Raw genomic sequence first — 144179 nt, forward strand, 5'->3', positions numbered from 1 at the left:
ATGGGTAAGGAAGAAGCTCGATTTTTAATCACGTCAAAGCGGTCTGTTTTGAGTTCTTTCAGTTAAAACAGAAAACGAAAGAAAGTAGCGATTGTTTCTTACAATTATTACTGACCCAGGCAACGCCGGGTACATTTGCTAGTATATATATACGTGTGTATGTATGAAAATGGTAGAAACAATTAGAATTTTTCAAAGTACAGTAAACACTCGATTATCCTCGAGCGGCTTATCTGCGGCCTTTCTCACTTTCAAAGAATTTTTTTTTTTTTTGGTGGTGATAAACTGAATGTAGATAAATACACATTTTAACTTAACAAGTGCAAAATCTATTTTTAGGCATTCCTATTTCTTTTTTCCCTTAACTTCCAATGACATCAAGACTTTCAAGGTCAGGGAAACCTGACTGCTTTAGATCTATGGTACTGGTTTTAAGATTTGTTCTAGTTACTGATTTTTAGCTCTACATTAAGGTGCGTAAACGAGCAACCGGATCAGTCAAAAATACCTCGGCCTTATACATTTTTAGTGCAAACTAGCTTGATCTGTTGCAGTAATCCGCTTGCATGATTTGCTCGCATAGGTGTGTAATCTGTTTTCAGTAATGAGCAATATTTTTAGGCTTTTACATGCACTTTTATATACCCTGTTATCGTTTTAGCTAGTTTACATGTATGCGAGCAATATTAGTGTATGCATACACTAGTATTGCTTTTACCTAGCTTGCAGATTATCCGTGGTTAGCGTGCCACTCTATTCCGTGGATAATTGGGAGCCTACTGTAGCAACCGCATCCACACTCTGCTGCCAACAAGTTAGTAAGCCTCCAGGAGTGTCTGATCTGGAATACTGTTGAACCCTCTCTACTGAGGTGTGATGCTTCCCCTTGAGCATCAATTTTATTCTCTGGAAAAGAAAAAGCCTCGCTGTGCCAAGTTAGGACTGTAGGTGGACAAGGTTGGCCTTTTGCTCTTCTGACAACACTTGTGTCAAACTTCAAGCACTTTCCTCAAAGCTAAATTTTGTGTCACAATATCAAAACCTTGGGTTTGAGGAATGCTCAATACATCAGCAATCAATATGGTACTTATCCTATGACCACTGTTCAGTAATGTTTTCACTTGTAGGACATTTTGTTCGTCTTGCTGTTTGAATGGTGTCTGGAGTGGTGGTAGTCATCTACTCTTTTTCTACCTTCTAAGAGCAACTTTTGCGACACAAAAACACCTGATCTACCCATGGCTGCATCACTGTAGGCTTCCTCAACCAAATCACGAGTCTCTTTGTCTGTTTTACTAAGCTTTACACAGAATTTGATCATATGACGCTGATGCATCATTCTCCGCGACAAGGCGTTTTTCGAGGGATTCATAGTACAAGCCACCTGCTCTCCTTAACCGCAGAGAGCTGATTTTTCCCAGTGTTCCAAAAATCTCCCCCCTCTTATTGTGCATGTGTAGACCCACTCTTGTTCATTCAGGAAAAAAAAAAAAAAAAAAAAAACCTGTCCTACTACATTCAGAACATACCCGGTATAATGGAGAGAAGTTCATGAATAATGATAAATTTGTTTAAACTGAAACTTTGCCATTTTTCTGACTTTCTAAAATTATATTATATTCTGCATTAGGAATTTATGTCAAATTTTGAGTAAAATAGCAATTTTTAAATTGATAAAATACTTAATTTTCATTTTTATAAAATATTTACAGAACATTGAAAGACATTTTCTGGGCTTATCCTTATGGTTCATACAGGAATTCCTTCTGAAGATATGGTAGGCATAAGAGAGATATTGTCCGTTACGGGTCATTCTTTAAAAAATTTAACTTTTCTGTCACATGCCTTTTACAGTAAAAGCTTTAAGGAACACTTCATTTAAAGATGATTTTTAATTTCATCAAAAATATATCTATTTAAACCTGCCAACAAGTTTTTAATAATAATTTTTATTTTAGTATATTTTTGGTTCACAACATGTGAATTCTCACCTCTGTGGCATGTCACACACCTTGTGTAACTTTTATGTTGCTTAATAACTTGTTTAATTAAAAGTATATACCTATTTATTTATTATTCCTTTCACAAGTATCTCAAATACTAATTGTTTAAGCATATTTAATTTTTTAATATTGTGTTTTAGTTTGTTTTAGTAGGACAAGGAGTCATGTCACACAATAAATTCTCACCTCAGTTACCTAAACACAAAATGCCATTTCTTATTTACACGTGGCAGTAATGACATCACATTTTATTTTTCATGATACAAGGGAGTCCCCTTGTTTATTTTTAACCGTAGTTGAAGTTGTGAGATTTTTGTCAAAAAAGAAGAAGATAGATTTTGCTTTAAAAACTCAGTATTGTCAATCTGACTCCTCACCTCCATGAACTTGAATTTCAGGGATGTAAATTAATGTAAAATAAGAAGCGATCATGTTTTCATATGCTTAACATGTGAAGATTATAGCAACAAAGGAAAAAAAAAATACCTGAAAAATGTATCTATTAGGCCTATATTAATGGAAAATTCTTCACCTCCGTGACAGACCTTATCAGTGTCATTATTTCTGAAGTGAAAATAAATGATAGAGGAGAAATACATCAATGAGAAATGCACTGTACCAAAATTATAAATTGTCAGTATATCCTCAAGTTTACTAAACATTATTTTTTAACATACATTTGAAACTACTAATTAAGTCATTTTTCAATTAAGAGAGCTTAATATTATATTCCCATTACTCATTAAAATAGCTGATTGTTTCACAATTAACTTAATTACTACTTTGATATTAAAATATCCTCGATTTTTAAATATTTAAACTTGTTTTCCTATTTTTCATTTCTGTGAACAAGGCATTTTTTTTATTATTTATGAGTAAAATAATTGGAACTTACCTGGGCCATTGTTTATGGTTACTTCTAGTAGGTAACACTTTCACGTAAAAATGGAAAAAACAAAAACAAAAAAAACCAAGGTTTTAAAATTAAAAAATATTTGCGTTCAAAAATTACGTTTTCTGGAGAATGACCCTTACATGTGTATCAATTTTCAAGTTTTTCAAATCCTAACCTTTTAATAAATATACTCTTTTTTATAAAAAACTGAGCTTGTATGCAGTCAGACAAAAATAAACATTGTGCCTCTAACAAACATTTGTTCACATAGTATTTATATATTTCGGCTAAAAATTTATTTTGGAAACATATTTTTCCTATTTTTAAATTTGTACAGACTTTAAAATATGCAATAATATTATTATTTATTAGCACAAAAACCTAATCACAATTGTCTAGGCTGATACAGTAAAGTATGTATTCCCAAAATGTCCAGACCAGGGTACTCTTAACAGTGGCATCCCCCACCTGGGGGATGACACTCAAAGTAAAATTGCAAGTTTTTGAAAAATATAAAGACAAAATGCACTTTTAAGACTGTAAATTTGAAAATTTTCTGGGGGAGGGGGGCGTGCATTGTCACCCAAGCTAGGTACGCCACTGCTTTTAATGAACTCAGAATCACATCTTATGCACTGAATATTAGGTGAAAAGTAAGCCAAAGTAGTTTTGATTTACATTTTTTACACACCAGCGAAATGTTCACAACATGGTACAGCTTTGCCTCAAAAAGTGTATTCAATACTTATTACCCAAGTACTTACCGTCACATTTGTTTCTCGTATTTTAGTAAATCAACAGCTAAAGGAATCAATTTTTATGTGTATGAAATCTTTAGTAATAATACAGGGGAAGAATGCCTGTATTTCACTTACTGCTAAGATAATCCAATTTCTTTTCATGAACCTTTTCATAAAATTAAGAACAAGACGTCCATACAATCTGACAGATCTAATATACAATACTAATAAAACAGAAGGAACTGTTATGCATCTCACCCTAATGTGCGATCGGCAGTGAAATCTTTGAATTAGTGTCCGTTTCTTCAATCTACTGAATTTTTCACTGTTTTCAATACAAAAAAAAGTTGTAAATTCAAAAGAATTTGTGTCAAATAAGAAGTTTTATTGATGCAGAGAACCATGATGCTGTTGGTGGTATGCAAAAATGTTAACATTTCTGTTTGAGAATATTTAAAAAATTAAGTTTCGATCTTGGCTTTGTATAGTTTCATTTGCTGCAGAGAAGGCAGAAATCTGAAGAGACGGCTCTGTGCATTAGGTCAGATCAAATTACTATACCCTTACTTTACCCTTACTTAGAGGTTGCTAGGCCTCAGGATTGATCAGAAAGGCTGAGCTCTCAGCAAGCCCCTACCCAACTGGAAAACTGTCCCTTCAGCAGTCATGAGGAATCCTGGGTTGTCAAGTTTGCACCTTAGTTGCAACTAGTTTAATTATGTAATTGTCTGTGTAAAAGTTTCAATGAAAGTAAACTGATTCGGATTTTTTGCAAACATTGGTAGTTACAAAGAAGAAGGATTTGAAAAACTCAGAATTCTAGGGCATACTTGGAGTTCAATTGCAAGGTAGTAATTTTTAGATTGCAGTTTCACATGCTTAAATCATCATCAATGAAATTAAAAGAAACTTCTTACATAAAAACTTGGACAATGTATTATTTTTAGCTTCGAAAATTTAAACAAAGTTTCTTTAAAATAAATTATTCTTTTTATTGAGAAATGAGCTTGGAAGTCAAGAGATTTGACTGTATGAGAAAACAGATGATACATGCTGTACATAAAATGTTCATTGAAAGTTACAGGCTCATTTTGTAGAATCAAAACTTCAGGCTAAAACCAGGTCCTTTTGCTGAGTGTCCCTCTTGTGCACCGGCCATGTGAAATCCTGCTGCAGCCATCAGACCTTCATCATCTGCTTCACCCTGCAATTGTACAACTAACATCATTAAAACTATTAAGCAATAAGTTACCATCAACAGGGGTGGAAAACCACAAATTCATTTTTGTATCAGTTTTGTATTAGTAAAAATGCCGATTTCGTATCAGAACGATCACTTTTGTATCAGGTGAACTCACTGTTTTGTAGCATAATCTTTAATTTTGTATGAGGTCACTACACAATTTGAAGCAAAACAAACATTTGTAGCAAAAATTACATAAATAACATTTAAAATCCAATTTGGTAGCTGAATTGTCACTTATGTGTGGGTAGAAAATAATTTTGGTGAGTGTACGATTAATTAAAGTATACTTATATCTCTTAATCTAAAACATCAAAAAGCATTATTTGTGATGAAAATTTAGATATTATTGGAATAACTAAGACCTGGGCTACTGACAGTGATACAGATCTTTTACAGATTGCTGGGTACAATCAGTTTAGGCAAGACAGATTGGGTAAGAAAGGTGGAGGGGTTTTATTTTATATCAAAGACATTTTTACTTGTAATGAAATGGTTCTCAGTGATAAACCTAATGACATTGAAATGGTTTTGGTAGAGTTGTCGAGTAATAAAGGTAGGAAGTTTTGTTATTTACAGGCCACCTAGTACAAACCCGGATCAAGAGGAAGGGATGTATTGTGATAGAGATACATGATTAGAGATATGGCTAAAAAATGTTCAGATGGGGGAATTCAACCTTCCAGGTATTGATAGGGATACTTTTTGCCTCAGCAATGGCAGGGAAGATGTTTTTTTGAAACTGATTAGAGACTGCTTTTCAGATCAAGTTGTTACCCTAAGTACAGGGCATGATGCAGTTTTAGATCTATTTTTTGTAATGACAGAAGTTCTATTCAGAGGTTGAGGATAGGGGATCATGTTGGAGACAGTGATCATAAGTCTATTAGGTTCTGGCCTAACTTTGAAATCTATAAAGGTGAAAATTTCAGATTGGCATCAATTTCAGAAATTCTGGTTTTTTAGCATTTAGGCAAAGTTTAAAGGGCGGTTTTTCTTCAAACTTGTAAAATGATGATGTTGATCTTCAGGGAAAATTAGAAAAAGCAGTTAGGGACTATTTTACTTTCAAGAGAAAGGGAGTTTCTGGGAAAATGTGGCCCATGTGGTTCGTTGGGGAGGTAAAAAATGCTCTTAATTAAAAGCAGGCAGTTTTCATCAGTTTAAAACAACTAATAGTCATGCTTAAAGGATCTTAAGCGTGATTTTAAGTACTTACTAAGGATTAAGAAAAGAGAATTCGAACAAATCACTTGCAGATAATACCGATATGGATTCTAAGCAGTTTTTGTCTTTGCTTAGTTCTGGGAAAATTTGTGTCAGTCAAGTAGGCCCACTGGTAGAAAAGGATGGTGCCATAATCCAGAAGGATGAGGATATTGCTGATAATTCTTAATAACTTTTAGTAAGTATTTATAATGGAAGCTGTATTTCATCAATTGATATAAATTAATTAATATGTAATCAATTGACTGATATTTAATTAATTGAGTCAGACAAGCTAATTTACAGCTTCACGATTTTGTGTTTTCTAGGGAGAAAGTATTATATTATTTGAAAAAAATTAAAGTATCTAAGGTTCAAGGACATGATAATATTTATCCAAAAATCTTAGTTGAGAGTGCAGACAAATTAGTAGACGCTCTTTAAAAAACTTCCACTGCTTCCTATAGCTCAGGAATAGCGTTAAAAGATTGGAAGCTGGCAAACATTAGTTAATAAGTCTTTTATCCAATGACAAAATCTTGAAAAAAAAAAAAAAAAGGGCTTCAACATTAGCAGTAAGCACCCTTTAGAAGATTGTAAAAAATTCTTAAAAAAACTGCTAAAATTGTTCCCAAAACTTTTTATTACTAATTACTGAAAAAAATTATTTATCAACATTTATATTAAAAGAGTTAACTGAATTTTTTTCAGGAAATTGATTAACACTACTTTAAGCTTCCTTCATCAGCCCATTTTCAGGAGTAACATTTCATTAGCTTAGGGGGGGGGGGGGGAAACACGAATGTGGACCCCATATAACTGTTTTGTATACCTACTAAGACATTACCTACTTGACCACATATTTGGGAATTTTATGTATTTACATGCAATATCTGTGCCACTTTTGATTAGTTTGAATTTTACCTCGTACCAAAGGATGTTTCCTTACAAACTTTAGTGCTGCCGTGTGCAGGTAAAGGGCAGTAACTGCAAATTTTAAATTTTTTTGCATTTTTGACATCTATTGTACGTTAGCTTTATTGAACAAGCTTGCTTATTTGGCTTCCGCTGAAAAAAAGGTGTGAAAGAAACGTCTAATTCCAAGATTTCCCTATGGTTAATATTGAATTCGACACACATTTTTTGAAATATCTCGAAAATTGATTTCTGCAGATACTGCCATTTACCTGCACACGGCAGAGTGGTTGCCTGGTGGTAATGTGTTAAGCGAACTACACATATTTTTATTAAAAAAGTAAATGATGCATGTATGCTGGTAGAAGTTAGGTTTCTTAAATGCATTATTTTTCAAAACATATTTAAAATTTTTTAAAAACTTTTAAAACACTTATTCTACAACTTATCATTAAACCATTAGAACTTCTTCTAATTTTACTTAAAAAATGAAATAATGATTAAAATAAGAAGTAACATGAGCCATTTTAAAGTAGCATTTGTTGAAATAACTTCCATTTTCCAAAACAATTGAGAAATTTACCGGATGTAAGATTGAAAAATTAAGAACAGCATGCATTTTTTGGCTCATTATGCACGATGTAACGAATTATTTTCCGCCTCTTCATTTATTTGACCTATTTTGGCTTTTAATGACAAAATATTGAGTGCGTAACTAATGAAATCTTTTGGGCCAAAAAAATCACATTTTTGGCGATTTGGTCTTTTTGTATCAGATATTGAAAATTTGAGCAGTTTGGTACAGATTTTCCACCCCTGTGCCAAGGCTGAGGCAGAACTACATGCAATATATCTGAAGCCTAGTTATGCCAACCAGAGACTGCAATGGGGTTGTTTCCTTCAGTCAAAAATACTACTTTTAGTCACTGAAATTGATAGATTGAGTAAAAAAAAATATGGACCCAGAAAATACTTTCATTTTCCCAACAGTTATTTTTTAATTAACTTTTTAAAACGTCCAATTTTGAAAACAAGGCGTGGTCTTGATGATGTCACAAATGATGCAATTTGGCACATCTTTCTCCACGTTTCCACGTTATGATAATCAAGAAGCAAATTAAACATTGTGCTCTACGCTTGCTATCAACCATATCGTTGCCAATATACGTGAGTAAAGATGAGAATTAAATATTTTTCTCAGCGAATGGCAACACTGAATGGCATTTCATCATTTGTGATGTCACACAACAGAAACGTAAACAATGAAAGTGCACCGATTTAAATACTTTTTAAAAAATATTAAACTTGAACAAATTATTTAAAAAATGGTCATATCCTATATTTTCAAACATGCTCTTTCAGAAAAAAATACTTTTAAAATTTTGGAAACGAACCCATTTCGTCCTTGCTATGGACTCATTAGTTTGGAATAGAGAGTAACTGAGCTGGAGGCAGATATCATCTCATTGAAGCTAAGATTGCCAATAAAACTGGTAGAAAAAATAAAATTATCACACCAGCATTGGTGCAGTTCAACTTGTCAATTGAAAGCTGCCTCCATCATGGTTCCCATCTATTTCAGACTGATGAGTCCATAACAAGGGCAAAACTGCAGTCTGGGGATAGCATAACTAAGTTGGTATATTGCATCATTAAAACTGCCAAAAAGAATACTTTTTCCTTAAAAATTGGGATAATACATTTGAAGAAATCCAAATACAAGTTTGGGAAAAGTCAATTTACTGCAAAAAAAGTCAACTAATAAAATAACTAAGGCTTTCATAGATAACATCAATAATGAAATTATTGCCCTGTGTTCCAGCCAGGATAGTACTGACTGAAGGTCACCTGAGATGTCTTATAGGTAAAAATTCTTCTCTAATAGCTAGGGACCTGGGCAATCTTATGTATATTATCCAAGTATAACCACTCAATAGTGTAAATGTACAGTTTTAGTGACAAAAGCAAAAGAATATGGAAGTTATGAGCAGGAGGTACAAAGGGAGGTTAGGGTGAGGTTATCGTGTCAGGACGTGAGGGGTATGGAAAGACAAACAGTTTTGTTGCAATAAAGCGCAGGAGGGGTGGTAGGTTCTCCCTATGCCAGGGATTGAGTTCAGGTTGCCTGGGTGAAAACGTTTTCTAACTACTAGATGACATAGGGCATCTGCTTGATAGTTATTAAATTTTACCCCATTAAAATTATGGAGTTGTACCATTAGTTAAAGATAGTCATGTTTTCACAAAATATAATATGGAAAGAAGACTGTAATTTTTAGCACCATTGGGTATCAGTTTAAATATTTGCTGTATACCATTCAACAGGCCAAAAGAATAGGCAATAAATAATTAAAGAATCTAATCTGCAATATTGCTCATAATAACAGCCCCTCTGATATTATATTTTATAAAAATATTTCTTTGTTTCTGTAACGAATGACACAATGAACTATGTTTCTTTAACAGCTCCATAATTTCAATGATGATTTTAAAAATATATTTAAAACAAGAGTAAATAAAATGTGTATGAAACTTTATTTCTTTCAACATTTGTTTTCATTTCATGCATCTATTGTTTACATTAATAAATTCTTATTTAGTTTTTTTTAGAAACTGGTATACAATTATGAATTCAGAGGATAGAAAATTATTTCCGAATTAAAAAAAATTATAGTAGGAAGCCAAGAATCCAAAGTTAAAAAATCTGAACATATTTATATGAAGAATAACTTATAATAAACTGATCGATAATTGCTAAGGAAGAAACATTTAAAAAAAATAAATAATTGCATACAATCATTAAAGGAATGAAACTAAGTATATGTACATTTGAAATGCAGTATTATATTTATCCTTAAAACTACCGATTTCACCACAAGAGAAATCGGAATGAACAAAAAGTTAATAAAATTCCAGAGAAAATTTTTTAGTCACAAAAAAAAAAAAAAAAAAAACTAAGTGATGGGAGAGATCAGTCTTTCAATAAGGAATATGTAGAACAGTATTTTATGTAAATTCAATCTTAATGTGTAAAGTTGCTATATTTTTCAAAGTTCATTCAAATTTTTAGTTTAATTATTGTAAAATAGTTCCTCACAGAGTACAACCAGTTCTGTAAATATTTTTCCTTTATGTTCAGTAAACAATAAGAGTTTATTTTTGTCAAAAAGTGAAAAAAACATATTATAGCATTATGTACTGTGTTATACAGATACAATGCAGCACATAATACATATTGTATAATATACATATCGTATTATGCATTGTATGTATAGGCGGACACCGAAGGTAGCTAATCTACCCACCCTGGTGGCTAGCGTATTTACGAATTTTAATCTGATAACAGCACACTCTATATATAAAAATAGAATAAAATTTTAGTGTCTACTTTTTTGAATGGCAGCAAGACTTCATTGCAGCCAGGAAGTTGTAACACCACTGTAACTTACCATCTGCCTAGCGTACTGTTTTCCACCAGAAGGAGGTTTAGGGCTGTGCACCTGCTTCCGGTGCATTTGCTCGCTCTTGGCTGGCCAAGTGGGAAACATGGAAGGAGCGATGGGCTTGGGTTTCTCATTAAAGAATTCATGCTTGCGTGCCTCCTCAGCAGTGATTCGTCGAGTCGGATTGTATGTCAGGAATCTGGAGACAAAAAGACGCGTGAAATGATTTCAATTATTTTAATTAATAAGAAGATATACCTAATTTTAGAAGTGTGGTTCAAGATTTAATTATTAAGTCATTGAAAGACGTGTAAAAAGATGTACTCGTGTTACAATTATCTGACACAAGGCATCAAGAAATGCTTATAGAATTGCACAGTATATCAAATTAAAGAAGGTAATGTCAACTTTCTTGTATCTGTGATCCTAAACTGTGCACAAGATTTCACGTGAAGGCAATTCAAGGAATTCCTGTAACATTCAACAAGTAATAAGCTTAACAAATAACTTGCTCTACCTAACTTTATCTTTTTCTTCTTTCAAATGTAAACAAACATGTAAAGGGGGAGAAATTTAGAGCTATGTAGCTACTGGAATTTTTTTCCTATATTTTAATTTCTTGAAGGAGTGTAAAAAAAGACAATTCATGGCAGAAATTTACATTATTTGAATACTGAATCAATGCGTTTTTATTACATATATTAGAGTTGGGCGATGCATCACCAAAAAACCGGTATATATCCAACATCGTTAAATCGGCTTAGAATTTTTCTCTAAACTGATGCATCAATACTGCTCCCATGTACTGACACTGGTCTAGGGGTGCTGCAATTTTAACCTCTAATTTTTTCACACTAATGTTGATTAGCAGTATGTCAATCCAATCGGGTTTAACAATGAAGGTGCGAAGAGTTAGACCTTCATTGCTCACAAAACATGTAAGAATTGCACGTGTTATTAGTTATAGACGGATGAAAGATATGTTGATGAACTAGCAAGTTTATCATATAGTCACTTGCCAGAGAAAAAACAATATTTAAAGAGTGAAATAGCAAAGAATGCAACATGTATTTTGGCATTACAAGAAGTGGAATTCCTAGAACAGGTGTCACATGGGTCGGTAACTTGTAGTGTCACAGACACCCTCCCCCTCAAAAAAAAAAAAAAAAAAAAACTTTATAAAAGTTTTATGTAAATATAAAATTTATATCATTTTCAGAACGAGCTCATTTCTATTTTTGTGGCATAACAAAAGTTTGGAAGAAATATATAAACTGCAAATTCATTTTATGCAAAATTCGTCCTAGATGATATATGTAACCTCCCCCTCCCCCTGCAATAGTGGGCACTCTATTTTTGTCAAATTTGTTAGATTAAATATAACTTAAGATATATTGGTGGAAATTTTCAGAATTAAAGTATTTATATTTTTTATAAACTATGAAATCCTCTTTGAGTGTCACCCAGTGCAGCCCCCTCTCCCCCCTACAGATTACAAGGAAGCTTTTTTAAATGCAAGAATATGTGAGCTTTTGAATGGAATGTATGACTATGCATCATTTACTTACACCTTTTTACATTGAAAAAACAGGCTCATCGCAATCTCAAAACTTGTCTTCAATATTTTTCAGACTTGTTCTTTTAGCACTGCTTTATAATATAATGAATTTCTTTCTGGTGCTGAAATTGGTTAACTCGTATCTGGCATGATATATAATTTTTATACTTTGTATATATTTTGTAAAACTGTTATACAAGCAAGTTAGCTTAAAAAAACCCTTACATCATGATGCATTGCTACATCGCGATGTAAGGTTGGCAATGCATCACGACGTAGAAATTCCTACATCGCCCAGCCCTAGTATATATCGTGGGGTTTCAAGTGAAACACACTAAGTCAAAAAATATGGTTTTGAGTAAACACGGATTAAGATTTTTTTGCTTTGTCTACATTGGTACTGTTATTATTTCATCAAAAAAGTTAAAGCCCTAGCATTTTCTTCAAAATCATGGAACAGTCTTGGTTTTCATAAGTTTATTTTTTATATTACACTAACGATAGATACGGTTAGGACTAATTATCATCAATTGTATGACTATGTGATTACAAAACTTTGAAATATAAAAGAAAAAAAAAAGCTAGACTCAATACATTTCGCCAGTCAAAAGAACTGATTTCTGTAATCAAAAAAAGCTAAAAAACTGAAAATAAATTATATTTGACTTAGTGGGTTTCCCTCCTAACCCCACGATATATGTATGAGCCCACGATATATGTATGAGTCAAAGACATTAAAACTCCAGGAGTCAGAGTCGGTCATTTCCCTACCGATTCCACAGCTTTGCATGTTTTGCACCTGTACTCGTGATAAAACATAACTACAATGAAACTTGCTTTTTACCAAATGTAAAATTATGGGATGATAAATAATACATAATGCAATTCTAATAGACCTTGAAGAACACAGTGTTATAAATTTTATGCTTACTGAGGCACTCTAGAGTACATAACCAATAAGTACATAAACTACTAAACCCAAATTAAAATATAAAAAAAAGAAAGAAAAAGGAATTTGGACATGTTCATTTCAAATTATGTTTTTCGCAATCATGAATTACGATAGGACCATACTTGTTGGGCTACAAATGGCTCCTATCAGTCATAGTTGCCAAAAACATATTTTGAATTCAAGACTTCAAAACTCAAATTGATGCTAGGCTTGCTAGTTCCATAAAAGTTGAAATGCAAATAAAATTGAGAAAAAAAATGAATGAATAGCTTTTTTTATAAAATCATGTAGATATACTAGTTTGTTTACAAGACTCACTTTGTAAGACGATATAACATTCAAAGACCAGAGGAATTTAGAAATAAGAAAAATCTTATGCATGAAATGAATGTATTTGTTATTTTAATGTTGGAAATTTTTAAATTTTACATAAATTGTAAATAACTTCATTAAATCATACTTGTCTCAATGATACACCACTTGACATACCTATTCAAAAGATCAAAGCCAAGATCTGTAAAATTGTGCCCAAAGCGACTCCTTAGATTGTTATAAGGGTATTCTGTGAAGGTTACTTTTTTCACCAAAGGTAATTCGCTGTATCCGGGCCATATTTTTTCACTTGGGGTACCCAGATCCTGAGAAAAATTAAGTATAAATTAGTTAAAAATAAAAAGTTTACACCAATAGCAGACTAACAACAAAGTATAAAAATAATAAATAAAAAGTATCGATTACAATAACACTTGTGGGCAAAAGCTCATTTGTTCACTCACTTAAAAGAGAGAGAGAGAATTGAATCCATTTGTTATTGATGAAGAATGATTTGGTATCGAATGGGTAATAGGACCAGCAAAGTAAAGAAAACCATGCCAAACAGATCTACTCCACGCCAAACAGAGAGAGAGAGCGAGAGCATTGGATCCATTTGTTGTTGATGAATGATTTGCTATCAAATGGGTAGTAGGACCAGCAAAATAAAGAAAACCACGCCAAACAGATCCACTCCAAAATGAAAAAATTTGTGTGTAATCTCGGAAATTTTACAGAGTACAAAGGTCTCTGTAAAATTTCCGAGATTGAAGTAAAAAAAAAAAAAGTCACTCTGAGTGGCGCACATAGCAAGGGTGACATCTGGGGGGGGGTAATTTTTGGTGGTCCCCACCCCCTACAAACGCAAAAGAAAAATAATTATATTTTTATTTAAAAACATGAAATTATTGCAATTTTCAGGAAGCAACTACATTTGCGTTAGAACGCATTTTTAAGTGGGTTAATGTACAAATAAAAAAAATAAATAAATAAATTGGTGTTTACAGTAAAATTGTATTTTAGCTTCATATTTTCCAAAAATTTGCAATTCCACTTTGGGCGTCCCCCCAGTCAGGTGACACCCGTGATCCCCCCCTCCCCCGTAGTGACGCCAATGGTCACTCTTTTGTGCAATGGCCTGAAAACCACAAGATTCTAAAATCTGCACAGTGTATGATCCAAAGCTGTGCAGGTTTTAAGAGTTAGCAAGTTTTTATGAAAATGACGTAGCAATTTTTTCAATAGTATTTTTTTATTTAATACAACAAATGTGCACATTTCTTATTCTACAAAGATAATTTACTTTTGATGATTATTGCTTCATGTATAGTGGTATCTTTTAAAATATTATGATTTATTAGTGTTCTCTAAGCATGTTATGGCTGAAGCCCGTTGTTTGTCAAGAGGTTTTGCTAAAGTATAAAGCACTCACAATTAATGTTGTATATTCTACTTTGACAAGCCATTTCAAAGTGTCTGGAAATCCTTGGTCAATGGCCAAAGTGATAATGGTAGACTAACCGGTTGGCGGAATCTGTCAATACCGGTGTTATATCACCGGTATATTAACAACAAAACTGTTTTTACATAGCCCTTATATTTACTACTTGCCTTTGTAAATATATATATATATATATATATTATACTTCCAGAGACAATGTGATCTCGGGTCTTGAACATTAGGTCTATGAACAGAAAACGACTAAGGACTACCCTTAAAAGTAGTTGAAAAATTGAGTACTCAATTTGCCTTTGTATTTAAATTTGATATGCAATGCATTTGCTCAAGATATAATAATATGTCCTTTTGAAGAATGCAAATCTAATCTTCGGCAGGCTATTACATTGTTGCAGCATATACATTCTCTGAATAATTTCTATTATAGCTTTAATATGAGAATGGAATAACACAAGATCATATTTCTATATAACACAATCTTATTTTTAACTCAGAGGTGTTACTTTAATTTGAACTGGTTTCTGAAACAATTGGGCTTTAAAAAAATATTAAAAAAACTGTTTACAGAAGTACTCATTTTAAAATACTTCATTTTCAACAAAAAGTGTAAAACAATCTGCTCTTGATTTCCTTCTTCTTACTTTGGCTAATTGTTTCAAGCCACTTCGTTGGCCAAAGCTCGAAATCAAGAAAAGACCCGACATTGGCTGGCAAGTTTACAGCAACGTAGGCCAAAACACGCATTGACAGGCCAAGTTGCAAACTGACGTGTTTCGTGCTTTGGCCGTAACACATAGAACATTTAGGATGGAATAAAAAATCTAAAAATTGAAATGTATACAAAATTAAAGTTTCAAAAACATGGAGTCATCAACTATAGAGCATACAAATCGGAGGCAAAAGAAACACGGTTTAAAACCCGGTTGCAATCCTTGCTAGTGAAAACTTTAATTTGTCTAAAACTCTAATGTGATCTTACTTTGAAAATCCTGTTCAGTTGATCAATCTCAGATTTTCCAGGGAACAGAGGTTTCATGGTGAGCAGCTCTCCAAAGATACAACCCACAGACCATAAATCGATCGGTGTTGAATATTGCTGCAACATCAAATTAAAATGAACATTCAAAATATGAAATCAAAAATGATTGTTAACAATCAGCATGCTCCAGGTTTGGATACATGACACAATGTATGCAAGAATTCGCTCTCTCCTAACCCAAATTCCCTATACATTAAAAATGTTCTTTATCCTCATATAAATAATAGCTGATGATCGAGTAACCCACATGTTTCAACAATGAAACTAGCGCCACGACATGATAATTGGATAATATGTTTTGGTAATGTTTAACATGCAGGGAAAGGCTGAACTCGATCCGGTAACTTAACTCTTTTACTGGTGAGACTGTCATTTCAGGGGAATGAAGAAACGAAAAAGCGGGTCAACTATGAATGCTATCTACTGAAGTTTAGGGTTAATCCACTGGAGTTAAGGTTAAAATGTCAACTATCAAAATATCACCAAACAGGCAGTGGCTTCGTTAAAATGTAGAAGAAGAGAAGCAATTTTCACCCGTCATACTTTGACAGGCTACTTTCTAGTTTTTCAATATTTGTTGTAATATTCAAAATAGTAATGGACTAATCACAAAATGCCCACACTGAAACAGATGAATTTTTTATTATATTTACTTGAATTTTAATGGAAGAAATGAAAGCATTTTATATTTACAGTAAGGAAAGAAAAATTGATTACTGGTAAAAACAGTATTTAATTCACTTGAAATTTTTATTACCATTTTCCAATTTAGTAACATATAGAAGGATTTTTTAATTTTTTTTTTATTTCTCTGACCTTTTAGACACTTTCTCATATTTCTGTGAGTTTTCCATCACTTTTTGTCCTATTTAAAATATCCCAGATTGTTCCCAGTTTCAGGTTTTACCTAGTGTCATAAGGGTCCTGAAAACTTAGTCTTAAGCTAAAGAGTCTCAAACATGTATAGTTGCTTCAATTGAAAATTGTCATTTATTGCATTAAAGTCAATTATTGCACTATATTTTGAAAAATTCATTTGTACACATGCATAGATATGGGAAAATTTGGTTACTATTATTTAAAAATGAATAAATTAACTCATGCCGACAAATTGAAAATTTTAATGAACAATTCAACTTCTATGTAATTAGGTTAGAATCAACTGCATAATTAAATTATATGAAAAAAAACCCCTTGAATGCTCACCTTGAATAAACGTTCAATATAAAACATTATTTTGATGCATTTCATTCTGTTTTTGATATTTTCTCACAAAATACAATTTCTCTAATAAAAAAGTTTCAGACAGTTTTCGACACAAGGGTTTTGAATAGGATGAAAAAAACTTTTTTTTCTTCCATAGCATCCGAAACCTTGCCTACCCTATTTAGTACATGGGCAATTCCACGTGACTCACGTTACCATTTGACTACAAAAGTAAATGGTATAGATATTAAAGAAATATCAAACCTGGGATGTCAGTACTTTAAATTTTAACACTACTGGATGGTATTTTAATCTGAATTTGGTACCCTGACTGACGTTACAAAAAAAGGAACTAAAGTTTTGTGTATTACTAAAAACTTAAAATCTCTCCTCTTTAAGATTAATAATATTTGAAAAAAGTATTTCATGGAATAAAAAACATTTATAAGTTATGATGTACACATAAATGTCATTTATTCTACAGTTGTGCTAATCAATATTTGAGTGCGACTCACATTACACTGTTTCGTGAGTCTAGTTACTTTTCCCACTTTAGATTTTGAGGATAAGGTTATACTGATTTCAAAACATCTTTTTTGAAAAAATATTTGCAATTTCACTTGATTTCAATGTAGTTTAATGCTTAATTGCCTATTTTAATGAGTTAATAAATTAAAAAAAACCATTTCAAGTGAAAAATTAATAAATGTTAAAATAGTTTAGAGCTAATAAAAATCACTTTTGGGAAGAAAAAAAAAATTAATTTGAATTTTGACATTTTTAATTCAAATTATGTTTTTCGCAATCACGTGTGCATATTTATGTAAGCGTGTGTGTTTGTGTCTGTGTGCAGGCATGAGTGTGTGTATGTGTATTTGTGTGTGTGTGTATGCGTGCGTGCGTGCGTGTGTGTGAAGGATATGGACGCAACCTGTAGACTGTTTTCGCTAGAGGAGCAGCATCGTGAGGCCGGTCGACGGTGGTGCTGCAGAGGGAGGCGGGGAGAAAATAAAATCATAGGATGCCAAAACAGTCAAATGAGAACAATAAGCAATGTGACTGCTCAAAAAAAAAAAAAAAAGTTATTCTGTAGGAAGAACAGTGATACAAATGTAAAGTATCACCTGGCATTTATAAAAATTTTAGTGTATGAATAAAAAAAAGTTAGAGAATAAAATATGTTTTCTTTGTTTTCATACCCTCTCCAGTATTTTTCTGTTTCTTGCAGTGTAGTGGTTTCAAATTCTACACTGATCTTGATGCAACCGGTAACTTTCACAGGTTACAATACGCTATCACATGTGTGCGAATACCAATCATTACATTTAATATTGCATAATGGTTGTAATAATTGGATACTGTTAGAAGTAATATCTTCAAAGAATTCACTTTTATCAACTGTGACTAATGTATAGCAGATTTTAAACAGCTCAAAGAAGAATAAAGAAGATGTTGAGTTTGCTTTGTCAAGTTTTTTTTATATTGTAACTACAACTTTTCTCCCTCAAACTAATCTAATTAAACCATTCTTTTCATAAAAATCTTTGATGCTTAGATTTAATTGGAATAAAGAATTTTCTTTGGGTGAGTTTCTCTGGACACAGAAACATTCTTCTCAAATCCATATTGCATTTACTGCTGAATAACTTTCTCGCAACTACAGCTTTGAGACGAGGTAAGTTGAACAAACTTTTCTTTGCTTTGGCTTGTGCCTTTCCTTGTGTACTTACGCATTTGTGCACTTGTTGAAGCGATTTTTAAGAAGTCTGAATTTTGCCACTTTTTTACTTAGAAAGTTTTTTTTCTTTATTTTCCCGTTCATCTTGAATTGATCGTTCATCTTAAATTGATCAATGCAACTTGTTTAGTTTATCAATTTTCCTTTTACTTTAACTCCTTTCTTCAGAGACAATGTTTCTGTTTGCACAATTACGATATTTTTTGGAACCTTTTCTGACATTCTGCTGTTACTGATGCCTTAGCTTAAAAACAAAAGGCAAAAATGCTCATGTGGAACACATAATGTAAATATATTAAAAATCTGAGGGCTAAAATATTGACTCTTGCAATAATTAAAACATACGAAAGAATAGATTAAATAAAATTATTCTATTTATTTAATGTCAGTAGTATGATTAATCATATATAGGCTATTCGTATAAAGGCTAACCTCCCATTAGCCGCTAAAATACCATTAGGATACATTATATACCATTAAGAAGTCAATATTATCTTGTATTGGCTGTGAGGTACATTACGAGTGACTTATGTTTCAAGATAAATATTCTTTCTTTCAAAATAGAATTTCAAACAAAATCAAATTGACCTATGATTTCTTTTTACTTTTATAAATGAATAGAAGAAAAACTAAAAGTGTTTTAAGTTACGAACTATAAAATTTATAAATATTAATAAGTTTCATTTTTTGTGACTCATGTTCCATAGAATTCAATGATTTAACAATCAACTCCTTTCAAATGCTTTAAGGAGAAATTTTAGAACATACTACAATAATTTTTTTATCAAATGAATCTGTCGGAAAAAAGTACTCAGTTGGTAGAAACAGGCTAAAACAATAAAAATATGCTTGTTCAAAATTACTTGTAGCGGAGAGAGAATTCACCAGAATGTGAGTTCATAAAACAAGTCCTCTTACGAAAAAAAAAAAAAGACGTTCACCTGAGGTTTCCAGATTCTAACGTGTAAACTTCAGTTATTACAGAGAACATACAAGAAAGTTGGGATATTTTTTCAAGATTTTTTTAAACTTCCTTTTACAAAAAAGGAAGTATTGTATTCGAGAAAAATGTTCACCCAAAAATTGGCCTTAATTTCCATTTTGCTCACCCCCAAATGAATGTTGAGTTATTTTTTCAACCCAACCACACCTAGATATGTGCCTAGGAATGTACAGACACCCGAAATATCCATTTTGATGATCCCTGAGTTAATTACAACGAGTTTTCTCGTGACGTCTGTATGTACGTATGTATGTGCGTATGTGTGTATGTATATCGCATAACTCAAGAACAGAATGTCCTAGACAGTTGAAATTTGGTACATAAACTCCAGCGGGGTCTAGTTGTGCATCTTCTTTTTTGGTTGCATTTGGATGCTCCAAAGGGAGGGGGGGGGGTCTTTTGCCAATTTTTGGAAGGGAATCATTGTTAATTTCGATGTAAACCCAAGTGGTGTTATAATTTGGCAGACACTAAGCGATATATCACCAGTCTTTTGGTCGCCAACTTGGTAACAAATTTGGCAGATTTTTTTTTTAAATTTTAAATCTGGTTTTAATTTGGCCACTGTTGGTGATATTTAGAGAGTAAACAATTGAATCATATTAAAACTGCCAATAATGAGAAAAGGACATTAAATTGGAGTAAAAGGAAGTCATGTGATGCACACATCAGCTCGTTTTACACCAAATTCCCGTGTTTTGTGGAATTACCCACATGTTTTTTTATACAGAATTAGAAAAACATCAAAAATGGTTTAGTAACTCATTTTGGATGAAATTCTTGGGAATGATACTGAACATAGCACACTTCACAAGTGTGTAAAATGAATATGATTCCATTATTCAATTTAAAGTTTTTATAATTATAACGAACTTTTGACCAAAAAGCAATATTTAAAATTCAGTTTTAAAAACAGATTTGCATGCTATAATTCTTACTTTTGTTCCAAGCAATAGCTCTGGTGCCCTGTACCACAAGGTGACAACAATAGGAGTGTAAGGTTTAAGAGGTGAGCCATATTCTCTTGCCAGTCCAAAATCCCCAACCTAAAGAAACAAAACTATTACAGAAAATATACATTTAGACATCAACAACCAAGATTCAAAAAAGTAAAAAAAAAAAAAAAAATTTGGCTTTCAATTGTAAAGGAGATGAAGTATTGGTAAGACAATACGGTTAAGAGCAAAACATTTCTTGACTTATATTCCCTCTATATGCTTTAAAACAAGCAAAACACAATCAGCAGAACAAATGGAAAATAGTACTGGGTAATTTTAAATTAACTAATAGTTTAGGAATTTTCTTGAATAGTGATGCTGAAACTACAATTTTAAACAATTAATATATAATCAGTAAGAAGAGAATGCACAGCGATTCAAAAAATTTTACTTTAATGCCAGCCTTTAAATTGACCATGTGTTAATCATGCCCTGTTGGTCAGTCTTTTGACATCATTCATTAAAATACCTTAATCATTTAGCAGTAGATAATGGCACACAGTCAATATCTGCAACCATATTTTCTATTTAAAATTTTAAGACATCACCAAAGCACAAAGAAAAGATTTACAAATACTTCACTAAAGATACATAAGTTATTCAATTTCATTACCAGATGCAATCAAGTCCAATGCCAATGAAATGTTTTTTTTTTTTTTTTTTGGGGGGGGGGGGGGCTATGTTGATAAATACCTGAACATAAATCATCCTAAGAAAACTTTAATATAGAATAACAACTACTTTTTTCTACTACAAAAGACTTTTTTATTTGAACAAACAGATTGCATAGATGAGCCATGCAAGATAATATACCTCAGGGTGAGCCAACTTCTTTATCAATAATTCTTCCCTCGAATTTATTTTATGACGGAATACTTTAAATTGTACTAAACTAAGAAGAAATTAAATTTATAAAAAAAAAATTAAAAGGTATGTACATTTCAAAAAATGTTCCAATTCCTTCAATCTACTGCTTTTGCTACTGATATTAAGGTGCCAAGTTGAGAATCTCCTGGACAAATTTTGATTATTTATGCCGATATCGCTGAGAAATAGAAGAGACGCCTACTCAAATGCTGAATGTTTTTAGCAAAGAACTACTATACAGAAAACATTAGGATTATTGCAAACTGGCCATTTTTTTAGGAGGCGAGTTGCACCCCCCCTCCCGGCTTTGAAATATTAAAGCTTTTACACATAAGTAGGTATGGTTTTAGTTGTTTCCTGATAAAATTTCCATTAAGTGTTATACCCTTTGCCCTTCCCCCCTCCCCGGAAAAGTTCAACATGACAGGCCTGATTGCAAAGTAATATTTTTAGTAGAAATCAGCAGAACTGAAAATTGCTTCATAATGTTATTTGGCGATCATGTTTATTTTAGCAGATCTATCCACCTTCAAATTAGTCTAAAAAGGTTTAAAAAAATGTAGATTTCTACAAAAAACTGGTTGACTTTAATGCAGACGATACCAACATTTTGCACATAGTTGACAAGAAATGGGTCTGAGATCAACTATTCAACCACAGTCTATCAATTGGTCACCTCTAACATAGCAAACAACATTTTTGTACTCCTGAGAGAAGTGAGAGGCTTTGTTGTACTAAAGAAATTGTAAGTATTTGTTATAACAGTATTATAATAATATTTCATTTGTTTTAATACATCATATGTGATATATCATTCTGTCTTATGTCATAAGCTGCAATTTACAAAGACGGCTTGGTTATTTGCCGTTTTTTTTGTGCTTGTCAGTCTGAAATAGTTATAGTTGAGCTGGAAGCAGATGTCCTTTCATTGAAGCCAAGATTACTACTTTCACACAAATAGGTGCTAAATCAATTTTCAACAAGAGGCTTCCTGGGTCCACGCTACGGGTTTTGAAATGCTAGCCAACAAGTTAGCCAAATTTTATTAGTGTTTACCGAATAGTAAAAGTCTTAGCCAATTTCAATGTTGATTTTTTAAATAGTTTTTAGAAAACTGCAATCAGAATACAAATTAATAATTAAAAAAATACATATTGTCAGTGCTTATATTTTAAATATGCAGCATGCACAAGTTAAATAAGCACTTAACAATGCAAAAGACATGGACCCTGGGCTTCAATGAGGGCATACCTGCTTCAGCAGGGTTAAGACTATCTTACACTGATGATCTTAGAACAAGGCAAAACTGCAGTTTTGGGATGTTGTAACCAGGCTGTTAGTGTTTGCTCGTATATTTACATCATATTGATAAAATACTAAAAAGCATGTAAGGGCACATACCTTAAGGATACCTTTATGACTCAGTAACAGATTGGATGTCTTGAGATCTCTATGAAGTATCCAATTGTCATGTAGATGTGCAACTGCACACAATAGCTGAATCATTAGTGTTTTCACTTCACCTGTAGCAGAAAGATGAAGTGAACTCAGATATAGAAAATCTTAAAGGATACTTGTAACAAAATTAAAAAAATTCTGTAAAATGATGTTAGCTTGTTAGCTCATTTTGTACTTAAAACGATGCAAGCAAAACGATTGAGGATCAATTTTACTCATAACTTTTGAAAGTTTTTTTTATCCTTTTGTTTATGAATTTTAATATGTTTTACATAATGAATTTTCTGGGATTCTATAGCAGTGGAGGGGAAAGAAGGCCCTCACACCCTTTTCCACTGGGTCCATTCTTTATTGATAGTGTAACAGAATCATGACAAAAAAAAAAAAAAAAAAGTTTTTGATGCATGCTAAGTATTTTGTTTTCAAAATTTATTGCCATCTTCCTAGGCCATTTTTTATGCAAAAGCTTGAGATACTATGCAAAAAATGTTCCACAAATGAGTAAAAATATAAAATCATCCCCCCCCCCCCAATATAATCTAATAAGTACAATATTGTTTCTAAATTAATGACTTTTTCATTTTAATTGACAATTCAGATAGGATATTTAAGTTTTTAAAGTAAAAACTAAAACGAGAAATCTGCTTTCTTTTCTTTAAATATATGAAACAAGTAATGGATCTTTTAAAAAATATACTTACCAACTAAAAATGGTTGCTTCATTGTTTCCATTAAACTTTTCAAGTCATGTTCAACATAGTCCATGACTATGTAAATTTTGTCCATGTTGCTCCCAACAACAATTTCCTATGAAGAAGAAAACCAAACTACAATTTTAAGCATACAGTTGAATCTGTCTATCTCCAATTTTACGGAAGAGATGAAAAATTCGAGATTCAGAGGTTTTGATAAATGTTAAGAAAATAAGCAATCGGAATAAAGTCAATGACTTAAAAGATTCTTTAGCATTGATATTGTTGAACAGTACACAGGACAACAAGGCTGTGATTTCAAGTTTTACTCATTTTGATGATTATATCGACTGCTAGTTTCTGCATAACTAAAAGGAAGAAAATTTTCCTTCAACATTTGTCATTCAAAATTGTTGAGAATTTAACTTTTTATTTCAAGTCAAAGTAACTTAAACATTAGAAGGGCATTAACACAAAGAAAATTTAAGTGCCTTGAAAGAAAAACTAGGGAAGCTTTTGACTGTTCAACAATGCCCACGTACACCCCTTGAAATTTTATTTAAAATCGTTTAAAATTTAACAGCTTTGATCGGGGACAGGGCCGGCTCTAGCAGTTTTGCCGCCCCGGACAAATGTAAAAAATGCCGCCCCTCCCCACGGTAAAAAATATATACATAAAAAAGTAATAAAAAAATAAGGAAACAAACTATTCAAACATTACTTTTTATTTTTGCTTAACAAATATAGTTTATTTCTTTTCCTTTTCCCTTAAAAACTTGCTTTCGCCGTTGTCTTCATATATTCGCAACTCCAATTAACTATAGGGGGCACTGCAGCCAATGTCTAATGGCGGATGAAAAAGGTAAAACAGACAAATGCCTTAACTTATAACTTGCTTTGACGCTTAGTGAATGGCAGTAACTTTTCATCGTGTTTGTGAGAAGCTTTCTCTTCTAGTCTTCTGAAATTATATTACACCATAAACTGTTTGAAGCTCGTAACTTACCCCTAAGAAAACACGTGGAATGGAATGTTTTATCTCCTTCTTTAGTATTGTTAATCACCGCAAGGTAACGTATTCGAGCTCTGGAGTTGTGAATTCATCAATTCATCCGTCCTAAATACAGACACAACTTCCTGTAGTCCGACAGTGGCACAAGCAGAAAATATTTTTAAGGGGAGGCGGGGCACGCTTAAAATTTCCCACATTCACTAAAGGGGGGTCCGAGGCTGTCCCCCAGAGAAATTTTTGAAATTGTAGGCCTAAAGCACGCAGTTTTGGACGGTCTCTCGCAGTTTAGATGGTGGAAAGTTTCAGGGGATCTTCTGAGGAAATTTTAAGAAACTGAAGTCTTAAAAACGCAACTATATAGGCGATATGTGTTGACGTTGAGTAAGAGATGGGGCTTCGGTGCTGTCTTCAATGTTTTGTTTTTTCTCCTGAAAGAAGAGTGAAATTGATCACATCTCACTCTAATTTTTTGACATTGAAAAACATTGCGAAATACAAGTCCTAAAAAGCGAAGTTTGTTAGTGATATTCAGGGACTAGGGTGAGGTTTAAAGTCTCAGCTATTTTTTTTTTTTTTTTGAAATTATAGTTTTTTTCATTTTTAGTTTCATACGGGAGCATCGTCTCATTCTATAAGAGGACTGCGAGCTAGATACCTGAACAAATTGAAATATACTTTTGACGATTTTGATGATATTAGAAGAAAGGGTTCGAGGCGCGAGGCCTTTGTTCAAAGGTTTTCCGAAATGGAAGTCTTAAAAACGCGACTGGTACATTATATTTAATAACGTAAGGGGCTTTGCAATTTTTCAAAAGTGTAGCTGCAAAAAAAAAGCAGTTATAAACGATTTTCGATGTTGTAAGAAGGCGAGGTGATTGGTAGCTCATCCCCTGGAAATGTTGAAAAATTGAATCCCTGGAAACGAGATTTCAGATGCTCTTTAATCATTTTGGCTGAGAGAGGAGGCTCCCGAAGCGTAGCATTTTAAGTATTTTCCTATTTTTGGACCGTCTAGGAAAAAGAAAAAAAAATAGGAGAGGTGGGGATGAAAGAAATATAAAGCGTGGGACGTGATTAACTGAGCAATAATCTAACTATCGAAAAATTTAACTTTAATATTCTTTTGAAAAGAAATTAAGATTTTTTAACAGCATTCCATATTTTACCAATTACTTCGTTTTCCCGAGGAGCGTTCATTTCTTCTCTTTAATAATATGGATATTTTTAAAAAAAATCAGAAGTTCAAAAACTGAACCGCTAAAAATGTATAATTATTTAAAACGTCGTAAATAAAAACTACTTGATACAATATTGCAATATCCCACAGTACGGCGCCCCTGCAGATAAATTACAGCTCTCCGGGGAGGTACACATTTTTTTTTGGGAAACTACCTGTCGAGTTACTAAATCAATTTAATATTTAACAAATTAGTTGGAGACAAGGGTTAAACTTTAAAATCCGCACCTTATACCCAGCATGCTAAGAAAACTTGACCGCAAGTCCTAGCTGTACATAAACGGGACCTTCTATCCGTTAAACTTATATCCATCGGACCATATCTCCGCTGAATCTTCTGGACGTACGTGGATATTCTGTCCGTGGACCTATTGGTTTTGGACCTTCTGTCTGGACCCCTACTGAATCACGCATCTTATGCATGATAGATTGATAGATCCCTAATTGCTCAGAATTGTGGGTTGAGGTTTTTCCAGGGAAGTTCTTTAACATTCTTTTAAATACAGTGAGTAGAGCTGATTCCCTAATGCAAGATTTTTGCCATCTTGGTGTCAGCAAAAGATTCAAAAGTTTCATCGTTAATAAAAACCTAATTATTTGTTACGTCATTGCGAAATTTCACAGTGCTCCTATAGAGGTTTCATTACTCCTCTAGGTTCATAACTCCTCACATTTTGTGAATCTTTACCTAGAAGCCTTACTTAAATACGCCCCAATTCATAATAAGTCCAAAAGCGCTTACCTCTTGTTTTGCCTTTGAACATTCTTAATATACAATGATAGAATCAATTCTCGAAAGCAAGATTTCGCCAGCTCGTGCTGTTGCGGAATATTGAAACTTTTCATCATTAATAAGTCCCTAATTATTTGCGGCGTTATTGTAAAATTTCACGGGACGCTGAAGAGGCTTCATGGCTCCCCGACGTGGTGCATATTTTGGGAATCATTACTTGGAGCCTTACTAAAATACGCCCCTAATACATAGTACGTCCGAAAGCGCTCACAGCTGTAGTTTTGCCTAGGAATATCCTTTTAAATACAGTGATATAAAGCTGATTCTCTAATGCAAGTTTTTCCCATCTAGTAGCGCCGTGAAACATTCAAAGGTTTCATTATTTAAGTACCCAATTATTTGCGAGATTTTGTGGCTCCCAGGAGGGACTTTTTTTTTAAATATTTCTTTTCTTATAAGTTACTAAAAAAAGGAGAACTTTTTTACACCTTTTCTGCAGTGGGCGTTTTGGTGAAAGTTGAGCCTGGCCACCCCTGACTGCCATATTAGAATTAGCAATACGTGTTAAAACTAAAGGTTCTGGAGTGCTGACTATCACAACTCCCCTCGCTGCACCCCTGGAAGTTTCGTCTCTTAAGGCGCCATTTTCAGTTTCGATGTTAGTGCCACCTGCACGCCTTTAGCTAATATTGTATATTTAAAATAAAAACTCAATTTGTTGAAAATTCCCTGCTGGTGTGTATAGCAAATTTGTCGGGGAACACAACCAACTCAATTAGAAAATACCATTTTATGGAAGGGATGGCTGTGCCAGTGGTGCACGTTTCATTTTTTCCCTTTTTACTGGTACGAAAGAGAAAAACAACCTGTCCAAAACAACGCCTTTCCCCTCCTCTTACCGACGAAACAATTGACAGAAAGAGAGCGGCATGGACAAGAGGGCTGTAAAGCACATGACCTAGGGTCCAGAATCAGAAATCGGACCCCACTGTCTCGCTTCGCAACTAGACGGATGTCCATCTGACGTTGGCGACAGCAATTATGGCACAATAAACGTAGGAGAACAAAAATGCCTACAACTTTTACGTTCCTTTCAGATTCCCAAGCCACAAAAAAGGAATTATATTTGCAAAATACTTTTGTTTACAAGTTTGTCCGTAATAAAATATGAGTTTTAGACTTTGGAATTAAAATGCCGCCCCTAAAATTTGCCGCCCCGGACAGGGGTCCGGAATGTCCGGCGCTGGAGTCGCCCCTGTCGGGGACTACAGTCGGACCTCCATATATCGAACTTCCACATATCGAAATTTTCTATATATCGAAATTCCAGCATGTTTCCATGCTCATTACATAGAAAAATTGTTTCTATATATCGAAAAAATCTCTATATATCGAAATTTTTCTTGATACATTCGTAGATTTTTTTTTCCACTGTAGAATGTTTGTTTCATGAAAAATGAAGGTTAGGGGAGAATATTATGTTCACTAAAGGTTGCTATGAAACTCATATGGAATCTGGGGCTGAGAGGTGTGTAGATAGGTCGTTGTTCCATCTGGAGCTCTTAAATTCCGTCAAGTTCATTTCGAATCTTATTACCAGTAACACCGTAAAATCAGTTTCAAGTTATCCCTTTTGTCTGTTGATTGTCATTTTTAATCTTTTAACTTCAGTAAAAATTATTCAGGTTAAGTAGATTGTGGTTTTTTTCTTTTTCTCTCGATCACATTGTCAAAACGAAATACCCTAATGTTGCGGATCAAGTTGAATTGACGAAAAATGAAGATGTGTGAAGACGCAAAAGTGTAATTTCTGTTAATTTTTTAATTCTTAACTTTTAATCTGATGCTCGTATAAATTAGAAATTGGGTTTCATACACGAAAACTAGCTTTAATTTTAATGTTTTAGGAGATTTTTATGATAAAAACAGATTGTTTCTATATATCGAATTTTTTTCCGGCAATTTGCTACTTCGATATATGGAGGTCCGACTGTATTTGTTACTTTGTTCATTTTGGTTATGTCATCTGATTAAAAGCCGCAAAAATTCTGGAAAAATGCAAAGCAGAAGTGAGTAAAGAAATTTAAGCTTGATTTGGCATTTGGGCTATTTTGATAACACAGGGTTAGCAACCTTGGAGAAACTATTTAAGGAGCATCTGTGATGATTTTGAGGATCATTTTAAAATATTGTGGAGCAGCTATCATTAATATAAAAAAATTAAACTTTTTATCTAAATTGTTTTTGAGCTTTGACTACAATCATTTAACCATTGGCATAAAAATAATTATTTTTAAGTTAGTAAAACTGCTTTAAACACTATCTCACACTTTGAGTTTAAGAAGCATGTTTAATTTCCCATATTTACATGCCTGTAATGAACTAGCAAAATATAATAAAAATAAATTTAATGTTGCTAAAATCTTTGGTAAGCCTGATTGGAATTAAGACAAAATGGAAAATGTGGAGCAAGATTACTTCTTTGCGGAGCTGCGGAGTTTCGCTATTTTTGCGCAGTAACTCCGCAAAATGCGGAGAAGTTGGCAACCCTGAATAACATCAATCATGAACACATAAAGCGGCATCCATTGTATTAACTTCAAAAAGCATTACTAATCAAATTGATTTGGGGTTAAACTTTTTTTTAGAAGCTGTCTTTCAGTATCCAAAAATGAAATCTCCAAATTAATGGAGAAATTCCTATACCGGTGGTAGTTTAACACACCCACCAGTTTCCGCTTTCAGTTGCATAGCCAATTGACACCCTGACAATCATATGTAATTAAAAAAATAAGAAGAAAAGAAAGATAAAGAGGTTTTTTTCTAATACAAAAAATAGCAATTTAAACATACCCGAACAGTCACAATATTGTCGTGTTGAGCTTTCAACAGTGTATTAATTTCACGAAGGGAAGTGATGGGGAAGCCTTCTTTTTCTTTCTCCATTTTCAATCGTTTCAAAGCCACAATTTCATCTATGATTTTAAAAAAATATTATGTAAGTGAACTCATGAAATCCTACTAAAGCAGTAAATATGAATTGCAATTTTTCAAGAGTTATACTTTATATACAAACCTTTCTGTACTATCTTAATAAAAGAATGATTTTTTCAAGTATAAAAATAAAAAAATTAAGGATCCATTAGGATTTTATTCCAACGCAAAATTTAGTTCAATTTTTAAAATTTTGCTGGATATTATTCATTAAAAAAAAATAAATAAATTAAAAAAAAATTATTTTGAATTTTGACATCTTGAATTCAAATTATGTTTTTCCCAATCACGAGTGTGTGTGTATGTAGGCATGTGTATGTCTATGTGTTTGTATCTGTGTGCAGGCATGAATGTGTGGGTAGTTGTGTGTATGTGTGTGTATGTGTATGTGTAAGTGTCTATATGTATGCGTATGTGTATGTGTGTAGGTGTATGTGTGTGTAGGTATATGTGTGTGTAGGTATGTGTGTGTGTAGGTGTATGTGTGTGTTTGTGAGTGTGTATGAGCGTGTGTGTGTAGGACATGGATGCAACCTGGAGACGGCTTTAGCTATAGGAGCAGCACCGTGAGGAGCCGGTCAACAGTGATGATGCGGAGGGTGGCAGTGGGAAAATAAAATGATAGGGCGCCAAAAACAGTCAAGTGAGATCAATAAGCAATCGTGATTGCTCAAAAAAAACTTAAATTCACTAACTTCTTCAGCCTAACAAACAAATTTAAGTCCATGAGTATTATTTTTTCTTAGTTTTTAGCCTACTTTCCCAGTAAAAGTCAGAAAAAGAAGAAAAAAGAAAAAAAAAAAATCAAAAATAAATAAAATAATTAAATAAATATTGAAAAATTAAAAATTGGAAAGTAGGGTAATGAGATGGGGGAAAATGTCTGTCGGTCTGTCTGTCCCCCCCTAATAACTTTTGAATGAATAGTCCGATTCGAAAAAACTTTTTTTTGTTCGAAAGATCTCGGCGAGGACACCTCATTCCCATATTTCACTTTTTGATTTGAACTTTTTTTTGTTCAATTTTGAACAGTTCAATAAAACTTAACATTAGCGCCTACGGGGAAATTCAAGGCAATTCCGAACAGTGAGGCAAATTTGCTTCAAACAAACTTTGTAGGAAAAAGTTTTTGATGAAAAACTTGTACATAAAATATCTTTTTGATTTGAACAATTTTCCGTTCAATTTTGAACAGTTCAAATCCCTTAACATTAGCGCCTACGGGGAAACTGAAAGTCAATGTAGATTCCATACTTGAAGGCGGATTTACTTCAAACAAATTTTGTTAGAAATAGCTCTTGACGCCAAACTCCAGACTTCGACTCCGAGAATTTAGGGGCACTTGACTCCGAATCCGACTCCTGTGCCCGACAATTAATCGAACTCCGACTCCCCGACTTCGACTCTGACTTTGTAGCTTTGGCAAAAATTTATACACGGAGGACAAACGACTGACTCCGATTCTTAGATATTTGACTCCAACTCCTTTACCCCAAAATGAGATTGACTCCAACTCCGACTCTGCAGCTGTGGTTTTGTCTGTGAAATAATTATTGTTGATCTGACTTGCTTTTTATTTTTACGCTAAAGTTTTAATTTAGGTATTCAGTTTTCGGCGAATAAACTCAAAGTCATTTATGTTTCTACATAAAGATATGCACAGACGATTTTTTTTTTGACAATGAAAATTATTTTTTTAAGTTGACATTTTATTGTTTTTATTTATTTTGGTAAGTGCATTAATTCATTTAAAAATTTTTTTTTGGCAACAGGAGAAAAAGACACGATTTTTTTTTGATATGATGTATCTATTTTAATGAGCTTATTAATTTTAATTATTTTTTTTCATTTTGAAAGCTATTAAAGATTTTTTTAATGGGAAAAAGTGTATTAGCTGCTTTGTTTAAAGTTGCTGCTATTTTATTTGTTCGTTTTTTTTTTATTTTTATTTTTTTTATGCATCTAATTTTTTTTTAGATGAGTGAGGAATATTTTATTCCTAGAAATCAGCTTAAAGTATTTCAAAAACATGTTTGAAAACATTTGCGATTTTAGATATTTTTGAGAATATTGATCAGGTACTAGAAAGTAGTATGGGTATACGGGAAAGTAGGCTCGTCTAGTTCTAGACAGAACTTCTTGTTCCACCATTGAATCCTACCAATTTAGTATGTTTCTTTTTCAAATGGAATGACCAAAACTAAACAACATACTCTGAAAGGCCTGACTCAACCCTTTAAAAAGGACAAAAAACATTTAACTTAATTATTATTAATCCTCATGTATATAATAGCGAATACACTGATCGAGTAACGCTCCTAACGTCACCAACAATGAAACACGCGCCATAGCATAATAATTTGATAATATTTTTTGGTAATGTTTGACATGCAGGGAAATGCTATATTTTAAGAAGGCTTAACTGGATCCGGTAACTTAACTGTTGTACTAATAAGACTCATTTTAGGAGAATGAAGAAACGAAAAAGTGGTCAACAATGAATGTTATCCACTGGAGTTTAGGGTTAATCCACTGGAGTTATTTCAGCTATCAAAATATCACCAAACAGGCAATAGCTTCATTCAAATGAAGGAAAGCAATTTTCATCTGTTATGTGATTTCCTGAAAGCCATACTAGTGGTTTTATAATATCTCTAATAGTTGTTTTATAATAGCCATACTTAGAAAATACATTTTGAATTTCTCAGCTCATTTTGTAGAGACATCTAGCAAGATTCTACAGCTTTAGTAAGATTTTGTGAAGGAAAACAAACTCACTTACCTGTTCTCTTATCCCTTGCTCTGTAGACGACTCCGTAGGTTCCCTCTTCAATACGGTTGAGGCAGTGAAACTCCTCCACGCTGCGACAACCTTGGATGGCTGGCAAGTAAGGAGGGAGCTTAGGAGCTGTTTCTGGGGCAGGAGGTGGTTTTGGTGGGGAAGCCGGCTTTGGAGTTTCCTCTACTTTCTGTTCAGAGGAAGGGGTTGGTTCTTCCTCTTCTTCACCTGTGATAGCAAAGTTTTGTACCACTACATGACAAGCACTTTAAAACAGTAATGAAACATAAATGTTTCAAAATAATGAAGTCACGAATATTACCTTGAAACAAATGAAAACTTCCTTTCTTGCCATACAAAGGAGAAAGCAATTTTTTGTAAGTCAAAGAGGCAAGGGGGGGGGGGGGAGATCTTTTAAGCTTTGATCAAAGAAAAAACATTTTTTTTAAAAACAATGCAATTTTAATTGTAAATTCAGTAAAAAACTATAACTGTTCTAAGGACCTGCTCATTTTTGAAACTTGGTAGTATTTAAAGCATAATTTTTCGAAGAGAAGAAATAAATAAACTGCCTTCTTAACATCTATTACAATTTTCCAAAATGACATGAAGACTATATATTCTTCAACACACTAAAAAAGAGAGAGAGGAAAGGCAAGGGTTGCAGGAAGTGGGAGGAGGGAGTAATAGAAAAGAATGCACACACGCATTATTAATTCAGGTCACATCAAGAAATAAGAGAGAAAACAAGTTTTAATGTTAAACATTCTAGAAAAAAAAAATCTTTTTTTGAATAATAGCATTTTTTGCTTCTTTGACATTTGAAGGAATAATTAAGGGAAAACATTTTCAATAATTTTGAAGCAAGTTCTAAAAGTTAAAAAAAGTACCTGATGATTCCTGACCATGACCTTCATCTTCATCCATTTTTGAATGACTGGAATCTGAAAACGATTTTAGGATTAATTTTGTAATGGAAAAAAAAAAAAACCCTTCTTAGTTAGTCTTAATCTAACAAGAAGTTATGTCTGAAGAGTTTAAGATATAAATTTTTCTGAGTCAAATTTTCATTCTACACTTTATATACATAAATATCTACTACAAAAAAAGTCTTTCAAATATTTTGCATTTTATTCGCTTTATGATTGATAAATAGTGAGTTTTTACTTGCATTGTATGATCCACTGCCGATGCTTAAAATGGTTTTCTGAAAATGTTCATGTCATAGGCAAGCCTTTGTATAGTACATGATGGTAAAATGGCTTTGATATTAGCTTGTACTACAAACTAGCAAATTTATTTGAAAACATTTTTTGAGCAACCACGATTGCTTATTGCTTTCATTTGACTGTTTTGATGTGCTATGATTTTATTTTCCCGTCAGCACTTCTGCAGCATCACCGTCGACTGGCTCCTCACAATGCTGCTCCTCTAGTGAAAGCCATCTCTAGGTTGCGTCATATCCTACACTTACACGCATACATACTAGGGCTCGACCGATGGCATTTTTTGGCCGATGGGCCGATGCCGATTGTTGGCCGATTGTTCAAAGATGGCCGATGGCCGATTGTTTTCCTCCAAATGGCCGATTGCCGATGGCCGATGGCCGATGCTGTTGGCCGATGGCAAAAAAAAAAATCAAACAGAAATAAATTGATAAGATTGTCAGGGATTTAAAGAATTATTGATTCATTTCACTTTACTTCTTTTCTACAAATAAGGAATTGTAATCACAAAAAAAAATCAGATTTCGACTTAAATTTCTATTTTACGATTACCCAATTTATACTTCAAGTTTTTTCGCCACATCTGTACATGCATATGTACATAAGAACATATAGATGACCGAAATATCCATTTTGAACCCTCCTCAGCTAATTATCGCAAATTCTCTTGTGATGTCTTCATGCGCATAAAATTGCGTCACTCAAAAACGTTATGAAATAGTAAATTGAAAACTCATACGTATGATCTAAAAGTTCGAGGACAAGTTTTATAAATCCTTACCCTGAATAGTTCACATTACCGAAGCACATCTATCTACAAAATAGTCAGCTTGAACGACTATGCACTTCTGCCAACGTTCATGTAGCTTTTTTAAGCACTCCTGGAAGCAGTTTTCGCAACCTCCTGTAAGGCCTCTTGCGCTGCTGCTTTAACTTCATCGTGGGAAAGAGGGCGATTTTCATGGTGAGAATGCACGGTTTGATTGGTCAATACTCTGATATGACAAACAAATAAAATAACGTTTCGTCGGAGTTAGCTCCATGTGACTTTTACCAGCAAAAAAACATTTGCATGGACGCCGCTTTCTTCCGCCAGGAGAAGATAAAGCTGCATCATAGAAGGTAGCAAAAAATGGCTTCCAGGCATGTTCCCAAAAGGTTTATGAACACTGGCAGAAGTACATAGTCTTTCAAGGTGTCGTTTTGAAGGTGGATGTGCATCGGTAATGTAAACTATTCTGGGTAAGGTTTTATACAGCTTGTCCCCGAACTTTCGGATCGTACTACGTACAATCTGTATAGAATGTAGTTATGCTTCTCCTTTTTTTTGACTGGTGTATGATGAAAGAGAAGGAACAACAGCCAAAAAAAGAAAGAAAAAAAAAGGATGAAAAACAAAGAGACTGTTTAATAACCAATTGATTTGTTTTTTTTTAATTGAACATTCCACTAAGATTTCAGTAATACAGTAAAACCTCGCTACAACGCTATCCGATACAACGATAAATCCCTCTACAACGATAATATTTCGTGGTCCCGGTGAACTCGCATAGGAATTAATGTTATCCTCCTCTCAATATTGCGATATTCTCTACAGCAATAAACCCCTGTAATGCGATGTTTTTTTAAGTTTTCAACCCCTCTTTATTACGATAATTTGGTTTTCAAGTACAGTAAAATCCTGAAAGTAACCCCTCCTATTTAAAAAAAAACCTTAAAACTTTATTTTTTCTTTAAAAATGGTTAGCTCTAAGTTTCGCGCTACATTTTAAACTGTTAGATTTTTAATTTAAACTTTCACAAAAAGTGAAAGAATCACTTAATTTGAAAAAAAAAAAAAAAAAAAAAACAACATTAAAAATACGTTTTTGCATCATGCAGAATCAATCCCTTTTCGATGTAAACATTGCATCACGTTGTGACATCATGTGTGCGATCGGTTGCAATGACTCAGTCAAGTGAATGAACTTTTGGGTGAACCGAGTCACCAGTTCATTGTATCTTATAACCGCGAGAATTTTTTTGTAGATTGAGTTACTTTTTGATTGGCAACATATCTTTAACTTTCTTGCATTGGCAACACATCTTGTATTTTGCATATTCTTAATTTGAAAGCCATGTGAAGACCTTTAAATACTTCGAGCGATATTTTTCGCTCTCTCTCTCTCACCTAACATAGCCGCAAAATGTGTTGTACGTGATTTCGTGATGTCTGCCAGTGCCCTTTACTCCTGGCAGGGCGTAATACAACGTGATGTCAATTTTAAAGTCATAAAACGCCTTTAGGCCTATTTTTGTATGTTACGTTAATGCCATATATTCCTTGGAATCAGCATGTTCGTAAAAACTGAATGTATCGTTGTATTTTAGCGGCTAATCTTTGTCTATTCTTCTAAATGTTTTTTTAATATCAATGAAGATGTTGTTCGTCAACTTAAGTAATCCTTTGTGGATAATAAATACAGATTTTCCATGAGGAAAAATGCTTCACGTGTTTTTCTTTCCAACTTCAGGCTGTGGACATTTTTATTTGCAAGTTCACTTCTACTAGCGGTGTAGTAAGTCTAAATTTCACTACACATAATGCTCACATAAACAATGCGTTTCCAAAACGGCGTCGCGCTGGAGATAGTTTATTTTCACAAGTCAAAACAAAAATGCACCTTCCAAAATAAATAAAAAAGGAGTACAATCGTATAAATTTCTTTTGCAACACATATGAACAAAAAGAAAAGGCGCCCTTGTATCAAAAGGCGTCTAGACCAAAGGAATAAAGAGCTGAAACCGTCCTTCCTCCCCCCCCCCATTGAGATTGTTCTTTTATTTTGTTTAAACCACAGCGTTTTTTTTTTTTTCTTTTTTTGGGAAAAGAAAACATGCACATGGAGAGGGAAACTAAACATTTAAAAATGCTTGCCAAGTAAAAAAAACAGAATGTTCATTTTTTTTTTTTTTTTTGAGTGAGTGGCAAATGAAGATGATCTGAAAAGGTGTAACATTCCCATCTGATTGTGCAATCACTGTCACATAATCGACGAAAACGGAAAATTTGATTTTATTCACTAGTGTATTTTTCCCTAAGATGGCAGGGAGAAAGCAAATTTCATTTCAAGATAAACTCAACGTCATCAGCGATATTGATGATGGAATGAAGCAGGTTGATGCAGCTAAGAAATATGGATTATCTCAATCTACAGTTGCAACGTTCCTCAAGAAGAGGAAACATATTGAAGATGCTGTGAGATCAAATTCAGTTAATCCCAAGCGAAAACGACTAAAAGTCGCGACTAATGAAAACATTGATGCTGCCGTCCTGAAGTGGTTTCAAGAGATGAGGGCAACAAATATCCCAATAAATGGACCCTTATTATGTGCACAAGCTAGGAAATATGCAGCAATGTTAGGGAACGAAACTTTTAAAGCTAGCAATGGTTGGCTAATGCGTTTTCGAGATCGCCACGGAATCACTTTCCAGGAAATTCACGGAGAGAAAAAATCTGCTCCGATGAATGAGGCAAATGCCTGGGGACAAGAGAAGATGAAAGATATTCTTCAAAAGTATGCACCAGAAGACATTTATAACGCTGATGAAGCTGGGCAGTTTTTTCAACTCCTCCCTAATAGAACATTGGCGTTTAAGGGTAAAAAGTGTCACGGCGGGAAGAAATCAAAACAAAGATTGACTGTTCTTCTGTGTGTCAATAGTACAGGAACACATAAAATTCAACCTCTTGTTATCGGCAAATCTTTGAAGCCAAGGTGCTTCAAGAATGTGAGAAGCCTTCCTGTGGAATATAAAGCAAATAAAAAGGCTTGGATGACGTCTAAATTTTTTTTCTGAATGTTTGCTGAAGTTAGATAAGGAAATGAAGAGGAAGAAAAAAATTGCATTGTTGATTGATAATTGCTCCGCTCACACCTCAATTCCAAAACTACAATGCGTTGAAATTGTTTTTTTTTTCCGGCCAACTGCACTTCCATATTGCAGCCACTCGACATGGGCATAATTAAATGTTTTAAAGGATACTATAGGAAACGTTTGGTGGAATCCGATACTTCTGGGGATTGAAAATAAAGTGGAAGACCCTTTTAAAGCTGTAAATGTTAAGGACGCATGTGACTTTAGTGCTGGAAGTTGGTGGGCAGTAACAGAGAAAACCATTCTGAATTGTTGGAAAAAGGCCGGTTTAGGTGTCTTACACTGTAAAAAAATTCCGAAACGTTACTGGTTATTTCCGTGGAACGTTTCGTGATTTCAGAGGTTTTCACCTATTTCCCCAAAAAATCAAGTATCTTCGCAAAAAAGTTTCCTGTATTCCTAAAAGATGCACAAATGCAGACCTTGCACTGGTGTGAAAAATATTTTTTGCTACCAGTTTAAATATTGACGGAGCGTGTTTATTAAGTGCATCGACTTTAGATTGTTTATGGCCCGTCCGGATCGACTAAGCTTCCAATGGGAGTAAATAAGTCACTGGATAGCTACAGCTTTGCGAGGCAGGAATTTCAGGCGAGGGATATGCTTGGTTCTTGCTTGCAATTTTCACATAGCGTGGTCGCAGTTGCTCTAATACTTCTGGAGCTTTCTTGGTAAATCAGGAAGGTTCTAATCAATTAAACCAAACCTATTTAATTATTCTAGAAGGTTCACGACTGGCTTTAATAGGAGAGATTTCTTAATATTTCAGAAAGGCTACTGACTTTTATCAGAAAACGTTCCTGGTTTTTGTAAGATATGTTACTGACTGAAATTGGGCACATCAGCTGCCTATTATTTTCCAGGAACGTTTCTGAATCGTTTTTACAGTGTAGAAGATAAAATGTTATCTGATTGTGATGAAAATTCCTCAGACTGTGATATTTTATATGATCAGGAAATAGTTTTGAATCTCCAAACACCTGTGTCCCAACTCGAGGAAAAAACGGGCAAAAAATATGGAGTGAACGTAGAGGATTATTTGACAGCGGATGATGATCTTACTGTTTTCGCAGGAGTTACTGATGAAGAAATTCTCTCTGAAATTACTGGTGAGATGGAACATAGTGAAGAAGAAGACGATGAGGAGGAAGATGATGGTGATGATAATACGAGTCCATCACAATCCTTATTGTCGACCCAGGAAGCACTTCAATCAGTCAAATCTCTGCGGACATTTTTTTCAAGTCTTCCATCCACAAACGAGGATCATTTTCGTGCTTTGGTCTCATTGTATACTTTGTTGGTTGACTTAACAGTCAAAAAAGCGGCCAAACAAACAAAAATATTGAATTTTTTTCAATAAAAACGGATTTGAGGTATGTTTACGAGCTTATTTTCGGAATTTATTTCAATTGATAGTAATATTTAATCATAATTAACACCTTGCCAATAAATGCATTACAAATATACTATATATAAAAACATTTATACCTAGGTAATGCATATACTATAACATTTGAATAAAAAAAACCTATTGTATTATCAAAATATATAGGCCCTCAATATAACAATATATCCCTCTACAACAATATATTTCTTTGGTCCCCAAAATATCGTTATAGCGAGGTTTTACTGTATTGTAATAATGTATGAATTTAGGTACATTAAACATAGTTAAAAAACGTTAAAGTATGTTGTTTAATCATTAAAAAAAATAATAAAACTTTGAAACCGTCAACAAATTACGCAATTAAAGTGGGAAAATTGCACGTAGACATTTTTTAGTCATCAAATCAAACAAAAAAAAAATGTTACAGATAAATTACAATATTAAATCAAAATAGGAATATTTTTATACTTATTTAAAATTTATGAATAGAAAAGTTTGCATTTTTCATGAAAGCTATAACTGTGGCATAAATTTTGCTGAAAAAAGAAATAGCCATGAAAAGAGCGAGGTTCTTTAAACACCGCTACAATAAACAAACTCAATATTTACACCAAGTTAATAACTGAATACATATACTACTTGGTCTGATGTTTGCACACGTAATATTGAACAATTTGATTGTTTAATCTTTTATGAAGCTTTTCAAACAAGTTCAAATTAAATGTTTCAATTTAACAATTTTCTGAAATTTAAAAAATTGCATAATAGAAAATCCTTGAAACTTTTCTATAAAAAACGAAAATATCTTATTCATTGATTATATGTAAATACAGTGCAGAACCTTTTATCCGGGAATCAAAAAACCGGGAAACCAGAAAACCGGCAATTTTTTTCCCCAATTATCCGCCATTTTTTAAAAATACGCATTTTCGGCAATTTTTGAAAACTGAGATCTTTTTTTTTTTTTTTTTGAAATACCTAAAAGAATATGAACGGTAACTTAATGAATATAATGTTAATCACTTATAACTTGAGAAAATGTTTACGAAAACGAACTTCAAAGGGTTATCATCCTTTACGAGGAGCAAAATTTCCGAAATATTTTCTTGAATTAAAAAGTACACTCGTAAGTCTGAAATTTTCGTGTTTAATTCCAACTGAAAACTAAAGAAATGAATATTGTCCTATTCTAATGCAATATTTTATTTAATGGCCTTTAATTAAAGCCGTTTAGAGCGTAAGTGACGTCGCAAAAGTGCGGGAAACGCTGGAAACCAGATTCCAGAATTTTCCGCATAGTGTTCGTGGAACTTAGAAATCGTTAAACGCAAGACTGTAATAAGGCTGCAAGAACTCACAAATCAAATTTCTATTGATATTAACTTAATGCAAAAGCAGTAAGAATCAAAAACTACCGTAATTGCAAACAGAAAATCTTTACAAATAATTTTAAAAGAAAGAAAAAAAAACGCGTTCATAAAAGCAAATTCTTTTTATACACTACAGTAAAAAAAATCGCACATTTACGTTGCGACTTTTTTTTTGCCCTTCTCTTCATTTTATCATTAGCGCTTTTTAGCGATCCAGAAAACCGGGAAATTCAGATATCCGGGATAGCGATGGTCCCAAACTTCCCGGATAATTGGTTCTCTACTGTACATAAAAATAGCTACTTAAAACAGAAAAAAAATCGATCGCTATTATTGATGCAGAAAACATGGCGCATTAAGAAATGTAGGTGAAACAAGTATGAGAAATACGGCAAAATGACATTTCTTTACTAAAATAAATAATCGCTAAATATTTAAGAAATGCTTGAAACGACGAGGGAGGGTTAGGGGGAGTCACCCTCTGATTTTGGAGTAACTCACACTTTGACCACATTTTTACTTCCTTTTACAAAAAAAGGAAGTATTTGCGAATGAAATTTCACTCAAAAATCAGCCTTAATTTCCATTTTGCTCACCCCTAAATAAATGTTGACTTTTTTTTTTTTTGAACCCTACTACCCGCGGATAAGTGCCTAAGAACGTATAGACCCCGAAATATCCATTTTGACAATCCCCGAGTTAATTACAACGAATTTTCTTGTGACGTCCGTATGTATGTATATCGTATAACTCAAGAACGGTATGTCCTAGAAAGTTGAAATGTGGTACGTAGACTCCTGGTGGGGTCTAGTTGTGCACCTCCTCTTTTGGTTGCAATCGGGTGTTTTTAGAGGGGTCTTTTGCCTCTTTTTTGGGGGAGGGGAATCATTGTTAATTTCGATGCAAACTCAAGTGGTGTTATAATTTGGCGGACACTTGACGATAATTTGCCAGTCTTTTGGTCGCCAAGTTTTGTTACCAACTTGGCGACAAATTTGGCAATTTAAAAAATATATTTATTATTATTTTTAATCTGGTTTCAATTTGGCCACAGTTGGTGATATTTAAAGAGTTTTAACTATTGAATCACATTAAAATTGCCAATAATGGGGAAATAACATTAAGTTGGGGTAAAAAGAATTCATGTGATGCACACTTCAGCTCGTTTTAGTACAGAACCGCTACCACCAACGCCTCGGAAGAGTTTCTGAATCTACTTCAGTACTTCTGAAGAAAAAATTTAAGTCCCTTTGATTTCCGAATTATGTCACTATTCAAAACGTCTTCAATCAATTTCTTACATTAATGCTCTAATGTCTTCCTAAACAATAGATAAAGTTTGAAAAAAAAAACCATAGTTTTATGAATGGTATTAGTTTTAAACAAGTCAGGAGTACAACTAGAGTTTAATTTCAGAAATTGAGGGAGTAGGAGGAGGGGCACGCAAGTGTTCTCGGAAATAAAAAAAATAGTCATAAAAAATCGAGTTCAAAATAATCATAAACATTGAGCAGAAAAATCCTTTCAAAACTTGCATCCGAGTTTGTTTTGACGTGCAGTGGCGGATTTAAAATATAGCAAATGTTGCAATTGCGCGAGAGGCCTCATAACCACAGGGACACCGTAGGAGTTACAAAAATTCTTCTGATAAATGTTTTACAACTTTTATGATAGAGAAATAGGGCCCCAAAATGTATTTCGACTGGCCTCAAACTTGTAACTCCGCCGAAGCGATACAGAAAAGATTGCATTACTGTGATTCATATTACAAATATCGATAAATTAAAAATTATCTTCGGTTCAACTGGAATCTAATAAAATGACACAAAAATCGGTTTCGCCATCTCATATTTGTTTCCATAGTCTCTAAATCGGCAATATATCACCAAATGATCGTCAGTCTGAGACGCTATATTAGTTTTGCATTGAAATAAATAATTAATAGCCACAAAAAATGAGTAAACAGGCTTTTCAGAACACGCGATCGAAAACAAAAGGGAAGTGCACAACTGGAACGTACGCACACCCCACATGCGAAAATTTATCCTTCTACATCTTACCATTTTTGAGTTATAACTTATGAGAGATACATACGTACATCCAGCTGCAAGAAACAAAGCAATAATTAACTTGTTTGGTACCTAAGAATGCAGTATTAAAAACTCTTTCAGGGGTGACGACTGTTAGGGGTGTCATACTGAAATTTAAGTAAACAATTTTGTATGAAAACAGTAACTCCCTTTACTTTGTATTAAAAAGTAAAACAGCAAAGGTCTTTTTTTTTTCAAAAACATCGGCCAATTCCATCGGCTTTTCGATGTTTTTTAAGGCCGATGGGCCGATGTTTCCTGCAAGTTAGCATCGGCCGCCGATGCAGATGCCGATGGCTAAATTGTTGAACCATCGGCGCCGATGCATCGGCCAGGCCGATACATCGGTCGAGTCCTAATACATACACGCATGTACAAACAGACACATACACACACATACATACACCTACACACATACATACACCTACACACATACATACGCACACATACAGACTCCTACACATACACACACAACTACCCACACACTCATGCCTGCACATAGACACATATGCCTACACACCACATTAACATCCCCCCCCCTCACCACAAACACTCATACACACAACTACCCACACACCCATACCTGAACACAGACACAAACACATAAGCCTACATACACACACACTCTCGTGATTGCGAAAAACAGAATTTGAATTCCAGATGTCAAAATTCAAATTATTTTTTTTTAGTTTTAACTTTAACAAATCATTTGTGGCAGCACTTAATTTTTTACTTTTGTTTAAAAACACATTGCTGAAATATTCTTTTTGTTACGTTTTGTAATATCTCTATATAAAATAGGCATCCTGAACTTAAATTTATTTTAATTACTATTACAACATAGTTCTTTTTTGCTTGTGATATAAATTGTAAAACTTTTGACTATCAGATGATTAGAAGAATATTACATCATAATTTCATACAACAATATACTTTCTAATGTGTACTAGAACTACAAGCAAAAATTCAAGTCCTTTTATAATACAAATACAAATGTGACGGCCAGCAACAGGCTCTCGGCCCAGCTAGGCTGATACTAGTCAGTTTATAGGTCCCCAATGAAGATCAACGACCCTCTTAAAGCTATCCACCTCCTTGCTCATTGCCACCTCTTCCGGTAAGCTGTTCCAAGTGCCTACGACGATATCTTGGAAAGACCTTGCTATGCACATTTCAACTAAAAATGCTTAACCACTATTGTGCAAAAGCACTACCACACATCTTTGTAAGTTGTCAGATCAGACATTCCATTTAATGAGCCTAAATGAAATGGGTGCTTGCTCATTCTATTTAGGCTCATTTTCACTTGATAACTTGACTCTGCCCATTTCTCAGTGAAGAGTAATGGGGATTACTGTCTATGCTCTATCCTGTCAAAGCTAGCTTTCTACATTTAAATGTCCAAGAAGCTTACCTTCTGTGTCACTGTCACTGCTATCTGATTCACTTTCAGTGTCATCTTTATCATCACTCTGTACATCACTTTCTTCACTAATTTCTACCTCCTTATCCTCATATTCCATTTGTTCTTCATCAACAAAGGGCTCTAAAATAGAGTATTTCATTAGAAATTTTCTCACTATTAAAACAAGAGGGCAGGAGATTTTGTTGCTAATATAAAAGTGAAACAAGAGCAAACGAATAAATAATTCATTCTTCAACTGCTTCCCTTAAAAGTTCAAATGCCTCTAGAAAGGATATATTCTTTGCTAGAAAATTCTTGAATATGTTAAGTAAGTTATTATAATATTATCAAAACATTCTAAACTAGTAAAATAGTTTTGCCAAAATCTTTACTCTGCTACAGTAGCAATGCATGTGGTCCATTCTTTGAAGAGCATTTTAGAAAAGTAGCATGGAAGCAATGCATTATACCTGCATCTTTGGAGCAATTGCTCTCATTTTTTTTATGCATAAGAGAAGTTGAGAAGAAATAGCGAAATTAGCATTTTGCTTAGGGGCATGTTAATGATTTAAATCAATTGATTTTTCCGAAAAAAAAAAAAATGTATATATATATGGATTTCAATCTTTGATTAACTGATAATTGAACTTTCTAAAGTCTTTTTAAAAGTTAAAAACAAACAAAAAAAAGATTTAAATGAGAAAAACTGATTTAAATTTTAAGAAATACGACTCTTTTGCTTGAAAACAAATAAATAAAATAGCACAATAAATAAATAAATAGAAATAATAGATAATATAATAGAATAAATATAAATAATAGAAAACAAATAAATAAATGCAAAATATGATATTTTTACACCCTGATTTTGCTTTATGATGGATAAAACATTCAAAGTAGAAACTGACACTTTAGATTGGAAAATAAATGCAAACGATTTGCAAAAAAATGATATAATGATAAAATTGAAAGTCCAATTTTGTAATGCTCACTCTCTCAACACTTTTTGGCAGAATTCAATTACTGAGAGATATAAAAAAAAAAGATGAGTGAATTTATATACATATGTATCAGAATCAGATAAAAATATAAAGTATCTGCGCACACAACTCAAAAGTATCTGCAAACTAATATTCGTCTATCACATAAAAAGGAGGGGGGGGGGGGGGGGGGCATATTCCCCTCTCCCCAAAAAAACATTTTTAATCTTAAGAATAAATACATTGGCTAAAACAAAGCTAGAAAGTACAAAATTGCAAATAATTGCTTCTTTGAGGTGACAAGGAATTTAATTTTCATGCCAATAATGTGAGCCTATGGATGCAAAGATCTAAGCTAAATTTCAAAAATTTAAAACTAAGCTTCTTTTAGCAACTGTCTTTTCATTCATGAGCTCACATTTTTTGGACATTATATCTCCACTATAGATCATACATTGGTGGGACCTTTCTCTTCTTAAGCTGTCAAATCAAGAAATCCATAGGATACCCAAATTTCTGAGAATAGAGGAAAAACTAGCAATTTACTGCTTCTTAGAAATGCCCTGTTGAGGGAGGGGACAAAAACAAGTGCAATAAATCTAGTAGTAAAAAGTTTTATTTATGAAGATGAGAGATACCACTAGGAGCATGTCCCCATCTGCCTTTAGTCCCTAGTGGACCAATGCACACAAGGATTCCAAAACTATACCGTATTTTCGGGCGTAAGCGCTGTGGTGCTTTTGAGAAAAAAGTTTTTTAATTGCCATTGTGGTGGATACAGCATGTGCGGTGTATATGATGTTTTTTTTAGTTTACATATTTTACAGAAAATTAACTATTTTGAAAAGAAGCGCCGTGGTACTTACGAGAAAAAAAGTTTTTTAATCGTCGATGTGGAAGATACAGCACGTGCTGTGTATACAATGTTTTTTTTCAGTTTACAACATTTTACAGAAAATAAAAGAAGGAAAATAAAATGTTTCGAACTTTCTTTGAAACGATCGGAAATATGTTCAAAATCTGTTTTGAATAAAAAATAAAATTTTCCTTTTGAATTTTCGGTAGTATAATTAAACACGCTTTTTCTTCCAAAGCTAAAAACTTGGGAAGCTCTAGGGCATCATTCTGATGATGTAAGATTTTGTTTTGTCTTGATAGCTGTAAAATTAACCAAGTTAGATGCATTTACTTAAAACTTGTTTTTGGTTCAAAAACGGCTACTAAGCAAACTTAAAATGGGGTGTTAAAAAACGTATGAGCCTAAAAAATTTTCTTTCAACACTTATGAACTCACTTAGAAGTGAGAATTAACTAGAAAAAAAAATGTCCAGCAAATTATTCTTTTTGGGAGAGTTCAAATGGATTGACCCTAACCTCAATTAAGTTGGTATCAAGTTGCCTGTTTTTCAGCTTAGCTTCAGGCTATTAGTAACTTACTAAAATAAACTAACAGTGTCTGCACAGCAGCGAATACATCCACCAAAGGCGCAGGTGTATACACTGTCTTGTAATAATTTTTACAATATAAATAAATAATCTCAATTTAAAATGAATTGGAAGTTAAGAGTAAGAACTTTTATGATTATAATCATAATTATCAGATGATGTGCAACTCCACGGCAAATGTATCTACACACGGCGTGCGTCTACATTATCTAGCCCTTATATACATAATACAATACACTACAGTAACTGGCAACCTAACTTTCTGATTTCAATCTTTTCTTTACTAATAATAAAGCTAAAAGTCTCTCTGTCTGTCAGGATCTCTGTGACGTGCATAGCGCCTAGACCGTTCAGCCGATTTTCATGAAATTTGGCACAAAGTTAGTTTGTAGCATGGGGTGTGCAACTCGAAGCGATTTTTCGAAAATTCGATGTGGTTCTTTTTCTATTCCAATTTTAAGAACAAAATTATCATAAGATGGATGAGTAAATTGAAGTTATCATAACGTAGAATCGTAACATGGGCACAAGCCAATTGGCGATATATGAAATTATCATAACATGGAACCATAACATGAGTACAAGCCAATTGGCAAGAAAATTCACCATACATTATTTGTAAATATACAGGTGAACCAATTTAGACCTTTTAATTTTTCTATTACGGGCAAAGCCATGCGGGTACCACAAGTATGAAATAAGTAAAACCCATTTAACAAATCGGGATGTTTTTTTTTTAATTAAAAAATGTCAGCATACACAGGGCATCTACTATATTTAGAACTTTCAAATCCATGATTGTCAATGACTACTGGATGTAACTTTCCATGACTCATGGGATATAATGTTTTTAGAAAAAACATAATTTTTTTATGATAATTGCCTAAATTAATGCTTTGTGAAAACAAAATTGCAACTATCTGAGCGACGCTTAGCACATATGTTTTTAAAAATTCAAATTAAAGCAAAATGTAACAAACTAAACCACTATTACTACTAAAAAACAATGCAGCAATGGTTAGTAACATACATAAAATACAATTAGTGAGAGCAGTAATAATGATATGAAAGTACTGGTGAATAATGAACTGTTAACCCTTTTCGGCGTGAATCATTACATTTTTTGAAATTTTGGGAAAAAACGCTATGAGTGGGTGTAGCTGATCTTCTAGACATAGATTTCAAAAAAAAATTTTTTTGTTTGCATTTTTTTTCCGCAGTGGGGGGAGTCGTCTGCCTACTCAGTGGGTGGAGGGAGGGGGGGGGGGGAATTGTCGACAACGCCTACCTCTAGAGTAGAAAAAAGTGCTTATCAATTCAAAATGAATTTAAATCTTTTACAACAGTGTGCTTGAACACCTCAGGGAAAATGAAGAAAAACGATCAACTGTTACAGAGCAAAATGAAAAATTTACAAATTTTATTAAAATTCCCATTTTTGGGGTTAAAAAGTTTGGGAGATTTTTAACAAAAAATTGAAGCATTTTTCTTTTTTTGCCATTTTTTTTCGTCTTTTGTGCACTAGCCTTATTGTACAAGCTCGTTTATTTGGTTTCTGCTGAAGAAAAAGTGCGAAAAAACGTCTAATTTCAGCAACTGATTATTTTAATTTTTCTATTGTATGAATTGAAACCAAAATACGTCTCTTCAAACATCATGAAAACTCCATTCTGCAGATATTACCGTTTATCTACTCATGGCAGCATGACACATTTATTTCACTTTGAGAGGGTTCTAAACAAATATTTAACACTTTAAAAACAAACGAAATTAGTTAAACAATTAAGTGCTTATTCTTTTAAAAAAGAGTATTTTTTCAAAAATTCAGCACGAAACAATTAATTCACAATAAATAAAATAAATTACTAGAATAAAAAATAAAATTAGTTGTCTCAAGCTTAAAATAACTTTCAATGTTTAAAATGATTGAAATATGTAAAAACCTTGAAATCTCAAATAGTCATTAAAAAAATGTTGGCTTTTGATGTTTTATTATTGTGTCATTAATAAAAGAGTGGATATTTAATAGTTAACTTACCAGATATTATTACTGCCGAGATTTTAGAAAAGACTGCAAATAGTGAAAACATTTGCAAATTTGATTAATTTGCAATATTTCCTGACTTTTAAATAACTAAACTTTGAAAATTCCTTGATTTTTCCTCTTATCACCGCCCTAAACGTCTTTCCATTTTAAGCCAACTGAAGGGGTCGGATTTCCAAAATTTTAGGACACAATTTTGATAAAATTTTAGAACATTTTTAGGACAAGAAAAATCAAAATTTTTTAACTTAAATATAATTTATAAGTTTGATTTTCCTAGTGGATGATAAAACATTTCAAATTCAATCTTGAAAACTATAATAAAATGCATCCAGTCTTTTATTCTTCAACGCAGTGACACATTATGAAGCAGAAGTTTATACCACTTACCAGTAGGATAAACGTATGTCCAATTGCTTCTTTACTTGCCTTGTTGTTGTTTCATCAAAGTAAATTACAAAGAATGTTAAAAAAATATCCTTAATAAGGAAGGATTTAAAGTAAGGTGCAAGTCCGAACTTTATTATGTACTTAACTTTTATCAGATAATTTGATACTTTTTGCTATTTCAGAATCATCAAAAATAGCCCTGTAGATTACAGATAAATCATTTAAAGAGCATATGAATAATTTTTTTACAGCAAACTAAACGTATGAAAACCTCCCTTTTCGAAGTTTTTTTAAATCTTGGAGTGAATTTGGAACAAAAGCTTTCGGTTGTTTCATCATAATAAATTCATTTTCAGTAGAAGACGAAGAACAAGGAATTAAAAATATAGCTTGATTTTTCAAGGTATTTGTCAACCTCTTATGTCTCGCCCCATCAGCATGATTCAATACCTGTGAAAATCCTTGATTATCAATATTGGAAATTATAATGTACTAACAGAACAAAATGCTTTAAATTCATCCTTTTCTGCACGGCACCATGTGCTGATCTTGCATTCATTTCTGTCTGCTTTTTCCAACCACAAGAAAGATAAATTCATTTTTCATTGCATTTTAATAAAACAACTAACTATTTATATTTTGAAAGCAAAAAGTTAGTAGTAGTTTAAAAATTATATGTGAAAGAAATAATCTAACTTCACTGAACAGAAACAGAAAGCAAACTAACTTTTGTGCTATAAGAACAAACTAATGCTCAAACCACACACAAGATAAGCACTATAAAATAAATATTTTTTCCCACCTGGGGACAAACCATTTACATTTTGCTCTAAGTATTTTTTTTTTTTTTTTTTGAAAGAAGTGTTTATGTTTGGGCTCTAACTCAACACATTGTACTTACTTTATTTGGATTAGCTATGATATCTCCCCCCCCCCTCTCTCTAACTGGGAACTGCAATTTTTGAGAAGGAGGGAATACTCCTCACCCCTGGATCACATATTTTTTATTTCTTTCAAAGGGGAAAAATCATCACATCATATTCCTTTCCCCTAACTCTTTCTCTGCAAAATTTGCTACACAGTTGTTTTTATTTTCTTCATTATTTTATTTTGATACATTTTTTGCAGATTAGGAATGATTGCAAGAGTTACAAATTATAGATAAAACAAACAGCTTTATATTGAGCATGTGATGTGGTTAACTGCATACCCCCTCCCCTTCTGAAAAAAAAAAAAAAAAAAAAAAAACAGCCAGCAACATTTTCAGCAGGTTTTTCTGTTTCTTTTTTAGAGAAAATTTCTTAGGGTCTACAAAGTTTATTTTATCCTAAAATATAGGCAGATTATCATGAAAAGTTTCATTTTTAGGTTGAATTTTATTTTTCTGCATAAATAGGGAAAAAAATAATGAATTTTTTTAGGAATTTTAGGACAAAACATGAAATTTTGGGAATTTTAGGACAAAATTTAATATTTTAAGAATTTTAGGAAAACTCCTACCCCTGCAATTGTAAACTTTCAAAATCATAAATTTAAGAAAAACACTAGTGAAAATTAATTCTATCTTTTCTGAATAGTATTATCTTGAAGTAACTGGGATGCAAAATGGATAAACATTTTTGAGTGGGAGTGGCAAAAAGACAAGCAAGCAAATATTAACAACAGAATATGAAAGAGTTAAAAGAAATAATAATAAAAACAAAACTACTAATGTCCAAATGGTAGAATAACACAGTAAAAAAAAAAAAAAAAAAAAACTTTACAGAAACTGATGCATGTTGATTTCTATATTTCAAAATGCGCAATAGTAATTATAATTTAGACTGAAGTCAATCTTTTTGCAATATTTTTGCATAAAAAAAGGGAAAACAATTGAGAAGCAAGTGCTAAATTGCAAAAATCATGTGTAAAAAGCTGTAGAAGATCACGATGTACTGGAATTATTGATTACCAGGAGATATATGAAGACTTTTACTTTTCTTTTCTTCTGAAGGTGGAGCACCTGATTCATGATCTTTAGAAGGGCTTCGAAATCTTTCCAAACGTCTCTCCTTCTCCTGCTGGAGCCTCTCTTTTTCACGAAGTTTCTCACGTAGATCTCTCCCAGATGCCTGACTTTCTGCTTCAAGAGAAATATTAAACAATCAGCAATTTTTTTTGAAAGTCATATTTTTTTCCTTTATATCAAGAAAACAGCCTAAATTCAATTTGAGGCAGATATCATACTCTATTTTAAAGATAGTAATGACAAAATGTATAATAGACATCACAAATAAGCAAAGATATTTTTAAAGATTTAGATTTATTTTTTTTATTCATTACTTTACAAGAATTCTAAAGAAATAAATAAAATGAGCAGAGTTATGATAGTATATAATAAACTATCTTAAAACTTTCAAAATAATTAAAATAATTTCAGGATGCAAAAAATTGAAATCTTAAACAAGGCATCCAATATTAGCAAAGCATGCATTTCTATGTCGGCATGTTTTCAAAACATACATTTGTGGCAGTAATTGCGGTGGATAAAGAGGGGGGGGGGATATGGAAATGAAGATTGAAAATATAAGAAAAATCAATCTTTTCAGATTTATAAGCAATATAGGATCATTCTGTGGTCTGAAAAAAAGTTAAACAAGGAGGAAAACTAAACAAAACAAACATAAAAGGTCATAATGCCGGCAAAAGTCAGAAAAATATCAATTCTGAAATTAGGATGGAAAAATTTATTTTATTGAAACAGGATTTCACTGAATTCACATTTTGCAGCTCAGGTTGAACATTTTTGTGGAATCACCCAACTATTATTACTTTTGGGACAAAAAAAAAAAAAAAAAAAGAAAGAAAGAAAGAGAAGTAAAGAAAAATTAAAAAAAATAATTTGGGATTATTCACCTTCTCTTCGAGAAAAATTTCTTTCTGGTTGTCCTCTGTCCTGCTCTCTTTGTCTTTCAATAAACTTAAGTCGTTTGTTCCTCCAGTAGGCCATATTCTCTTCAATCCCATCACTGGATAAGAAGAACAGAAATCAATTAAATAAAATAAGAAGCATTTAATTCGTAGATCCATTTTTTTATTCAATGAATCAGACGAAATAACAATTTACAAATAAATTAAGAAAAAATCTCTATTTTGAAATGAGTTGGTTCACTTTTATGCAATACGTTAAATATCATTTAAAAAACATTATAAATGCATAAATGACAATGCAAATTGCAAATATGAAGCTTCAGTGCCAAAAAATGTGCTTATGAATGCAAAGACATCTTAAAAGATCAGAAAAGGTGGCTGCAATTTGTATTACGATTTGATCATCTTTAACATTGTTTTTATCAGGGTTGTTTGGTTTAAACCATGGTTTAAACAATTGGTTTTTAAAAAAAAACCATGCAGTTTTTTTAAAAAATGTTTTTTTTTTTTTTTTTTTTTTAAAGCCAAAAAAAAAAAAAAAAAATCCATTTTACAGGTTTACATTGATTTCCCCACACATATTGAATAAGAAACAAATTAGGATTGGAAAAAGCTTCAAAACTAGTCTTTTTGTTCAAGGCTTTCAACTAAATGAATTTTTTCTAAAGACTGTTGGAGAAAACAATGGTTCTTTTGGTTTAAAGCAAAATATTTGTAATCTGTTACAAACAAAAACTGTAAAATTACATTTATAAATAAATATAAAGGGTGTGCGAAAAGTCCTTGACACAATTAACCTAAAATACCATTGTTATGTGAATAAAATTTGACAACGTATATAAAGTACAAATATAAAATGAAAAAAGGTTAAAAAACCAGCAAACAGCTGTTTCGGCACTCTAAAATACAAATGCCATCATCAGTGCAAATAAAAACGAAGACAGGTTCAACCCGACTAAAACACAGTCGAGGCGAACATATTCGCCTCGACTGTGTTTTAGTCGGGTTGAACCTGTCTTCGTTTTTATTTGCACTGATGATGGCATTTGTATTTTAGAGTGCCGAAACAGCTGTTTGCTGGTTTTTTAACCTTTTTTCATTTTATATTTGTACTTTATATACGTTGTCAAATTTTATTCACTATGCAGTACAAAGTTTTCGACTACTTTTTATGTAACCATTGTTATGTGTCGAGGACTTTTCGGACACCCTGTATATGTAATGTATTCAACTCATTTCAGAAATATGTATATAAATCTTTTTACAATTACATAAAAGCAACTTTACACCACAATAACATATGCATAAATACACAGCAACTTTTACGTTATAAATTAATATTATTTTTATATTATTTAGTACTTTGAACAAAAAGCAAGTTTTGAAGCTTTTCCAGAGCCTAATCTATTTTTGAGTTATGAATGATATCTAAATGACGAAAATATATGCACTGCACTTTTCGAAGCTGGTTTCAGTAATGTTGAAGACTTTTAAAGACGGTTGCATTGCATTTTTCAAATTCTTTTTCCTGACTTTTCCACCACTCAGTCACTGTTGCAGAAGATATAACGTTTTTGGCAAAAAAAATTTCTTGAAATAGAATTTGCTAAACATTTTCAGTTTTAAAGAGTTTGCATTTTATATTTTTTAAACTTCAATGCTGGATGCAACATGTATGCCAGTAAATAAGCTGTAATTTAAGCCATGTTACACCAATTTTTGTATTTTTGATTTGGTTCTTTGTTTTAGCGATAGTTGATATCTTTTCCAAGTCTTTCCAAAATAAGAACGGAGTCGAATATAGAGCAGCACTTTTTTTTAAAACTTTGTCAGTACAACAGCAATCGATTTTTTGACTGTTCAATCATGTACAGTTGTACATTTTGCTTTACTTCAATGTTTGCGACATTGTGTATATAAAAATCAGCGTTATATAAGATCAGAAAGAAAAAATATGAAAATTTTTCTTTTGAAAAGATTATGCTTAAAAATATAACTTTTACCTTTATTTGATAATTATTCATATTATGTTGGTTTTATAAAGTTTTTTTCTTGGATCTTCATTATATTTTATCTTAACCCGCATCACAACCACTTCTTGAAGTATTTCGTATCATAAAGGGTCTATACATACATGCATACTAATATGTTAATCAAGTCAAACATTTCAATCAATATTTCCCCGCAGAAAGCTATTTTAATTATTTAATTTAGTTACAAGATTTTGTTCTTATCTCTTTAATTAATCAAGAAATTAGGTATAATGTGACTATTGAATAACTGTTAATTACATGGAACCTTAATTACCTTCCGAAAATTGTTTTTCTCGCAAATAGTATTTAAACCAAAAAAAAAAAAAACGGTTTTAAACCAAAAAAACCTGTAAAGTCAGACCAAACAACGTAAGTAGAAGCACAAATTTATAAATTACAGCAAAAATGCTGTAATTTATAAATTTGTGCTTCTACTTACGTTGTTTGGTCTGACTTTACTATTCAGCACAAAGGTATTTATTTATCTCAAAAAAACCTGGTTTAAACAAAAAAAAAAAAAAAGTTTTTTTTACCAACCCTGGTTTTTATGACTTTAATTTCTATCTGTACTTTATGTTCATGGTTGCTTTCTTCCAAAAAAAAAAAAAAAAAAAAAAAAAAAAAAAAATTAAGGTTCTTATGCAGTCTTTAGGTTAAAACAATGCAGCAGCTAACTAACATGTATTAAAGTAAGGAAAAGTAATACAAACGGACAAGGAAAAGTAAACAAGTGTCCAGATAAATTTCAAAAAATATTATGTTATAATCTCCATAGTCTTAATGGTGTAATAATAACCAAGAATTATGTGAATAAATTTTTGCAATATCAGGCCATTGTCACTACAATCAATACATGTAGGAAAAAATAGACCCTTTCTAAGTAAAAAGATTAACTGAATAGTACTTTTATTGATAATTAAAGATATATTTGAATATTCATACATGATAGGTGATTATATCATGTCAAATTATCATTTGGAATAATGTAAAATAGCACTATTAGACATAATTAGAGCTCATTAGGATCTCTCGGTTTATTATCCACTTAATGACATATTACACTAGTTAACAGTGGTTTTGTTGCCTTTGATATAATCAATAATTTCAGCTCTAGTTTTGCTCACAATTAGCGAAACTATCAGTGATTTTGGAAGATTTGCTTTACTTTCTGTTTTACTCTTAATTTTCATGTTACACTACAAAAATCGGTAAAAATGTAAAAAATAATTTTATATCTATAACCTTAATTTTTTTATTTAAAATTAGTATAAGACAAAGTAAATGGAAAGGAAAACGTTGGAAATCCTTCCATATTTTTTTAATGAACAGCAGTATATGTAACAGTCCCATCAACCCTGATGCTTTTCTTCCATTACTTTTAGATCCTGGAGGAAGCACTTTCCTCGTTCCTCACAATAATTTCTTAAATTAATTGGAAATCTGTCTATACCATAGTGAAGAGAGAGTAACTTGATGCTCATGTTTACTCCTAAAATCTTAAACTTTGTCAACATATTTTGTACCACTTCCTTATTGTTTGGTGCTTTATAGTTACCTAAAAAATTTTCAACAAATGATACAAAAGCCCTCCAAAGCTTCACTTTCTGGAATAGTCATAATTTTGATGAATTTGCATCTTTCATCAATTGCTGAAACTGAGAAACACATCAAATATTCCGTCTTTTGACTTTTCCATAATGAGCTTAGGAAATTTGCTACAAATATATTTGAAACAATCTCCTTCCTTGTCCAATGCTTTGACAAATTGTTTTAGCATACCTAACTTGATATGTTAATTGCATGATTTTGTCTTTTCACAAAAGGCCCCTTAATTACGTTGGCTTTATTGACAGTTAAGGAGTCTCTCTCAAAAGCCCCACACCTTATTCCAATGAATTTTATATGAATTGGAATAAACATTCAACAAATATAACAAATATTTATACTTGTATTTATTATTGAAGTACACACAATGTGCAACTAACACACTGTGTGTGCTTTAATTTTGTCAAATAACTTAGATCGTGGTCATTCTATAGAGTGAGGAGTGCGGCAAAACTCTTGAAAATAGCAGGCAATCTGCCAAAACACTATTCAATCAACAAAAATCATAATTTTTTGAATATCACTTGTTTGTTTCTGAAAAAATCCATCAGATTAAAATGCAGGATATGACTAGTTACAGACAAGTTCTCAAATTGACCAGAAAACTTTAATTTAAAAACAACGCATGTCTCTATATATTTATAAAAAAAAGTCCAAGAAATTGTGAAATTCTGTTTGTAGCCAGCAGCGTCCAGGAGACTTCATAACATCTACAGCTTTGAAATTATATACAAATTTATTTTGAGCATCAGGGGCTTTGAACTTTTTTTAAAAAATAAATATCAAATTAGTTTTTTTGTAATCAATTTTTTAAATTAAAATTTTGCAAAAATTGCCTATTAAAAGGATGAAAAATTTTCCACACTCCTTTACTTTAAATATACAAAAGAAAGAAAGGAAAAATTCTTCTTACGAATGCCTTTCTTCTTTGCTTTTTGCTTCCACTATCCTCTCTCTACCCTCTCGGAGATCTTTTTTGACTCTGATGTCCCGGACATCCCTCACAACAGTTGTTTCGATACCTTTACGGAACTCTCGCTCCTTCTCCCTATTGATTGGTTCGTCCCTGTAACGGACTGTACGATTTTCCATCTCTCTGTTTCCTTTCCTACTTGAGTCTGCCGGTCGAGAAGACCTACCTTCCCGTCTGGGATTTCGTTCATGTGTTCGGTGGTGTTCTCGTCTTCTTGCTGAGAAATAGAAGTCCCAATTAAACTATAGTAAGAAATATTTTGATAAGATTAAAAGACAAATTATGGCAAAATATTTCTGCACAACACCATAATTTTACCAACAGTGCTCAAGCACTAGTGGGACCTGAAACATTTATTCATGGTGATGAAAGTACTTAATAATTAAAAAATATTTCCATGGATTAGTGAAGACTGGTCTAAGTTGAAGAACCTCAGCTGGAAGTAGTGACTGATACTGGAACAAAATTAAATGCAAAAGAAAAAAAATATATATATAAGAACAACTTTCTAATATCATCACCATAACATGATGTATATGTGATGTTGCTCAAATTGATTTTGAGGACAGTTGTACTGTACATGTTATCTTAGATGAGACACTTAATTAATATTTTCCTTTGCAGCTAGATGCGGTTCATGTATGTCACAGTTAAATGCATTGAGACAAGAGAATGTGGACTTTTATTTTCATAAAATTTTTCTTAGCTTTTCAACTAAGTTTCTGAATGAATGTGGGAGGTGTCATTGATGAGTAATATAAATGTACAAGCTAGCACTTTAATCGTATCAGCTAATACGTAAACAATGGGGTTTTGATGGTTCTAATTACTTTTATTTCTGATTCTGGTAATGCTGAGGTTAGATGTTCTATAGTTTAAGAGGCATTATTCCTTGCATGATGCTTTGAGGACCAAATGAATGCAGGCCAATCATTTTAACGGGAAGAGGACAAAGGAAACTTAACACATAATGAAGAGAAAAAAAGAAAAAACCATGTAAATATATGGTGGTTTTAAAAGTTAGTTGTTTGTTGGGCTCTTCTCTAACCTTCCAAATGACAGGCCTTGATAATCATTTTGGAAATTGTTTAGAGAAATAAAATACATGATTGTCTGGAGATGAGATATCTGTATGTTTATCTTATAATACACTAAAAATAGGAACAATTAACTCAAAGTCATTTTGCACCTCTATGTTTATCTTATAATATACTAAAAATAAGAACAATTAAATCAAAGTCATTTTGTACCTATCCCCCCCCCCCAAAGTTTTGTTTCGCGGCACAAATCAGCTGTACTCAAGTGACAAGGCAAGGCTGCTCACTCGTTTAAAAGAGTCATTTGCTGATTGTCCTCAAATGGTTTGGTTGAATCACAAGATGTGACTCAGGTAATTTCTCACTAATAATTTCCATATAAATAGCGATTTATAAAAAAAAAAAAAAGAACTATAAGGTTTCCTCAAGTGCAGAAACAATTAATCAACCAACCAATATTTTCACTGCACAAATTGGAAAAATATAGCATACATGTTTCCTAATCAGACTGTTATAGCTGAAGATCAAGACTTATCTCCTTGAAAAATGGAAATTCTTTGTAACAAACAGACTTGTCCAATATTTTTACAATTTTTAATTTTAAGATTGCTTTGCGCAATCATCATTTATAAAGACGTTAGGCCCAGCTATGATCAGTTCTTAAATTAGCTTACATTCATGTTTTCTTGAATGCCTACTCTTCTTTTTATCTTCATGACGATGACCACTATCTCTGGACTTCAGATTTGCTTGTGGCGGCTTAATATCTAGAGAGTCGTCATTATCTTCTTTTGAACTTTCACTAGTTTAAAAAAAGATCATTTTTCTAAATATTGGTTACATTTTTTGGAAAATACTCATTATAAGAAAAACAACATTAGAATAATGCCATAAACAAAACAATGAGAGAAAGACATTTTAACTTCTTTTAATTAGAATGAGTGAAACACTATATTCTGATTTGTAATTCACTAATTTTAAATTAAATAAATAATTAATAATAATGCTGAAATAGCGTCTTATCAAAACCAAAAAAAGAAAAGGCACAGTGTTTTCAGATAAATTTTTAACAGAAACTTTGTTGCAGAAGAGATGCTTTCTTTTGTTCCATTTTTGTATACTATGTGCACACAAAACACAAGCAACTTTCAATAAAGATTCATTTTATATTTAAAAGCATTTTAGTGCTTGGTTTCAAAAAATCAATTCAACTCAAATGAAATTTTAGTGCATAACGGAAACAATGAAGTTACGTTTCAAAGCTAGGGTTGGTTTAGTATTGCCTTGAGATTTTGTTAAAACTTTAAAGGGGCAAGAAGGGAGCACCAAGAAATACAAAAAAGATAGCAGGGTGCATCAAATGTTATCTTAAAAGAAGAAGGATTCAGCGCCCTCCAAAAAGTACCTGAGGGAAACACTATTACAAAACAATGCTTCTGAGTGGTAAAATATGAATTCTGTACAAGCTTTATACAACAAATTTTTAACACAACAGCTAAATGAAATGAATACTAAAATTTGCCAACATTTGAACTGCCTTACAATAGGGCTAGACCGATGGCATTTTTTGGCCGATGGCGATTGTTGGCCGATTGTTCAAAGATGGCCGATGGCCGATTGCCGATGGTTTTCCTCCAAATGGCCGATTGCCGATGGTTAAAAAAAAAAAAAAAAAATCCAACGGAAATAAAGCGATAAGATTGCCAGGGATTTAAAGGATCATTTATTCATTTCACTTTACTTCCTTTCTACGAATAAGGACTTCTAATCAAAAAAAAAATCAAATTTCGACCTAAGTTCTATTTTACGATCACCCAATTTAAACTTCACAAGTTTTTTCGGCGCATCTGTACAAGCATATGTACCAAAGAACATATAGATGACAAAAATATTCCTTTTGAACAATTCCTCAGTTAATTATCGCAAGTTCTCTTGTGATGTCTTTATACACGTAAACTTGCGTCATGCAGAAACGTTATGAATAGTAAGTTGAAAACTCATACGTACGTAGTATGATCTAAACGTTCGAGGACAAGCAGTATAAAACCTTACCCTGAGTAGTTCACATTACCACAGCACATCCATCCAAAAGTTATATGAACACTGGCAGAAGTACATAGTCCCTCAAGGCGACCCTTTGAAGGTGGATGTGCTTCGGTAATGTGAACTATTCTGGGTAAAGTTTTATGCAGCTTGTCCCCGAAATTTTGGATCGTACTACGTACAATCTATATAGGATGTAGTTATGCTTCTCTTTTTTGACTGTTATATGATGATAGAGAAAGAACAACAGCCAAAAAAAAGAAAAGAAAAAAAAGGAAGAAAAACAAGGACACTGTTTAGTAACCAACTGATTTTTTTTTTTTAAATTGAACATATAACTAAGATTTCAGCAATATTGTAATAATGTATGGATTATGTACACTATACATAGTTAAAAAACATTAAATTATGTTGTTTAATCATTCAAAAAAATTTAAGAGTAAACCGTCAACAAATTACGCAATTAAAGTGGAAAGATTGCAAGTAGATATTTTTAGTCATGAAATTAAACAAAAAACGTAACAGATAAATTACAATATTAAATCGTAATAGGAATATTTTTATACTTATTTAAAAATTATGAATTAAAAAATTTGCATTTTTCATAAAAGCTATAGCAGTAACATGAATTTTTCAGAAAAAAAATAGCCATGAAAAGAGTGAGGTTCTTAAAACGCAGCTACAATAAACAAACTTCATATTTGCTCCAATAATAACTGAATCAGATCAAGATACTACTTGATCTGATGTTTGCACACATAATATTGAACAATTTGATTGTTTAAAATCTTTTATGAAGTACTACAAACAAGTTGAAATTAAATTTTTCAATTTAACAATAATTTGCTGAAATTTAAATAATTGCTTAATAGAAAATCCTTGAAACTTTTTGATAACATATTATTAAAATATGATGAAAACGAAAATAACTCGTTCATTGATTTTATAAAAATACATGAAAATAGTTACTTACAATAGAAAAAATAGATCGCTATAAATGATGCAAAAAAGATGGCCCATTACGAAATAAAGATGAAACAAGAATGAGAAATTCATAAAATGACATTTCTTGAGCAAAATAAATAATCGCTTAATATTTAAGAAATGCTTGAAACGACGAGGAAGGGGCGGAGGGGGGCGGGGGTCACCAGCTGATTTTGGAGGAACAACATTAAACTTCGTTCCCAACTTTGGCTTCATTTGTTTAGTACAGAACCGCTACCACCAACGCCTCGGAAGAGTTTCTGAGTCGACTTCAGCACTTCCGAAGAAAAAAATTCAAAAGTCTCTTTGATTTTCAAATTATGTAAACATTCAAAATGTCTTTAATCAATTTCTTACATTAATGCTGTAAATTCTTCCTAAACAATAGATTACATTTGAAAAAAAAAAAAAATCTCTAATTGGTGTTAGTTTTAAACAACTCGGAAATGCAACTAGAGTTTAATATAAGAAATACAGGCAGGGGGAGGTGGGGCACGCAAGTGTTCGAAAAATTACCATTGATTCAACACGGAATCTAACAAAATGACACAAAAACCGGCTTCGCCATCTCATGTTTGTTTCCATGGTCTCCAATTAGACAATATACACTCTAACAAAAAAAAAAAAAAAAACTCGAAGCATCAAGAAGCAATTATCCGATTGATTTGAAATTTTGTATGCATGATTGTTTTGACCAGATGTGCAACTGATTAAAATTTGGTGTCCAATGAATGGATAGTTTGATCTACAGCGCATCGAAACTGCGCATCCAGTAGATGTATATAAAGAGCATTTCTTCAATAGTTGTTAAAACTTTCGGTTTGATTGCGATTCAGATTACCTTTCAACAACTTAAAAATGCCTCGTCGCATGGTTCGTGCTCATTACGAGCAACTGTCAGAGTTTAAACGAGGCCATATCATTGGATTGAAAGAGGCCGGTTGGTCAAATCGGAGAATCGCTCGTCATTTGAGTCGAAGCGATGCAGCGATTTGAAGATGCTGGCAAGGATGGGTGGAAAATGGCAGAATTCAGCGTCAGGATATTAGCGGTCGACCTAAGTTCACAACAGATCATGATGACAGAGGGATTGTCCGATCAGCTGTCACAGCGCTTTCTTCAGCTCTATGAACCATCAGACGTTCAACCCAAACACCAGTGTCCATCATGACCATTTACAGACTGTTGGGACAACAAAATCTACGCTCGCGCTGACCATTGCGCCACATGTCACTGACGCCCACACACTGCCGAGCCAGATTACAGTGGTGCATGACTCAATTAGGTTGGAATGGTGCCGACTGGGGATTTGGTGTCTTTAGCGACAAATCCCGCTTCCAACTATGTCATGACGATCATCGAAGACGTATTTGGAGACACCCACGGCAAAGGAGGGATCCTGGTTTCACTTTTGCACGCCACACTGGCCCTCAATAAGGCATTATTGTCTGAGGTGATATTTCCTTTGATAATTGGACCCCTTTGGTCGTAATTAGAGGTACACTTACTGCACAGTGGTACGTCGACGACATTCTAAGACCTGTTTTGTTGCCGTTCCTTTTGCAGTACCCTCGGCTGGTTTTCAGCAGGACAATGCCCGATAACTTTGCGGCACATGTTGCTGTGAACTGACTGCAAGCTTGTCAAACTCTTCCGTGGCCTGCCAGATTGTCAGATCTCTCTCCCATCGAGCATGTCTGGGATATGATGGGATGGAATATTGTTAACCTCGTCCGTCAATTGGAGCGAATTTAGCCGGAAATATCGCAGGACAACCTCCGGGAGCTTTATCGGTGTTTCCCACGTCGTGCTTCAGCTTGTATCTAGGCTAGAGGTGGGTCAATACCTTATTGAACTTGTTACTGTAACTCTGACATAAATTATTCAATTGTTCTTAAAATTTAATCATTTATTATTCTGTGCATTGTCTTCCTATCCACCAATTTTCGTCTCAATCGGATCACTTCTTTTTGGTGCGTCGATTTTTTTGTTATAAAGTGTATCACCAAATGATCGCCAGTCTTAGACGCTATATTAGTTTTGTATTGAAATAAGTAATTCATAGCCACAAAAAAAAAAAAAGAGTATATAGGCTTTTTAGAACACCCAATCAAAAAAAAAAGGGAAGTGCACAACTGGAACGTATGCACACCCCACATGCGAAATTTTAACCTTTTACAGCTTACTATTTTTGAGCTATGACTTATGAGAGATATTTACGTACATCCAGCCTCAAGAAACAAAGCAATAATTAACTTGTTTGGTACCTGAATGCAGTATTAAAAACTCTTTCAGGGGTGACTAAAATAGAAATTCATACTGAAGTTTAAGTAAACAATTTTATATGAAAACAATAACTCAGTTTACTTAGCATTAAAAAGTAAAACAGCAAAAGGTCTTTTTTTTTTTTCGAAAACATCAGCCAATTCCATCGGCTTTTCGATGTTTTTAAGGCCGATGGGCCGATGTTTCCTGCAAGTTAGCATCGGATGCCGATGGCTAAATTGTTGAACCATCGGCGCCGATGCATCGGCCAGGCCGATGCATTGGTTGAGTCCTACCTTACAACATTGATGAACCCAAAAACATACCTATCGTCATTGGATACATCTTTTTGGGCAGAACTCTCTTTTTCAATTTCTCCATCTTCTTCAGACTCTGATGCTAATGGGATGGTTCGGAGATTATCATGATAAGCCATCTGGAAGAAAAAGAATGAATCACAGGAATTTAAGTTGAGAATAAGTTTAACTTCAGAATAATTTTAACTTCTTTCAAAAGCAGATCAGATATCCTATCATCATGGGTCCCTAGGTGGGTTGGTTATGAAAGCAGATTTTATGAACAGACCAATTTTAGATTTTGCGACAAGGTTGCTCTTATAATAAAGAACTTTGGGTACCAGATGTGATATACCCCCCCCCCCTTGGCGAGGATAGAATTTTTAGCTCATTTCGAAAATCGCCAACGTTGGCGATAAAACTTTTTCCGGTAGCCCTAGTAACTCTGCAGAATACACCTGGGAAGTACAGATGTGAACTAATTCTTTTCGCACGTGTGTCCGTGGAGGTAGGTGCACATATGTTCCGCTCTTAGGGGGATTTTACGACGTGGTGTTGTTTCGTGCAATATACCTTACAGGAATGCTTATTTTGTGTTAGTTTAAATTCAGTAGTTGTGTTTTGAAGTAAAAACATTAGAAAATGCCAGTTTCTTCAAACTTGAAGGTTAATTAAAAGTTAACTCCAACGTGGTGTGTATCTGTAACGTGCCATTGTCATATGATGTATTGTTTTAGACTGAGTGTGAATATTTATACCATATAAAAAGGTAAGTTCTTGATTTTAGAATTCAAAAAAACCTCTCACTTCCAAAATTCTTTGTTTTTACAAATCCTTGAGGGGTTCTTGTAGTATACATAACTGTGATCATACTCCGACTGTAATGTATATTAACAGTCGGAGGGATAACGGACCGAGCGGAGCGAGGTCCTGGCGAGCCAGAGGTCTCATAGTACTTTCGTAATGAGACCGAGGCAGGGCCGGCGAGCTGAGGTCTCATTACGAAAGTACTATGAGACCGAGGGCTCGTATCCCGGAGAAATGATGAAAAAAAAATTAATGCATTAATTTCGACTTGTAATTAATACAATAATTTATTTCATTGTATTTTAATATGTTTGCAAAAAACCCCGGCCCTGTACATTTTTGAAGCATATATTCGTGATGCTTTTTGTTGTGCTTTTATGTTGTTTTTATATATATTGTGTTCTGAAGTGCTTTGATCATGTTTTCTTATCTGATTTTTTCCTGTTGGCGCTAAAAAAGCATCGCTAAAGAGATGTATAACATATGTCGTCATACATCGTTTTCTTGGCGACGCTTTCTTGGCGCCAACAGGAAAAAGTCGCCAAGGGTGGGGTATATCACATCAGTTCCGAACTTTGTGAAGGTGCCAGTATTATGATATCAAGTTTTTTAAGGGGCTACAGAGTGGATCAAATTTGTATTTAAATTAATGTTTGATAATATACATTTTTTCCTTTAATAATTAGAAGAAACAAAAGTGGGAAAAACAGTAGGTACAAGCAATAATTAACACAACAGCAATTTAAAGAAATAAGTTAAAAAAAAGAAATAAAAAAATTAATTTGAATTTTGACGTCTTGAATTCAAATTATGTTTTTCGCAATCACAAGTGTATGTATGTAGGCGTGTGTGTTTGTGTGTGGGGTATATGTGTTTGTGTGTAGGGGTATGTGTATGTGTGTAGGCATGTGTGTTTGTTTGTGTGCTGGTATAAGTGTGTGGGTAGTTGTGTATATGAATGTGTGTTTGTGTGTGTGGGGGGGAGGGGGGTATGTGTATGTGTGTAAGCATATGTGTTTGTGTCAGTGTGCAGGCATGAATGTGTGGGTAGTTGTGTGTATGTGTGTGTGTGTAGCTGCGTATGTGTAGGATATGGATGCAACCTGGAGACGGCTTTCGCTATAAAAGCAGCATCGTGAGGAGCCGGTCGACGGTGACAGGGTGCGGAGGGTGGCGGTGGGAAAATAAAAAGATAGGACATCAAAACAGTCAAATGAGAACAATAAGCAATCGTGATTGCTCAAAAAAAATTAAGAACACGTTTAATCATCACAAATGTTGGGATTTTCACTTTCTTTATAACAAGAAATGTATAACTTTTCTTTTACCTTCTAAGTAATGCTGGGTGTGCTTTGATTGTAAAATATTTTTTTTTAGAATAATTTGTCAGTTAGTGTTTAAAAATTATTCACACTGAAGTTGTATTCTGTGCATTTAGCATTTTTTTTTTCATTTAGCTTTACAACCATGTTATGCAACAGGATTTGAATAGCACAATTAAAAACTTGATAAAGATTTTGATATCTGAATAAGGATGGTGAGTTTTATAAATCCAGGCTCAACCCATGTTTTAAAAGGTAATATTAAATTTAACTAAAATCTTCTTCTTTAGCATTAAATGTTATTTGTTTCTGAAACAGACCCAATGATATCCTTTACTATTTCAACGCTTTTCCCGATTCATTGTCTGAACGACCTCTTGCAAGGACCAAAAATATTTTAGAGATATGCAATAATCAACAATGCATGACACATAGCGCACTCTAACTTTTCATCTAAAATATGAGTTTGAGTTCTAACTTCAAACATTTTGAAAATAGAGAGCAAGTTTTTATTCTACCTTCAAAACAGTAAGTTAGCAGGAATGAAAATTTATTCCTTTATACACCAGGAAATTTCAAGATCCCATAGAAATTATGTCAAAATATAGATTTCTTTTTTACATTACACAACAGAATTTACAGCACTTAGAAGCGGACGGCGAACAATTTCAGACAAATCGAGTAGTAAACAAATGGACATAACAGTTACAGTAAAGCAGACTTGAGCAAGAATATTTTCTTTCTTTTCTGCTTACGTTCGACGAGCTCAACCGGTTTGATCACGTGACTGCTAGTGACGTCACCTAATGATAAAGCATAAGAGGTGACGTCGTTATTTTAACCGGTTAGTTACCGGTCGCTCATCGAAAATAACATCTTTCTTTTTTTTTCAAAAGTATTGTAGAAGTTAAACATTTTTTCAGGAACAAGAACCCTGTTGCAGTTGCTCTTTAATATTGCATTATTTCAATGTTCAACGACAAAGTCAATCTCACCTCCCCCCCCCGGACCTCGCCCATGGTGTAGCAACGGTCCGTACTTAATCTTGATCTGTAGGTGTTCTAATGTGAGAATATCTTGGGTAGATATGTTGAATCCTGCGCGAAATAATTTTACAGGCCATCAAAGATAGCGGCCATTTTGGTTCACTTGCTCATTACGTTTTTCGCAACGGGCGTACCTACAAATTTATTTTTAGTTTTGAACTGCAGTTTTTGGAGTTAAGGAAGTCAGTTAATGTATTAATTATGTCATAAAATCCGGTCTAGCTGTTTCTTCAATTTTACGTGGAGATATCTCCGACATTTGTTGTTGAATATTCTGGTTATTAAAAAGGGTACAAAAATTAATAAATAATCCAAAATGCTCATTTTAAACTCCTGTTTATCACATACATGTTTCTTCAACAACACAATAAACGAAAAATACAAGATTAGTTACTTTTAAAAAAGGTTACGATCTGTTTTTGCATTGCATGTTATTGCACTACGACGGACGTCTGTATCATTTGATGCCGCAGCCACTCTTTTTGAGCAATTTTTATCAGCCCAGTCTATGTGTGGAAAAATTTGTAGATCTGCATCTTCTCTTGAGTTATTCTAATTAAGCTCTTCAATGATGTGTCTCAAATCTCCTATGAAAAGTATTGCAGATTGCTTCTTCATTAACTGTTAAACCACTAGCAATAGCTGAAAATGTAGCATTTTTGACATTTCTTCTATTTCCTTGCGTGCTAGTTACTGTAAATTTTCCTTATTTGATACTGAAGACCAGAATTTTTCTACCTGCATAGGTACTAGTGTTTTTCTGTCAATTAGAGCAATGTTTGTTCTGCCCTTAGTTGATTCTCTTCTCATCTTTTCGAATTATTTCACAACATGCTGCAAATAACTATCGAACACAGGATGAAGGTCATAGCATACAGGAATGAATCCGTGCAGAACATTGCTGATAACTTCGCCAAAAGTTTTCTTTATTTGGCGGACTTGTGACATGAAATATATAACGAGGGCAGTTTTTATTGGGGATACTTTGCTAAATAAAAAATGTTCTGGGAACGGATATTTCTGCAATCTAGCTTGGTAGGTAAATCACCACCGCCAGGAGCGTGCACGGGGGGGGGGGGGGAGATAAGAGAAACCTGTTTGCCCGGGCCTGAGCCTGAAGGGGGCCTCTATTATTTTTAAAACTAGGGATGAAATATGTGCTTAAACAATATGGAAGGGCGGCCGAAACATTTGTGGGCATTTGTGACGGGCCCCAAATTTTCTGTGCACGCCCCTGACCATCACATAATGTGTTCGTTGGAAACAAGTCATGAGCTAAAATATTTTTAATGCATTCTCCCCTTTCTTTCGCTATTTCCATGTCTCTGTACCCTTGTTAAAGTTGATTCTTCCCCATTAGCTTAGAAGTGGTATTTTATGAAGAACTGTGTGCCTCAAAGCATGGTAGGTTGACTTTGGAAAGTAAATCAGACAATTTTTGAAACAAAATGTATCCAGTCTAAACTGGCGGTACTGTTCTGATCAATGATTCATGATGCTGAGAAGGCGAATCTTGACACTACCATTCACAAGTTGTTTAGTGAGAAAGCTGTAAAGTTGCTCTGTTTCAGAAATATCATAGGGATTTACATGTTGATGGATAAAATCAACAAGTCTTTTGACATTTTCATCAAAATACTGGCTACGATTGCCTATAAAAATAAGGATGCGGGACACTCTCACAGTGATCCATTAAATGAGAACTAGTAAGATCACGAAACACATTGCATATCATTAAAATTTCGTGATACTCTAAATGCCACTCGGAAACATACTTTTTCTCGTCTGCTCTGCAATTTCTCCGGCACTTTTCTGTGACCGTTGAATCGTTTGTTCCAATTTCATCTCTGGCTTCACAGCATTGAATTTTAACAACAAATTTACCTTGAATGAATTTTTCTTACAGGTAGGGACACTCATTTTCTAGCGCCCTTATCCTCTCTACGTACCATGTTTCATATAGTAGATAAATGATGCAATCAAATATACGAAAGACTGGAAACAGTAATTCAACAGTCTGAACGTATAATTTGTAATTTTCTTCGCGATCAGCAATAATCAAGTGTTTTGCAAGTGATACCAGTGAACGAAACATTTCCCAACACTTGCACAGTTCTGATTTGTCACTACATCCTTTAACAAAAACTCAATCTCTGTTTTCAAGCTTTCAATATTTGTGCGTAGCGATTGAATCATTATTTGACTTTTTTCCTCATCCATTGAGCCAAGAGCATCCTGAACCGTCTTTACTCGCTTAGCAGAACTTCTCTTGTAGTCTAAAATCAACATCTTATAATGATTTTCTCAAGATTATCAATGATTTTCTGCAGTCTTCACAGCCTCTTGTGAGCTAAAAGCAGCAGCAAGTACTTTTGGAGATAAATGACTAAAAAAAACCAACAAAGGGTCATTCTTTCTTTTGGAAGCACAGAAAAGAATCCTTTTATTATACGTTGTTACGAGAAATAGTTTTGTTTCATTTATAAAAACCAATGCATTTTTATCTACATTGAGCATTAAGCATCAACTCTTTTATTTCTGAAAGAATAAATCCATGCCCAGGATTTAACAGAGGCTTTAATTTTGTAGTAAGTTACCGCCCTAAAGCCAGGGCTAAGGCAGAAATACTTAAAATACACCGCCAGCTCAGTTATTCCATCCGAGGACTGCAGTTTCGTGCTTTTTAGCACTCATCAGCCCGGAATAGGAATCACATGAGCTGGAGGCGAAAAACCTCTTAAGAGAGCCAAGAGAGCTTTAATATTTCATTTGCCTTTTTAAACAGTTCAAATTTTGAGGATAGATGTTGCGCAGACTGTGTATTGGTTTCTCGCACATACTTTCGAATATAAGAACTTATACAGTTTGGATGTGCATATGAATTCGCAGCAGAAACATTCATATCGCTGTTAAGATCTGCTACTCTGTCAAGACTTTGTCTTGATTTGGACCTCCTTCAGTACTTTCTGATTTTTCTAAAATATTGTTTTCACTTTCAAAATAACTTGTCTGTGCATTTTTTTCTACCATTTTTTTAGCGTTTTTCCTCTCGTGTATTTCTTATAGCACTAGTTGCTGCAATGACACACTATATTTTCTTGCCGCGTTTTTCAATATTGCGTCTTTGCGTATTTCAGCAGCTTCCCGAACTCGTTTTTGGTCGAAGAACAGAATTTTTCTCTTGATTCCTTTTGACAAACTACATATTCGTTTGTTAAAACTGTCTTCAAGATGTCTTCAATTGCCTACCAAAACTTTCTGAACTCAGTTTAGAAATATCAGCCATTGCTAAAATAGTTATTGTCACAGAAAAACATGAAACAAAAAGTTTTTGGAACTGTGGAACATTTTTACTCGAAAACAATTACTTTGATAGCAGACGATAATTAACCTTGAACAGCGTGAACCGAGGGGGGGGGGGGGATCCCTATAGCCACTGGTTTTAACATGAATGCAAAATTTAATACAGTAGCTTATGCATATGAGGGCTGTTTTGATCAAAAAATCCCCTTCATAAGGTATTTTTGATCAAAAAATCCCCTTCATAATGTATTTTTGATCAAAAAATCTCCTTCAGAAGGTATTTTCAATCAAAGAATCCCCTTCAGAATAATATTTTTGATTGAAAAAATCCATTCAGAAGGTTTTTTTTAATCAAAAAACCCCCCTTTAGAAGGTATTTTTGACCAAAAAAACCCCTACAGAAGATATTGCTGGCTACGCTGGTGACCTTGAAAAATATTGTTTTACACAAAAGGTTTTACACTTTAAAATCGTTTGGTTTTATTAAGAGTTATTAATTTTTGTACACTTTTAAGTAACTAGAATGTTAAACAAAAAACGTTAGAGATACCTCACGTAAAAATTGTAGAAAAAGCCAGAGCGGTTTTTATGACATAACTATTACATTAATTGACTTTCTACAGCCCAAAAATTTCAGTTCAAAACTAAAAATAAATTTATAGGTACGCACGTTGCGAAAAACGTAATGAGCAAGTGAACCAAAATGGCCGCTATCTTTGATGGCCTGTAAAATTATTTCGCGCAGGATTCAACATGTCTACCCAAGATATTCTCACATTAGAACACCTACAGATCAAGATTCTAAAGAGAAAATCTCTGGACCTAAAAATTTTTACGGGCATACATTGTGGGGCCTGGAATACCAAGGAGAAGCGGATTCTGGGGGACAGTGCTCAGCAATCAAAGGAGACGCACCTGCAGAGGCCCCGAAAAAGGAATAAAACATCAAGCAAGGTCGAATGAAAAAAAAAATATTAATTTGAATTTTGACATCTTGAATTCAAATTATGTTTTTCGCAATCAGTGTGTGTATAGAGGCGTGCGTGTTTGTGTGTGGGGGTATGTGTTTGTGTGTAGGGGTTATGTGTATGTGTGCAGGCATGTGTGTGTGTGGGGGGGATGTGTATGTGTGTGTAGGCATATGCGTCTGTGTGCAGGCATGAATGTGTGGGTAGTTGTGTGTATGTGTGTGTGTAAGTTTTTGTGTGTGTATGTGTGGGTGTCTGTATGTATGAGTATTTGTATGTGTGTAATTGTGTGTAGGTGTATGTGTTTGTGTCTGTGCGTGTAGTTGTGTATGTATGCGCGTGTGTGTAGGACATGGATGAGACCTGGAGACGGCTTTCGCTAGAGGTGCAGCATCGTGAGGAGCCCGTCGACGGTGATGGTGCGGAGGGTGGCGGTGAGAAAAATCAAAAGACGCCAAAAACAGTCAAATAAGAACAATAAGCAATCGTAATTGCTCAAAAAAAAATAATTTGAATTCTGAAGTTTTGAATTCAAATTATGTTTTTCGCAATCACGAACTGAGACAGGACCTTACTCATTGGAGTTATTGTTTCTAGAAACGGCTCCTGTCCCCGCCCCCAAGCCTGCCTCTCCTCCTGGGCGGTTACGTGTGCATAGTTGTGTGTGTGCGTACATAGGCGTCGGAGCCGGGGGAACTGGGGGAGCTTGAGCTCCCCCTGGAATATTTCAGAGCGGCTCAGCTCCCCCGGAAAAATTCTCGCACAGCAGCTTTCTGTCATACATTGTTTACCTCAAACCTGATTTCAAAAATGTGATCTGCCTTTTCTAAGAATTTCCACCCAATAAGCAACAAAAACAAGGGACAGACGGAGTGGTCAGTGCACTTGAGTCCATCTTCACCATTTTTCTCACTGTTTACCCACCTCTTGATTCCCGGTAGAAGATTAACAGAATTTTAGACAAGCTATCCTACCGGCTGCGGAAAAGTGGGCTTTGCCCCGCGACCTGCAAAAATCAGTACCAGTATCGATAGGGGTTTGCTCCCCACCTTGAGCCCGTGTTTCGAGAGCGGCATCGCAGTTTAGTTCACATTCTTATTAGTTTTGCCTCGCATACCGTTTTTTTGTCGCGTGATCACAAAAAGAATAGTGAGTCAGTTTTGCATTTAAATATGAATAATATGGAAGGTGATACAGACATAACTATAAAAAAGGTTACTAAGGTAAGCAACTTGTTCAAATCAAATGATTTCAACTTTCCAGAAACTTATCTCGTTTTAAAATATCTGACTTCTTAGGCACAATGTAAAGAATTTCCAGCGGAGTCCTTTGAAACTGGTTGATTAAAATAAACTAGCAAAATTTTACGTGAAAGTTAAACTAAAAGATCAAGTGGTATTGTTCTTTATTCATTGCAATTACCTACATTAAAAATAAATAAATAAATAAATAAAAAGAACTCGGGGAGGGGGGATCCCCATTTACAAACAAATTTATTTATTTATTTTTTACTCCGTCGTTTATTTCTCTGTTTGATCATTTTCACTCCTTCATAAAAAGTTAAGTCCCGAGCAAAGAAAATTCTTTAAAGATTTCCCAAAAGTCTAATTATGTAGTTACAAAACAATAAACAGTCCTAAACTAATTCTCAAGGGTTCATGAACGTACATATATTTCGGGTTTAAATTCTATGTTTCGATCAAAAGGTACCATCAGATCGTAAAAATGTCATTGTTCTATGATCTATCGAAACCGAAAGTAATCTGTTGCCAGATAGAGAACCCGTAGAGGTCCGAAATAGATATTATTCAACGAATTTTTTATTTATTTTTAATGGGAAATATTATCAAAAGAAACAACATAAATCAGCGGCGTACTCAGAAATTAATTTTGGGGGCGCAAATTATTGCTGTGATAAAAAAACGCAATTTTTAGAACTCTCCCACGGTAAAAAATTAAAAAAAAAAATGTGCTAGTTACTTTATTTCATTTTAAACCGTCAGGGATAGATTTTTTCATGAAGTTATAAAACTGCGAAGATAAATATCATTCAAACAATACTAAAGGAACAAAAATTCACATAAATCAAAATCGGTGAAATTTTCATTATTATAATATTCTTAAAATCTTTCAATGGTTATAAAAACAGTTACTGTGTAAAAATCTGTTTTGAAAGGTGCGAGTTTATTGAAATAAAAAATTTTGAACCTAATACTTCACGAAGTTAGAATTTTTCATATTTTTTGCTCTCCTAGTTTACGATTTTTTTTTGTCACTTACAGATATATTTTCATGTCAAAATTGTAACTTTTCATTTATTATTTTTCATTTATTAAAAAATCTCCTACAATATTTTAGTTTCTCTCAAAGACTTTTACTAAAATTTATCTGAACAATAAAATATATAACGAACACGTCATTTTAACACATTTCTAACGTTCTGTTTCTCCACCTTAATGTTTCATCCTTTTCCCTTTTTCTAGTTCTCAGAAAATAAGACTCTTCTAAATGCTACTCTGCCTTTTCATTCAAACTCATTACAGAGCGCCTCAAATTTTGTTTTCAGGACTCGGTTCCCTGAAAATTTCCGAAAGAGAGTCCCTGAATACCTTGTTCTCCAATAACATGGGAAATTAAATAATATTCCGTTTTTGGAAATTCAATTTCAAAAAATTACTCGGCCCCTAACCAGGGCTTGATTACCTCACCGGCCAATTAGACCTGGGCCTAATTGACCTGGCCTAAGGGGCTCCAAATTACCGAAAAAATTATGCATAGCATTACAACTATACGAAAAAATTCCATGTATTTTTAAAAGTAATAATAAAAAAATAATGACTTTTTATTTAGAAAAGAACTTCCTTAAAGTAGAATTTTTATTAATTCTACCAGTAGCGAATTTACCATGCCACAATTTCGAGTGACCCGAAGGGGATTCGTGAATGCATATGATTAATAATTTACATAGTTCTTTGGCCCACGAAAATGAATTCCGACAGGGCTAATAGAGTCTTCAGGGAGCCCTGAAATTATTGCAGGCCTAGGGCTTCACATTTTGTTATTCGGGACCTGCCCCTAACGCTGACAAATATCATCCGCATTCGCGCTTTTTAGAGATTATAATTTCGAAAAAAATAAAGAGAAGGAACCTCTGAACCTTTTCTGATAACACCATTGAAGAACGCTTTCTAGAACAACTTTGAAAGATTACCAGAGTAGAGCCCTAGAACAGCCTTTTCCCCTGACATCATTGAAGATTGTCTACAATTTTGATTTTGGATCTTCAAATTCGAAATATTGGGAGGGAGATGTAAATCGATTTGAAATTCGATCGAGGACAATCCTTCGAGTCATATTAGTTTCACTAGCGTTAACAAATATAGTATATAATCCGTTTTTAAGACATTAATTTCGAAAAATTTTCCGGGAAGTTTATTCGTACCATTTCTCCCCTTAATATTCCAAAAATCGCTTAAAAAGTCGTTTTTAGAACAAGAATTTTGAAATTTTCCCCGGGGAAGGTCCCCGGAACTCCTCTATTTATACGTGCTCATCTTTGAGTACTGACCAACCCCCTTTCAAAACCGGAGTTTTATCACCTCATTATCTCCATATACAATGTATTTATTAAATATGATTGAAAACTTTGCTGGGAAAGAGAGAGAGATGGAGAGAGAAACTAATTTCTTATGGTCAAAAAAATTAAGTCCCCCCCCCCCAAATTATTTTCTGCTTATGGCATAATGTGTCTCAGCTCCCCCTACTTCTACTAAGTTCCTACGCCTCTGTGTGCGTAGACCTATGTGTATGCACGTAGGCGCGTGTGAGGGTATGTGTGCAGGGGCTGCAAATAGGGGGGTCAAGAGGGGACGGTCGCACCCCCAAATTTTTTGAGCAGAATGATAGAAAATGGGTGAATTCAATTTATGTAAGTCGGAAATCAATGTTTCTTTTTGAAAAATCTCGCTGGTTCTCAGTAACTATTTGATGAAACTCGACACATTCTCAGACTAGAAAAAGTGTTTTTCGTTATTTGGATGATGATTTAGAAATTCATCAAGTATTTTCCTTCCTTTTCAGAACAGAGAAAACTGATAGAGAAACATGGTTAATTTTAACTGAAGAGGACATTTCCTCATATAAGCTAAATATTTCATACTTGTGTGTCCGCAGTGTAACGATAGTATGTCCAATATGAGAGGCTAGTGCAAAGTGGTATGGCTGCATGGTTTTCACAAGAAAATTTCTTGATATTTTACATTCCTTTTACGCTCACTTTTGAAGTGTATATTTATTTAATGAGTGTTCATCGTTTTCTTCTGCTAGAAACTCGTTTCAGCTGCTCAATGCTTTCATAGAAACTTCTTAAAAATGCATTTGATAATTGAATTAAAAAAAACATCTCAACAAATACCTTTTATGGGGCTCTATAATTATGCAATCTTGGAGTGACGCAAGATGATCTTCAAGAGCAAAACCATAAAAACATTTCTCTATAACTTCAAAGCAGTGATTTGTCAACTGGAAGAATTATTGCAAAACGATTCTTTCAATGGTGAAAAAGCTCATGCCCTTTAGCATGTATGACTTCGTTTGAATTTTTATTCAATTTGTTTGTATTAAGGAAAGATTTTGAAAAAATGCTTTACTCTATCAAAACATCTTCAATCCGTTACTCTTAATTTTCGGACTATTAAAGTCTCAGTTCAATCTACAATTGATCTGTGCACCATACTACCATAGTTCAATCTACAATTGAAACTGAAAATAGATTTTACATAGATGTATATTTCAATCACAAGCGTGACACTTTAAAAAAAATTCTTCCTTCGTGCCGATTTAAAAAAGGCGGAAAAAAAAATAGTGATGATGATGTGAAGTCAAACATAGATTTTTTGATATTTTGTATAAAGTAATAGATTAAGTTTCGAATGAAATTAAGACAGGATTTGATAATAATTATTTTTCTGTATGTTTGGCTCTATATTATCAGGATTGGATTTTGAAAACGTAAAATAAAATGTTTCAGTTATGAGTAAAATTTTTAGCATGAGGCAAGAAAAATTACAAGCAATATGCCGACAGACCGATTATCGCATCCAGAGACTGCAGTTTCGTCAATCTGGAATAGTGACTACTAGACCTGGAGGCAGATGACATCTCATTGAAGCTGCGACCGCCGACGAGACTAGATTATTCAATGATGAAAAATTAAGCCCCTCACAGTTTTTGAAGTTGCTTGGGTGATTTTGAAGAGCAATATATAAAAAGTGTTTTCATACATAACTTAGTTACTTCAATTCTTTTTTAACTATTCCAATCAGCTCAGCTAGTAGAGAAAGATTTTTTTATTTCTCAGGAGGTTGTTTTCGAAGCACTATGGGGGGGGGGGAACTTTCCTATTTAGCTGTACTGGCAAAAAAGCACGACACTGGACACCGATAGATTAATAACACGATTCCCTGCTCTTGCGAACTCCAAAAATCATGCATTAAAACTTTTCCAAAAGGTAAAAAAACTTTAGTATCAAAATGTTTTGTATGATAACTGATTAGAAAATGAATCAAAATTTTAATTGTTTCTAAACACTAATTTTTATTTATATTAAATCAATTTTATGACCACTTCTTGTTAACTTATGTGTGTTTGATACCACACTGTAGTTATACATATTTAAGAAACTCGATCTCCCAAATGAAATGCTGAAATGCCGCCCCTGTATGTGTGTGAGCGTGCGTGTGTGTAGGACACGGACGCCTCCGACCAGGAGAAGCGGGTAGCTCAAAACCGGAGCAGTCGCGCCGCACCGCCAGCAGAGGACGGTGGGCGGTGGAGCTGCATAGGCTTCTGGTCCAAGTTGAAAAAGGCACGGACACCAAAAACGGTCAAATGAGAACAATAAGCAATCGTGATTGCTAAAAAAAAAAAAACAATTAACAATATATATTGCTAAAAAAAGAGAGGAAGGAAAGAAGGAGTATAAGGAAAAAAGTGGTGAAATCTCGCTCAGTGCATTCATTAAGTCTTTATATGGAGCAAAAAGAAGTTAATAATTTTGCAGGCAAAATATTTGTCCTTATTTGGTATCTTCTGCTTTTACCTATTTTCTGAAGGGAGGCTTAAAATCAGAAAAATACGATTTACAACAATTCTAAGTAAAAACATTCAAAATACCTCTTTTTAAAATAATAGAAATATTGTTAAAAAAGCATGTGTTAATCCCCGGTCTAGGAAGATTGAGCGTCGGGAACATTGGGCGGCGAGCATATTGGGCGCCGTCGATTGGACGCACAGTTTTTGGGCACGGAAAGAACAGCGCCCAATATTCCCGGTGCCCAATATGCTCGGCGCCCAATAGACAACAAAAACATGTTTTTTAAAAAAATAATTTTAATACAATCAGAACGACTCAGAAACGACAGAAAACATTTTTTGTCTCATCTCAGAGCGATAATTTCAAAGTTATTTAGGAGTAAAAATAGATTAGTTCCGTTTTCCGCTGAAACGGGGAGTCACCCGACTCTCCAAGAAGTGACGTGGTTTGTGTCGCGAAAATATGTTTTTTTTTGTGATCTTTACATGGTTGAATGTTATCACTTTCCAAACCACATCTTAACTTCCAAAAAAAAAAAAAAAAAAAAACATTACCGTGTACTCATAAGGAACTGTTCCATTCTTTCCCGAAGCTCTCACAACTCCAACAATAACTTTTTTACAGGCCCTTTCTTATTATAAATATTATTTTTTTGTATTAATTTTAAGAACCGAAAACAATGTGCAAAAATTGTTTTAAAGAAATTATATACTTTAAAATTACTCAAGCTTAAAGTTATATTTTCATTCAATTTTAGTTTTTCTTTAAAATTATTATTATTAGGATTTATTTTAAAATTGATTTTTCCAACAAATGCTCTTAGAATAAATTAGAATCGGGGGAAAAAAACCTGTTTAAATTTTCTGTAAGCTTGGAAACATAGATTCTGTAAGAACACCAAAATATTTACTATTTATTCAAAATACATATTTTTACAAAAAAATTTAAAAATGAAACAGTATTCTACTTATTTTTGTTCTTATATCCTTTGTCCACAATCTGTAGCTTTTTTGAAGAAGTTGAATATTTTAAAAAGAAATTGAACTAGAACTGATTGAAATATCACATTTTGCATCAAACATCTCAGATAAGCTCAGATGGCTTTGGACAATAAGTAGCCTGTAGATGCTGTTTGCATTGATTTTAAAAAAGCTTTCGATAAGGTACCGCATGTTGCTCTACTTAGCAATCAGCTGATATAGGAATAGGAGGGAAAACTTTCATTTGAGTAAAAAGCTGGCTGACCGGAAGGAAACAAAGGGTAGTTGTCAGGGGAAATTATTCTAATTGGAGTGAGGTTTTAAGCGGGGTCCTCAAGGATCAGCGTTAAGGCCTGTTTTGTTCATTGTTTTTATGAACGATATTCACAAAAATATTTCTGGGAACATGAATTGTTTTGCTGATGATGTCAAAGTTATGGGGACTGTAGAAAATGAAGAACAAGTAAATCAGCTGCAAGAGGATCTAGATCATTTTACGGAATGGGCTGATAAACGGGGTATGGCTGTTAATGTTGGGAAATTGCTACATTTAGGGCATTGAAATAAGTGTACAAGTTATAATTTGCAAGGTTCAGTCATTAGTCAGGCAGACAAAGTTACTGATCTGGGGGTCTTAATAAGTCAGGATTTAAAGTTTAGCCAACAGTGCAGCATTTTGCTAGTAACAGTGGCGGATTGGTTAAAGAAATCGGCCCTGGCATGAAAGGATGTCGCGGCCCCATAGCTTCTATACATACTAATTTTTACAAAAAATGATTGGTAAACGGGAAACGATATCACTTAAATATGAGGAAACTATTCAAAGAAATTAAATACTTTCTTTAAAATAAAATTTAACACATGGGATTCTTTTCTGTGTTTTAATGGTGAACAATTGATATATAAGATAAACTAAACCTTTGTTTGTAAGAAAAAGGTGCTTGTAATAATCTAAGTATTTTTAAGTTGCCTGGTGCTGTATTGATTATTTCCGTAATGATATCTTCTAACCAGTGGTTGGAAAAACTACAATTTTTTTGTAGCGAACTACAACTACTTTGTTACAAAAGTAGTTAACTACAGCTACAATTACTTTTTTTAAATGTAGCAACTACAAACTACTTTTGAAATGTAGTCGCTACTTCGCTACTTTCCAAAAAATAAGCAAATAAAAAGCATACACAATAGGTTGTCCCTCAAAAAATGAAAGTCAATTTTTCAAGTCGCATACACTCTTGTATTTTTCTTCTTGTGTCAAAACAATCGTGAAAAAAAGTTTCATATAATTTGCACAACAGCAACTCGTGCCGAATTGCACCTGAAAGTGTAAAACAGTACTTGTGTGCTAGGCCAAATCGAAAAAAAAAAACTTTTTTTAAAAACTCGAAATTTTTGTTGATAAAACGTTGCCCCTGTATCCAACACCCCACATGAACCACAAGAAGATTTGTTCAAATTAAAAAGCATTTAGATATGCCGTACTTGACCTAAAATGTATAGTTTTATTTAAAAAATTGATTTTTTTTTCGGTTATCTTTTAAAAAATTACATATAAATTTAAATAGAATATCAAGTTAAAAAATTACTGGCGAACACATTTACAGATCAACAACAAACGAATAATAAAAAAATAATATATTTTAAATGAGAACTTTAACTCAACCTGGAAAAAATCCATATATTTGAGTACTATGTGGGAGACTTAAAAAATGCAGGAAGACAAAAATTTCTATTTAACGCTAATTACCTACTTTTCTACTTTACCGTTTATATTTTTCAGCTGATAATTTCGTAAAATCTTACATTTCTGAAAATATGTACCAAAAACTTATTTTTTTCAAGAAAATTATAAATGTTAGGCCACGTGTGGGATATCTAAATAGTTTTTAATTTTAATAAATGTTTTTGTGGTGCATATGTGGGGTATAGGAGCAGCGTTTTATCAACAGAAATTTTGAGTTTCTAAAAAAACATTTTATTTTAATTTGGCTTAGCATTACATAAGCGCTGGTTCACACTTTCAGATATAATCGGCACTTGTTGCTGTTGTTCAAATTAAATGTTTTTTTTTTTTTGACGAAAAAGGATAAAATGTAAGAGAGTGTGCGACTTGAAAATTCAACTTTCTATTTTTTCTTTGGGGGGGGGGACACCTTAATATACACACACACCGTAAGAGGATTGAACAAAAAAAATGATAAATTAGCTCATCAGAAGACACTAAAAAAAATATCCGTTATCATACTCTCAAACACTCTAATGCTCGTAAGTATTGTAAGTCCTCCAGAACAGTTAAATTTCATCCTTTTCTATAACATTTTCAGTAGCTTCTTTTTATTTGGTGAATACTATCGAAAATTTAAGCCTCGCTAAAATATTTTTGTTTTTCAATCTTTGGTCTGTTCATATAAAATTCACCGAACTTTCAACTCGCAAAATCACCAAAACCTTCATTTTTGCGAAAATAAATGCATTTTTCAATATAAATATTGGTGAAATATGAAAATTACGACGGCAAACAAACTAATGGCGTCAAACAGATATAACGTATGATGTAAAAATGAAATGCCTGAGGTCAGCTCGTATTTTTATGAGTCTTGTTTCTCATTGCCTCCGCTGATGTACTTGTGTAAAATTTGTGCCAGTCAAATTCGTTTGAACCTTTATTTATTTATTTTTTTTAAATTTATTTAGAAGTAGTTTCCAGAAATCGCTACAAACTACTATTTTTTTGTAGTTAACTACTCACTACACTACTTTTTTAAAAAAGTAGTCCGCTACACTACAAACTACTCAAAAATGCAGCTACTACAGTAGCGTCGCTACTTGTAGCGCGCTACTTCCAACCACTGCTTCTAACATTACTTCAATTAGAGTAGGGAGGTTATTAGGGAGGCGAGGGGTGTGTGCGACCCCTTATATTTTTCAAACACATGTATCAATACAGAAAGAGATGGAGAGTAGGTTATTTTCTTGCATATGGGAGTTACATATATATTAAATATTAGCATTAGAAACCTAATTGTACGTTTAACATCAAGTCAGAAATATAATGTCCTGGGGTCTCCTCCCCGGAAAATGGGGAGCGGAGGCTCCAGGGTTCTCTTCCGGTAATTTTTTGGAAGTGAAACTCTGAATTTGCATTCATATATTATCTTCAATTATGTTAGGAAGATGGGGTCCCGTAAAATTTCAAAATATCAGCTCTGAAAACGCAGTTTTAAAAGATTTTGGCTGATGCCAGGGAAAGGAGAGATTCGAGCAACATCCACAAAATTTTTTTTTGAAATTGAAATCTTAAAAGGTAATTGTAAGCTTTTTTTTTTTTTTTTGATAAAAACTAGGACATCGACAGTTATTCAAAAACTAATTTCCAAAAACGAAACTTTTACCGACCTTCGGGGATTTTAGGAGGAGGAGTTATGGCGAGGCTTTCCTTGCAATTTTTTCGAAATTGAACATTAAAAACGAGATTTTTGACGTGCTTTACTGATGATGACGAAGGAGAGGAAGGGTGGGGGGACTTTCTTTGAAATTTTTCGATGCTGTAGATTCGAAAACGGAGTTATAAACGATCTTTCATAGTGTTACTAAGAAAAGAGGATTGAGGGCTTTCACCCGGTGAACAATCGAAACTTCGGAAAGAGAAATTAGAGGGGTAATATTTAATGCGGGAAGATGAGGTTAATGGACAATGGAAGATTTAAAAGTCTGGTGTACCTGTGAATTCATGACACTATGACATGGACTTTTACATGATACAGAATCTGAAACTGAGAAACGAAGTAGATCGATAAGGAAAGGACTATGGCAAGTTACAAAAATTTCTCAATGTGTGATGTTTAGATTTAAAATTGAGGTTTTATTTTAATTTTTGGGAATAGCTCAAAAAATCTTCTGTCATGATGTTATGGGAAAAATGGGGATTTGGGGTTTTCCTCCGGATTTTTTTTTTTCTTTTTGAGCAATCACGATTGCTTATTGTTCTCTCTTGACAGTCCTTGACGTTGTGGTTCCTTTTTCAGCTTGGACCAGGGCTGCAGCACCATCGTCCACCGACGGCGGAGCGGCTGGTCCTGAGCACTGTCCACCGGAATCCTTTTGCTGGGCGGTGGCGTCCATGTCCTACACAACCATACTCATACACACTCGCCTACGCGCGCACGCCTTTACACACATACACACGCCTACATGCACACACGTAAGCCTACACACACAACTATACACACGTAACCACCCAGTAGGAGGGACATGCTTTTTTTTTGGGGGGGGGGGGCATTTCTCGAAACAATAACTCTAATCAGTAGGGTCTTGTCGCAACTCGTGATTGCGAAAAACATAATTTGAACTCAAAGTTTCGGAATTCAAATTAGAGTTAATTGGGGGAAGTGGGTCACAGATCTTTTATTTATTTATTTATTTTTTGAGATTGAAGTCCAAAAAAGGTAATTATAGACGATCTTCGGTGATATTATGAGAAGGAGATGTTTCTAGATAGATTGCGGCGGAAATACTCTCCTCGAAGTTTTTCGAAGCTTAAATTCCAAATATGCTGGTTGTAGGCCATCTTTAATGACGTTAAATTATGGAATGGGGTTCGAGAGATTTTCCCAGGAATCCCTTAAAAAGCTAAGTTTCGAAAACGCACTTTAAACAAACTTTAGTGATTAAAAAGGAAGCTATAAGTTTTTGGATCCCTCTCTTCCCCCTTTTGGCTACGTTCCAATCTTCTTTTATTTATTTTATTGATAAAAAATATGAAACACCCAACTTCAAAACCATTTACATTTAGATTTTCCATAGTAAAATTTTCAATTTCCAGCCTAGTATATTTATTTGCTTGAAATGCATCAGCGGCCCCAGATAAAAAAACTTTTCTTCAACTGATCTGGTGCTTTGGTGACCTTAAATATCCTAAATGATCTTTGGTCTTTTTTTCACTCTATTTTATTTTAAATATCATTCCTTCTTCACCTCTTGATAAAGTTTTGTTTCAATTTTTAATTCATGCACGATTTTTACATTCAAACACTTAGAACTACTGGTGTGACTATTAATTTCAATATTTTCAATCTCTCTCGCTATATTTTAATTTTTCTCCAAGTTAAACCATATTTCTGGGGCTTGTGTATTTTTCTATATACATAACTCTGATTTTCAGGATGATATTTTTCATTTAAAAAAAATAGCAGAGGCAAATGGTAGGAAAGGTCGGTGTGTCGGCGGCCCCTGAGAATCATAGTTTTCTATATCATTTTTATACTGAAGGGTCTTCAACCGTAGGTTTGAATTGAACCCTTCGAGAGATATAGAGAAAAAGTGAATATTTTATTTTTTGCAAAAAAAAAAAAAAAAAAAAAAAAAAGTTAGAAACGTACATTTAGGAAGTCTTTACTTAAATAATCTTTATAATACAGAATTTTGATGCTCCAAATTGTGTTTTAAGATTGCATTTTATGTTAAAGCTTTATTGGAAAAATACTTTATGTCATTTTTATTGCAATTGTTATGAACTGCAATTCATAACAATTGTGAATTGCCATTCATAAGTAAAGTAAATGTGAATTGCAATTCATAGATGAAATTGAAAAATGGACAAAAGTATTTTAACTTTTAAATACTGCCCTTGTTTTTCTGTTTTTTATTGCATTACTAAAATGAAATTGGCGGCAGCATTTCAGAAAAACTGAGCTGGTGTAGCACTCCAACGGCCCCCTTAGCGACGGCCTCGCCCCCTCCATCCGCAGGCTTGAGCCCATGCACTAAGAGGGATTGAAGCTAGAGAATTTACGTAGCGGTATTTACATTTTACTGTTTGTAGACAGGGCAACTGATCGGCCCGAAACATGACCGGCCCACCGGGCAAATGCCCGGTTGCCCTCCGGGTGTATCCGCCACTGGCTAGTAACAAAGCCAATAAGATGCTTGGGTTTATCAATAGATCTATTTCAAACACATCTAAAGAAGTTCTTCTGCCCTTATATAGAAGTTTGGTAAGACCTCATTTGGAGTATGCTGTTCAATTTTGGTCTCCTTATCTTAATAAAAACATTAATGTTTTGGAAAGGGTTCAAAGGCGGGCTACCAGGCTAATAAATGAACTTTCTCACTTAGACTATGATTCCAGGCTTAGAAGGCTAAAAATGTACAGTCTTGAGCAAAGAGACCGAGGGGACATGATTCAGTTGTTTAAATTTATTAAAATGAAAGATGTTACAGGGCTGAAGTTTAGCACTGAAAACAGGACAAGGGGTCATTGTTTTAAGCTATTTAAATCTCAGGCTAACATGGATATTAGGAAAAATTATTATTTTAGCAGGGTAGTGGAACCTTGGAGCAGCTTACCGGAAGAGGTGGTAATGAGCAAGGGAGTAGATAGTTTTAAGAGGGCCATTGATCTTCACTGGGGATTGTAAATTGACTAGGAACAGTCTAGCTGGGCCCAGAGCCTGTTGCTGGTCGTCACTTTTGTATATTCTAATGTACTTTTTCTATTAATTATTATTTTTTTTCGTGTACATGTTTTTGGCATTAAAACAACGAGTTTCGTTTTTCTTATTTTGCTTGCAAATTTTTTCTGGGTTAGCAGCAATATTGAAAGGTATTTTGAAGTTAATCAGTGCCATAAATTTTCAAATTTAACTTTAAAAACATTGTATTTGAATTGAAAGGGAAGGTTAAAATCGCTTGCGCGCTGCATTCCATCCATGTTTGGTCAGTCAAACCACGAACTTATTGACTCTACAGCCTATGCGCTTCTGTTTTCTCATTTATAGTAATTATCCCTACTTATTAAAAGATAATTTAAAAAATAAACCAAAAAATCACATCTCTGATTTCAGCTGAAAAAAAAATCACCAGCGTTAAACTTCCATTGAAAAACGTATTGCGAGGGGAAACTGTGGCACAAATGACGTCAGGTCAATTAGGATTCGTTTCTTCTCGCGGTGCTTTTAGGGCAATTACAATGCTTTATAAGTAATTAATGAATTTTTTGTGCAGAAAATGAATTGGATTTTCGGATTCAGGAGATCATTTTTGATAAGTTTGCCTACAAAGTTGCAAAATTAACGTAATGCTGTTGTTGTTCATTGATAGCACCCAATCTTCCTATTTCGGTTAATCAGAGTGGCGTAGCCAGGATTCTGGGAAGGGGGGGGGGGCGGCATATTGGAAAATAAATTCTCATTTGATAGAAGGGGGGGGGGAGAGTCCAGTGGTTGTGTCCCGGAAATGGAACGCAATTTCAGACTTTTTTTGGTGAAGTTACGGGAAAGAAAGGTAAAGGGATTGAAAAATATGAGGAAATCTAAACTAAATCCAAGATAAATAATGAATTTAAATTTAATCGTATTTCATTTAATATTATTAGTTGAACTAGAAAATCGCTCGTCATGGTATGACGGGTGAAAATTGCTTCTGCATTTGAACGCAGTAATTGCATGCCTGCGGTGACATTTTGATAGTTGAAATTTTAACCCTAACTCCAGTGGGTTAATGCTAAACTCCAGTAGATAGCGTTAACTGTTGACCACATTTTCGTTTCTTCATCCACCACAAATTTTTCAAATCATCATGCTATGGAGCGAGTTTCATTGTTCATGACGTCAGAGCGTTACTCGATCAGTGAATTCGCTATTATATAGGTATATGAGGAATTCGACTAAATATAATCAAGCTTAAATCATTCACTTTCGTTAGTTCAACAAGTTGTTTATAACTATCTTTTATAATCGTCTGGAATTAAATTAAATCAGATTGCTATTTATCTGAGTTAAATGTCAGTCAGATTTTTTAAATCAGCTAATCGACCCATTGAAAACTTAGTAGGTTATTTTGGACTTTTACAACATCGATTTGATATACAGACCATTCCTTCCAGCTCTCAGTTTTCTCAGTTGCTATTTATACTTAGTACACGCAATTAAAAAAAAAAAAAAACCTTGTTCATTTTTTAAGAACAAAAAAGTTTTCCTTTTTTAAACTCTGACTTGCCTAGATATTAGTATGAACTTTTATCCGAATGAAAATTTTACTTACTTACTGTTCTTCTACATCTCTTTTGATGTAGCTGCAAAAAAAAAAAAAAAAAAAAAAAAAGAAAAAAAGTCCCAATTAAAAGCAATGTAGCAATCGTCTTCTCTTCAATGTTTAAAAGTACCCAAATGGGGATCATAGTCAAATCCATCATTCGCCGTTCTTAATTTCGCCTGACACTCACAATCGAATTGATAGCTCCATTTCATTACAGGGAATCGAATGTAGAGGGGAATGGGGCTCCAGTAAAATAGAAAAAGAATCTGAGGGAAACATGGAACGAGTCTTGTTGGTGCCTAATGAAATATCTTTGACAAATGAAAATGAGCGATGCTTTGTTTTCATTCGCTGAGAAAAGATGCCATCTTAATTTATCAGTAGAATGTTCAACAGTAAGAAATTCCTTTTTTCAAGCAGTAAAAAAAAAAAAAAAAAAAAAAAAAAAAAAAAAAATCACTTCTTTTTTCAACTTAATTACTATCTCTTAAAGTGACAGAAAAGAAGTTATTGACTTGTGCTTTACGATATAGGTGTTACTAATTGTTGAATTTTGTGTATAAATTTATCCAAAAGGAAAATTAGATAGTTAATGTGTCAGTGTAAGGAAATGTAGGGAAATGGCTCGAGTGAGAATTAACTGCAAGGGCTCTTCCTCTTCTTCCAACATTCAAGCAGAGTTTTTCTTTTTAATTTCTGCCGAAAAAACTAGGGTGTTGCTGTTGCTGTTATTTATACCATTCGATTGAGCCCGAGTGGCAGTTACTAGTCGATTTAAGGCAGAGAGGGACGGCTTCCGTTTTAACGAGCACCATTTAGGAAAGAAAAGGAAAAAAACATAATAAATAAATGAAAAATAAAACAAAATAAAACTTATTTCAGAAAACTTTTTAGAGTTTGAATTTGTTCGTGTGGAAATCATATAATAAATTTGCGTTAACCTACTTAGAATTAAAAAAGAATCTCTAATATATTGAAAAAAAGAAAAAGTATAATTTTTTTTGTTAGTTCATTTTCCCCCTCGATTTTCGTAAATTTCAGCTATATGTCATTGTGTTTTTATATTACTGATTAAGTGACCTGTGAAAAATGTGGAATGTGACGTAGAAAATTGTTGCGATTGACCACCGTCGACTCCCTCCTTCCAAATAAAAGTTTCATTCTTATAAAATAGCGCGAAAAAAAAGTCCATTTATTTGGAATTTTTAGTTTTATTTCCGTGAAATAAATAAATATACCAATAAAAAATCATTTTTAATCGATCGTTAATTTTTAACTTTGAAAAGTGAGGGGGGCATGGCCTCTTCACTTTTGGAAGTGAGGAGGCAGTTGCCCCTCTCTCCCCACTGTACGAGCATGTACGAGCCGCCTATGGTACTGAATGCTAAAATAGTATGTTCAAATACCAGCTAACGAAGTAATAACATAACAACATAATGCTTTAAAAAGATCGCCTGAATCACTGCTTTATCGCCGATGAAATAAAAATGCAAACATCCCGTTTCTAGTAGGAAGAAAGATGACCTCTTTGGCTATTAGAAGAGCAAGATTTTTCTTCAGAAGTTCTAATCACGTAACTGACTTAATAATTACTAGCAAAAATATCATGCGTTGCCTGGGTCAGTAATAGTTGTGAGAAACAATAGCTACTTTCATTCGTTTTTGTTTTAATTGAAAGAACTTAAAACACCCCGCTTTGACGTGATTAAAAATCGAGCTTCTTCCTTACACATAAAAGTGAAATAACAATAAGTATGAAGAACAAAATAGTATTCAGTTAGAAACGAAAGCACGACATTTAAGCATATGAAAATTTGAAGAATTTCCAAAATATGAACTAACAAAAACAAAGATCACTAAAAAAAGTTGTGCGCTTTATTTATTTAATAAATAGTACACTCACACACACACACACACAAAGTTCTCTACTATGTTTCTCTAGGTGTGCAAAAAGTAGAGTTTACAAATATTTAAATGACTTTAAATTCATGTTTGCTCCGGAGAAGCCTTGATTCAAGATGTTCATTGTGATTACTATTAATATTGCTGTAGTAAGGCAACAAATTTTTGTAACAATGGGTTTTATATTTAATCATTTAATGGGGAAATTACATGAAATTTAGTTTTCGATCATAACTTTTTTAAACTAAGTTTTTTAGAAATAAATAATAGCTTATGTTGCTTCCTGATAATGTAGCTATCTCTGGTGAAAAAATGGTTAAAATCGGTCCAGTAGTTTGGAAGTTTACCCTGGACATTCTTACATACAGAAGTAGCTATTTATGTATATACAAGATTACAAATCAGTTCATTCTTGGAGTCTATGCTACTTTTAGAGTCAGTACATCATAAACCAATTAGTAAATTTAGGCATTATTGAATCAAATGAACTAAGGATATCCTTACTCCTTTCTAAACTGATTCATTTGGTTTCGCATTGACTAGCTGCTCACAAACTTTCACTCAGAATGTGGTCAAACAAAACAAACTGTAGCTTAATTTCGCAAAAAATAGTAAAGTTTAGTATTATAAATAGCACTAAATTTCAAAGTACTGAATAACAATATTTTTGAATGATTTATCCTATCATGAACAATTTCTGGAACTTCTTTTGTGTGTGTGTAGGTGGGGGGGGGGGGGGGGGAGAACCGAGAAATTTAAGAACAGTTTTCACTTCTTCAAAAAACGTCAATTTTACAAAAGTCAGTCAATTGAACTTTTGAGGTTGCCAGATGTATGTAACTAAAAGCCAAATTGTTTCAGTTACGTGTGAATTTTGGTATTTTAATATATATATTTATAATGCGACAACTCAAATAGTTCAAATATATTTTTTAACATACATTATATAATGCGAAAAAAAGGTAGTTTTGTAAATAAGGCACTGGACTCGTGAATAAAATTCCAGGTTTGGAGCTCAACGCTACCAAATAACTAGGGCCAGCGCTAGTAGTTTTGCAGACACGGGCGATGTTGAAAAGTGCCGCCTCCTCGCCATGACTCTTGCTACAAATATCACTGCATCTTACGGCATTAGAATTTTTTTTTTTCAATTTTTATGTTGACATCAAAGAAATTGGTTGCCATTAAAATCTGCCACCCTAGGCGGTGGCATAGGTCGCCTACCCCAGGAACCGCGCCTACAAATACCAACCGAATCAATGGGTGGTATATGCTCGCAAAAAGCGTGGATTCGAGACAGGCACGAATCCAGAATTCCGCTGAGATAGGGGCAGTTTATTTCAGCGCCTCAACACCCCCCGAGAATTGAGACAAGTGAAAAATCATATTTCAGTTTGTTATCCAGTGTCTTTGATCGATTTGAGATCGATCGTTTACAACGACAAGCCCCGGACCCTGCAACACCTGAAAGACAACATCCGGCTAGCCATCGCCAACATTCCTGCCAATATGCTCGAAAGAGTGGAATAAAACTTCAAATCTAGGGTAGATCAGTGCATCATTAATGGGGGCCGCCATTTGACCGATATAATTTTTAAATCTAGTTAAAATAAAAATTCAGAATGTATACAATATCTTATAAAATGAAATAAATTAATATATGAAGTACAATTTCCCTGCCTCACCCTGTACTTTAATAAGTCGTTTACAAATATAACACAGCTTTGCGTCACGCATTAAAAATTTCTGTACATAAAACTTAATTAAGGAATATAATGTTGAAAACATACTGCAAAGCAAAAACAATTTAAAAATTACACTAGCTAAAAATTAGAAAAACAAAATTAAATTGAACGAATCACAGCAGTTTACAATCCTTAATATGATTGAGTTCACAGGAAATATTTTGCTGCTTGCCCAGATATTAGGTTAAAGCCAGTGCTTTTATCCCGTTGGGTGGGGGAGGGGGAAGGAACTTATAACAGTTTTTTTGAACGTACGTAAGTGCTCCTTATCAATATAATTTTTTAGTAAAAAACTTTTTCTCAGTGTTCAACTAATGGTGACGACAAAACTTTTTCGAACATATTTGCGCATTTGAAAAATCCTTCCTTCGCAGTCGTCGGAAGTCTCCTAGACGCTGTGGTCTATTTCTTTCTCTATCGTGCTCATCTTAGTTGTTTTCAGACTCATGTGCTCAACGATTTCTTACTCCAGATGCGCGTAAGAAATTCCTCAACGTCATGTACTACACACTCTATCCTACGAATTTATTTTATATTTACACCACTAAAAATCTTATAAACTCTTATAAACTAATATTTAACGTAACTGAGTAGATTTATTTTTAAAGACTAATTTCGTGTTTAGAAAAATATGTGTTTAATTCAGAATTCGGTGGGTTGTCAATTACGTTAGGTAGTAATTATAGGAGGCCCCAACTTCAAAAGGTTATTAAAAATTAAGAGAGCGTATATAATTAGTTAGGTATTTAAAATAATTAATCGTATAGTAATTAAAATCATTGTTCATTTTATAATTGGGTTTTAGTTCAGTTGTTTTTTGTACTGGAATTGTAAAATAAATTTCATTTCTAGGTTTGGGTAGGAAATAGTATGTAAGTGTAATCGGTTATTTTTTACTTTTTAATTCCTAGGTGTTTTTTAAAGGCGGTTTTTTTAATTTAAAAGTAATTCAAACTGTAGCATCTTAAGTTTATGAGTATATATTTTGAATAATGATAATAATTACAGTACAAATAATAATAACAATAATAACAGTAATAACACAATCATAATAAGTTAATGCAGAGAAACTCTTGTTTAAATACGAAATTTCATCTACTTTGATTATAGTGAAAAACCAACTTAAATAAAGCATAAATTTTCAAAATTTGTGTTTTATTTACATTGGTTTTTCACTTTAATCATATTGTAGCTCAAAGCTTATATGATAATTTTTTCATTCGTCTACTTTGGTTGTCGCTCTTTCCTGCTTCAAAACTTATTGTCTTACTATGCAGAAAATTCGAGTAAAAATGCGAAATAGAGTCAGTACATGCACGAAGTAGCGTTACATCTTTTATTTCCACTCTAGACGAACATCATTCTAAAAGAATGCTTTGTGGAAAGGAAAAAATTTACATCAGTGTGTCTTTTAAGCCAGTTCAAGAAAAGAATCTTAGCAACTCTCGAATTTTTTTCTTCGATCATTTCTTGAGAGGATATAAAGTTAATCTCCGACAGACTTGTAAGCTTACTCAAGAGCTCCATAGAGTGAAAGAGAATTTTTTTTTTCGTCCGACGTTTATCAAGCATTATGTCGTAATCTCATGCGTAAATATTTTTATGACGAAATTAAATTACTCTATAGAACATTAGTTTAAAAGATCTTTTCGTTGGAATTATAGTACTAAGCATTATGGAAGATTATGACTCAAAAGTTGAACCACGAAAACAATAAATGGTTTTCTCCTTCGTAAAAATGCCTGGTATATATGGCATAAGAACGTTATATATATAAAAAAAAGAGAGAGAGAGAGAGAGAGAGAAGATCAACGGAAGAAAATCGAAAAGTTTGAATGTCAAAACTTATCAAAATCAGTTTTTTAAATGAGCATAATCAACGTTTGACTTATCAAACTGAAAGGGACCAGGCAAAGATTATAGTTACCTGAAAATGGGTTGGAACAGCGAGGTGAAATGGAACGAAATTTTCCAATCAAGTAAAGAAATTCCCCATTAATGTAAGTTTGGGCATGTTTTGCTGCCATTTTTACTTCCTTTTACAAAAAAGGAAGTATTGTATTCGCGAAAAAATTTTCACTCAAAAATCGACCTTAATTTCCATTTTGCTTACCCCCGAATGAATGTTGAGTTTTTTTTTCGACTCGACCATACGTGGATAAGTGCCTAAGAACGTATAGACAAGTGAAATATCCATTTTCACGATTCCGGAGTTAGTTACAACGAGTTTCTCGTGACGTCTGTATGTACGTATCTATGTATGTGCGTATGTGCGTCTGTATGTCGCATAACTCAAAAACGGTATGTCCCAGAAAGTTGAAATTTGTTACGTAGACTCCTAGTGGGATCTGATTGTGCACCTCATCGTTTGGTTGCATTCGGGTGTTTTTAAGGGGATCTTTTGCCCCTGTTTGTGGGTAAATCATTGTTAACTTCGATGTAAACTCAAGTAGTGTTACAATTTGGCGGACAGTTGGCGATATATCTCCAGTCTTTTGGTCGTCAAGTTTTGTCGCCAACGTGGCGACAAATTTCGCGATTTTTTTAAAAAAAAGTCTGGTTTTAATTTGGCCACTGTTGGTGATATTTAGGGGAGATTAGGGATGGATGGGACAGTTCTCACAAAAATATTTCTTATAAATTATTTTCTACTGGTATAACACTGAAAGTTTCAGACATGAAAGTTGAAACATTTTAATGTATTTAAAAAATATAAATTTCATGGTAATTATTAAAATGGTCATTTCTGAAGACAATTACAATAGCAGTAAAAATGTCCCATCCCTCCCTCATATAAGGGAGGGATGGGACATTTTTGGAAGTTAAAATACATATACATAGTTTTCAAAAATATTATGAAAAATGACAAAGACAGTATGTCATTTTTTTATGTAAGGTTTATTGAACATTGGGAACATCTATTTTATCTAACATTATACTTTAATAAATCAGCATCAAATGAAAAATCTTTGTGCTCGACTAGTTCCACCAACCATATTTGGGGGGGGGGGGGCAACTTGGCAATAATGTCTATTTTATCAATCACAGAACTATCTGTTTGTGGAAAGATAAAGTTTCCTTTTTCATTTTTCCTCATAAAGAGTACTTGAAAGGTCTCATCATTATCCTTGCTTTCAACTCTTCCAACATAATTGAAATTCTTAAAGTTCTATTATCAGGGCCCGATTCAATTCATAAAATACATTCATCAATTATTTTTATTTATTAGTGTTTTAAAATGTCTAATCAGAAAAACAAAATTAATTAGTCTGAAACTTTAACACGAATCATTAAAAAGGTACATATTTTATGGTTTATATTTGAGTAACTGGATGTTATTTTCCAATATAAAATTTCATTTTACAAAAATACACTACATTTTGGTAAACAATATGTTTTTTCTTCGCATAATGTGCTTCATGAGAAAACAACCTGTAATGAAACCACTGTTATACTTCTTACAAAGAAGTACAGCTAACCAATTGATTGAAAGTATATTATATAGTACATAAAAGTAATAATTACATTGATAAATATTACAGGAGTAAGCAAAACTTAGTCATACTACTGTAAACTTTCAATGTAAAGAAATTAGTTTCGAAAAAAATCATAGAAGTTGATAATATTCTTATATATCAAGTTGATAATTTCAATGGCTTTTTATTCTGCAATTCAATTTCAAAACAAGATAGTATGCCAAAAATAAAATATTAAAAAATTTGGACAATCAGTATAATTATTTAGCTGCAGATATTAAAAGGGAAGGATGTCCCATCCCTCCCTAAACCATACTGTCCCATCCCTCCCTTTACACAACATTTCAGTAAAATATCTTGTTACTAGAAGCATGCTACGTTTAGGTTTAACTTAACTATTACTTTATAAAAGCTGTATTATTAGGTGTATAAAACAGCAAAAAGAATTATGTTAACATCAATAAATAAGATTGAAAACTTACCTTGAAAACAAAGTAGTTATTTACTTTTGGTGCTGTAAAATAGCTTTTTTCTGGTATACATTCATAGAACTCTGCAACTAAAATGATTTATAGCAACAAACATGGTTTTATGGTTGCTCCATTTAGTGGAAGAGTCGGAAATCGAAAACAATGTTTATTTTAAGAATAATTGAAGGAGTCCCATCCATCCCAGTGTCCCATCCATCCCTAATCTCCCCTACAGAGCAAACTATTCAATCACATTAAAATTACCAATAACGGGAAAATGACATTAAATTGGAGTAAAAGGAAGTCATGTGAGGTACACATCAGCTCGTTTTTAAAGAAGATTATGCCACGAGGAGTTGAGTTAAGAAATTAAGTTTTATCATCTTGGAAATACAATAAGTTAATTAACAAGACTCAGACCCGGTTCTATAAATTTTACAGACCTTTTCCTGTTCTAAACTTAAAGAAAGATTTTTTTTTATTTTTTATTTTTTACGAGGCACAGGCCTGTATATCCATCTACCATATAAAAATTCACGAATTATCTAAATAGCATCGTAAAAAGTGAAGAATTTCTCACTACGTCATAGATTTCGGATTTACGGGGTGTTTCAGAACAGGAATTTTCGTTCTTATGATTCTTTGCACAGATTACTGCGCAGGTTTATTTGACCACACAGCAATAAGTTTAACGTTATGGCTGAAATGTATGTGTATGTAGGTGACATGAGGGGAAAAGGGTTCGAGGTAAACATTTGGTTTTTAAGCCAAATTGCCAACCTTTGTGTGTTAGTTATAAGCATGCGTTGGTCTGATGATATATCCTTCCCTCCCTTCAGAAGACATACCCTTCATCGTACATACATGTAAGATCTGTAAATCGGAGTCAGACTGACGTAAGTTCAAAACTGCAATTTTCTGTTAATTGGTGCATTTTAAAAAAAAAAAAAAAAAAAAAAAAAAACAAGGTTAAAACAACGCACGTCCCATCCTTTGCATGTGGCAGAAAAGAGTTTTTCCTCTCTCCTGTAAGATTATCATGTGACTTATACGTCTTCCTGACTCTGATGTACAGAAATTATCTTTTCCAGGGAAGAGTTGCAATGGAACCGAGCATGAAGTTATACCGATGCATAAGGGGTTTTACTAGAAAAATATAAGACCTTAATTTTTGTTTTTTTTTGTGAAAACCTGATGGGCTGAGTTATTGTGCAGAGTTCTCAGCTTTCTTAAGTGAAAAAAAAATGACGAAACTCCTGTAGCAGCGATACTGCGACGAATTTTGTCAGAAATTGGGCAGCAGTCAAACGAAAACTACAGTCGAACCCGCTTAATGGAATAGCCAATTTGCCTTAAAAATATATTCTAACCAGCGGGATATTCCATTAACCGGGATTAAAATGTCTAGTTTCAGCGATTTGGTGTTTTGAAAGTTCATTACATTAAACGGGATATTCTCTTAACCGATATTCCAATAAGCGGGATCTACTGCATTTGGAAGATGCAGACGGCTTTCGGTGACGATTTTGCAGCACATTTATCGCACTTGATTTCAAAGCTTTTGGCAAAAAATCAGAATTGTATGGTTCAATAGGCTCTCCTTATATTCTCCTGATATGGTGAACTGCGACTTCTGGCTTTTCCCTAAGTTCAAGAGGCAATTGAAAGATGCGATATTCCAGAAAAGAAAGGACATTATGGCAGCAACAACCGCCGAGCTGCACTTCATTCCGAAACAGGTCTTCTCGGAATACTTCCAACACAGGCAGCACCCTTGAGAAAAGTGTGGAGAGTCTCAAAGAGACTAGTTTGAGGATGATTAGGACTGCAACACTCCAGGTTTTCCAGTTTTTGTTTTCATCAGCCAAAGTTTGGAGATTTTCTAACCGCCCTCGCATACAGGTTGTTCCTAAAAGAACTATACAAGGTTTTGAAGATTTTTTTAATACAATCAGAAGATTAGGTTAATGTTATATGTACGTGTACTTAACGATTCATTTATTAAGATTTTAATTTAGTGTATTTCAATGTGCGATGTGTGCGTTGGGCGGTTATTGTTATATAATTCAATAAACAATGTTGATTGCAGAAAAAAAAAAAAACATGGGAAAAGCTGGAAAATTTTATGAATAAAATATAATTTTTTTTCTTTTTTTAAATAAATGACGAAGTTTTTTTAAGTAAAATAAATAAATGTTTTTGTTTTGAATTCATAGCTTTAAAACTATTGGAGTTATTCTTTATTTCATAAGGGTAACAAAGATTTTTAAATAACTTTTGCGATTACTAAATAATCTGTAAGAAATACCACAACCAATTCAAAGTTTTTTCTAAATCTTATTATTGCTTTGAAGATTAACTTTGTTTTCGCTTCTAATTCCGTTCGAAGACATAGAAAATATTAATATATTCTCACTTTGATTGCGGCTTAATATTCTGATTTTGGAAAGGAAAAATGTGATGTAGTTTTGATTTTTTTTTCATGTTTTTTACAAGGTATTTCTTTTTTTTATTAAACTGAGCTGAGGTTTACTGAATTTTTGAGTTCAGTAAAACTTTTTTTCTCTCTCGAAATTGTGCACTTATGTATACAAAAAGAAAAAGAAAAAAAAGTTTCACTTATATGTGTTTTGCGCCGCAGTTAGGTCACGGTCTCCCAGTTCTTGGCAAGCAATCTTTTCAAATTATTAAGTTTCTTCACCGCATGTATCAAAACGAATAAATCTACCTACATTTGTAGAAAAATGGAATTAAAATTGGAGAATTGATTGATAGAAGATTGATAGACATTGATGTAAAAGTGACAAGTACAAACAAGATGTAAACTTAAAGAAAATTTTGTTGAATTTCTTTAAAACTTTAAATAAATTTTGTTTGGCACAATATAGAAATGACAATTTCATTCAGGTGTTTGAAGTTATAAGGACAAAAATAATCTAGTTTTTCAGCCGAGCATCATTTAATAGCACTGTAAAGTAGAGCGCATTATTGCCATTAAAACGTCGTGTACGTAGTTTCATTTTTTAAAAATTATGAACATGTGTTTTACAACATTAGATTTGTTTAATTGTATAAATTAGAAATGAATATACGGTGGGGATGATTCTGTTATCGAAATGATGTCCCTCGTTTATTTATTTAAAGAAACAACGGCAGGTAGGCATCTATTTAGTTTTGATTAGTATGTCAATGGCTGAAAACTTCACAGTAGTGATAATATTGACAGATTAGTGAATGTTTGATCATGGTATAAAAATGGTTTTCAGTAAATATTGTGATCCTGCTCATGCCGATGAATTTATTGATGCCAAACCGGCATGTAATATTACGAGTAAATAAGTAGTTCTCTTATGTTTAGATGCAATACACCAGACAGCCCAGTTATTACATTCAGACTGCAGTTTCGTTCTTATTAGAACTCATCAGTCTGAAATAGTGAATAACCGAGCTGGGGCAAATTTCATCTCATTGAAGCTAAGATACAACGAAACTGCCGTCTCTGGATGTGATAATCGGGCTGTCTGGTATACTGCATGTATTCTGCCTTAGCGCCCTGGCTTAGGGGAGTTAACTTACTGCAAAATCTCTTATGTTTGTTCAAATCTTAAAAAAAGGGGTGGGGGAGGAGGAGGGAGGGGTATGTGGTATATTAATTTGACTTGGGACACTAGCGTAGTCAACATTTTATCTTGGGTGGGGTTTTTTTTTGATCATAACAAATCAGAATTTTCTTCTGGAAGGCCAGGGGAGAAAAGGGGGGGGGGTCACAACTATTGAGAAGAGATGAAATGGAGGGAAGGAAGAGGAGATCCCAAGTCACGTGATAGATTTTAAAGCAAAGCATAGGAAGAAATAAGGTCTCTTTTGCTAGTTTCACGCAAAACATGACAACCATTCGTCGTTGTTGAGTTACATGACTTAGTGTTTTTGCCTTAGCTTTTTCTAAGCCAATGATTAAAGTTGCTCCCTCCATTTACTAATTCCTGCTCTAAGATCACAACATACCTTAAAATTAAAGTGTATATTACCATACTACGATAGGCAATATTACGGGAGACATCCAAAGAATTCTGGGCAGAGGGGATCCCCAACTCGTCCCTCCCTGTGCATCTGCTCGGAGGCGCAATTCAAAATGCCACTAAACATACATATTTTCTTCAAATAGCCTTGCTTTTTCACACACGCACAATACAAGCAAATCTAAACAAGATCTCAAATATTTGCCCCTTTTCATTTCTTTAAAATATACAGAAGTAAGATGCAGAGTTTTTACTCGATTCGCAGTATCATTTATGGAATTTTCTTTCACTGCTCGCGATGAATTCCCAAAGAACGCGCGGCTGATAGTTCTTTTTCCTTCCGCTTTCTATTTCGACGTCGAAGAAGTATAATTTACGGAAAATTTCGTGGCGCTTAAAACACAAAACTTAGCTCTGTTCCGGAAGGACTATCAATCTTTTACAAATACTATTATATTCCTTGGGAATGCAAAGCGGTATTTTCGATTTTATCTCGTATAAAATCTTCGGAGCAATTTATACTTGGCTCTATGTCAGTCGAATTGTTTTTTTTTTGTTTTGTTTCGATTTAAAATTTAAAGTGTTTTGGGAGTTGTTTCGCTCACAATGAAAAACTTGATACTTTTCCGAGAGATTCCATAAGACAGTCAAAGTTAAAATTTAACATCTATTTCTGTCTGTCTCGATAAACCTCATTCTGAAAAAAATATATATCGTTGGATATAAGTTTAAAAACATGCATGCATTTTATAAAATTATTTTCAAGAAAAAAAATGTTTGTCGATACAGTTGGAAAGATTTATAAATGAGGCTCCAGGTTAAATCTGATTCGTATGTTTCATATCGCTGTTTTTAACCTTATTTATTACGTAATAGTTTAGTGCTTTTTTTCCTAATGAAATGAAACCAAATGAAACCGAAACATGCAAAAGTACAGTGGTGGTTGAAATTATAAGGACAAAAGGAAAAACCACCAAATCTTCTCTGCATTTGGTCGGAAAGTTTTGCAAATTTTATAACTAGTAACTAATAGTAAATAAAAATTTTTTAATAACTTTTATTGGAAATACAAAGGAATTCTTATTCGTAGAAGGAAGTTTGAGTTTAGATACCCGTGTAATATGGACAAAATTATAAGGACAATTAGATTTGTGTGTTTTAAAAAGGCGAATTTGCATGATTTTTAGTCTGCAAACTGCGTTACATAACGATATTAATGCTTAGTAAGCTATTGGGGAAGTCACATTCCATTTTTACCGTCTTCCCGCTAGGTAAAAAACTTAAAGAATTTCAGAAAAAGAAAGTGGTGGCTTGAAAAATATTACGACGTACTGTACGTTGAATCGCAACAAATTTGAATAGATAGAGATCGGTCATTTAGAGCTTTCCCAAAAATTCTGGCAAATAAGGTCGACAAAGACGAAAAGGTAGGAAATCTTCTGTTTCTGTGTGTGTGAATCTAACTATGATAAGAAACGAGCTTGCTCCAAAAAATAAACATCAAGATATTAGATGATAATTCAAGTTACGATACAGTGCTAAAACTGTTCAAAATCTTTTACAAAAAGAGAAGAAGTTTCATTATCGGAAACTAATGTCATGGCAGACTCTTAAAAGAGTACAGACCAAGGGTTGAACGTGCCAAAAATGCGTTGTTATGGGTAAAAAGTGGGATAATGTAATATTTTTCGACGAGAGAAAATTTAATTAGGATGAGTTATACGGGTTTTGCTACTTCTGGTGCGATCTCTGTGAAGGAAAAAAAAATCCTCAAAGCGTACGTTTGGAGGGGGTTCAGTAATGGTTTGAGGAAGTTTCGCAACGGACGGAAACTATACAAATATTTTTTTGTGCAAGCAGAATGAATTCTAAAAGTAATGTTAGGGTGAATTAGATGGGTTTTGCTACTTCTGTCTAAAAGTAACTTGTCTAAAAAACCTGTCTAAAAGTAAAAACTTCTGTCTAAAAGTAATATTAGGATGAATTAGATGGGTTTTGCTACTTCTGGTGTGATATCTGTGAAGGAAAAAAAATCCTCAAAGCGTACGTTTGAAGGCAGCTCAGTAATAGTTTGAGGAAGTTTCGCAACGGACGGAAACTATACAAATATTTTTTTGTGCAAGCAGAATGAATTCTAAAAGTAATGTTGATGTACAGAACAATATTTTTTTTAAACCAAAATCACCGTTTAATTACGAGTTCAAACTATTTGTTCCAGCAGAATAATACCTAATTACACGTTTCTCAAAAATCAAAGTCATTAAATAAAGTAATATAAAAAATAACAACATCAAAAAGCACAATTGCAGATTACTGCAGATACGTGTTTCGGCTTTACAAGGAACGCCCTTCTCAACGCAAAAGAAATGAGCTTATGGATGAAAATACATCTGACAAAAGCTTTTGTCGGATATCTATCTTCTTAATAAGATTAACTATTTCTGTGATGAGCTACTAAAATTTATGATTCTTATAAATGGTACATGAAAGAAAACGCAGAGAAAAGCTGTCCTGCTTTAAGAATGATATTGTTGTTTTAAAGGAGAAACATCCCAATTGCTTCTTTCAAAATTTAAAATACAGCCTTCTCCACCTTTCATCCTTTTGAGAAGCTAAATTTCTTAAGGGATACAACTTGTTTTCATTTTTTGGTTTCAGAAGCGGAAATTTATTATCTCATTAAAAAGTATTCCTTACGGAGCAAGCTTCAGGGATATTTTACGTTTCACTTAAATATTTGTTTGTTAGATTACAGCAAATTTTTATGTGTATCTTTTTTGAAATAACAATAGTGCTAAAAAAGATGTTGCAGTATTTACATATCTCACCCTTAATTGCTGGAGAAGGTTTCATTATGTAATTTTCATAAATCTTGTTTTGTGTTTTTAAATATTTATCACTAACCTTAGAAAAATACATGTTTTATGTAATAAAAGTTCTGCTATTCCTAGACGATCATAAATAACCTAATGCTGTTAATATAAAACACTTTTTGAGTGTTTTTTTTTAACGATAAAACATCGTAACGTATTATTTGGGATTGTTATACATTTTAAAATATCCATTTTTATCTCACGTACTTTGACTTTTCTGAATGCAATTGATTCCGTTAAGTTTTTTAAAACATTGAATTAGTAATACAAGCGTGTGCACTGATAATAAAATGAAGCCCGGCTATTAACGAAAGCATTAATCACATTAAAGACACCATAAGTTATATGAACACGCAACTAACTAAATGGCATTGATTTTTTTTCTAAATCGCGTTTTAAAATAATTTCTCACTATATAGCCATACTTCTTACAATGTATCCTCAAGTCCCTAAATCAGTTACATTGCAATTTTCTCATATAATTTTACTTTTACTCATTGAAAACAGGAATATGAAAACACACGCACATCAACACTGACACCATGACCATAGTCGTACATATAAAAGAAATCTATTTGGAAAGCAACTTCGATTTTGTTATAAATAGGAAATATGATATGAACGCAAAAACCACAGCACTATACTTTTCAACCCAGTCACTGTGTACGTGTACAGTCATCGCTCAATCAGTAATCAGAGTTTTATGCAAATGGTAAATTCCTCTTACCTAGGCATCTCTCATCAGCAAATTTAAAGCACTATTCAAGTTTTTGACTCGACTTGGGCGATGTCTTTTCGATACGTTATTCATTTTGTAGTTCCTCACCGTCAGCGCAATGCAGCTAGCTCTACAAACCTCTTCTTTATGTGAGGGAAGAGATGATAATGGTGATAATAAGGAACCAGGTTGTTGCAGAGGGACGGGGTAGGGTACATTCGAATTGGTAAAAGTGGCGCTGTGTTCACTGAGCCTTTTGAGGGCTAGCGTTGTTATACATGTATACAACTACAAATGTTGGCAGACGACAAAGTTTGTTCAGATTAACACTTTTCAATTCCTTTGTTCCTCGCATTTAGCGGGATTTTCAATGTCATCGCACATTTAATAACCATACCATGTAGAATTCGTGAATCAATACGATTTGCTCACTAAAAACGCTTGATGTTTTATGAAATACAAAATGTTTGACAAAACAACGGTTGCGATTTGCCTACTACCTCTTGGTTTTAAATATAGTAATAAACATATTCAAAGCAAAGTTAGTAACAACCTTCTATATAATCAATAATTTTAGAAGACACCTAAACTATAGTCGGGGCAAACCTAACCAGGCAGCGTGGTAATTCTGCGATTAAGATATTCCATAGCTTTTACAATGCAGCCAGTTTAGGTTTGCCTCTACTATAGGTGTTTCATAGGGATATTTGTGTATGTCAGATTCCGATTTTCATACTCCTGTTATTGGGAATATATTCCTAGGGAGAAATCTTGTCTTTAATTGTTTGCTACTTCGACGATTTTATTTCTAGTTTTGTTTCTAAATTAGTTACAGTAGACGCTCATTTTACGCTGGTTTATTTTACGCGGTTTCGATTATACGCGGTTTAACATTTGGCACCTTTATTTTAGTTTACGCGGATGAGTTTCGGTTTTACGTGGATGCGGCAATGCAAACAGATAACATTTTCCTCTCTATCAAAATCCACACTACTAAATATTGCAGATTACACGTAATCAATTGCATTTTGACGTGCTAATAACCGAACTTGGGCCCCTGGACACATTTTATGCGATTGGTTCCAGAGCTATTTCCAGAAGTAAAGTTATTAAACTCACAGTTCATAACTCACTGGAAGAAGAACCTTTAGGAGTGACCAAGGAGGCCAAAACCAACGATGATACCGACTTCGGTGACACACAACCAAAAACTTTCACATTGAAAATTTGGAGCCATTCCTAGACAATAGAAATGATATTTTTGATTTGTTAGTGAAGGAAGATTCTAATTCTTTAGGAAAAAATCTTAATGACTGCCAAAAGACTATCATAGCCAGCTAGTCTTTATAAACAGGACACGAAATTAGTTTATGTTTTCTTTATGAATGTTGTGCATAAAATTCGATATAAGTACACATTAAACTTATCATACAATTAGTCATTACTAGAATGAAGTATTTTTTTTTATCTTCGGAACCTCACCCCTATTTTAACACTATTATCAGGTCTCAATTTACGCGGTTTCGATTTACGCGTCATTTTCGTGGAACGTAACCCCCGCGTAAAACTAGGGTCTACTGTACTATCGAAAATGTACCTATGACATAATACTTGACATGAATTAGTGTAACATTTACGTCTTAGTATATCGCTCTCTTAAGATTCAATTATCTCCGAATTTACCACATTCATCAGATGATTCATAATAATAATAATAATAATAATAATTCCGAGTAAAAATTTAAGTTTCAGTCTCGTTTGTCAGCAGTTTTAGCAACGAAAAGCGGTTTGGTCTTGTTACGAACATGGATCTCCAATTTCAAACTAAGCAAACTCTGCCCAACTTTGCACGGTCTACCTCGAAAATAAAAGTTAAGCCAAATCAAGCGTGTTCAGGTAGATTTGACATGCTTTACGTGCACGTTTTTTGTCAGTGCATTCTAGTCTGTCGATAAAAAACTGCTTGTTGGTAACGCTTTATCATTAGTTTGTCTTTTTGATGACGATGACATCCCCACCTAACGAACTTTTGTTATACCACTTTTAAGAATGGGGGAAGGCGGGGGCAGACTTTATTGGTCTACATGGCTTTATTTGGAGCATCCACGTTATTTAGTTTACCAAGTAAGGTAAGGTAAGTGTAAGATCCGTTACAGTTTTTTTTTCTAAAGCCCTTCTGACCTTTTATCTGTTTAAATAGGACTTGAGAAGTTGTTGCTGGTAGATTTATTTGTTTGTCATTTAGCTAGATGTGTTTTAAGAAATGTGGGTTTGTCTCAATTATTTCAATAAAGTTGCCTCCAATTATTGTCAATTTCGTAGAACAAAGAAACCAAAACTTTCTGTTTCATCACTTCTAGGACTTTCAAATTAAAGTGTCAGAAAAATACCAGTTTTTCCAGTTCCAAACTAAAATAAATCACATCAAACTTCATCCTTCAAAAGGCAAATAAACATAATATGTTCCAACGCAACCTGTAACAACATATTGCTGTGATTTATTGAGCAACTTGAGAATACCTGTCGTTGTTCCAACACCCTTTTCGAAGGCATGATGTATTCATCGAACGTCAGATACAGGATAAAAATGGCGTTTATTCCAAAATCTATTTTCATTCGATCTGACATAATGTTGCCATCCTTGTTCAAGAAAAATATTTCAGTAAAATAAAACCGTCGTTTGAGGTTTGTCTTTTTCTCTGCTAGGGGAGAGAGGTGGAAAACCCCCTCAGTATGGATTATTTTTTTTTGATTTAAAAAAATATTATGTACGAAGTGAAACTTGATGTTTCAAGTTATTTTATTCAGAAGTGATAGCGATGGCACCAAGATTACACAGAAAACTTTAATAATTTTTATGATCATTAAATGCTGAAGATTTAATTATTTGGTATATGGGGACAATAAATGCAAACATACAGAAACATCTTCTACATTCACTGTAAAAATATAAGGAATAATTTTCTATTTTAGTTTTGATAATCTCTAAATATCTAATACATATTCTGCGTAAACGAAAAAACTTTGATTGAAAACTTCCAAAATTATATAAATGCATTGCGTGAACAATTTTCTTTACTGCTTGGGCAGTCTGCAGGCAGTCTCGAGGCTAGAATGGGACTAAACTAAGCCTTAGATGACCCACCTATTTATTTTCACTGGTCCTTGCCTTTCCTATTAGAAAAATATTTTGATTTAACATTTGAAAGAAAATAATCATTTACCTTTCTTATTATTTTCAATTTTTAAGTAATACTACTTAAAGTTAAAAAAAACTTTTTTCTACACAAGTTGAAAAAGAAAAACGTTCCGAATAAAATATGCAAATTTCTTTCTTTCTAGAATGTTTCTGCCTTACATTCTTATACTGAAGTTTGATTGACACTCGATTAACTAAAAACTGGACTACCCTGCTCTAGGCAACTCTCAAAATAAACGTTTTTTACACACAAACAAAGGCACACACATTCGAGTGGTAGATTTACAGGTTTGTTAGCCAGACGCAATGCATTTTTGATGGCCCATTTATCTATCACAGAACCATGTAAAACATTTACGACGTGTATTTTTGTAAATATATCGGGTCCTTTACAGCCGTTTGAGTCCTTCGCCACTGACGCACACACAAACACACACACATACGCAAAACAAATCATTTTGTCTGATCTTATGCTTTTTATTTTCATACTACATGCCAAGCAGTCTAGAAATTTCTAAAAAATACTTTGTCCCTCGAGCTGTGAACATTTTGGAATTCTCCCATCTTTTGAAAGAACTAAGGTTTTGCTGTCAAAATTGTAGTTTAAATTTCGCTCCAGTTTTGTTGATAAACCTCTTATATCCAAACAAAATAATGATAGTTCAGTTACTAGCTAAGTATCTTAGTAGGCTTAGGAGACACGCACTGTAGTGTTAATGAACAAAACTTTGATGGGATCCAGATTTAATTTCATAGAAACAGTAACCATTCTCATAGAAAACCAAACTAAATTCAACTAATTTAAGAATTCCGTGTTCTTCGCTAATACGCCTTTAGAGCAATACCTTCTGAAACAGCAGTTTCAGAACAGTATTGTTAACATGGCAACGCTTGCTTGTTTAATTAAAAGGAACAGAACTATGGCCCACGATGATTGCAGAAGCAAAAGGTAATGATGAAATTATTGCTGCTTAATGTTGGTGTTGAATTCAACCTGCAAAGGCACCAATATTCTCCTCTCACTCTGATAAAAATGTTATTGATTTCATAAAAATTAAAAAAAAAAAAAAAGATTTCAAACCAATTTATTAAAAATGTTTAATATTGTTACATTTTTTGAACCCTAGAAATTAGATTAAAAGGTCCAACGCACAGTGTCTTTGTCTAAAGTAGTTAAAAATACTACTTTCGGTGTTAACTTTGTTAGAAAGTGTATTTGGTAAGTTTTGTGTCAAAAGTTTTTCTGAATGATTTCTATTACAAATGCAAACTAAAAATAAAAACAGCTCATGCTGCGGTAAAATTCAAAAACTCATATAAGCTCAGACGCAATAAAATTTTAGTGCTATTCTTACAATACGTGAACTGTTCTCCGTAATTATGGAATTATTTTTCTTACTAAGTTTATAAGTTATTGGAGTAATTTTTATTTTTGGTTTCATAATGAAACATTATCGAACCAATAGGTATCTAACTTTAACTTGAGCCCACCCTAGGTATCTAAGAAACATGTGTAAATACATATGAGGCATTGAGAAGCAAAGGAATGTAAGTGGCAAAATTAAAAATTTGGGGATAACCAGTACACATGGTAGGTGAACCTCTCCCCTCTCCTCTGACTTATATAAAAGAGATGGTACTAGTAGCCCTGGTAGTTGATGCATGATTTAGGAAAAAAATTAATGAAAACTTAGCTAGGATGTTACATTTAAACGCGTTTTACCCAAAATTTGAAAATGTCCACTTACATTCCTTTGCTTCTCACTGCCTCATATGTTCCTTACACTGTAAAAAAATTCCGAAAGGTTACTGGCTATTTCCGTGGAACGTCTCGGGATTTCACACGTTTTCACCTATTTCCCCGTAAAAACAAGTGTCATCACAAAAAAGTTTCCTGAATCACTACAAGTTGCACGCGTGCAGACTTGTCACAGTTGTGGAAAATATTTTTAGCAACCAGTTTAAAGATTCAATGAGCGTGTTTATTAAGTGTATCGGCCTAAAGTTGCTTACGGCCTGTCCAGACTGACTAAGCTCCCAATGAGAGCGAAAATGTCAATGGATAGCTACAGCTTTGCAAGGCGGGAATTGCAGGCAAGGGATATGCTTGGTTTCTTCTTTCATATCTTTAGCCGTGGTCGCTCTGATATTTATGGAGCCTTCCTGGTAAAGTAGGAAGGTTCTAATCAATTATACTGAACCTACTTAATTTTTCTAGAAGGTTCTAGAGACATGACTGGCTTTAACTGGGCAGATGCCGCACGTCTTCATAAAGTTTCAAGGTTAATTTCAGAAAGGTTACTGACTTTTAGCGGGAAGCGTTACTAGTTTTTCCAAGATATGTTACTGGAAGAAATTGGGCACATCAGCTGCCCATTATTTTTCAGGAACGTTTCTGAATCGTTTTTACAGTGTAGATACCTAGATTGTAGTTTCTAAAGATTCTACATAGAGAATGATACATTTTTTGTTAATTATTTTCAATTGACTTTTACTGATTTCTCCTTTGTGATTTATAATGATCATTTCTAATGATTTTGTATTTCCTACTTTTCTTTTTGCTCTGAAATGTCTGAAAGTGATTTTTATAATGATACGATGACTACATTGAAATATATCCCTTAAGGGATTTTATTCTTGATTCCATTATATCCTTTTATCGATATTTTCCCGTTATTTTGCGGATTTAAATAGATTTATTTTGTTCTTTAATTTTGATTTATTTCAGTTTTTCGTGGTAATTCTACTCAGATTTATATTGATTTCTCCTTTCTTGTGAGATTGGAAAAGCTGTCAAATCAGGAAAACCAAAACTCAATTATGGAGAAAAATGATATTTTAACCAGTCAAGCATTCCTTTCAAAAAAAAAAAAAAAAAAACCTTTCTTCTTAAAAAAGCTTTCTCGTCCCTTCGAGGATCTACTAATTTCGATTCTGGGCACGTTCACCGTAAGAGCGGGACGTACATCAAAGCAGCCTAAGTGTCAACAAATGAATCCACTTTGTCCCCGACATTCCCTATACTTTTATGCCTGTACGTGCGCCGTGATTCCAGCAATACTCAGATTCACTAGTGTCACTATCTTTCCACAGTCTTTCTAATAAGACGTTCAGCAACAGTAATATTTTTATGGTTTCAGATGTCTGCAATGAAGAAAAAATGGAGTCATTCATGAAACCAGAAAAATATTTTTATAGCACTAAAGTATGTCCTTTTTAGTTCACAAAAACGAAAGATTTCCACGATCTCAGCCGAAGTTTTTTCATTATTATTAGATGCTATGGTAAAACATAAATTAAAAAAAAATTCCATTGTAAAAGAAAAAAAAATGATGCGTAACGCATCTTGTTCATATTAAGACACTAGCTAGTTTGTAACGTATCCTTCTAATTGACTAAAATTGGAAACATCAACTAATCTGGTTTATATAAAAGATGTTACGGGGCTGAAGTTTAGCACTGAAAACAGGACAAGGGGTCATTGTTTTAAGCTATTTAAATCTCAGGCTAACATGGATATTAGGAAAAATTATTATTACAGCAGGGTAGTGAAACCTTGGAACAGTTTACCGGAAGAGGTGGTAATGAGCAAGGGAGTAGATAGCTTTAAGAGGGCCATTGATCTTCACTGGGGATTGTAAATTGACTAGGACCAGTCTAGCTGGGCCCAGAGCCTGTTGCTGGTCGTCACTTTTATATTTGTATTTGTATTTGTATATTATACCAGCTTTTAACGGAAAACTCCCTCCTATATTTAAACAAACAAAGCAAAATGCATTACAATTTTTTAATTAAATTACATTACGTTACAAAGGCCCCGTTTCTACGATCACACGTGGTTTAACCGGTTGAATGGGAGCCTAAAGACGTGTCTGTTTTTTTGATCCAGACCAAGAGTTAAGAAAATAGTATCTCTAGAGGTATTGATTTAGAATGAGAATTAAGAGAACTTTGGGACCATGGCAGATTTAACTTGCAATAGTCACCATTAGCGTATACGGAGGAACTTCAACCGGCAAGCATCGAGTCCGCGATTCTCTAACTATGAGTCCAACTTTTTGCCAATCTGGTTACCTTTGCCGATTACACGAGCGTTATAAATTAAATAGTAGTAGCTTTACCTAGAAACTCGTAGAAGAGCTGGCATACGCTAATAGGATATGGGAACGATAAGGTAGAGCTGTTGTTGACATGTAGAGTGCAAAATCAGTGATTCCCGTTAGATTGGTAGTAGTTGTTTGGCGTTAAATTGAAGAGTTTCGTTTCATCGCTCTGAAGCATGTTTTTAAAAGCAGTCGGGTCTTGAAACCAAGGTTGCCCGTGGCAAATATGGTACAAGATAGTATCGAGGATTACTGGAAGCATGTAAAGAAAATGCATAACCGTGTACGACTGTTGCACGATGGACTCAAGCGTTTCTTGTCGGAATGAGATCAAATTTACAATACACGGGTCGGCCATCCATTCCTCAAGATCAAATTGACACCTCTAGAGGTCTCCTTTCCATAGACTGTTGATGAACTGTTCGGGAATCAGCCTTAAAGGTTGCTCTCAATCATTACTGGTGGCGCGAGCATTAGGACGCTCCAATACTGACACAGACAATAAACACATGGCCAGCGGTCTCCAACGAATTCCCGACACCTGACAAAAGGTTATAAGCATTGCTGGTGATTACATGAAAGGAATGTAATGCAAATGTGCTTGCAGACTCAATAAAAAATCATCTACACCTGAGTTTCTATTACTCAATTTACAACACTCGTATTACACTGCCTGCAAATAATGAAATGAGGGTATTTAATGAAATAAATAAAATGCAACAAATCACAGCACTAATTAATAGTAAAATAATACCCTTAAAAATTAAAAAAAAAGGTATTAAAGTTTTCTAGATAATATTATAGTACTGAAAGTACTAAAGCGATTTATTAAAGAAAAAGTAAAGAATGTACAACAAAAGAACTAATCGCTGCAGTTACAGTACTGGTCGTTAAAAAAAGAAGCCTGATTTAATGATTAAAGGAAAGGTACATTAGGCAATGTATTAATTAATTTCGATTGGAATACTGTACTAGTCTTTGTTAAAATGTTGTTAGTCGGAACGCAACATTTCGGTTAAAAAAAAATATTTTGTTAAATGTACTTTTCATAATGGAAAAGCCTCTGTGATAAGATAAATTGGAGAGGTATGTGGAAGGAGAGGAATTGTCAAGTCTTTCAACGTACCATTTTTACATCTCCAGTTCTGGCTCCATGAAATCTGCTCGCATAGGGTGTCAAGAAGGAAAATAACACTACTTTGGGAATAAAACTTTTTCCTTTTGGTAAAAATTCCATCGCACCATTACTTCTTTTCTAAAACAAAGAGTTCATCTTAACAGCAACTTTACTCTATTCATCGGGACAAACACACAAAGGAAATGTCGCTCCTGATGAAAACAAATTCCCTTTCGGGGCGAGATGTCTTTCCGCACTTTTTGATAGAACATTCCCAGAAAATTCCATCTATTTCCAAAAGGGTGTGTGAGGAAACTATTCCCTTTTCCTTATTGTGTACATTACGTATCACATTTCCAGAGAAAATAACTTTTTGTTTAAAGTATGCAAATCGAAATAGGCCGAAAATTACACGAAAAAGATGGTGAGAATATTTGAATATTTTTTGAAATGGAGCATGAACGATATTTCCTGACATACCTATATATTACATCGTAGCTCTGTATCCATTATATTTCTGTTTCTTGAAGTGTTGAAATTTTGCTTTAATTTACGTTTTATATGGAGAGATGATATGGCGTTTCATATGGCAAGGTGTATAATAAGGAAACAATAATAAAAACTACAAAGTTCATAATAACCAGCTAAGACACACAGATATACACAGTGTGTTCCAAAATAACCGAACATTTTAGTGATAGAGTAAAATGAACGTGGTAATATGTTTTAAAGCTAATATTTTTTCGAAATAGGACTTATTTAACTTAAAACAACGTTTTGAACGGTCCACTAATTTATCCATAGACTTTTTAAATTCAGTTTTTGGACTGTTCTTTAGCATTTGTGTCACGTTGCTTTAATGGCTGGAACATCATCGAAAAAAGCTCCTTTCATTGCAGTTTTTAGTTTTGGTAACAGAAAATAGTCACATAGGGATAGATAAGGTGAATATGGAGGGGTATCGAGGACACAAATAATTTTTTCTTGAGGTAAGTCAAAATATCTTGATTCATTATAAAGCTTATAGTTTCTTGTTTTGAATCCATTAAGGCAATTTTTTTAATAGTTTTTGCCTAAACGTTTATTACCAGTAATTAATATCTACTACTGTATAGGGTCAATTCATATATTCAACACGGGGTCAGTTGATACATGTATCAACCTATAATCTGAAACTGTGAGAGAAAATTGGGTGAAGTGCGTTCTATGCAACAACTGGGCTCACGTTTTACAAGTATCCAAATTGTGATTCCGATTAAATGATCGGAACAGATTTTGCATAATTTAAATTTTTGTTTGTCTAAACTACGATACTAATGATTTGATATTTCATCATCTTCGTTTTCATTATGAATGTGTTTGCAAAAGAATAAAAATAATACAACAGATTGAAAATATTTTTAAGTACTTTTCTCCTTTTGCGTATCAACTGATCCCACGTATTGTATCATCTGAACCCGAAACTAGAAGTTTTTCTACCTTTAGTATTAAATAATTTGAAAAAAAAAAAAAAAAAAAAAAAAAAAACGATATTTGCTACACACAGTAACATCTCAGATTACGTGACAAAAACAAAATCAATAAAATTAAAACAAAAAATTCCCAAAACAAAACCCGTATCGGCTAACCCCAGTTTACCCAAATACATTCATTTACTTTAGAGAAAAAACAATCGTGTACGTCCTTTCAAACATTTATAGTATTTTAATATTAATTAATTTTGAGAAGATCACAAGATTAATTTGTGTAAAGCTAAAACTAAACTTTCAACTCCTCCCTCCTCTCCCCGGTTCTTTTACATTCAGCAAAAAACATATAAAATTTTGAAATACCTTTTAAAATAGTAACGTAAGGCATTACAACGTTTTATCATAAAAAATTACAAAAATCCTCAGATACGTGTTTCGAGGTCAAGGAACCACATTTTCAATGCAACTAAGTGTGAGCTTTACGATGAAGTCATCCGAGAGAAACAACGTGGTGGAAAAGAAGATAGTTTGAATTGCATAAATAGAAGATTAACAAACAAGCAAAACGAAATGAAAAAAAATAAGCAGAAGTTTATTTCCTAATTCCATCATGAAAAACCATCAATGAATTTCAAAAACATCTGATAAACAATAAATACTGTCATATTAAGGAAACCACTTTTGAATAAAATTGAATAAATTTTCTAGAAAGGAGCAATTATAACATTTAAGACAGAAAGAAACAGAATGAAGAAGAGAATGACAGAGAGGTACCATTTATATAAAAAAATTGCGAACAAAAACCAATTATAAAAATGGAAGCCGAATTGAAGAAAAATACGGTATTGCTAAAAGACTGACAAAAATTGGCCAGTTCCTCCAGAATGTGGAAAAATTCCAAAAAATCAAGGTCTGAGGAATTAGAACATTTTTAGATAACATGATAAGAGTTGAAATTAAAAGATTTATTCGAGTCCTACCAGCGTTGAGTATTGAAGACTTATTTAGCTGTTGTTTTTTCACGTAATTTTAATACCGTAAACGCGGGCTACTTTGGCCCAGATTCAGGAAATTTTTTCATTTTTTCTCAATACTTTTGTAACTATTCATATATCCAAGTTGTGGAAACCTTTTTCACACATCTAGACTTCTCTTAATTTAGTTTTTGAATACTGATCACTTTGTTTCAAATTATTAGTACCATTTTTAATTGTTTTTTATTTGGGCCAATGTTACCATTACGTTTTGGTTACTTTGGCTCAAAGTAGCTTTCCCTATTAAAACTATTGTAAAACTAACTAGAACCAAAGAAAGACGTGTGTTCACAGGGAAAACTGTTTATTGGAAAGAGAGAAAAACACATTTGACAAGAAGTTTGTGTCATACATATTTGTTTTAAGGAAAAATAATGTCTTTTAAAAATGTGTATGCATACCTGGTTATTGTTTCAGAAATTATCAACGAAAAACAGTTCTCTTTTCATCAGTTTTGGAGGTTTAATAATTACATTACGATGATACTATTTGTAAAACAAAGGATCTTAAATTTTCGGTCACTTCCAAAACCTTTTGGCCCGTTTCATGCTCCCAACATTAACTCCATCTTTTATCGCATGAACGGCTATCTTTGGAACCCTGAGCTCATTCCCATTCCACAACAACACAATTCCATAAACTTTCCAGCAAATTTATCCAAATTCGTTAGAAATAGATGCAACTGGGGCAACTTCTTCTAAACGTCCTATAACCTTCAGTTCCTCTTCATCTTCCATAATATGAGCCATGTAACTGAATCCTGATTTATTGAGTCTGTAACCTCTCTTTCCGTCCATTACTGAGAACTCCAGGCTTTTTCTTGCGTTTATTTCTGTTTAGAGTTTCACTTTTAGCGTTTCTTTTCTCTTTTCCAAGTATCTCTGACGTTTTTTTTTTTTTCAGGTTTTTGTGCTAGGCCAAAGTAGGTCGTAATTTTTAGGTGAGGAGATATGTTGCAATTGTGAATTTTTTAAAATAAAAACCTTAACAGAAATGAGAACTACAACTATGCTACTAAATAAAGTGTTGAATGGTAACTTAGTACCATTCAACACTTTATGTAGACATAGTACAAGTACAAAAGTAGGAACTTAGCAAAGTTTTAGCTGATATAGAACTTCTTCTGCAGGTAAAAGTCTGAGAGGTTTAAAAACACATGTTAGCACAAGGAACATAATAAAACCAGTAGTGTTGCTCCTTGGGGAGAGCTATCACTCTGCTTGGTATACATTACTGAGTCCTTGAGGCTGCTTTCTAACGGATTATGTCAAAATATATTTAAAAATTGCTTCCTTAAGGTTTACAGAGAACGTTGTTGCTTTTTCTCAATTTGGGCCAAAGAAGGACCTTAGGACCAAAGTAGACCGAGTTTACGGTACTCTTTCCAGCAAAATTTTAAAGAACGCCGGGTCTGTTTAATGTATTCAAGCCCACAAATGCAATTAATTTTTTACATTCCACAGCAATGTACATCGCAAATTTTAGAATGACTGTGGTGTAAACCATTTGAAGTTACATCAATCAAGTTATAAGTAACTTTTCATAGAAGTTGATGCGTGAAAAAAAAAGGAGCAATGTCTAAATAAAAATTCTCCTTTTGAAATTAAAATTTACGCAGTTCTGAGTTTTTTGCAAATACTTTTACAAAGCCTGCATCACTCGAAATTGCGTTATGATGACTTATACCACGACAAATGTTCAGCGATGCAAAAAACATTTACAGGAGCAAAATTGTAGTTAAACACATTTAAAAATAAGTTTACTTAAAATATATTTTTATTATTACTCAAAGAAGTATTTTTCAAAAAGAGGAAAGAAAGAATTTCCGAAAGTATTTTTGTCTCAGCGACTTTTCCTCAAAAAGGATATTTTTACTTTTGAGTGATGTCTGACAAATGTACTTATGACTGAAATAACAAGCTAAGGTGTCGTCAATGATGAAAATAAATCACTCCAATTTTGATAAGGGTTGCTTTTCTTTCGATTTATTTTTTTCTTCCTCAGCAGCACATCCATTTTCCTTCCACGTTCTAAGAAGCACAATATGCTCTTGTTTCGGTAATAAATCATTCGCGAGCCTCACCGGGCTTCGTTGTCGACAAAAATGTCTAACTTTCTGTTTTATTGTTGGCGACAACATCAAACTTAATGAATTCCGACTACACGTTAAAAAAATCACGTTTTATGACGCAGGGAAGAGCTTTTCTTGCATTACAGAATAAAATATTTACTTTAGGTGTCGTAAAGTTAATTGAGAAAAAATACTTAATTAGCATTTTTAATTAACTTTTCTATTGAAATTACGACTCAAAGCGAAGGTTTTATTTATGTATATAAATTAGAGCAGAAATGATCGGCTTAAAGTTTTATCAAGTTCTCTCGCTGTGAAAATTTCTAGGATTTGGAAATAAATAGGCAAGAATAAAAATTGAAAGCTTAAAAAATGGAGAGGGAGAAAAAAAAAAACTCTGCTGAAAAGACAAGCTTTTTGGTTGTGTTCTGAACTTGTATTTTTCACCTTCAGACACTAATTCTGATAATGCGGATAATTCTTGTGAATTCTTCCTATACTTTCCAAGAAATTTCTGCAAAGGTATTGAAGTCTTTTAAAGTTTATTCCATGTATTAAAATATAAAATGTAATTAATATTAGGGGGGCCCAGTAAATTTAGAATTTTTTCACCACAAATTTTTAATTAAGAAATATTTTCAGAATTAATTCCTCACAGCATTTAAAGTAAATCCTAAATAGTCTCCTAAGTTTGTATGTGAGCTTCCATCCTAAATGGCGGATCAAAGATGACAACCTAGTACTTTTTGCCTGCGTCATAATTCGATCAAAATTGAAGATTTTTCAGTTCTAAAGAAACCTGTATGGTCTAAAAGTAATATTATTTCTAATTATACCCTAAAATAACAAAAAAAGTTCAAACAATTTTTTTGACACTGAAAGACAAAATTTATATTTTCTACGTAATTTGCAGCAGAACAAATAAGCTACTAAAATAAAGAATTTTGAATGGCATTCTTTTTAAAATATTAACTGATATGTTTAATTTATTGAATAGCCAAGTAGCTTTTACTCCATTTCTGAAAGAAATCTTGCTATTTTTTGCTTTGAAATGAGAATATGATAAAGGAATAAAAGTGACCCAATGAAGAATTTTCAAAAAAAAAGATGAAAAAAAAAAAAAAAAAAGCAGAAAGAGGAACTATAAAACTGACACATAATATTTCATTGGAAAACATGTAAAATATCTAAAGAAAAGATAGTAATGTTAGTAAAAATCTAGGGAAAAAAAATCATTATCATTCAACATCATCATCCTTATTTTCGAAATTGTGCACAGAAATTGACTTTTTACATGTTTCACCTAAACAATGCATAAAAAATTTGGAACATTGAAGGTCTGCGTTTTCATTGGCATCTGAGATCATACTCTCACATAATTACTGTTATTTTGTAGTCATAAAACATTAATTGCAGATTTCCTTCGAAGCTTTGGGAAGCGACGAGAGCGTTGTGCACAGTCCCCCTTCTTTCATAACACATCCCCATTTAATTAAATTCATGTTTTTCTTCAGCCACTGTTATACTTGAGGATAAATGCGAATTGAATGTTGTGAAGCTGCTTCATTTGTGTGTGGAAGAGTTGCCAGGTTTTAAATTTCAAAGAACGAGTTTTGTTTACTAAATTGTTATTGCGGTTGTATCGAAAGGCGTCTGGAGAATTTAGTGTTTCCCCACCAAAAAGATGTTTCAGGAATATTTCTGCAATCTGAGTGACTTTTCCTGGATCAAGCTGGAAGCAACTAAACTGTGAGAACAGAGAAAGCAATTTGAGGTTTTCCTGTAGAAACTTGAAAACTCTAGATTTCCTTTTTCTGAATATTGCTGACAAGGAGTCACATTGTGTGGCTGTGTGGAGAAAAAGAAGAGGATCCTTCAATGTACTCAAGGCTTCTTATACTTTCAATATATTGTAACATTTTTCTTTATACAGTCGAGCACGCTTAATAAAATAGGCAATTTGCCAGGAAAAATTATTCTAATAAGCGGGATATTCCATTATCCGGGATAAAAATAACACATTTCAACGGTGCAGTACATTGGAATTTAATTACATTAAGCGGGAAATTCTATTATCCGATATTCCATTAAGCGGGCTCGACTGTATTAAATTGGTTTTGGGGTAAAAAATACGGTGATGTTCAAGACATACCTCTTTCACTTAGAATCGAGAGAAGAGCTGTATCAGTACCCATTACTGCGACTGGTCTGGAGCTGTTCTAGCATGTGTTTATTGCAATTAAGCAAATTAATACAGAGACGTCCTTAATCACTTGTACAACAGCCATTCCTCCTAATCGGAAATAATCCATCATAATTTGAATGCATCTTGATTTGTTCTCAGAACGCCCCAAAAAGTTAGTCTACATAGTCGTTGAGCAAAACGACACAACGTGTATAAAGTACAAATAAGGTATTAAAATAGAGTTAAAAACTCAGCAAACAGCTGTTTGCTGAGTTTTTAACTCTATTTTAATACTTTATTACACGTTGTGCCGTTTTACTCATTCCATAGCACAAAGTTTTCGACTCCTTTTTTACTATATAGACGCTGCCATTTTCTTCAAAAAGCAGTAGTTTCAGACATTTTTGACATCACTCTTCTTTATGTTTGTTGGTAATGCATCTGTGTATCCATTAAAAATCACTGCTTCACATAAAGAGAAGTTTTTCTGACGACACCTGAAGTATTAGAGGCATATGTCTTTTTATTGTATGTCTGACTCGTCCCTTGCCAATGCATGCATAAGAAATCCTTTTTGACCATGGGTTTCTTATACATGCATGCAAATTTGAACATGGAATATTATTTAGTATTATCCTTTCTTGCTTTCTTCCTTCTTTTTTTTAAAACCATTTTTATGAAAATTCGCTGAAAGAAAGGCTTAAAAGGTTGAAAGATATAAATTTTACATTATCATATATATATATATATATATATATATATATATATATATATATATATATATATATATATATTATATATATATATATATATATATATATATATATATATATATATATATATATATATATATATATATATATATATATATATATATATATATATTATATATATACATAAAATTGGTTAGATGAGAAAAAAATTAATTTTCTATGTTAGAATTAATTTTATTAGAACTTATATTTTGTAGGATATAATTAATTAATTTTGAACTTCTAAGCTGATAGGGACCTCAATCTGTAGTACCCTATCCCTTTTCTTATGCTGCTGATAATGTTTTTCTTTTAAAATTAATCTAAACGCATTTAATTTCCAGAAATAGCTACAAACTACTTCTTTTGTTTTGTATCGAACTACTAGCTTCTCTTTTTTTTTTTTTTTGCAAGTGCAACAAAATACTCAAAAAAGTCCGACTACTGGTCTCGACCCACAGGTTGGGAGTCACTGTTCTAATTCAAGTCACCACTCTTTTTGTTACTTAGTTTTTGCAAAACGTTTTGCTGAAAGCAAATTAATTAAATTTTCCGTTTCTATTCTCGTTAGCGAACACATTGCTTCCTAAGTGCCGCCATATTGTTAAAAAAAAAAATCTACTCCATTGAACAAAAATGAATAAGATATTAAACACACTTCTTAGTCAGATTTCGATGAAATACTTTTGTTATAAGAGTTTAAAAAAACATAAAATACCCTTTTACTCTTGAACCCAAGTAAACTGTTATTTTTATTCAATAATATAATATGCGCAGCACCATTTGCTGAGAAAATTTGTTGTTATTAGTGAACTAAAACAAAAATCCATCGATTTTGACGTTGTTCGTTCTCCGTTTGCAAAAAAAAAAAAAAAAAAAAAAAAAAAAAAGAGCAAGTTTTAGGTAGGGAACATTGTATTTTCTTGTTAAGAACTCTCATACGATGGCAAATACAAAAATTCTCCACGTAGTTACAAAATATGGTAAATGACTTGACACGATACAGGTCTCGTCCCGTGATCTATATATTCAACCAATTGAGGATTAATAATTTGCACAGGCCTAACTCTTAAAGGGAGCCTTTAGACAGTAAAGAACCATGAGCGCGGGAATTGAGAAAATGCTTTTATGCAGTCTTTTTTTTTTTTTTTTTTGATAAAAGCGGGTATATTTCATTTCTCTTGTGTAGTAATAAGACGAAAAAAAATGAATATTTGAATATTCAAACTGAAAATCGGTTTTGCTCAGCATCGAAAACTAGGGAATTCAAGGTGATTTTTTTTCAAAACACTCTACAAAAAAAAAATGTACTCTTATGTACTCTTTGAAATTAATATTAATTAGTCCTCCATGGTCTGTATGAAGACCCTGAAAAGGAATTAGTTGCTTAAACCAGCGAACTTTCGACCCTGAGCCCAAATAAATGGAAAAAATTCGCTAATTACATGCCTGCGTAAACAAACAAACGAGAGAGGTTTGAAAAACCATTTTACGCTCTTTTTGGTGTTTTTGCCCCACTGTGCGGCGCACATCAATTTATAAATTAAAAGTCCCGAAGTGATGTCCCCGCCTAGTTTCAAGGATAGTGCTCCGTATGGACAATACGATTACAACAGTAGATAACACTCAGAGACTTTTTGTTTAATATACCACTTAAGGGCTGTTCACTTATCGGCCGTCCGTCCCGTCCACCCCGAGTTTTTCCACTTGAAACAGGTTTTCTTTGTTGGTTGCCATGGCAGCAAGCCATCTTGAACGGGACCGGTTTCGATCAGAAGAACCTTGATATCTGATGGTCGTCAAAAGGACAGCATTTCATTCGTTTCCGCTAAGCAGCACGCTCTTCTGTCGTGTCGGTGTATTCAGACACGTGATTGAGACACGCCGACCGTATGTGAATGCTACTTTATTTTCATCAGCAATCCGTCACGTCAAAAAACGGGATGGACGGGACGGACGGCCGATAAGTGAAAAGCCCTTTAGGAGTGGTTAGAAGTAAGAAAACATATTGAAAACAGCTTTGAGATGATGTTTTCCACCCATTAGCAGCTTTGTTTTTCGCAGTGAAAAATTAAACGCTAGTAAACAAAATGTTCCCTTGTTAAGAAATAATTCCAACAAATTTCAAATACATTTTAATGTTTTTTGTTAAAAGCCATAGTTAAATTCTCTCTGGCGTCATCGCTTTAACTGAACACTTAAATATCTATTTTCACAACTTCAGGTTGTTTTTATCAACTTACGAGGAAATTCTCTCTTTTGCAATTTTTTAAAAAAATTATCTAAATGATTTCGTTATTGTGAAAGTCCTTATTCGTATTATGGAGAGTTGATTCTTTGCAATGAAGCACACATTTGTTCGACAAAAGATTAATTTTTTATTGCATCTGGTTTCAGCTCAATAAATAAACAATTTGAGTAATAATAATAACTTGCCGACCCGTGAGAAGCATTTGAGCTCAAACATCCTAAAAGTACAATCAATATGTTAAGTTAACAAAATCTTTAAATAGAGTAACGAAATGCGAGATAAATAATAAACGTATCTAATCGATATTGGTTTGACTTCGATGTTTCTCGATAAATGATCGATACATTCTGTTCATCTCTCAGTTTCCCTTTTCTCTCGTTTTTATAAGTCTTCTCGAAAACTCATGGAAAAAAATGCGAAAACTTTTTAACGGATATTTTAATAAATCAAAGAGTGTTATTTTCTTCACAATACATGGCGCCCGTTGTTGCTATGTTGACAGATATAAATCAAAAATTCGTCTACTTCAAGAGTAAGGCCCCTATATATACGAGCCGACGCATCAGCTTAAGATTAGCCATTTTGGATTGGAGCGCATGTTTGAGTGGTTGTCTTTTCTGGCGAGTTATCGCGTTTGGTGATTGTTCACTGTGGACAATTATTAGCGGCACGTGAAATAAAACATTATTTTTGGCGAAATCCGAAACTTCGCTGTGGTAACCCTAGCAGTGCGACAATGAAAAATCCGATCCAAAATGGCTAAACGTAAGCTGATGCGTCGGCCTATCTATATAGCGATACAATGCTCTTGAATGCTCTAACAATGCTCTTGAATAGCGTCGCTATCTATATAGCGACGCTATTCAAGAGCATTGTTTCTAAACACAGCCGAAATATGAATCGTTTGTTTATTTTCGCCGAAAGCGGTGGAAACAAATCTTAAAATAATGCCTTATTAATGAAATTTGATGAACAATTAAGGGAGTTAAGTCGTACCGTCCCAAAAGCACCCTCGAGAAATAACATACATTGTGAAATAATAAAAGGAAGGTGGATAAAAGATTATTCATAAGGGCTTTATTGATTTTAATCGAGAACGAATAAAACCTTTAAATGCTTCCTAAAACATCGCTATAAACTTCTAGACTTAAATTCGAATGATTACGGATGCAATACGAAAACCGATCGTTCCTGCATTATAGAGTAATTATTGAAGCAATTTCTTTTCTGCTTCCATTGTTTCAGGAAGATAAATTGGAATGATAAATTGCAGAGGATGTGAATTTTATTTCTGCTTTTCGGGAGCAAGTTGAAAAAAAAGGAGAAAAGATAATAACAAAATGGATCACGTGTCAGAGTGTAGGAGAGAGGGTAGTTTCCCGTGGAACGCGAGCATAAATTTATGGTGGACGGTAATTTAGTCGAAGAAAAGACTACCACGAAAAGAAGGTGTTTCTTAAGAATTACCTCAACTGTATTAATTTTTTTTGACAGTATGTTTTCGCAGTAAAAAAGTATTTTCTGTTGCTCTAAATGTGAACAAATATAAACAATGAACCGTTTGAAATTGATGACAAAACCATTGCTATGTTAGTTAAGACACAAAAAGCCATTTTTTTGTGGTAGTAGTTACTCTGGTTACTCTGGTAATGAAACAGCTATTAATGCAGAAAATAACATGATAAACACGACTCAAAGACATTATTAATCAGACGTGATAAAATTACGAAATTCTTGGTATGGTACAAAAATGGCAACGATATCTAGCATTTTTGTAACTACTTTTGAGCATATTTTTTTCGCGTAACACCACATTACGACTATTACTACTATGATGAATACTTTTACCTTTGAAGTAAATATACTTCAGACTATCCTCAGGTATACGATGATGTACTTCATTCTATAACTATATTATTTTAGTCTTTAGTCCTATAAGTTAGATATTATGTTATGCGAGCATTAATAACGTGTGAATCTGAACACACAGTAATTACCTGTACACACAGAACTATACGTGCCTATCTAAAAGGAATTTCTCAAACCGTTAAAAAAGTTCAATTTGGCAGCTGCATAAGGTATGCAAATTCTAAATGTTTTCAATGAAAAACTATATAAAACATAGTTTTCATACAAAATGTATAGCTCAAAATCTTTGTAAGAGGAGCATTTGAGTTTCTCGAAATCTCAGAGTTAGTATAGAAAATCACCTTTCAATTGCTCACTTAAATTTTATGTTCTTTGACATTTGATATCAACACTAGCGCCTACACCATTTCATAGATTAAAAAATCATAAACTTATAGCGCACATCCTCTCGTGGTAAAAAACATTAAAGACATTCCCTCCACCCATTTTATTTCACTCGAATATTTCGTATAAAAATTTAATTCACCCACAGATTGACTCCAGACCAAACTATGCGGTCTAATGCTCCTAAAGTCAAGAAAAAAAGAAAGAAAATTCCATTATACAGAATGTTTGAAGAAGGTCCAGAAGTAAATTTTGTGCTTTCAAAAGGCATTAAAAGAATGTTACGTTTTAAAGAGCAAACATTCTCTGGGAAGCTGCATTAATATTAAAAGACTCACAAAATTCAATTTCGCTTCATGTTTTAAGTAGAACTCACTTAAAGCTAAAAATGTGTTTTTTTAGCATTTAAAGTCATTAACTGGGCTTCGTTTTATTAACAAGCCCTGTCATGCTAAGAGTGGACATCACTTCTAGATTTATGCACATTATGTGTTTTAATTATATTTAATAGTATTGCATAACATTATTATACAGGGTGATCCGTTTTAACCTGCAAGACCTTTATTTTCGCAACCATTAGTCCTAGACGTATACTTTCAATTGCAAAAATGTTCAAAATAAGATGCAGGGTTAAGGTATTGAAAGTCTGATGCAAAGAAAAAAAAATTAGTCAAAAAATACAAAATTTAACTTTTTATACGGGCCCTAGGTTCCTCAACTTATATTTAGGGAAATAGTATCCATTGAAAGCTATTACAAGCACAAAAAACTTGACATTTGTGCGACCAAAACTCAAGGAGATATTCCAATAAAGCTTAAAGGGACCATACAGAAGTTGATATTGGAACTTATCGCTTTTTCAGAAGAATGACAAGTCGTCAAAGTAAGAAGAATAATGTATTTATATTTTTCATTGCTATTCAAAAATGAATGCAAATGTTATGCCGTGATACGCAAAAACACCCTATAAAACCTCGAATAATTTGAAAAATCACCCTCTATGCACACTTGTAATTTTAAACACTTGTTAACCACTATATTTTCCCTCAAAAGGTGTTATGACGGCGAGTGAAAAGTGGTGAGAGTCACAAAACGCTGCGTTTCATATCTCGGTGAATATTGGTCGTATTAATTTCAAACTTTTTGTGTTGGAATTATTTTTCAATGGAGATTATTTCCCTAAGCATGAGTTGGGGGACCTGGGGCCCGTATAAAAAGTTAAATTATATATTTTTTGACTCATTTTTATTTTTACTCCAAACTTTCAATATCTTAACCCTGCATCTGAATTTGAACATTTTTGCAACTGAAAGTATGCATCTAGGACTAACGGTTGCGAAAATAAAGGTCTTGCAGGTTAAAACGGAACACCTTGTATAAGAATAATTTAAACAATTCAAAACTTAAAGTTCGGAAAAAGGATACATAAATAAAATTATTCGATTAAATATTTTGTGTTTTAAAACTGGTAAATCAATAGTGTGAAGTATTAACTATGTTCAAAGTATTTTTTTTCTAATTAAAAAAAAAACCTTTCGAATTTTCAAAATTAGTTTAAATTCTGAAATTTTGAATTCAAATTATGTTTTTCGCAATCACGAGTTTCGACAGGATCCTACTCATTGGTTACTACCCCACTCGCTTGTTTCTAGAAACGGTTCCTGTGGCTCCTCTTGCGCAGTTACGTGTGTATAGTTGTATATGTGTAAGCTTGTGCTTGTGTGTATACCTGTGTGTATGTACGTTGGCATGGGTGTGAGTGTGTATGAGCGTGCGTGCGTGTGTCTAGGACATGGACGCCACCGACCAGGAGCAGCGGCTATCGGGGGACTGCTCAGAACCAGAAGAGTCGCGCCGGAGCTGGCCTGCAGAGGGTGGTGGGATTGAAAAAGGAACCGGACATCAAAGACGGTCAAGTGAAAACAATTAAGAATCGCGATTGCTCAAAAAAAAAAAAAACTTTGCACCAGGGTACTACAATAAAAATATGCCTTTAGACAATATTTATAATTGAAATGCTATTAAAATGAACAGGTAAGTGAAATTGATTGTAGTTGTAGTTTGTAGGCATCAATGTAACTGGTTGATGGGAGTTGAAAAAAGTTGTGTAGTATGTTTTTGAGGTAATTTAATTTGAGGTATGAAATATTTTATCAATTTTTGAACTAATGCTTTCCAACATCGCAAATATTCGCATTTATGTACATAAAATCTTAAAATAACTTTTAAATATTTAATATACAACCAAAAAAAAAAAAAAAATAAAAGCCCGAGGCTTTTAACAATAGGCAGCAATAAAATAACTACTACTATTTTAAGCCGTGATCCAATTCAGGTGGTTCTGTCCGAGGCTTCTTCAGTCACATCGCACGCATAAGTTCACAAGAGAGGGTGGAGCATTAAGTTCTAAATGGCTAATATCTATCTGCTTCGTATAAGACAACAATCCGTAAATGATGGCACTGCTTCAGATTGAGTGATCTTCGTTGCATTTAAGAGGACACCTGGTCAGTTTATACTCTTTGATATTTGGGCCATTGTTTAAACAAGCGGTTGGGCCTCGTTCCAGCAGATCGCTCAGCCTTCGTTGGCAAATGGTTGGTTGGGTTGCCAAAGCGGACACTACCTATCGTTGGCCAACCATGGAGCTCCACCGTTGACCAACCATTTCCCCACCGTTCGTGCCACTTGGGAAACCAAATAATAGTCACAGACTCACAGATGCGTAGAAAGTTTAAACAATGAAAAATTACGGGTACCAGTTCTTAAGAATGCCCCAAGCAAGCTGCTTTTCTATACCTAATTAGTTAACCCAGTGTTTACAACGTGTGGGGGTACGCATCAGGGAGAGAATGTTAACTTCAAAGGGCGAAAGACAGCATAATGATGTACAAACCCATATTGAACAAAAATATGACTGTTTAATGAAAGCTGTGAAAATTCCTTATTTAGCTAAAAAGAAACCAATATTTCTATTGTTGTAGTTTAGCTTGTTGTGAAGTTTTAGTGTTAAAGTACATCGAATACATTTTTATTTATGTCGTTATTTTATGACGGAGGCTGGAGAAAGAGAGAGAGACTCCTCCACCTCTCCCCTAAATGGTTGCAAGATCTTCTTATTTTGAAAACAACTTCGTAGAAAAATCTTGAACATAATTGATTACATATTTCTGAAGCGTTAATTGAGAAAAAGCATTGATATAAATTTCACACACCAAAAATTTAAAATACAGATGAGGAAATCTGCCAAAACTGAAAAAAAAAAAAAAAAAAAGAACTTGCAAAGAGTGAATAATTACAAATTAAATTGAAGTTCCATAAGGTTCCATAACAAGAATACAAATACATTTCAAACGCCATAACATAAACAGACTTGACTATATAAAACAATTAAGTTAATAATTAAATAATATTATCAAGAATGATCGGAGTCTGGGGTCAGGAGGGAGGGTACGATCAAAATTAAGATTGCGTACTGGATCAGAAATGCTAAGACTTTGGGAAATGCTGAACGTCGAGTTTAGCCAATCTTGTATCCTTCCAAAAGTAAAGAATATCAGCCTAGATCGTTCGGCCGATTTTTATGAAATTTGGCGCATAATTAGTTTGTAGCATGAGAGTCTGCACCTCGAAGCGATTTTTTGAAAATTCGATTTTATCTTTTTCTATTCCAATTTTAAGAACATTTTACCGAGCAAATTATCATCGCGGACAAGCAAATTACCATAGCGTGGACGAGAAAACTACTATAACATGGGCGAGCAAATGAACATAGGAAATTGGCGAGAAATTCATCATCCATTATTAGTAAATATACAGACTAACCAAATGACCTTTTAATTTTCTACTAAGGGCAAAGCCGTGCGGGTACCACTAGTTACAATTAAAGAAACTCGCCACTTTTGGCGACTAAGACATGATATTTTGATAGTCATTTTCATTGATATGGTCGCCCTAGCGACTGGCGACCGTCAATCTAGAGCATTCAAACAACAACGAGTACAACGTTGCGACGGTAACGATATAAGACACATCTTCTTAGAGGTTAGCCAACGTTGGATTAAATTTTGCTATGCCTTTTACAGTTAAAAAAAACTTTTCTGCTTTGAGATTTATTGGAGTCAGCTAAGTTACAGAAAAAATAGCTTGATCTGTCCTTTTCAGGAATTAGTTTGTGAATAGTAAGAGAACTTATTCTCTTCCGTTTTAATCAGAGTCTTTCAATGTAAGGATAAAAAAGGATTTAATTTGTTTTTCTAGTTCTCGTTATCAATCGAATTTGTAAATCCATATTTCCTGAGCATAAAAATGACAATTATTTAAAATAAGAGTTGGCATTAGGAGGGAAAGGAAAATTTTTCATAGCAATTTCAATTTGAAACCTAAGAACTTTTTAATGGAAAAGTAAAAGTAAGCGTCCTTTATTTGTGTTCTTAGTTTTTCAGAAGTACCAAATAATTGACAATTTTTGAGCCAGCACTAATATCTTTCAAATAGCAGGATTACGGTCCATAATAAGTCTCAAAAGAAAATACTTCCTTCCTATGACTTAATAATGACCCTAGGGAGATTTGTCTGGTAAGAGATTTATTGGTGGAAAAGCTTTTCCGAAGAATTTATTGATTTTTTTTATTTTAATTTCAGAATGAAAAAAAATCGTTTTTCGGTTTCTTTATTATTTGTTTTTCTGAGTTAAAAAAGTTGACTGAGGATTAAAAGTGGAATTTGTTTTTCTTCCTTTTATACAAACTCATTAAAGCGTTGTCCAACTATTTTCGTATCAAGTTTTACCCTTGCGAATTTCGCAAAAATGTATACACCTTTAAAACACACTTGAAGAACAAAATGAAAATTGAAACTGAGAATACATTTGATAAAGCAAATTTGTTTCCAAAAACACCTACATTTTCTAGTAAATGAAAAAAAAGTTTGCATATTAGGATTTTTTTTTTATGAAATAAATTTTATTTACTTATTTTTGCTTTGGATACTTTTAATTTAGCACATACACACTGGGTATAGGCCCATTAGGGGAAGGTGGGGCACAGTGTGACAAAAAATATAAAATTCAAGAAATTTGAAAATTTTAATTCTGTGTGAAATTTTTTTGAGGTGGATTTGTAATGCAGCATAAGTATACAAACTTTTAAGACACAAAACATTTCATTACTGTTTAATGTTTTTGAAATAATATGAAAAAAGGAAGCTCAAAATTTTGTTTTACTGTATCACAGTGAGACAACGTGAGGGAGGGGGGGAGGGCACAGTGAGACATCATACAAGCCAAAGAGTGATAGCATAGGATTGAGTGAAACATTATGTGTTCGTTTATGTGTACAACGTTTATAAGCAAAATTAAATCATACAGGAAAAAATGATTCAAGTTCATCCTACATCTACACAGGGCCCAATTTTCCAATAGGCAGAGTAGGCAGTTGCTTAAGGCGGCAAAATTTTTAAATGCTGCAAATTTTGCTTTAACCACACGTTTTTACTTCCTTTTACAAAAAAAGAAGTATTGCATTCGCAAAAAATTTTCTCTCAAAAATCGGCCTTAATTTCCATTTTTCTCACGTGGATATATGCCTAGGAACCTACAGACACCCGAAATATAAATTTTGACGATCCCCGAGTTAATTACAACGAATTTTCTCGTGACGTCCGTATGTACTTATGTATGTGCGTATGTATGTATGTATCTCACATAACTCAAAAACGGCATGTCCTCGAAACTTGAAATTTCGTACGTAGACTCTTAGTGGGGCCTAGTTGTGCACCTTCCATTTTGGTTGCATTTCGATGATCCTAAGGGGGTCTTTTGCCCCTTTTTGGGGGAAATCATTGTTAATTTCGATGTAAACTCAAGTGGTGTTATAATTTGTCGGACGCTTGGCGATATATCGCCAGTATTTCGGTCGCCTAGTTTTGTCGCTAACTTGGCGACAACTTTGGCGTTTTTAAATTTTTTTTTATTTTTAAATTTGGTTTCAATTTGGTCACTGTTGGTGATATTTAGAGAGTAAACGATTGAATCACATCAAAATTGCCAATCATGGGCAAATGACATTTAATTGGACTAAAAGGAAGTCATGTGATGCACACATTGGCTCGTTTAAATTAATTTTTAATTCTTTAAAGTACAATATTAGCATTCTTTCATTTTACAGACACTTTTTCCTTGTAATTTAATAATGATTACTTTCACACATGTTATGAAAATCAAATATTTTTTAATCATGCTAATAGATCAGAGTAAAACAGTAACTGAAGACGATGAGCGGATGTCAATTTCAGAAAGTGACGTTGCGTTTGGCCAGAAGTCTTGCAATGATTGGAGAAGGAAGAACAACATTGGAGTTCGACTAAAATTTTTAGTGATATAGGTACTAAAGTTTATTCAGTGCTGGTTTCTTAAGTGATTGACGTTTATTTTCTTTTTTACATTATTAATATTCAAAAATTGTTTTCTGTTAGGATTAAGTCTCGGAGGCAAATAAAAATGAGTGACGAGTGACAATGACTGAATGATTTTAGATAAAGGAAGCATACTCTAAATTAAAAACCGAAGAACGGAAAAGAGTCTTTAAAAACTTTTCAAACGCGATGTATTTTTTTCAAAGGGGCAGTTTTCAAAAGGGGAAACTCTGGACTCTCTGCAATGCAATCCAGTTACAATTTACTAATGAAATACCATCGAGCAGTGAGGAGCAAAGAACACAAGTAAGTGAACGTAATAATAGAGGAAATTATTCAAATCGTAATCATCAGCAAAATTTTGCCGAATACGGAATTTTTTGGCAGATCACTGTGATATTCCATTGGGGCACCCCTGAATGTGAAACGTCTTCATTTCTTCATAAGCTTGACAGTTCAGGAACACGTTTTGCGTGTTTTTGAGCCAAGGAAATTTTGCTTCTTTTAGGAAGGAGGGGACGGCAGATTTTAAATCTGCTTAGGGGCGGCATGGAGCTAAATCCGGCCCTGCATCTGCATAAAAATTTAATTTTCAAGCCGCAAAACAGACTGATTTCGCTTTGAATCATTTCTTTTCCAACCACTTAATATTTTTATTCGAAACGGATGCACCATCTGGTACAGATGGTCAAATGAAAACAATCAAAATGGTTTTATTTTTGCACAAAAAACTAATGTACATGTCTCCACCAGGTTTGGAGTCAATTACGAGAGAATGTAATCGATTACGATTATCATTACGGGCACAAAAAAAAAAGGGGAGTTACGATTACGATTATAATCCTCTGGCAAAACGTAATTACAATTAGAGCAAGTATCCAATTATGTAGAAAATGTAATTGATTACGATTATAATATGACGATTATAATTTTGATTACGATTACAGATTTATATTACAATGTATATATATATATCACTCATTTGCGTCAACAACGTGATTGTTGAAAATTATGATTTTTGATTTGATATTAAAGAGATAATTGCAACTACCGTGTAGTATTACTTTAAAGACTTAATTTTGTATTACTGCGCTGTAAAAGGAAAAGAGCAATACAGTAGACCCTCGTTTTACGCGGGGGTTACGTTCCACGGAAATGCTGCGTAAATCGAGACTGCGTAAATTTAGACCTAATAGTAGTGTTAAAATAGGGGTTAGGTTCCTTAGATAAAAGAAATACTTCATTCTAGTGATGAATAAATGTATAATAAGTTTAATGTATACTTATATCGATCTTTATGCACAGCATGCATAAAGGAAACATAAATTAATTTCGTGTTCTGTTTATAAAGAGGAGCTGGCTATGATAGCCTTTTGGCAGTCATTAAGAATTTTTCTCTGTAATTCTTTGCAGAGCATTAACGCATCCATGATCACTTGCGTCATTTCCATGATAGAATCTTCCTTCACTAACAAATCAGAAAGATCATTTCTATTGTCTAGGAATGGCTCAAAATTTTCAATGTGAATGTTTTTGGTTGTGTTTCACCAATGTCTGTATCCTCGTTGGTTTTGATCGCCTTTGTCACTATCAAAAGCTCTTTTTCCTGTGAGTTCTGAACTGTGCAAATTCAATAACTTTACGTCTGGAAAGAGCTCTGGAACCAATCGCATAAAATGTCTCCAGTGACCCAAGCTCGATTATTAGCACGCCAAAATGCAGTTGATTACACGTAATCTTCAATCTTTAGGAATTAGGAGTTTGTATTTTGGAAGAGGGGAAAATTTTATTTGTTTGCATTGCCGCATCCGCGTAAAACCGAAACTCATCCGCGTAAAATAAAATAAAGGTGTCAAATCTTAAACCGCGTATAATCGAAACCACGTAAAATAAACCCGCGTAAAACGAGGGTCTACAGTATATGAAAAATAAAAAAAAATTAGAAAATTCAAACTGCGTAGTTGGCACACTATTTTGGCGATGAAAATTCTCGGCTTTTGTTTTTGCTGCAAATTTCTTTCTCTCTCTGTTAAACATTTTTCATTTCGTTCTACGATAATATTATTCGAGAAAATATTTTGCCTACTGTCCATTCCAACGAAATGCTGCAGTAAAATAAGGTTAGTCAAGTTAATTATTTTTAAACTAGGTGGAGATGAAAGCCCGAATTCTTCTGCAATGTTATAAAATCCTTCTTTCGAGCATAAGAAAAAAAAACATATTCTTACAAGTTCTCACAAAACAATAAAAAATTTTACCTGGTAAAACGTTATTCTCTTTCAAAAAAAAAAAAAAAAAAAGCTTCGAACAGCATATTTGTTTTTAATTTCATGCAAATGTGAAGTGCAACAGAAACACGTGGAACGCAATGTTTTACCTTTTTCTTTAATTTTGTAAATCACCGCAAGGTAGCGTATTCGAGCGCTGAAGTTGCGAATAATTTTCATTGTCGAAAAAAAAAATCGTCCGCTCATATCTTTATGTAGAAACATATACGACTCCTAATTTCTCCGCCAAAAAATAAATACGTTAGCTAAAACTTTAGAGTGAAAATAAAAACAAATCAAATTAACAATTATTATTTCACAGTAAAAACTTTGGCATCGGAGTCAGAGTCAATCTCATTTTAAGACAAAAAAGTCAGATTCGGGAGCCGAAGGTTTTTAATTCAAAGACTCGGAGTTGGAATCGGTCATTTTGTCTTAAAGTCCGCAACTCTATCAATGTTTGCGGACTCGGAGTCGGCCTTATTTTGGGATAATGGAGTCGGAGTCGGATTCAATTTTCCAACAGTCAAAGTCAGTCATTTTTCCTCCGTGTATTAATTTTTTCTAAAGCTCGAGTCAGAGTCAAAGACAGGGAGTCGGAGTTCGACTAATTTTCGGGCACAAGGGTCGGAGTCGGAGTCAGGTGTCTCAAAATTCTCGGAGTTGGAGTCGGGATTTGGTCGTCAAGAGCTGTTTCCAACAAAATTTGTTTGATGTAAATACGCCTTTAAGTTCGGAATCTATATTGACTTTTAGTTTCTCCATAGGCGCTAATGTTAAGGGATTTGAACCGTTTAAAATTGAACAGAAGATTGTTTAAATCAGAAGATATTTTTTATGCATGTTCTTAATCAAAAGCTTTTTCCAATCAAGATTTTTGAAGCAAATTAGCCTCTAAGTTCGGAATTGCTTTGAATTTGCGCGTAGGCACCAATGTTAAGTTTTTGTGACCTGTTCAAAATTGAAAGAAAAATTGTTCAAATCAAAAAGTGAAATACAGAAATGAGGTGCCCTCGCCGAGATCTTTCGAACTAAAAAAAAGTTGTTCGAATCTGACTATTTACTCAAAAGTTATTAGGAGGGAGGGGGGGGGGCAGACAGACAGACAGACCGACAAACAGATAGACCGACAGACATTTCCCCCCATATCAATACCCACTTTCCAATTTTTAATTTTTCGATATTTATTCAATTAGGTACTTCATTTATTTTTGACTTTTTTTGTGCTTTTCGCGATATTTTAGAGATGCATTAAGGCTTCTTTCATGCTTTTTTCTTCTTTTCCTGACTTGTACTGGAAAAGTAGACTAAAAGAGCATCCCTTTTGCATCAGAATTCAAGATGGGACAAAGTGAGACTGTCTCATCCTGACCCAACTACGACTGTCTCACTGTACCCCACTCCGTCTTTTTCTTCTAATTCAACACTTTAAAGAGTTCGTTTAAAACCTATCTTAAATGTTTTGAATGATAACTAGCTACATAGGTAAAACAATAAATGTGATCAAATGGCTAATTTTTATTCATAAAAGAAAATGTATAAATCGATGCATGTGGTAGTTAAAAAACTTTGCTTGCCTGAAATCAGAAAAATAACGATCATTTGATTGCAAACAAAAGCAACAACTACATATCTCAGAATCCACCAGGTCCATTGCTGCAGATTTATGGGTATCTAGGTCACTTATCATTTACCGATTATAACTAAAAAATGAAAAAAAAAAATGCTTTGTCTCACTGACCCCACGTCTCAATGAGGACTATCTTACGAACGGTTGTCCCAAATGGCGATTCAGACATTTCAGGAAAAGTGAAACGGCATTGAAATTTGAAGACAAAATTTAAATGCACATAGAGGCTATTTAGCATAATAAATGTCTTTTTCAAAGCGTTTAAAATTTTTTTTTTGACCTGATTGTGTTTTAGGTGTCTAGCCAGATTTTATTCAATGTTTTTTTCAAGGACTCTAGATTGTACTGTATGCACTGTTAAAAGAAACTTGAAAATTTACGGTATAAGTTCATAGCATCCATGTTGCCAAAATACCGTAAAATCCCATTTGTTTGCAAATTTTTACGGTGGAATAAAAGAGAGTTAAAAAGCAACATGAGAGTCGCAGGTTCGATGTCGGAACCTTCGTACTTCCAGGCGATTTTGCTGACCACCATACCAGTTGGGACCGATCGAGTGATGGGAAATATGGTGTTATCTGCTTTGCACTGTAAGTCATATGGCGCTGCAATCGTTTATTTTCTTCTAAGCAATTTACTGTACATTTTTTCCCATTACTCCATTTTACAGTAATATTTACCGTAATAGTTTCCTTAATTTTTAACAATGTACTTCATATTCTAGGTTTCTGAAGTTAACAATGCATTACTTAAGAAATTAGAAAGTATTTTTTGTAGCAGTTTATGACTCACCCTAGTAACAATACGGGCTTTAATGTCTTTTTTCTAGTTCGTGACCAAACAAAAGTATTTTTGCCTGCCTGACTCTTCTGAGGAGCGCACGTGGAAAGAAAGAAATTTTATTTTTAACGCTTTGAAAATGATTCAAAAGTGAATAAGAATGCTAATTATCCATTCACTTAATTTCAGTATTTAAACATCATGTGTTAATACTCTGGAGCCTTTCTCTTTCATTCATCTTATATTTCTTTTCGTTGCCTCATTACATTGCACCCGAAGCCCCCCGCGCCTACCGCATTTGCAGTTTACCAGTTTTAGATGCCCGAGATGACTCGGGCGAACGGGGCTACAGGAACTCTTCAACCCCGACACGACCCCGTAGGAAAAGACGCGCGGTTAGAATTGCCGTCTTAGTGTCTTCGTTGCCTCAGTAAGTTCTTTTCTAACAGGAAGATGTACATAACTCAAACTCGTAGCTAAAGAGTGAATCGATATTAAAAAGCACAAATTTGAAAACTTCCGTTTTGCTATGCTCTGGAGCCTCGTAGCACGTATAACTGTGAAATTTGGTACAAGTTAGCTTAGACCCTGAGGGAGGTGCGCTCTTTGATACGTTTTTTAAAAACATAATTTTTTAACAAGTTCTTTTAGTCTTTGGCTTGGAGTGGGGTTCTAACATTTTACTTACCTTAATGAGCTCTTTAATAAAATTCTATTTTCTACGGAAAGGGGAGCGGGATTTTTATTTTGTTCTAATCGTAAAGCGTATTTTTATCTGATTCTTCGCAACAGGCGCTTTGAATATTCATCAGCTAAATTCTATTGCAAAGCAATCTTTTACTGTTGAGAGGCAATTAAAAAAAAAAAAAGCTACTGAAACTAAAAATAAATAGTTGTTTACATAAAATAAATCAATAATATATAATATAATAGTTGTTTACATAAAATAAAATCAATTTGTGCACTAAAAGATTGTTTTGTATCATTTGAATCCTTAGTGACCACGTGTAATATCTGTAGAATGGGAAATAATTGGAATTTTCTGACTGCCTATATCTATTTTGCAACCCACTGTAGTACATTTTTTACTTATATTCTGTACCTTGAAAAACAAAAACTAATGCCAATTTTGACCCAATTTAGTAAATAATAGAAATATGCCGCGCAGTAGTACTTTTTGGTGTAACAACCAATGTGATGCAGCCCTCTAGTATTGAGTTATATTAATCTCACTTAGCATTGTCCTAAAAATTCCAAAAAATCCACTTAATTTTTATTTCGACGGCTGGAATGACTGAGGTAGCGGTGTTATTTCAAGTATTTCTGCCTTAGCCCTGGCTATAGGGCGGTAACTTACTGAAAATTTTGAAAAATAGTTCGGAATTTTCATCTTTACTAATAATAAAGCGGAAAATCTCTCTGTCTGGATGTCTGTAGGATGTCTGTGACGCGCATAGCGCCTAGACCGTTCGGCCGATTTTCATGACATTTGGACAATGTTAGTTTGTAGCATGGGGATGTGCACCTCGAAGCGATTTCTCGAAAATTCGATTTTATTCTTTTTCTATTTCAATTTTAAGAACATTTTCCGGAGCAAAATTATCATAAGATGGACGAGTAAATTGTGAAATTATCATGACGTGGAATGGGAGAGCGAATGAACATAGCCAAATGGCGAGAAATTCGTCATCCAATATTTGTAAATATACAGGCAAACAGAATAACTTTTTAGTTTTTCAACTACGGGAAAAGCAGTGCGGGTACCACTAGTGTAGCATAAAATAATACTACACTGTAAGAACGATTCAGAAACGTTCCTGGAAATTAATGGGCAGCTGATGTGCCCAATTTCTGCCAGTAACATATTGTTACAAATCCTGTAAATAGTAATTATTGTAGTAACGTAACCTGTAAATAGTTTCCCGTAATGAATATACAACCCCTTTTCATTCCGCTAAAGTATACGAACCCCTATTTCCTTTTCTTTTCATTGATAAAATTAGATAACGGTCTACGCATTTCTGGAAGCAGAAAGAATGTTGTGGAAAATTCTTTGATGTTTATAAAAGCGTCCTGCGTGATAAACAGTTGAGTTTCGATTCAGATTTCGAACTGAGAGTGTGTATTAGCTCTGTTTATAGCGAGGCATTTCGCTGTGTTGTTTTTGTATTTGGAAGTAAATACGTGTGTAAACGTTGAGTTTACGGTGTTGTGTGATAATTGCTTAATTGCTGATGAATAATTTAGCAGTGGTTGACGATCTTTCCTGTACATAGTGTAAATAAATTTCCTGTGTTTTTATCAAGAACTGTGTTTTCATTACAAGAAAGTGGAAGTCGCACCGAATCCGTTACAATTTGGCGCCCAACGTGGGGCTTCTTCTGGACTTTCTTGGAGTAAGTGTGACTTTGGACATTTTTTTTCATAAAGACTGTTTGAATTTATAGACTTTGTTTTTATGGTGACTACTCGCGCAATGGATGACCAGTTAAAACAACTTCTGGCAGCAATTAATGCTGTGAAAAGTGACTTGACCGAAAGTTTGGCGGCTAATCAAGAACAATTAAAAAATGATATGGCGGCTAATCAAGACCAATTAAAAAATGAATTGACTGCAAATCAAGTACAATTGAAAAACGAATTGGCGACTAACCAAGAACAGTTAAATAGTGATTTAACTGCTAAAATTACTACAAGTCAAGATAAAATAAAAAGTGACCTAACGTCGATGAAAACCATGATGGAGAATCAACTAACCGCAATGGGAGATAAAGTTGATGCTCTGGAAGAAAAATTTGATACTGTGGAAGAGCGTATCGCCAATGTGGAAAATAAGTTGGAAGAAGAAGACAAGAAATTTACTTCATTTAAGGAAGAAATAATTAAAGACATGGAAAGGAGATTGGCGACCGCGGAAAGCTGCTCTGTACAGTTTGGCGCTCCCACATCGGTTGCTCGACCGTCCATTAAACTCACCACATATGATGGGAAAACTTCGTGGCAGGTTTACAAAACTCAATTCATGATAGTGGCGGAAGTGAACGGATGGAACTCTGCTACCAAGGCCTGCCATCTTGCAGCATCCCTGAGAGGTGACGCAGCGGACATTCTTCAGACCCTTCCGGACAGCCAGCGCCTGGATTTTGCCGCCCTCACATCTGCGTTGGAGCTTCGCTTCGGTGAGAAGTGCCAGAAAGATTTCAGCCGACTCCAGTTGAAGTCCCGTTCCCAGAAAACTGGGGAAACAATGCAAGAGCTTGCGGCGGACATCGAGAGACTGTCTCATCTTGCTTTTTACGACTGCCCTGCGGATGTTCGAGACAACCTGGCACTCAACTACTACATCGACGGGGTTCGAGATCCGGAAATCCAGAAAGCTCTACGGATGGCGGATGTCAAAGACCTGAATTCTGCTGTTGTGTATGCGATGAGATACGAGGCCGCCCAAGAAGCAACCTGTGTGGATCGCCATCTAATCCGGACTCAGGAAGCTGATGAGTCTGATTCCAGGTCGTCCCACCTCGCTGAACTTGAGAGACAACTCGGTGACTTGACAAGACATCTGAGCAGCATAACAGCCCAAAAGAAACAAGAGCAGAAGTGCTGGAAATGCGGTAGTGAAGGACACCTGCGAAGGAGTTGTCCGGCTCGCCAAGCTACGCGAGGGAAGGAAATCACCACCACTAGAGCTCTGCAGATTTCCTCTTCTAGTAGTGGCAGTGATGGACTTTTCATTTACGCACATGTAAATGGGAACCCCTGCAGACTGATTGTCGACACTGGAGCCAATGTGACAATCATTAGGACAGATGTGGCTAGTGAATTTGGATTGAAACTGCTGTGGACATCGCCACGCGTAAGTCTCCAGACTGTGACAGGTGACAATATCGAGATTGACGGTAAAGTGGACTTGGAAATAGTGTTTGGGAATGCCACCTACCATCATACGGCATTCGTCGCTAATATCAAGGACCCCTTCATTCTCGGATTGGACTTTTTGAAGAAATATGACTTCACTCTCGACTTCAAGACTAATGAGCTGCACTCGATGAGAGAAGACATAGCCGTTTTCCCTGCAGAAAGTGATGTAAAATCCGCGCATCAAATAATAGCCCAAACAGATTTATCGATTCCCTCAAGGTCAGAATCATTCATACCTGGCTCCCTTGAAGAAAGCAATAGTTTTCGATTTGGACTCATTGAATACCCTAACCTAAGCAATAGCCTAAAAGGAGTGCTGGTAGCATCTACGCTTGTGGACCTTTCTAAGGATGAAATTCCTGTGAGAGTCGCCAACGTGAGTGAAAGGCCAAGGAATATCCGAAAAGGTGAAGTGTTGGGAACTTGTACTCCAGTAAACTGCATCATTAGAAGAATCAATTCCCCCGAGACTGTGTCTTCCGAGTCCTTGACATCGAAGTTAATTGGGAGTGCGCCGTTATCGAAAGATCAAAGAACTGCTGCGGAACAATTGGTGGATGACTTCAAGCATCTGTTTTCATCTACATCGGAGGATGTTGGCCTTACGAATTTAACGCAGCATAGGATTTACACTGGAGAACACCCCCTATTAAACAGCATCCAAGACGACTACCGTTCGCCAAGAAGGAAGAGGTTGAGACCCTCCTGAAAGAGATGAAGGAGAATGATGTAATCGAACCGTCTTCCAGTCCTTGGGCCTCTCCCATCGTCTTAGTCCGAAAGAAAGATGGCTCCACCAGATTTTGTGTCGATTACCGACGGCTGAATGAAATCACCAAGAAAGACAGTTGCCCTCTTCCACGGATAGACGACACCTTGGACACTCTTTCCGGACACAAGTGGTTTTCGACCCTGGACTTGAAGAGCGGCTACTGGCAGGTTGAGATACACCCTGATGACCGAGAGAAGACAGCGTTTACAACTGGACAAGGCTTATGGCAGTTTAAAGTGATGCCCTTCGGCCTCTGCAATGCACCAGCTACGTTCGAGCGTCTTATGGAGACAGTGTTAAGAGGACTTTCCTACGAATCCTGTCTGGTCTACTTAGACGATATCATCATCGTGGGACGCAGTTTCAAAGAACATCTGGCAAATCTTAGGAAGGTGCTGCAAAAGCTTAAGGAAGCCAATCTGAAGTTAAGCCCGTCCAAATGTAATTTGTTCCGCCGGGAAGTGAACTTCCTTGGTCACATCATCTCTTCTGAAGGTTTACAAACCGATCCAGAAAAGGTATCTGCAGTCAAGAGTTGGAGTCGTCCCGAAGACATCCATCAGCTGCGAAGTTTCCTGGGGCTCTGCACGTACTACAGGAAGTTTGTAAAGGGTTTTTCCAACATTGCACGACCTTTGCATAAGCTGACGGAGAGCAAGCAAAAGTTTGAATGGTCCAAAGAATGCGAAGATGCATTTCTACGACTGAAGGAGGCTTTAACATCAACGCCTATCCTCGCCTATCCTCAGCCTGAAAAATCCTTCATCCTGGACACTGATGCGAGCAACGAGAGCATCGGAGCTGTTTTATCCCAAGAAATTGACGGAAATGAACATGTCATCGCTTACTGGAGCAAATGCTTATCAAAGTCGGAGCGAAATTACTGCGTCACCAGAAAGGAGTTACTGGCCATAGTGAAAGCTGTAGAACACTTCCATCATTACCTCTACGGCCGAAAATTTCTGCTTCGGACAGATCATGCCTCATTAACTTGGCTTTTGAACTTCAAAAATCCGGAAGGCCAGATAGCCAGATGGATACAGCGGCTCCAGGAATATGACATGGAGATCAAGCATCGAAAAGGGTTATCTCACGGTAATGCTGACGCTTTATCAAGGAGACCCTGTCCTGAGAACTGCCACTATTGTTCCCGAATCGAGAAACAGTATGGAACGACTAGCCCTACCGCCTATCAGGTGACAGTGACTCCAACATCATCAGAACCTGATCCATGGAGTGATGACCAAGTTCGAAAAGATCAACTTGAAGACCCCGACATAAAACCAATTTTAGAGTTCATGGAAAGTGACAGTCGACGCCCTAGCTGGCAGGACGTTTCCATCTTCAGTCCTGCAACAAAAAGATACTGGGCTTTATGGAACTCACTCCATTCACGGAACGGCGTGCTACACCGGAAATGGGAATCTGACGACAGCAAGACATCTAGGTGGCAGTTACTACTTCCCCGATCCAGGATTTCAGATGTTCTGAAAGAAATACATAGTAGTGCTACTGGAGGACATTTTGGTGTCTTGAAAACCCTCAATAAAGTTCGGGAGCGCTTCTTCTGGAGCAAGGCGAAGGATGACGTGGAGAGGTGGTGCCATTCTTGTGACGCCTGTTCTGCTCGTAAAGGACCGAAGAAGAGAAGCAGAGGGAAGCTACATCTGTACAACGTTGGAGCTCCTTTCGAACGAATTGCGATCGACATCCTGGGTCCTCTACCAAGAACTGCTGATGGGAACAAATACATTCTTGTATCCATCGACTATTTCACCAAATGGCCGGAAGCATATCCCATTCCAGATCAAGAAGCTACCACTGTAGCAGAGACCCTAGTCCAACATTGGATCTCGAGATACGGAACACCTTTGCAGATTCATTCCGATCAAGGGAGGAATTTCATCTCTGCTGTGTTTAAGGGCCTATGTCAAATTTTCGGAATTGAGAAAACTAGGACAACACCACTACACCCACAATCGGACGGCATGGTGGAGAGATTTAACCGCACAATCCTGAATAATCTCTCGCTTATGGTATCCAGAAATCAACAGGATTGGGACAAGAAGCTACCTTTGTTCCTGCTGGCCTACCGCAGTGCTGTCCACGAGACTACCGGATATGCCCCATCTCAGATGCTCTTCGGACGAGAGCTTCGGCTACCTTGTGATCTCGTCTTCGGTCGTCCTCCGGATGCGCCTTCGTCGCCTGATTTGTACATCCAGGATCTCCAGGCCCGGTTGGAAGACGTTCATAACTTCGCACGAGAGCGAATCAACATCGCGGCAGAGAAGATGAAGACCCGATACGACATAAGGTCTACTGGACATGAATTCAACGAAGGCGACAAGGTTTGGTTATGGAATCCCATCCGACGGAAAGGTCTTTCACCCAAATTGCAGTCGCATTGGGATGGACTTTACAAAGTCCTTAACCGACTGAATGACGTCGTAGTGAGGATCCAAAAATCACCTAATGCAAAACCTAGGGTTGTACATTATGATCGGTTAGCCCCATACTATGGCCATAGTTCATGAGTATTACGTAAACAACCATGGTTGATAACATAAAAGTTGTAGATAATTTTTGCTTTTAATGTTTAGTAATATTTCTCGTTATTATTGTGTTTCCTTTGCACTATTGGTTATTATTTAATGTGTGTAATTGTGAACTTGTGATAGAAGTTTGGCACCCTTTCTGGGGATTGTACTGCCCGGGACGTGCAGTCCTTAGGAAGGGGGCAATGTTACAAATTCTGTAAATAGTAATTATTGTAGTAACGTAACCTGTAAATAGTTTCCCGTAATGAATATACAACCCCTTTTCATTCCGCTAAAGTATACGACCCCCTATTTCCTTTTCTTCTCATTGATAAAATTAGATAACGGTCTACGCATTTCTGGAAGCAGAAAGAATGTTGTGGAAAATTCTTCGATGTTTATAAAAGCGTCCTGCGTGATAAACAGTTGAGTTTCGATTCAGATTTCGAACTGAGAGTGTGTATTAGCTCTGTTTATAGCGAGGCATTTCGCTGTGTTGTTTTCGTATTTGGAAGTAAATACGTGTGTAAACGTTGAATTTACGGTGTTGTGTGATAATTGCTTAATTGCTGATGAATAATTTAGCAGTGGTTGACGATCTTTCCTGTACATAGTGTAAATAAATTTTCTGTGTTTTTATCAAGAACTGTGTTTTCATTACAAGAAAGTGGAAGTCGCACCGAATCCGTTACAATATCTTGCGAAAACCAGGAACGTTTTCCACTAATATTCAGTAACCTTCCTGAAAAATTCAGAAATCTTCCCGTTTGAAGCCAATCGTGTCACTGGAACTTTAGAGTAAATTTTGGCACGTATAATTTATAGCTTAGTCCCTTCCTGATTTATTACGAAAGTTCCATAAACAGTATTGCAAGCATGGCCAAACCTAAGCCAGAATTGCAAGTAAGCATCGAGAATTTTACTCGCCTGCAACACTTGCAAAGCAGCGTAGTCCACACTTCTTTGCTCCCTCTGGGAGCTTAATCAGCATGGACGGGCCACAAGTAGCCTGAAGTCGATTCTTTTTATAAATACGCAAAGTTAATCTTTTAACTGGAAGCTAAAAATATTTTTACACCAGTAAGAAGTGTGCACTCGTGCAACTTGTAGCAATTCAGGAAACTTTTTGACAATAATACTTGATTTTTCAAGGAAGTGGATAAAAACCTTTGAAGTCCCGACACGTTACACGGAAAGACTCAGTAACGTTTCGGAATTTTTTTACAGTGTATCTTGAAGTGCTCAAAATTTCGTTGGGCTTCGACGTAAAAGTTAGGTACAGACAAAAATAATGAACTTCAAAACATATTTTGGTAAAACTGGCCCTTCTGGCATTCCTTTTTTTTTGTTTCTCAGTACAGATGTTTTGATAGACGTAGGAAAATATCATTCCATTAACGCTTATTACACTCATGCAAGGCTTTCGAGATAAAAGCAAAATGTAAAATTTCCTCTGAATTACTGAAAGTGAAAAATATTAATAACCGCACATAGGGTATTTTGTAGACGCGGTAACAACATGCACTGTTTCAAGCGGTTTTGATTTTACATTACAGTGCCAAAAAAAAAAAAAAAAAATCACTTGTTTTTACTGTCTCCTTTGTAAAGTCGTTTGAATCTAGTTTATTTTTAATTGAAAGTGAAAGACAACAAAATTTTAACAAATGAAGATAAATAAAAATAAAAAATAGATGAGGTTAATTCCCTGCTCAGACAAACGCTTTTATATATTTTTGAATAAATTATGGCAAAGCATTAATAATAATAATCACGATGGAGAAAGCTTAGAACGTTAATCTCATTAAATAATTACTCGAGCATTATTTTTCTTCTGACATTATTCCGAAATCGAAAAAACACCGAGAACAATTCAGTAGCTAAGTTCTTTTCTTTTTTCTTCCGTAAAAAGGAGCTAATAAGAACTGATTATGCTTTACTTTGGAGAGCGGAAACTCTTACGTGACTCGAAAGAAAAAGACGTTGGATTAATTTTGGAGGAAAAAATGTATGAAGAATGGTTTTTTAGTTTGTTTTTTCCATAAGCATATCTTTTTTGAGCATAAAAAAAAACTCTTACCCGTGATTAGTTTACATTGCATGACAAAGACTCATGGAATTATTTATTTTGAATGATTTATGCTGTATATACGTACATAAAAATCAAGACACGAAATGGGTTGATAAAGCGTATAGCCATTTATTAAAGTGCCTTCATTCATTTGATATTAAATTGAATTAAGCGCAGCAAATCATTCTGTCACTGGTAAAAGGTTTTTGAAATCTAAGGAGAAAACTGATGGGGAAAAAAAGATTAATTTTTTATCTAATGGCATATTTTTGTTTACTGAATGCGGGTGCTTTTCTTTTTTTTTGGTTAAAATTTCGTAAAATACTGAGATGGTCAGAAGACCTAGTTTAAAAACGGAACAGTTTAAAAAGAGAAATGAAGGAAGAGTTTTGGGAATTGGATTGTTGATAATCCTCCCTTCATAATATATGGGTCATTGTCACAGAAACTCATTTTCATGTTTTCGTTATAGATTGCGAATATTGTAGGGGTATAGTACGCTGAAAAATAATTCCGAAATGTTACTGAGTATTTCCATATTACGTTTCTGGATTTCAATGTTTTTTATCCACTTCCTGGAAACATCAAGTATCATTGTCAAAAAGTTTTCTCAATTGCAACAAGCTTTCACTGTTGACAAGACTTTTAACTGTTGTGAAACAAATTTTTAGCTCCCAGTTTAAAGATTAACTGAGCGTATTTATAAAGCGCGCTCGATTCAGTTCGATTACGACCCTCCCAGACTGATTAAGCACTCTAAGAGAGCGAATAAGCCCATTGAATAAGTTGCTGTGCAAGAATTGCAGGCGAGTAAAATTCTTGATTCTTACTTGCAATTCTGTCTTAGCTTTGGCCATGTTTGCATTACTGCTTTTGGATCTTCCTTGATAAATTACGAAGAGGCCAAGCTTTTTATATTAACCTTCCTAAGTTTACTCTAATTTTCCAGAGACACGATTGGCTTTAAACGGGAAGATTTCTGAATTTTTCAGGAGGCTTTCAGGATGATTTCAGGAAGGTTACTGAAATTTAACGGAAAACGTTCCTGATTTTTGTAAGATATGTTACTTGCAGAAATTGGGCACATCAGCTGCCCATTATTTTCCAGGAACGTTTCTGAATCGTTTTTACAGTTTGTATATTTTTAGAGATTTAAATGCTTTTCCGAAGAGAGTTTAACACGATAATACAAGTACAATTCATATGTTTTATTTTAAATGCATTTCATCCGAGTGTAATGTAGCGGAGTGTAATTATCTCTCCTGGATCACTGCTACTAAAAAATAAGGAAAAATTATTTTGAAGAAAACAAACAAAATGTTTAGAATTTTTTGTTTTCCATTTCAAAATATTAAGAAAGGTATTGAAATAAATACAGTTAAAGTTTAATTTTTATGAAATGCAACTTCACTTAAATATTTTAAAGTTTGTCTTCAGTGATTTGCGCCATTCCGTAACAATTATTAATTTCCTCCTCAGAATACCAATAAAACAATAATAATAAAAAAAAATAATAAAAAGTTTCATATTTACAGCTGTCGACGCACGCGACCAAAGCAGCATATTTTTCTGTTCAAGTTAATGAAATTTTTTCCCTGAAATTGATTTGATTTCATCACAATCCAGGTTACGTCTTTCCCTTTCTCCCACTTCGTTTTCAAAAGCTAAATAAAATAAAATAATGCATAATAACTGAATAATCATAAGTTGCTTCCTTGTCAGAGAATATTTGCATTTGATTAATCTCAGAAATCGAATAGGTCAATCGACTTTTTTACAAATTTGTCATTCCGTCACTTATGCATAAAGTGGGACATTCAAGAACGTTTCAATTTCTTCATTAAAATATGCAATTTTGTTGTGAATATGCTTAAGTCAGGCGCAGAAAGAATAACAGCGTGGTTGTGAGAGAAAACGGGCGGGCGAAGTAACAATTCAGAATGTATTAAAATAATAAACGGTAAGTTTTTCTTTTCTATCGTGGGTCTTTACGACACCCAATTTTTCATCATCGTTTTACTCACCAAATCCCCTTGCACGATGAAACGTTGCAAAGTTTTTTTTTTTTGCTTTTCTTCGCAAAGGTATTTATTTATTTCTGAACTTTGGTATCTCTTAAATTTATTCGTAAAGAATAATACTTATATAATTTTACCACAACAAAATATGAATTCTTCGTAGGAGTCTATTCATACAGTTGATCAAATCTTTCGGAAAGTACTTCCAAATAATGTAAACGTACGCAGAATTTCTCCTTGCCCCAGGCTCCTTATTAGTGTGAAAGATATATGAGAGAGTTAAAACGCAATTTGAAAGCTACTTCTGGCGAAGCCATTTCCTGCTTTCAAAGCAATTCTACGGATTTTTAGATTTTACAAAACAAACATTCAATTTAGAGGTACATAAAATATTAAAAGCGTATTAAGTTTATCCTTTATAATAGTGGAATGTCTTTCATGAGGACAAAAGCCGTGGTCTAGAATAACCAGTTATTGGAAAGTCGTTGCTTTATCGGTCGAAATGACTTGGATGATTAAATTTCGTAAATTGCGACATCAAGAGAGCTAGCTCTGTTTTGTAAGTTATCCTAAGGCTTAAAATGGAAATGAATAAATGACATGAAAGCTGAAAAAGAAATGGACAAATTTTAAGAAAAGTAAGTGATTAATTGGCGCAGTAATGACAAAGCAGTAAAGACAGAAAATTAA

At 33.9% G+C, this 144179-nt stretch overlaps 2 protein-coding genes across 4 annotated transcripts; one reads left to right on the plus strand and one right to left on the minus strand.

Moving 5' to 3' along the window:
* Nucleotides 1-4605: 4605 nt before the first annotated feature.
* On the minus strand, nt 4606-65672 carry LOC129224478 (cyclin-dependent kinase 11B-like). 3 transcript variants are annotated; one of them, XM_054858941.1, is made up of 17 exons: nt 65536-65672; nt 62919-63028; nt 57975-58102; nt 56204-56480; nt 51638-51750; nt 50694-50861; nt 43892-44023; nt 33373-33426; nt 32486-32710; nt 29563-29684; nt 23737-23842; nt 22979-23100; nt 20651-20758; nt 15706-15822; nt 13445-13593; nt 10452-10644; nt 4606-4842 (listed from the first exon to the last, which is right to left on the minus strand). In XM_054858941.1, exons 2-17 carry the CDS (start codon nt 63026-63028, stop codon nt 4738-4740), a joined length of 2229 nt encoding a protein of 742 aa, XP_054714916.1. In that variant the 5' UTR covers nt 65536-65672; the 3' UTR covers nt 4606-4737. The 3 variants fall into 3 exon arrangements, with proteins under 3 accessions (XP_054714916.1, XP_054714925.1, XP_054714908.1); XM_054858950.1 differs by having other exon boundaries at nt 50718-50864; XM_054858933.1 differs by having other exon boundaries at nt 50694-50864.
* On the plus strand, nt 36791-37391 carry LOC129224497 (tigger transposable element-derived protein 6-like). Its single transcript, XM_054858962.1, is given in 2 exon segments — nt 36791-37303; nt 37305-37391. Coding segments are annotated over 2 exon segments (600 nt in total).
* Nucleotides 65673-144179: the final 78507 nt, after the last annotated feature.

The sequence above is a fragment of the Uloborus diversus genome, chromosome 1 (genome assembly GCF_026930045.1).
Source record: "Uloborus diversus isolate 005 chromosome 1, Udiv.v.3.1, whole genome shotgun sequence".
Lineage (NCBI taxonomy): Eukaryota > Metazoa > Arthropoda > Arachnida > Araneae > Uloboridae > Uloborus > Uloborus diversus.

Bases quoted from the DNA above. Each gene is read 5' to 3' on its own strand.
- LOC129224478 (XM_054858933.1), bottom strand. From the start codon at position 63,028: ATGGCTTATCATGATAATCTCCGAACCATCCCATTAGCATCAGAGTCT. The intron at 58,103-62,918 runs GTATGTTTTTGG...TTTTTAAACTAG, and splicing joins GATGTATCCAATGACGATAG to TGAAAGTTCAAAAGAAGATA. The intron at 23,843-29,562 runs GTATGTTTAAAT...TCTTCTTCATAG, and splicing joins ACAATATTGTGACTGTTCGG to GAAATTGTTGTTGGGAGCAA.